At 63.1% G+C, this 110,070-nt stretch overlaps 8 protein-coding genes and 1 long non-coding RNA gene across 22 annotated transcripts; 3 read left to right on the top strand and 6 right to left on the bottom strand.

The window, feature by feature from the left end:
* The first annotated feature begins 1,010 nt into the window (after positions 1–1,010).
* On the top strand, positions 1,011–7,064 carry MAPK15 (mitogen-activated protein kinase 15). The gene is made up of 14 exons (XM_090283172.1): positions 1,011–1,112; positions 2,116–2,214; positions 2,413–2,442; positions 2,545–2,635; positions 3,305–3,435; positions 3,520–3,683; positions 3,814–3,953; positions 4,586–4,643; positions 5,175–5,312; positions 5,422–5,527; positions 5,661–5,838; positions 5,935–6,068; positions 6,163–6,291; positions 6,426–7,064. Exons 1-14 carry the CDS (start codon positions 1,044–1,046, stop codon positions 6,600–6,602), a joined length of 1,644 nt encoding a protein of 547 aa, XP_090139298.1. The 5' UTR covers positions 1,011–1,043; the 3' UTR covers positions 6,603–7,064.
* A 951-nt stretch (positions 7,065–8,015) lies between these two features.
* On the bottom strand, positions 8,016–20,060 carry SACK1H (scaffolding CK1 anchoring protein H). 2 transcript variants are annotated; one of them, XM_090283136.1, is made up of 5 exons: positions 19,095–20,060; positions 12,666–13,127; positions 11,726–11,890; positions 11,525–11,649; positions 8,016–11,273 (listed from the first exon to the last, which is right to left on the bottom strand). In XM_090283136.1, exons 1-5 carry the CDS (start codon positions 19,701–19,703, stop codon positions 8,486–8,488), a joined length of 4,149 nt encoding a protein of 1,382 aa, XP_090139262.1. In that variant the 5' UTR covers positions 19,704–20,060; the 3' UTR covers positions 8,016–8,485. The 2 variants fall into 2 exon arrangements, with proteins under 2 accessions (XP_090139262.1, XP_090139263.1); XM_090283137.1 differs by lacking the exon at positions 19,095–20,060 and adding an exon at positions 15,882–15,989.
* A 254-nt stretch (positions 20,061–20,314) lies between these two features.
* On the top strand, positions 20,315–33,601 carry IQANK1 (IQ motif and ankyrin repeat containing 1). Its single transcript, XM_090283107.1, is given in 13 exon segments — positions 20,315–20,374; positions 20,634–20,910; positions 21,079–21,168; positions 22,348–22,371; positions 22,374–22,480; positions 22,578–22,734; positions 23,095–23,303; positions 23,383–23,508; positions 32,277–32,492; positions 32,555–32,647; positions 32,752–32,860; positions 32,966–33,002; positions 33,004–33,601. Coding segments are annotated over 13 exon segments (2,094 nt in total). The 3' UTR covers positions 33,593–33,601.
* Positions 33,602–33,884: 283 nt separating this feature from the next.
* Positions 33,885–52,238, bottom strand: SCRIB (scribble planar cell polarity protein). The gene is made up of 36 exons (XM_090283250.1): positions 52,018–52,238; positions 50,910–51,027; positions 50,727–50,805; positions 50,553–50,642; positions 50,397–50,453; positions 50,239–50,302; positions 50,075–50,149; positions 49,859–50,003; positions 49,507–49,625; positions 49,029–49,228; positions 48,780–48,946; positions 48,567–48,697; positions 48,358–48,480; positions 47,500–47,676; positions 46,772–47,137; positions 46,131–46,193; positions 45,656–45,745; positions 45,113–45,190; positions 44,182–44,499; positions 44,010–44,090; positions 43,663–43,917; positions 43,328–43,438; positions 42,959–43,252; positions 42,691–42,879; positions 38,095–38,205; positions 37,968–38,015; positions 36,581–36,634; positions 36,127–36,210; positions 35,908–36,018; positions 35,655–35,814; positions 35,444–35,576; positions 35,151–35,336; positions 34,926–35,068; positions 34,604–34,848; positions 34,349–34,400; positions 33,885–34,264 (listed from the first exon to the last, which is right to left on the bottom strand). Exons 1-36 carry the CDS (start codon positions 52,174–52,176, stop codon positions 34,122–34,124), a joined length of 5,019 nt encoding a protein of 1,672 aa, XP_090139376.1. The 5' UTR covers positions 52,177–52,238; the 3' UTR covers positions 33,885–34,121.
* Positions 52,239–52,941: 703 nt separating this feature from the next.
* On the bottom strand, positions 52,942–64,952 carry PUF60 (poly(U) binding splicing factor 60). 6 transcript variants are annotated; one of them, XM_090283182.1, is made up of 12 exons: positions 64,786–64,952; positions 60,266–60,349; positions 58,015–58,110; positions 57,814–57,903; positions 56,996–57,046; positions 54,932–55,093; positions 54,766–54,858; positions 54,427–54,640; positions 54,151–54,341; positions 53,877–54,012; positions 53,450–53,685; positions 52,942–53,349 (listed from the first exon to the last, which is right to left on the bottom strand). In XM_090283182.1, the coding sequence occupies exons 1-12, from the start codon at positions 64,807–64,809 to the stop codon at positions 53,050–53,052; spliced, it is 1,677 nt and encodes a 558-aa protein (XP_090139308.1). In that variant the 5' UTR covers positions 64,810–64,952; the 3' UTR covers positions 52,942–53,049. The 6 variants fall into 6 exon arrangements, with proteins under 6 accessions (XP_090139308.1, XP_090139303.1, XP_090139309.1 ...); XM_090283177.1 differs by having other exon boundaries at positions 60,266–60,346; positions 64,786–64,872; XM_090283183.1 differs by lacking the exon at positions 56,996–57,046.
* A 3,755-nt stretch (positions 64,953–68,707) lies between these two features.
* Positions 68,708–75,015, bottom strand: NRBP2 (nuclear receptor binding protein 2). 2 transcript variants are annotated; one of them, XM_090283222.1, is made up of 18 exons: positions 74,643–74,798; positions 74,138–74,260; positions 73,954–74,055; positions 73,779–73,868; positions 73,552–73,592; positions 73,338–73,432; positions 73,206–73,229; positions 73,052–73,135; positions 72,921–72,976; positions 72,721–72,816; positions 71,561–71,693; positions 71,343–71,445; positions 71,190–71,240; positions 70,979–71,114; positions 69,986–70,039; positions 69,830–69,893; positions 69,668–69,723; positions 68,708–69,573 (listed from the first exon to the last, which is right to left on the bottom strand). In XM_090283222.1, exons 1-18 carry the CDS (start codon positions 74,763–74,765, stop codon positions 69,505–69,507), a joined length of 1,500 nt encoding a protein of 499 aa, XP_090139348.1. In that variant the 5' UTR covers positions 74,766–74,798; the 3' UTR covers positions 68,708–69,504. The 2 variants fall into 2 exon arrangements, with proteins under 2 accessions (XP_090139348.1, XP_090139347.1); XM_090283221.1 differs by lacking the exon at positions 74,138–74,260 and having other exon boundaries at positions 74,643–75,015.
* A 2,497-nt stretch (positions 75,016–77,512) lies between these two features.
* EPPK1 (epiplakin 1) lies at positions 77,513–90,939 on the bottom strand. Its single transcript, XM_090283135.1, has 2 exons — positions 90,876–90,939; positions 77,513–86,417 (listed from the first exon to the last, which is right to left on the bottom strand). Exon 2 carries the CDS (start codon positions 86,360–86,362, stop codon positions 77,603–77,605), a length of 8,760 nt encoding a protein of 2,919 aa, XP_090139261.1. The 5' UTR covers positions 86,363–86,417; positions 90,876–90,939; the 3' UTR covers positions 77,513–77,602.
* A 386-nt stretch (positions 90,940–91,325) lies between these two features.
* On the bottom strand, positions 91,326–96,027 carry LOC150003898 (uncharacterized). 6 transcript variants are annotated; one of them, XM_090283216.1, is made up of 8 exons: positions 95,669–96,027; positions 95,423–95,541; positions 95,189–95,348; positions 94,666–94,978; positions 94,353–94,516; positions 93,035–93,181; positions 92,239–92,523; positions 91,326–91,579 (listed from the first exon to the last, which is right to left on the bottom strand). In XM_090283216.1, exons 1-8 carry the CDS (start codon positions 95,696–95,698, stop codon positions 91,406–91,408), a joined length of 1,392 nt encoding a protein of 463 aa, XP_090139342.1. In that variant the 5' UTR covers positions 95,699–96,027; the 3' UTR covers positions 91,326–91,405. The 6 variants fall into 6 exon arrangements, 4 of the variants coding, with proteins under 4 accessions (XP_090139342.1, XP_090139343.1, XP_090139346.1 ...); XR_016512331.1 differs by adding an exon at positions 91,670–92,148 and having other exon boundaries at positions 91,517–91,579; positions 95,423–96,027; XM_090283217.1 differs by having other exon boundaries at positions 92,239–92,359; positions 95,423–96,027.
* A 3,280-nt stretch (positions 96,028–99,307) lies between these two features.
* Positions 99,308–109,850, top strand: LOC150003897 (uncharacterized). Of its 2 annotated transcripts, XR_016512336.1 has the most exons (4): positions 99,308–99,422; positions 102,628–102,767; positions 107,290–107,429; positions 109,262–109,850. It is a non-coding gene; the product is annotated as an uncharacterized LOC150003897 (long non-coding RNA). The 2 variants fall into 2 exon arrangements; XR_016512335.1 differs by lacking the exon at positions 99,308–99,422 and having other exon boundaries at positions 102,539–102,767.
* The last annotated feature ends 220 nt before the right edge of the window (positions 109,851–110,070 follow it).

The raw sequence follows: 110,070 nt of genomic DNA, 5'->3' as shown, positions 1-110,070 counted from the left end.
CGTTGCCTTCACTGTATAATTTCCTTTATCACTTCTTTGACACATTGTTTATTTAGAAGCATGTTGTTTAATCTCCATATCTCTTGGGGGCATGGTTTCCAAATATTTTTATTTCTAATTCAATTCTCTGGGATCATAGAACATAATTTGTATGATTTCAACCCTTTTAAATCTGTTGATCTTTGGTTTATGGTACTTAGAATATGACTTTACTTAGTATTTCATATAATTTTAAAGGAATGTATGTATTTTTTGCTGGGTGAGCTATTCTTTAAATGGCAACTAAGGGAAGCTGGACAATAAGTTCACGTCTCCTATATCTTCATTTTCTACTTGTTTGTTGTACTAATTATTAAAAGTGTTAAAATCTCCACCTGATTTATTTCTTCTTTCAGTTTCTGTATTTTGAGACTTTGTGATTAGGCGCACCCCGTGTCAGGATTATAACGCCTGCCCCCACTTCCTCCCCGGGGCACCCCCTTACCCCGCTTGCTTTTCAGCGAGTCTGACGCTCTCCTCTCCTCCAGCGGTGCTCCCCCGGCCACTGGTCAGGGAGGCCCGGCTGAGAGCCGCCCCAGGCTCCTCGCGGCACCCCGGCAGCCGCTCCACCTCGCCCTGGGTGGGGACGGCGCGGTCCCTGCCCCCGAACAGCTCTGCAGTGGAGGGGCTGCCTGCGAATGACGCCCAGCCGTCAGCACCACCCTCCCCGAGCCCCGAGGAAGTGAGGCGGGGGGTGGAAGAGCGTCCCAGGCCGGGCACCGCCACGCAAAGGCCCGAAGCTGGCCGACAGCGCTCCGGAGGGCGCCGAGGGTCCTTGGGGCGGAGGGCGGGCGAGGAAACCTTCTCGGGGCACCGGAGTTTAGGGCGGTGCCGAGGGGGCGGGGCTCCTCGAGGGGCCCCAGTTGGGCGGGGCTTGGGCTGCAGGCTCCGCCCCCAGTCCGGCGCATGCGCGGGGGAGGTGCTGCCGCCGGCTCCCAAGGCAACCGGGTTCAATGGTTCCAGCCCCGCGGGTCTATGCAGGCCCCTGGCGCCCACCTGCCGGCATGTACGCCGCCGAGGTGGACCCTCACGTAGCCCGGCGGTACCTGCTGAAGCGGCGGCTCGGGAAGGGGGTGAGCCCGGGAAAGCAACCGGGCGTCCGCGGTCGGTTTCCTCCGACTGCACGGGGACGCCTGGGCTCGCCCCTTCCGTCCTCCGCCCACTGGCCCTTCGGTGCTCCCGGGAATCTTGTCAGGGCCATGGCTCTGGGAGGCAGGGGACAGACAGGGTCCCGGCGGTCCTCGGGGCGTGACCCTGGAGCCGCCTCCCCTGCCCCGGACTGCACCTCCGGGTGCCCACGGGACGCCCTGGGAGGCTCGGCCCGCCTGCTCCAGCCGATGAGGCGGGAGGGCAGGCAGGCCTGAGCTGGTCACGCGTTGGAGTGGGAGCCAGGAGCGTGTGGGGGTCAGTGTGTGTTCGTGATTGTGAGCGAGCGTGTGGAATTGTGTGTGTGTGTGTGAAGGGGTGTGGCTGTGTGTGTGTTAACAGGGGAGGGAGAGGGGCAGGTCAGACAGTGCACATAGCAAGTGCAAAGGCCCTGAGGTCAGACCCTGCTTGGCTTTGGGAGAAGCCGCAGAGTTGCTGGGACTGGGGGAGGGGCCGACCATGCAGGGCTTTGGGGGTGTTGGCTTCTACTTTTGGGCTCTCCCTGCGCACTGTTGAGGTTGGGGGTGGGGGAGCAAGGAAGGTTAGTCAAGAAGTGAGTCTTCACACCCAGGCGACACAGGCTGGCGGCTCAGACCAGGCAGGGGCGCAGGCGGTAGAGATGCTGGGATTCTGATTCACTCTGAAGGAGCCAACAGGATCTGCTAACAGGCTGGAGAGTGTGAGAAAGGGCCTGGAGAAGGGTCCTGCCCCAGCCCCCAGCCCACACTGGCCTCCACCTCCCTTTGCCACCTGTCAGCTCCTCCGAAAGACGCTGGGCCCCAGGGCCACCGGCAGAGCACGGGCCTCACCCTCACCACAGCCCTCACCACACTGCCACCTCCCAGCAGCCAGAGTAGGAGCAGGAGCCTAGTCTGCAGGGCAGTCAGGTGGGGTGCCGGTGGGGTGAGGAGCTGACCTCTTCCTCCCCAGGCCTACGGAATTGTGTGGAAGGCGGTGGACCAGAGGACTGGTGAGCTTGTGGCCATCAAGAAAATCTTTGAGGCCTTTAGGGATAAGACGGATGCCCAGGTAACTGAGGAAGTGTGGGAAAGGGCGGGGCGGGGCTGTGGGCTCACCTGCTGCTTCTGCTCCTGGAAGCCCAATCGCGCGGGTCTCTGGCACTGCTCTGAGCCACGGTCCCCACGGTCTAGTGGGTGTGTGGGTGAAGAGCGCCGACCCCTGTGGGTCCCTCTGGTTCCACACACACTCATGTTTCTCTTATTCCAGAGAACGTTCCGGGAAGTCATGCTGCTCCAGGTGAGTGGCCAAGGCACCTGCCTACTTCCCCAGGTGCAGTCTCCCCAAATGGGGAAGGCCGGCCCCTCCACCCCAGAGCACAGCCTCTGGCTTTCTCCTCAGGAATTTGGGGACCATCCAAACATCATCAGGCTCCTGGATGTGATCCGGGCAGAGAATGACAGGGACATATACCTGGTGTTTGAGTCTATGGGTGAGTGAGGCCTCGTTAGCCCCTAGCCTGGCTCCCTCTGTGTGTCCCTCTGCTGCTCAGGTCCCTGCAGTGGCCAGTACCCTCACCCTGCACAGTGTCCCTATGCTCAAGGACGAACAGCTGGCAAGTGTCAGCCCTTGGGTGACCTGGGCAGTAACCACCTTGCCTCCATCCATCCACACGAGGTCCCTGCTTTGCCCACTGTTCACAGCTGCATTTTCCTTTTTCTACTCATTTTATAAGACAAAGGCAAGCAATAAAGTATTAAAACCAATCTCACAACTCTAGCCAGTGTGGCTTAGTTGGAGCATTGTCTATGGTTGAACAGTTGTTTGATTCCTGGCCAGGGCGTGTTTTGGAGGCAACAGATTGATGTTCCTCACATCAGTGTTTCTCTTCCTTCCTCTCTCTCTAAAATGCAATGAAAAGGTGTCCTTGGGTGAGGATAAAAAAAGCCCCCCACTTCTTGCTGTACCAACAAAGACAGTGAGAAGGCCCCAGGTGCCTGTGGGGGCCACTGGGCAGCACGCTCCCCCAGGACCTGAAGACTGCAGGCAGTGGGCGGGCAGAGGTGCCCCTGCCAGGGCTCAAAGTGGGAGAGCCCTGCCTGCTCCCCCAGGATCCGCGGGGTAGCCCAGCCCCCGTTTACTGACTTGCTTGGCCCCCCAGACACGGACCTGAATGCCGTCATCTGCAAGGGGAAGCTGCTGAAGGATGTTCACAAGCGCTACATCTTCTACCAGCTGCTGCGCGCCACCAAGTTCATCCACTCGGGAGGTGTCATCCACCGGGACCAGAAGGTGCCGTCCGCGCTCTGTCCAAGGCCCCGCGCGGGTGTGCCCACCGCCCTGGCCCACCAGCCCTGAGTGCCTCCTGTCCTGCAGCCAGCCAATGTCCTCCTCGATGCCAGCTGCCAGGTGAAGCTCTGTGACTTTGGCCTCGCCCGCCCCCTCAGCGGCCTCCCAGAGGGGCCCGCGGGCCGGGCCCTGACAGAGTACGTGGCCACACGCTGGTACCGGGCTCCGGAGGTGCTGCTGTCCTCCAGCTGGTAACACCTCCCCCATGTCCCCTTGCCCAGCCAGGCCCCTGGGCCGTACTGCGCCTCCACAGTCCCCCTCCCTGGCCCCCAGGACCCTATTCCCTTGAACGACCCCCTCCCACCCCCACCTCTGCCCCAGGTACACCCCTGGGGTGGACATGTGGAGCCTGGGCTGCATCCTGGGGGAGATGCTGCGGGGGAGGCCCCTGTTCCCCGGCACATCCACACTCCACCAGCTGGAGCTGATCCTCCAGACTGTCCCACCACCATCTGAGGAGGGTGAGCGTGTGCGGGGACCACCGGGCAAGAGCACAGGGCTGCAGGGACACAGCACATGACAGGCCAGGGCTGGTCGGGGGCTGACAGGGAGGGTCCAGATGTCTCAGGGGCTGGGAGAGGCTGGGCCCCAGAGGAGCTGCCGGGGTTCAGGGAGCAACTAGACAGTCTGCAAAGCAGGCAGGGCCTGCCCACAGGGCACACAGGGGCCCAGCCAGGGCAGGACAAGAGCCCTAGCCCTCTGAGCGGTGACAGGGGCAGGACCCCGGTCTTCTGGGAGCTGGGGGAGCGGAGGTGGGGGGAGAGGTGGAAGAAGGCAGCAGTGGGGACACGTAGGGGGACAAGTAGGGATATCCTTCCTCTTCCCTGGGGGTGGGGGGGAGGTAAGACAGCCAAAGGACCAGGTCGGGGGAGCTCATTCTCTCCCCAAGTCTCCACCCTCTGGTGGCATGTGAGTGAGCAGGGCCCCATGCAGAAGGGGTACAGGGGTGCACGCACAGACAGGGGGTCGTGCACATGTCCAGGCAGCCCCAGACCTGGTGAGAGGTCACTGCAGAGGCCAGAAGGGACGGCTGGACCCAGACCTCCCTGAGCTACCCCACGGACCACAGCCGATTCTGCCCCCCACCCCACAGACCTCCTGGCTCTGGGCTCAGACTACAGCGCCTCAATTCTGCGCCACCTGGGGGCCCGGTGAGTGCAGACTTGGGAGCTGGGCCCCAGCACTTCCCGTATCTTTGCTGACCAGTCCAGACCCCGCCCCGGCAACCATGGCTCATGCTAGAAAGAGGTCCCCTGCCCTGGCTGGTTTGGCTCAGAAAGGTCACTGGTTGGATTCCCGGTCAGGCACAGGCCTGGGTTGGGGGCCGGGTCCCCAACTAACTGGAGGCCTGCGAGAGGCAACCGGTCGATGATTTTCTCCCTCTCTCCCTTCACCTCCCTCTAAAAATAAATAAATAAATAAATCTGTCTTAAAAAAAAAAAAAAAAAAGACGCCCCCAGTGTGGGCCCAGCTCAGGGTAGGAACCTGCAGGAGCTGCTTCGAGCAGGTGGGAGGAGACAGGAAGGCAAGGCTGGGATCTGGTGACCCTCCCCGGCTGCCTGAGGGTGTGTTGAGATCCAGGGACAGTAAGTGGGACAGGAAAAAGGTTCAGCCTGGGCCACGGCTGTGGATGCGGGCAGGGGCCGGGCCTGAAGAGAGACTCACCCGCTCCGACACTGCAGGCCTCGCCAGGCGCTGGAGGCCCTCCTGCCGGCGGACACGCCCCCCGAGGCCCTGGATCTCCTCCAGGGACTTCTGGTGTTTGCCCCGGACAAGCGGCTTAGCGCGGCCCAGGCCCTGCAGCACCCCTACGTGCGCAGGTAGGGGTGGGAGAGCCCCCCACTGCCCGCCCTCGGCTCGCTGGAGAGCCTCGCTTGGCCGCAGCCTGGGCCTCGCTTCCCCGGCACCCCCCTCGTGGGCTCCCCGCAGGTTCCACTGCCCAGCCCGTGAGTGGACGCTGGAGGCGCACGTTCGGCTCCCGCTGTACGAGGGAGTCCAGCTCACGGCCCCCGAGTACCGCAGCCGCCTCTATCAGGTGCTCCGCCTGGCCCCCCTCATCCCCCGTCCTCACGCCGCCTCGGGGCCTCCCGCTGCCTAAGTGACACCAATACTCTCGAGCCCAGCCGCGCTCCTCTAAGCACCGCCTGCCCCACCCCCCAATCCGGCAGATGATCCAGGAGCGTCAGGGCAACAACCGCGCACCGAAAGAGGAGGGCCTGGGGGAAGCCCCCCTGCCCCAAGCGTGCGCACTCAAGCCCAGGGCTGTACCCCAGCTGCCCTCCCGTGAGCCCGCGCAGGACCTCGGACACAGGCCTCAGAATAGCCCCGGTCACGGTCCCGCGCGCGGTGTGTGATCTGAGCAGGTGCCGCCCCTTTGGTGTGGACCACCGACCACCCAGCGCCAAGACTCCTAACCCGGGCTCTGATCTTCCGACCCCACAGACAACCCCCGCGGAGCCAAGGACGTCCCCAGGCAGCATTCGGCTCCCCTGCTCCAGCCTCTGCCCCCAGGAGGTCCAGGGAGAGGAGAAAGGCCCCCCGGGGCAGCGGCGGAGCCCCCCTCGGCACCCTCGTGGGTAGGTCGTGTAAGGGTGGGCACGAGAGGACCCCTCCGCGGTGCCTGAGAGCCTACAGCACCGGCTGGCAGTGACCCTCTGCCATACTTCCCAGGCGAAGTCCCGTGCGCAGGGGGCGGTGCCCTCCCTGAGCTCGCAGGCCGCCGCCCGGGTGGCCATCCAGGCGCTGATCCGGAGTGACGGGGGCCAGGACCGTGGGGAGAGGCCGGCGGGCGCACGACCGGTGAGCCCGCCCCATCCCATCGTTACTGGGCACTGGGTGTCCCTCTCCGACCTCGGCTCGCTCCCCCGAGGCCCGCCCCTTCGCCTCCCCTCGGCCCAGGCGGCCCTCTCACCAGGACTCCCGACTGCATGCAGGTCTCTCTCCCGCATACTGGGGAAGCCCGGCCGGGCCGCAGGATGTTCAGAGCCTCGGCCTCGCAGGGAGTGCAGGGGGCCGCGCGGGCCGCGCTCGGGGGCTACTCCCAAGCCTACGGTACCGTCTGCAACTCAGCGCTGGGCCTCCTGCCCCTGCTCCCAGGACCCCACGCGTGAGCCACGACCCCTGCCTGCGACCCCGCGTCCCTCCCGGTCCCGTCCCTGCCTACTCAGTCTGCAGATTTATCCCGCGAGTCCCGGCACTCTGCACTTGCTCTTCCCTGCTTGCGGGCACTGCAGTCCCAGGACGTTTGTCCCTTCCTCGCTAGGGAACACGAGGTTCCCTCCAGCCCCAATGACCTCCCCCAATAAAGTCCTGTTAGTCCCCAGCTGACCTGCCCACCTTTCATCCTTAGAAGGGACTCCCTGAGGCCACACCAGCCCTTTCATGAGCCCATCCTCTTCCGAGGACCCCTCTGCTATTACCCTGTGGCTCCTGTCTGTCCAGCACCCAGCCCTTCTCTCCGGGGTCACAGCACCTCAGGCGGCTGGGGTGGGGGCACCTGTAGCTGGTGCACAAGGCTAGAGATTGCAATATAGTTGGGTGATTATATATATATATTTGGGAACATGCTGTAATAGTGTCTTGTGTTTTATTAACATCAGAATGTTCAGAATCACATTTGAGGAGCTGGGTACTACTCAGAGAGGCATGGGGGACACAGGAGGCCCAGAGGGTCCTGGCCAGAGAGCTCCACTTCCCTCAGGGGCCCTCCCTACACACCAGGTCACACGGAAACATGTCAGCAGACTCCAGCTCATCCAGCTCCCCATGACCTTTGCGACCTGGACAGAAGTCCCTGCTGTCACTCCTGCCTGGAAGGTGGCTTTAGTGACCAGACTGAGCTGACAGGGCACAAAAGTGCACCCTGAGCCAGAACTGCTGCCCCCACTCAGCACCTTCTTCCAGAAACCCTTTTCCATCGAGAGATTGGGGTTCTTATGATTAAAAAGCTATTTAAAAAAACACTCATTTCACAATTGTAGCACCTATAGTAGGGAGACCTTCTAAGCATTTGGTGCCAAAAAGTGTCATTTCAAATCAAAGTTACTGACAGGGAGAAAGATACAAGAAAGGTTGGTGGGGAAAGTGGGCAGTTTGCAGGTTGGTGACCAAGCACAAAGGACCCAGGACCGGGTGGGGCTGGGCACCTGCAGGGCAAGGACCGCGCCCAGCGCACGGGGCACCAGGACCCCTTGGACCAGGTGCCACCTGACCAAGTCCTCTGCCTTCACTTCACCTGCTCAGGTACAAGCACTGCACATCCAGGCCCTTTCTGGTTGGGAAGATGTCTGTCGGGGCGTGCAGGGACCCTTCAGGAAGCTGTGGCCACGCACCACCCACCACTGAGGCCTGGTGCTGCCGTCACCACCGCTCCTGGCCAGCAGTCTTGCTGGAGGGTGGTCAGGGCAGCCCTTCTAGGGTCCTCTGCCTCCCCACAGTGAAACGATGGGCCACCAAGAAAGGCAGCAGGGGGCAGGAGACAGACAGGGCAGGGAGTAAGCCCCGAGCAGCCTGAGATAGAGGGAGACAGTGGCTTTGAGGAGCTGGGGGACCAGTGGAGCTGCCAGGAGACAGCAGAGGCAGCAATTTGAAGCAGCAGCATAGCCAGGAGGCCCTGAGCAAGGGAACCCTGAGACACGAGGCCCGGAGAGAACCGGGGACTAAGGCACAGAGATGGGTCCCTGAGGCGAACGAAGGCCCAAAGGGGACCTGAAACCCAGAGGTGCTGGAGGCAGATGCCAAAGAAGGGGAAGTGGGGGCCTAGAGACTGAGGGGCTGAGGTGAGAATAGGGGGAATAAGGCATGGAGCCGTAGGCTGCAGCCCCCAAAAGGGGAGGCCAGGGCGAGAGGCAGGGCATCCACTGGGCGAGCCCCTGGGGCAGCTGAGGTCTGGCTGTGCTCAGCCAGGTTGCAGACTGCTGCGGCCTGAGGGCCAGGTGCTCTGCCTGCCGGTGGCAGTGATACGGCACCCTGGCCTGGGCCGGTGGGCCAGGACTCACTTTTTGCCTTTGAACGTACCCAGGAGCTTGGGCATGAACTTGCCTACCTTGCTGTCCCTGGTGTCCTCATCTGCTGGGCCCTCCCCTCCCCCAGGGCCACCGGCCTCCTCCTTCTTGCAGAAGACCTCGAAGCGGCTGTATACGCGTTTCTCCTTGCGCATGCTCTCCATGCGGCGGAGCAGCCGGTCGCGCTCCTCTACACTGGCTGGCAGTGTTCGGCTAAGCCGGCCTTGTGCCCCCAGACTGTCGGAGCGGAAAATGGCCGAACACTTGTCCTTGTCGGACATGTCAGGGGCCAGGCCGCCGGCAGCTGGTGTGCGGTCTAGCTCAGGGTTGCTGTGGGCTGGGGAGGGGGCGGGGACTCCGCGGTGCTTCTGGCCATGCGCGCTGATCTGCTCCAGAATGGCTTTGGTGTCATCCCGCAGGTTGCTGCTATACAAGGCGTTGGCCGTGGCTGAGGCCGTGCGCGCCCGGGGGCCCCGCTCCTCTCCAGGGGTGGCCTCTGTGCTGTCACCCCGGCTCAGCGACGGCCGCCGGGGGCTCTCAGGCTGCCCATTCTCCTGGGGCACAGGGAAGCCACCGTCCCCCTCTGCACGCCGCTCGCTCTTGGGGCTCAGCAGCTGCCGGAGGCGCAAGGAGCCCTTACGCAGGACATCCATGGGGCCAGCGGGTGCTTCCTCCGTGGAGCCGCTCTTCGGAGACTCCCCGGAGAAGGCGGGAGTGAGGCTGCTCCTACGCTCCGGCACAGGGGGCACCGGGCTGCCCCTGCGCTCTGGCAATGGGGGGACAGGGCTGCCCCTGCGCTCAGGGTAAGCAGAAGTGGGGCTCCCCTTCTGCTCAGTAAATCCCGTGGTCGGGCTGCCTCTGTGAGCAGGCAACGCAGGCGTGGGACTCCCCTTCCGCTCGGGGTGGGCTGAGGTGGGGCTCCCTTTTGGCTCTGAGAGGGGCGCTTCTGTGGAGGCGCTATCCTGCCCTTGCGGAGAGGTGGAGAGGCCTAGGGCCAAGAGGGAACGGGAGGGCAGCCTGCTGGTGCCGCTCCGGCCCAGCGTGTCCAGCAGCTGGGTGGCAGTGAGTGCAGCAGCTCCTGGCTGCCGCTCAGCCTCCTGGTGCAGCTGCTGCGTGAGGGAGTCGCGGAGGTCCAGCAGGCAGCTCTCCAGACTGCGCCGCTCACTCCCCGTGCCCCCAGGCACCGCCACCTCCTCCCGCAAAGCCTGGGACACAACAGCCTTGCTGTGGCTGGCAACAGTGACTGCGGCCCCTGTGGCGCCAGCATCGCGAGCTGGCCCCTTGTACTTCTCCAGGAGCTCGGCCACCTTGGTGGAAGCAGCGGAGCGCACGGCCTCGCCCCCCGGGCCCAGCATCTCACTGACCGCCTGCTCCTTGTGCAGCAGCTGCACCTTTTCGGCAGTGGCTGCCGGGGACCCACCGGTGCCCTCAGCCTGCGATGCAAAGATGAGTGAGGAGCGAAGCCGCGAGCTGCGCTGGATCAGTGGGTTCAAGCGCGAGCGGAAAGAGTCCTGCTTGGCGAGGCCTGCCTCCTCCAGGCCCTCGCGCTCTGGGCCGTCGCCTCCACCGCTGCCAGAGCCCGGTGCTGGGCCCTTGGCTGGGAACGATGCGGGCATTCGGAAGGCCGAGGGAAGCAGGTCCCCCGCAGCCACCCTTCCCCCGGAAGCCAGCACGTCGTCTTCATAGGCCTCGGCCTCCATGGGCGCTGGCAGGCCCTCGTAGCCAGCGTCCTCCCCGTGGCAGCCGCTCAGGTAGGAGGCCAGGCGCCAGTGCCTGAGCCCCGCCCGTCCCTCCGGCCCGACCCTGCGCTCGGGCTCTGCCTCCAGCCCCGTCTCAGGGCCCAGCCTGGCTGTCACCTGGCAGGGGAAGCGCTGGCCCAGGTTGGGGCGTGGGGCCCCGCCGGGTTCCAGGCGGCGGGCTACAGGCTCGAAAGCCGGATCTGAACCATGGCGCACCTCACGCGACTCGCTGGATGGCACATAGTCCAGCCGCTGGTGTCCGTCCAAGCCAAGCTCGGGGAAGCGTGGCCCAGCGCCCAAGGCGAAATCCTCAGGATCTGCAAAGCCGGGGCGGCTCGCGCGGAGCTTCTCGAATAGGCCCTGCGGGCGCATGGGCGCAGACTGCGGGTCCCACTGGTAATGCTGCTGGTAGAGCTGGTCGCGGTGGAAGTGGCTGGTCTGGAAGCGGAAGTCGTCACCGTGGCTGAGGAACGTCTGTCGTGACACCTGCCGTGCGGCCGCGAAGTTCTCCACAGCAGCGCCGGTGCCGTCCGCGGCTGCGTAGCTGTGCCGCTTGAAGGAGTCCATCTCCAGGTGCCGGGCCTGAAAGAAGCCCCGCGGGCCTGCCAGCTCTGCCCCTGGAGCGGCCTCTGCGTCCCACCGGCGTGCGGGTGGCCGCAGCCCCCCATGGGGCTCCAGGGCGCCCCCCGGCATCCGCAGTGGCTCCTCGCGGCGGAAAGCGGACAGGAAGTGGCGGTCAGGGTCTAGGAAGGAGGGGAAGCCCAGGCCCTCTTCCCTAGACTGTGGGAATAGAAGGTGCGCTCGTTTGGGGAAGGAGAAAGGGGTTGGCGCCCCGGTCACCTGGCCTCCCAGGAGGGGCCCGGCGCCCGAGTATGGAGCCAGGGCATAAGCATCCATGAGGGCCAGCGCCCCGGCTGAGGGCACGAGCGGCTCAGACTGTGCGAAGAGGATGCGGAACTCCTCATCGAAGCTGGAGACCAGCTCACCCTGGAACACGTGCACCAGGCTGCGATGGATCTTCTCGAAGGACCACATGAAGCTGGGGGTGGGGCGAGACCAGAGTCAGAGGGGGGCGGAGCCAGTCAGGGAGGGGCGGGGCCAGAACCGGGGGCGGGGCCGGGGCTGAGCAGCCGATGGCTAGGTGTAGTCTGCAAAGACAGCAGACCCAATGGGGTGGGCGGGGCGGAACAGAGCGGGGCGGGGCTGCAGTAGGAGGGGGTTCTGGAGAAGCGGCCAATGGGTGGGGAGGGGCTGGGGCGGGGGCTGTGGGGCTGCGGGGGCTGCGCGCACCTGTAGCTCCCACTCATCACCACGGCGCAGTCCACCAGGAGGAACTTCTCCTTTACGTGGCCCTTGAAGGACTTCCCAGTGCGGCAGTAGTAGGTGGGGCCTGCCACCGTGCGCACGCGCAAGAACTGGGGAAGGAGAGGCGTTAGGTTTGGGCGGAGGGGGTCTCCCCGCTTCCCTGCACCCACCCCCTGTGACACTCACATCCACGTGGTGCAGGTTGACGCGGCACTTGTCAGCCATGTCTAGAAAGTGCTGCGCGTTCATCTCATCCAGGAGAATGTAGACAGGGATGCGGCGCGCGGCAGCCTCCAGCACCTCGTTGAGGAGGTCCACATCCGTGAACATGTCCATCACCACGGCCACCACCTGCGGGGTCGGGTCAGGGACCCAGGGCAGAAACCTCTGCTGCCCCACCGTTCTCTAGCCATAGCTCTGGATCACCCGCAAACTCTACAAAAGGACCACTAGCCCAACCCAGGGAAGAGTGGGGCCCTGCCAGGGAAAGGGGTCAGGGGAAGGGGTTGTCCGAGTTTGTGGAGCTGCTGGCCAGGGTTGGGGGCAGGGGGTGGGCAGATGGAGCCCTAGGCGGGCACAAGGCCTGGCGGAGGGCCATCCTTCAGCTGGGGGTGGGTGCTCACCCCTGGCAGAGCCCTGGCTGGGGCCAAGGCAAGATGAGTGAGATCTGCAATCCCACCCCTTCACCCCCTCCCTGGGACATCTGAGCTCCCCCAAGCCTTGGGCAGAGGGCAGAGGGCAGAGCAGTGGTCTTTAGCATCTGGACATGCTGCCTGTGTAGTGTAACAGGTCTCTTTGCTGTTTGCTAACTGCTTGGTAAGAAGCCCTCAGCTGGGTCAAGAACAGGACCAGAGACCATCATATGAACAATAAACCCAGGCTTGGGGTAGGTCCAGCCACCCCAGAACTCTGAGTCCCTGACCACTGGCCATGAGCACAGGTGAGCGAACCTGTGCAGAGGACGCAGGGTGGGGCGCACGATAACCAGACCCTTGGTGGCCCTGGAAACTGGCCTTGCCCTGCCCCCAGCTGGCAGGCTCTCCTCGCCTTTCACGCCCCTCCTCACACTCCCAAGCCCAGCTCAGGCTGCCCTTGCCCACCACCCACCAAGCCCAAGGCAGCGCACCTGCTGGGCGGAGCGGATCATCCTGCGAGCCTCGTCCTTGATGCTGGGGCTGTCGGGTGGCGGTGGCTGCACCAGTGTTGTGACCTCGGTGCCCTGGAAGCCAAAGGTCAGGGGCCAGCCCAGGTCGAGCTCTGGCACTGCCTGGTCCGAGTTCACAGGCCAGTAGGTGCCTGAGGAGCCATCCATGTCCACGCTGGGAAGACTGCCTTCAGGGGGCTCATGGGCAACATGCTGTGGGGACCGCAGGTGGCAGGTCACATAGTCCAGCTCCTCGGGGCACAGGAAGGCAGGGGCCCCCTCAGAGGCCAGGAAGCGGCTGTAGGCCTCAGGCCCGCCCTCAGCCAGTGCGTCCACAGCCAGGCGGTAGTACTCCTTGTAGTGAGGTGGCAGGTACCCGGGCGCCAGTGGGTTGTCCCCCTGTGAGGAGCTCTGGGAGCGACGGGCCATGTTGGGGCCAGGAGCCTGGGGGAGGGCAGGGGGACACATTACCAGAGCTGGGAGCTGGGCCCATTGCCCCCACGTTCACACGTGGACACATGGTGCAGGCACTGCCAGTGACCTTGGGTGGGCTCAGAGTCCCGCCCAGGCCTGGTGGCTTTGGGGAACGTCCGTACCCCAGCAGGCTGCCTAGCTAGGGACACCAGCACAGTACTGTCTCCTACTGCACTGGCCATGAAGCCTGGGCCGCTGGTTTCAACAGGACCCTGGTGCCCCAGCTTCCAGGCAGGGCTCTGGCTTCACTCACACCCCCACTCAGGGTTACTGCATGGCTTTGGTGGCTGCAGGCACTTCTGCTTTGAGGTCCCTTCCCCCCACAATATGATTGTTGGTATAAAGAAAATATAATCCAGGCTGTATTTATTATGATATTCACACTTTTCTTCTGATTTTATGACTCTTTTATGTGGGCCCCTGGCTCTGTACAGACAAGCTGAATGGCCCACTGCCTGTCTGTCCCTGATGTGGGCCCCAGGGCCATGCCGCTTGCCTCTCTGGCTCCTTAGCTCCACTGTAACCTGCAGCGGTCAGTCAACCTGAGAGTATGCCTGGCCCAGGGTGAGCTCAGTATAGAGCTTGTCACTACAGTTAAGTTCCACCCTTGGCCCCTAGCCACACCTGCACCCGTTCCACAAGGCCTCTGAGCCGGAGTCAAGCCCGTCCCATAGCCCGCCTCCACACCTGCAGGTTGGGCTGCAGCCTCCTCCCCACCACGAGCTTGGAGTTCATTCCAGGGCCCGGCCCAGCCCTGTGTGGCAGCTGTGATCTCCCCAAGTCTCTGTCACCACCCTGGACTCCCTGCTGCATTCCGGATGCAGTCAGAACCCTTTGCTGTAACCACTAGGCCATCCAGGGCTCTGAAGATACGGCTTACCCCAACTTCACAGCCTCCCACAGCACTGCCTGAGGCGCGGGGTGCCTCACCGGAACTCCCAGTGCCCATCCACATATACCCCAGAACCATGTGGACCCCTGCCCCTCCCCAGAGAGCTGCACCTTCCTGTTTCTGCCTAGCTCCAGACTCCCCATAGCACGCCCCCTCCCCACACAGTTGGACTGGGCTGACCGGGGGTGGGGTCAGGGCTCTGTCATGCACAATGGCCTGGGGAACCTTTCTGGTCCCCTTTCCCTGGGGATGGGAAGTGTGGGATATGTGTGTGTCATTCAGTCCCCATTGGGCAGAGCTGCCACCTGGTCCCAGAGAAATCTGTTCTGACATTGTTGGGGCACAGTCCTCTGACAGCTCCTGGTTACAGTGTGGCCCTACATTCCTCACTGTGCTAGGCCCAGGCTGACGACTACCACACAGGGCTACAGTGGATGGGCCCAAGGGTACCAGGGTCTCACTGTGTCTGACCAGTGTGTGTGTGGGGGGGGGGGGTTCCTCACACTGCATCTGACCACACTGGGGGCGTTTCTCACACTGTGTCTGGAGAAGGCACTGTGCTGTGAGAATACACAGGGCCAGTCTGACCATGTAGGGCTCGGTAGCACTTCCCATGTTGGGAGCGGCACTTTAGAAGTGTCCCCTGACTTCACTGGGGAGAGGACCCAATGCAGACTGTCCGAGCTGCGAGCAATGGGGATTGATGGGACTTCCTGGTGGGTGAAGAACCTTCTCATCAGACAGGACTGTCAGGAAGGTGGTCCTGCTGGCCTCGCCCACCAGCACCAGGACCTCAGTGACCCGTGGCTTTGCCTGTTTCCTTTCATGGGCCTGCACACCCCTGAACTGGGGTCTGGAAGGCAGCCATTCCCCAGCCTGAAACAAGGAACCTCAACAGTACAGCTCTCCACACACCTGCCTACCTGTGCCTGCCCTCAGGGAGGGGCTCTTTCCCACCCAGGCCAATGACTCAGCAGGAATCCGCTCCCTGGTGCTGACCTCTGACCTCTGACAAGCCAGCCAGTGTCCAGGACCCTCAGGGCCTCAGTGGGCTCCCACCAGGGACTTACAGACCGTGGACCTTTCCCTCAGGAGCAGGAGGGAAAGATGGGGCTAATGCACCAGGGCAGGGACCCTGTGCCAAGTATGGGGGGTGGCAGGAGAAGGATCCCTGAAAGAAGAACTGGGGGGACACTAGGAGCCCAGAGGGGGATGGGGATGGATTCACCGGATGGGCGAATGCACTTGAGGTGGAAGTGTTGTAGTTTCCGGGGTGCGCACCGCAGGAAGTGAGTGCCGCCTGGGGAGCTAGCGGCTGCGTGGGTCAGTGTCCCATTTCCCCACCCAGTCCACGGACTTGGGCGTGAGAGCGCGGGGGCGTTGGCTCTCTCTGGGCTCCAGGTCGGGACCCAGACGGAGCCGGGGCGCCCCCGGGAAGGGTCCAGGCCTGGCCCAGCATGCCCCAGGCTTCAGCTAGGCCGCACGGCGGGAGGGAGTCAGGGCCACATCGGCAGGCTCGGCCCGGGTCCTGGGCCGCTTCCCCCTCGGCTCTTCCTGGGCCGGCACCGTACCAGGTGCCCGCGACCACACCAGCTCACGCGGCACCCCCGCACCCCCGCCCGTCCAGGGCCGGCCCGGCCCCGCACACGCGGCCGCGGTCGCACTCCCACCGCCCAGCTCTGGGGCGCGCGGTCCCGGCACAGGTGCCAGCGGGAGGGCCTGCCCAGGTGAGGCCGCGTCGGGGCCCCCGCGCGTAGACCCCGCCCCACCCCACCGGCCCCACCGCGGCCCCCGCGCGCCCCGCCCCGTTCCAGCCACGGGAGGGGGCCTACCTGGCCAGGTGCGCGGGGTCTCCGAAGGGCAGCAGGAGCCGACCGCCGCCCAGCGGCTTCGCGGTCCGGTCCGTCCGGCGGCCACTCCCTGCGGCGGCCCGCCCGCCGCGCGGCCTGATTCACGCGCCCTCCCCCGCCCCGCCCGCTCCCGCGGCCGGCCTGCCCGGGCAGCACCTGGGGGCGGGGCGGCCCCACCCGCGGCGCGCCCGCATTCCTCCGCCCGCCCGCCGCGGGCGCCCCCGGACCCCCGCTGCGTCCCGGGCCCCGCCGGGCCCCACGGCGGCGCCCCTGGGACCCCCGCCCAGCACGCTCGGAGACCGCCGGCGTCGCGAGCCCCCATCTGTTCACCGAAGGCTCGAGGTCCCTATGCTTGACCCTTAACCCTCGCCCCGGAAGTCGAGGTCACTGGGAAGTTCCGGCTCAGTCACTAGGAAACGGGCCAGCTGGACGCGAGGGGCGGAGCTTCTGGTCCAGCCCTGGAGCTGGGGAGGCAGGTGAGGCAGGTGAGGCCGGTGAGGCCGGTGATGCTGCGGGGACGGCGCCGAGCGGGGGGCGCGGCGGGGCCTGCGGACCCTGCGAGCACAGGGTACCCCCCACCACACCGAGACGCCCCCCGCTCCAGTGCCGGCACAGAGAACTCCTTCCACACACATACTGATGCCCGCAAGCATCGGGAACCCTACGGGTTTTTAGGGACCCTGTGCACACAGATTCCCCCCTACTGATGCCCACACTTATAGGGGAGCCGTGCACGCAGCGGGCACCTTCCTACAAACGGGGACCCCCCCAGCTACACCAGCCGCCCCCACAGGCACACCCACACCCACATGGATGGGGACCTCTCACACACCGGTGCCCACATACATAGGGGACCCTGCGCACAACCCTTCTGCCACGAGCGTGGGACCTCTCAGGCATACCAGGACCCGCGCATGCCTATGTCCACACAAAGACAGGGGACCCATTCACTGTCCTCTGCATGGGGACCCTCCCCAGAGAACTCTGCACAGCACACATGCCCTACAGGAACACTTGAGAGTCCCCCACGCACCGGGACCCTGACCACAAGACAGGGGCCCCCACACACACCAAGCCCCCCTCTCCCTGCACACGCGGAAGCCCGCAGCTACACCTGGGTGCCTCAGTCCCCCACGCACGTTGGACCCCTACTCAGAACCCCAGCTCCCCATCAGACCCTCCCTCAGAGCCGTCTCCCCAAGCACTTCCCCTCTGCTGTCAGGGCTGGTCTCCAGTCACCTTCCCCTTCACCCCTCGCTCCCCACCAGACGCCGTTGCCCCAGTTTTCAGGGTCACTTGCCCCTAGGCACTCAGTGACTGTCCACTGGTGCCAACATGGGGGAGACTGAGTCAGGCAATGGTGCTGCAGTGGGTCACATGGCAGTGGGAGAGGCAAGGGGAACCTGAGCCAGCTTGGGGTAGGGGAGGTCTCCCAGACACATGAACTCTGGGGTCAGCCAGGCGGAGGAGGGGGTGGGCGTGGCTTCCAGGCCCTGAGACAGCACCTGCCAAGGCCAGGATGAAAGAAGGCTGGGGGTGCACGGGGGTGCACAGGGGTCCGTGGGGCGGGGCTGGGCCCCGGCTTGTGCATTAGGACAAAGCTTGTCTGGTTGGCAGTCAGTGGTTTGGAGCAGGGAGGTGGGTACAGGACCCCCGCACACACCCGGCATTGCAGTAGGGACCTGGGACCAGAGGATGGGTGAGCCAGGGGTGGAGGGGGTGGGAGAGCGAGGGTGTGGAGAGAAGCTGCGGCCAGATGCCCTGGCTGAGCGTCCCCCCTGACGCTGCAGTCACACTCGATCGATAACCACGGGCAGACAGGTGGCCAGGAAGGGAGCTTGGGGCGGGGTTGGGGTGCCCAAGGTCCTGCATTCCCGTCTGGCACCTGCTGGCTGTTCCCAGGCCAGGGCGTGGGCGGTGCTGGTCCCGCTGCCCAGCCACTCTGAGCACACACCCTCCCGGACCCTTCCTATCCTCTCCCAGGAGCATGAGCAGTAAGGAGCAGGGGCCCAAAGCGGCATCGGGGGAGTGGCAGACATGGCTCCCTGGGGCCCAGCCCAGAGCCCCTGTTGCTGGTGAGTGCACCTTCCAGCCTCCAGGGCCCCCCACTGAGACACCAGCGTGTGAGACCCTCTGTGCAGCCCCCCCCCGACACTCCCCCGAGCAGACCCTCCCCGAGTTGGGCGTGGGTGTGGTACACTGGGGAATCAGAGCTCAGATGTGTGCTGTGGGCCCCGGGGCTGGGGTCGGGGACCCGGGGGCCGTGGTCGGAGGAGCACAGTTTTATGAACCAGTGAGAGCAGGACTGGAATCCAGGCTGGGGATTCTCAGGCTAAGTATGTGGTCCCCTCTGACCCTCTGCTCCACCGGGGCCATCCCGTGCTTTCCCCTGTCGGCTGCGGCTCTCTCGGGCCACCTTCTCCATGCCACTTCCAGGCCGGCTGGTGACAACTTGTTCTTGGCTCAGTCCTGCTGTGGGTCAGGAAGGGCACCTCCTGCCATGCCCACCGCCACTGGTTGTCACTCCCCTTCTCTAAGTCCCATTTTTCTCTGTCACTGCTCTCACTGAAGTTTTTGCGAAACTGTCAACCCCTCCCAGGCTGCAACTCTGGGTTCCTCAAGCCCCCAGGTCAGCGTGGGGTCCATGCTTGCTAAGGGAGAACCTGCCTTGTTCCCCAGAAGTGGCCCCTCTGCTTGGAGCAGGCCCGCTGAAGCCCTGGGACCCCAGAGGGCTCTAAGGTCATGGCGGCGACTGGTCTTAATGCCAAGCCGGTGTTACACCCTCGCCCCCTCAAAGAGCCCCAGCGCATCTGCGGTGGTGGTCCTCCTGGAAGGAGATGAGGGCCCAGGCACTGCCGCTGCTTCCGCCCTCAAGCCCGGGAGCACGCACGGCAATACACTGGGGGCTGGGGCGCGGGTGCCTCGGGAAGCCGCACGGGGCCTGTTCCTTAGTTCTGCCCCCCGCTGACTGTCCGCCCCGAACACTGCCCTGGGCGGCACCTGGCCAGGAGGCCTGGGGCTGCCGCAACTCCCCTGAGCGGTGCCCTGTGCCATACCAGCCGCACTCCGCAAATGTGAAAACATCCCCCGGCAGCCTGCCTCCCGGCCCTCTGCACGGACCTGGAGGCTGCTCACTTGGTCACCACACCCCAGACTATCAGAGCCTCTGCCAGCCCCATGCTCCCCAGGACCTACCTGGCCTTGGGTCTGCAGCACCTCGAGGCCCTCACTCCGGAGTTGCTCCAGGGCCACGGCCAGCTCCAGCCCCTCCATGCGCACCCAGTCCTGTTCCTGCTGCAGCTGCCGCAGCCACAGCTGCTCCTCCTGCCACAGCTGCTCTCGCCACAGCTGCTCCTCCTGCCATAGCTGCTCCTCCTGCCACAGCTGCATCTGCAGCTGGACTTGCCGCCGCCGGTCCTCCAGCAGCAGCTGCTCCTGGGCCAGACACAGCTGGACCTCATGGAGTCGCAGCAGCTCAGGGCCCAGGCTGGGCACGGGGCCCCCTGGCCGGCAGCCTTCCATGTCCGTAGTGGGGACTAGCACCCGCGGGGACCCCAGAGCAGTGACCTGCACTGGCCTCTCTGCTGCCTGTGGTTGCTCTGGCCTGGCCACCCTGGGGTGTCCCTGGGGACCTGGCTTGCTGCTGGTCACGTGCCCCACAGGGGCCACCCCTGTCTCATCTCCAGGGCCCCCTGCGTGGGCGGGCAGGGGCTTGGCCTCAGGGCCCTGCTGCCCCATGGCCTGCTGTGCCCTGCCCGCCCTCCTGGCTCGGGGTTTGCGAGCTCGGCCCCGTTTCCCAGACATGGCCTCGATCTGGTGTCTGCTCCCTTGGGGCCCTGGTTCATCAGCTGGTGGCCTGGATCCTGAGGGCCCGGAGGGCAACCCTGAAGGCCACGGGGGGCCCTCTGCTGCTGCTGTCCCTTGTGCCTGCCCTGCCCCTTGGCTGGTGCCTGTGGCGCGCAAGTCTGGCCCTGGCTCTGCCTGTGGGCCTCACGGGCCGACTCGGCGGGCCGGGCCACACCGGAGAGTTTATGGGGACCTGGCGGCGGTGCTTCACCGGCACGGAGGCTGACTAATGTGCTGACACAGGGCGCAGGACTTTACGGGCTGCGGGCCTCGTTGGCCAGGCTGGGAGGGAGACTGAGAAATGCTGGGGGAGGTGGCTCGGCATCCAGGCGGCCAGCTGCGTAGGACAAGTCTAGTCCCGCCCTGGGCGGGCACCCCGACCCCGTCCCATCCCCCCCGGACTCCAACTCCAGCTCACGGGGCCGCCAGTGGCACCCTGCGCCCACCATCCTGAGAGGCCACAGGCAGTGCAGCCCAACTAGCATGGGAGACGCTAGCCTGGCCCCACTGAGCACCCACCCCCGGCAGGCAGGGCAGAGAGGCCCTGGCCCCCAGCTTCTGGGAGCACCATGGAGATGATGGAGCCTCCGGCCCAACCCCAGGGGACCCCTGGGGGCTGGCTGCCCTGGGTCTGGTGGCAGAGACTGGGCCGTGAAAGGCTCCGTTTTGTGGACTGATGGTCTCTGGAGGCCGTCCTGGTTGGGGGTCCCGTTGCTCTGCCCACATGAACAGAGCCCCAGGGAGCCCCCCAGCCAGCCTATGGGTGCGGGGGACGCAAGGCCAGCTTGAGAGCCAGCGTCCCCTGCGCTTCCCGCTGGAAGGGAGGCTCCAGATGGCTTCCGCCCCAGCGCTTCCCCAGCCAGGCGGCTGACTCACACCCACGCCCAGGCCCGGCCCAGCCAGCTCTGCCACTACTGGCTGGACTGGCTCACCAGCCCAGCCCTGCTGCACCCCAGCCCAGCCTTTGCCTGGAGGCTTGGGGAGAGGCGGACCGAGGCCCAGCAAGGGGACACAGACAGAAGGGAGGAGAGCGGGGCAGGCAGGCAGGCAGGCGCCTCCCTCAGGCAGCGGCACACCCAGGCTCACCAGAGCCCGGGGCCTCGGGGCCCAGGTGCCGGGCTGTGCTGCCCGCTGCCCCTGCTGGTGCTGCCACCTCGGGCGGCACGTGTGCCCTGTATTTGCTGTGCAGGACGCGGCCTGGCCGCTCGTTAAAGCTGTCGCGGGGGTGGGCGCTCCCTAACAGGATGCAGCTGCCCCAGGGGTGGCCCATAAATGCCTCCTGAGGCTGGGGGGATGGGCCCACACACCAGCCCTACAGGTGCCCCGCCCTCAGGGAAGCCAGGAGAGAACTCCAGGGGGCAGGGGAAGGCTGGCCCGCAGGAGAAGGGGCCCACCCGCCCTGGGGTCCAGGAGGCTGCTGCAGGTGAGAGGTGAGAGCCCCGCCCCCTCTCTGTGGCCTGTTAGGGGTGGGAAGGACTCAGGGCTGGTAGGCAGGAAGCAGGCTGTCCTGGGCCGGGTCTTGTGTGGTGTACACGCACACATACATGCACTCTTGTGTGAGCATGCGAGCAACTTCGTGTGCCTGTGTGCGTGTGCCTATGTGAACGAGCGCCTGTGCTCTGGGCCAAGCCTGTGGCACGCGCAGAGCTGCCCACCCGTCCAGGGAGCAGGCGGGGAGTCCTGTCCTGGCTCCCACCTCCCCAGCCCCTGCCTTCCCGTGAGGGCTGGGCTGGGCGGCTGGCACCGCATCCCTCCCTGGGGCACAGCCTCCCAGGGAGTCCCTTCCTCTCACCCTCCACTGGCCTGGGCTTGGGGACCGCCCTTCTTCCATCCAGAGCTGGGGACACTGTTGTTTGCTCTGCACGTTGTCGCCCTCCGGTGGCTGCAGCCAACCTCGGGGCGGCAGTCCCAGGACAAGGGGGCGTGGCACCGCCCGGGTGAGCGCCGCTCCTCTCTTGCTCCTTCCTGGTGCCTGGGCCCTGGGCCTCTGTCCCAGTCCTGTTTCCCCGGCACAGCCTCCATGGTGTCTAACAGAGCTCCTTCCTCCTGCACCCCCACCCACACTCCGCTGCCCCTCAGGCCTCTCCGGAATGGGACCGAGCCTTCAGCAAGCCAGGCCAGCCGGTCTGTGGGCCTACAGTGACCCGGGTGGCCGGGCTGTGTCACTTTGGGAGCGGGGGCGCAGCATGCAGGGGCTCCCTCTCCGAGGGTGGTTGGCCTGTGGAGAGACCCCCGCCTCCGCCCCATCAGTCAGCCTGAGAGCTTCGGGGGGTGCGGGTCCTATGGGGTCCACAGCGGCTCCTCTGCCTGAGGCCATTTTCTCACCCTTCCTCAGAGTTTCCTACCAACGACTCGGGGGTTCCAAGAGGGGGTAGGGGAGTGGTCTCAGAGGGCTGGCAGCACCCCAGCAGTGTCTGGAGACTTCTTTGGGGAGACCCTGATCCTTCCCACTCTCGGTGGCCCTCCTCATGCCGTGTTGTTTGCTCTCTGCCGGAGGCCGGGTCTGTGGCTCTCCAACATTCGCTCTTTGGTCATGTCGGGAGGGGGCGACCTGCTAACACACCTGGCGTCGGGCCCCGCAGCTGCGCTCTCCGCACCCCAGGGCCCACCGCGGAGGACCGGGCTGCCACTGCATCCAGTGCGCCTTCCGCCAGCTGCTGGCGAGGCAGGAGCTCGCCCTCCGGCGGCAGGAGCTCCGGGAGTACCTGGAGCAGATGGAGACGCTGCAGCGGGAGGTGAGGCGCGGCCGGGGTCCCAGGGCCTGCGGTGTCCCGTCCGAGGGGTGGGAGCTCAGCACGCCGGAGCGAGGACCTCAGGGCCACGTCCTTGCAGGCCTTCCTGGCCCTGGTGCGCCGGGAGCGCAAGGCGGCACAGCGCCGGCGGGAGGAGGAGGTGAAGGTCGAGCTGCGGCGGCAAGAGGAGCGGCAGCGCCAGGCACGCCTGCTGGACGTGGCCTTCGACGGCAACCTGGGGGAGATCACTGCGGGAGGTCAGCGGGGTCAGCGGGGCGGCGGGGTCAGCGGGGCGGCAGGGTCAGCGGGGTCAGTGGGGCGGCGGGGTCAGCAGGGTGGCAGGGTCAGCGGGGTCAGCGGGGTGGCAGGGTCAGCGGGGTGGCAGGGTCAGCGGGGTCAGCGGGGCGGCGGGGTCAGCGGGGTCAGCGGGGCGGCGGGGTCAGCGGGGCGGCGGGGTCAGCGGGGCGGCGGGGTCAGCGGGGCGGCGGGGTCAGCGGGGCGGCGGGGTGAGCGGGGCGGTGGGGTCAGCAGGGTCAGTGGGGCGGCGGGGTCAGCGGGGTCAGTGGGGCGGCGGGGTCAGCGGGGTCAGCGGGGCGGCGGGCTGCCACAGAGTGCAGGTGACCCGGCCTGGGCGCAGGTGGACGAGCTGCTGACCAGCGAGGGCGTGGGCCGTGACGAGGCGGGCCTGGTGCAGCGGTGACAGCGGCGCGTGGCCCTGCTGGAGTGCGAGGACCCCCGCGGGAACACACCCATGTCCGAGGCGGCGGGCGGGCAGCCCCTGGCCATCAGGCTGCTGGCTGAGCAGGGCGCCGGCCCCAGCTGCAAGGTGGGAGCCTGGAAGGTGGGCAGCAGGGCCGGCACCGGGCGTTAGCCCGGCTCAGGGCACCCTCCTCCCGCCCCCGCAGGACGCCTTCGGCCGGATGCCGCTGTACCAAGCAGCCTTCGGGGGCCACCTGGAGGCGGTGGAGGAGCTTCTGAAGCTCGGCGCTGACCCTCGGCTGTACGCGGACCATGGGAGCACTCCAGTGCAGGTGGGAGCACAGGTGGAAGCACCGTAGCCCCCGGGACAGCCGTGGCCCTGCTTGGAGTCCTCAGGGTCGCCTGCAGTCAAGACTGCAGCTCCTTGTGGCTTCTGAGTGCCGCCTCTGGCCAGGGCTCTGCCTAGGCCCCTGGGCCATGGCGCCCACCCTGGGAAGTAGTGCTCCCGTGGGAGGTGGGGAAACGGAGGCCAGCTACTTCTGGAGGTGGGACCACTGCCCGCCCCTCACTCTCACCCCTGCGTCTGCAGTCCCACAGCCCTGGGCTCCCGGGGCTGCCGGGTCAGCCACGCCCCTGCCAGCGTGGGGCCAGTCGGCTAGTGGTGCCAGACTTCTCCCCGGCCAGCAGGCCAGGTCCCACGGGGCCTGTGGGAGCGGCGGGAAGCCAGGTGGCCAAATGCCACCTCCTTCATTTCTTTAAGTGACTCTGACTGGAACCGCAGGCCATGCCCCATCTCACCTTCCTGTTCCTCCCCCAGTGCCCCCAGCTGTGAAGCCCCGGGACTGGCCTGGGTCTGCTGGGGGACTGCTGCCTCTGCGCAGGGGCTGCCAGGCTCTTTGCTCAGTTGGGGACCCCATGCCCAGGGCCCCACCTGCACCCCCCGGCTGCCTCTCAAGGATGCTGCTCTGGGTTGCCCCAGCCCCCCCTTTCTGCTTCTGCATCTGGAACCCTCAACTTCTCTTTAATACCTGGGGGTGGGGGCCAAGCAGCAGAGCTTTGGCTTCACAAATGGAAGGAGGCCAGGAGGTCAAAGGGCATGGGTGCCTCTCAGAGGGGTCGCACAAAAGGGGGTGCCTCTGAGCCAGCTCCTGGCTGGTCGTGCCCCACATCCACGCTGGGCCTGGGACCCCGAGAGGCTGAGGCACGAGGGGGGCACGGGCACGGAGCCCTGAGGAGAGCGGCGCACGGGTGGGGGGGGGGCAGAGGTGCCTGGGGGACACCCGGCTGCCGGAAAGGACAGTTTTCGGGACAAATGGCGCTGGAGCGCTGGGCGTCGTGGGCAAAGGAGCGGACCTGACCTCCCACCTTACAAAACAACGGACTGAAACTAGATCACAGATTTCAGTGGAGACTGTACAGCAGGATGCAGGGGTCGCCTTCGGGAACCATGGCTGCTCAGGCGTTCTCAGACCGAAGGCACAGCCCACACAAGGAAAAAAATCAACAAACAACGTCATCAAAACGTGAAGCTTTTGCTCGGTTAAGAAGGCGACAAGGGAAGCCTCAGACGGAGGAAATACTTGCCAACCACACAGCTGAGAGAGGGTTTCGGTCTAGAACACATGCTGGGCCCTCAGAACGCGACCGGAAACCGCGCTACACTCTGGTCCTAAAGTGAGCAGAGGACACAGCAGAAATTCCGCTCAGGAGGGGACAGGGACGCAAACAGATGGGCCACGCGGGGCAGCACCGCGTGCAGGTGGGAGAGCCGGCGGTGTGAGCAGGGGCCAGAGCATGTGTCGCAAGGCCCCGCGGGCCTGGAGCGCCAGGGGAGGCAGCTCCGCCGGAACCGGGCCCTAGGAGCCTGGACATTCACCAGGCGCCTCGACAGGCAGGCTCTGTGCATCCGTCCCAGTGACGTGAAAACTGCGTCCACGTGACAAGGTGTGGGCACAGGGTCACAGCAGCTTCCTGCGTGACAGCCCGAAACTGAAGCCCCCGATGCCCTTCTATGGACGACAGGCTGACAGCCCCAGGACACACTGGCTGTGACAAGCCGCACCTGGGAGACATCGCCCATGACAAACCCAGCCCCGCGATTCCATTTACGTGACATTTAAAGATGCCAAGGTCATAGAGCTGGAGAGCAATGAGTAGTTTCGGGGTGAGGAACCGGGGGGGCGGGGTGAGGTGGCTGCACCCAGAGGTGACACAAAGGAGTTGTGGGTTGTGGTTACAGTTTCACACATCTGCGTGCGTAAGATTGTCATCACGGGACCAGAGGGGCCCCTGCGAGGTCCACGCGCTGCTCTGGGTATTGTCCTGCCGCCGAGTAAGACTTGCTCAGGGAAGACGGGAGCCTGCCTGTCACTGCACTTCCCTGTGACCCTGTCATTGCTTCCAAGTAAAAGTCTAATAGAATGACCAGGCAGGCAAGGAAACAGGAAAACATGCCCACAGCTAACCGAGCGGCTCAGGGGCGGCACAGGTGACAGAAGTACTAGACAAGGACACTGAAACCAGAACGCCCCCACCCTGCTTTCTGTGTACTTGTCACCTCCCAGATGGGGGCCCCGTCTGAGATGAGAAAGACACCAGATGGAATGAATGGCAGGTGGGACCCTGGAAAAATGTTAGTTCATTGGAAGACACAACAAGGAACGATCCAAAGCAAAGCTGGCGAAAAACATGAAGCGAGGGTTCCGGTTCTGGGACAGAGTGACAGGGCCCCCGGGGACCCTCCCGCGGAGAACAACAGAATCGAGAGGAAGCATGTGAAACTTGGCTTCTGAGACCCCAGGCGTCGGGGAGTAGACCAGCTGTGCCCACGAGGCAGGCGATGAGCTGAGTGCGTGCTGGGCTCACCGTGGGAAAGAGTCCGGGCTGGGCCAGGACGGGAACATCCAGGCAGAGCCTGGCCAGCTCCCAAGTCAAGGAGACAGGGTTCGGAGTCAGGGTTCCCATGGCAGCTGGTGACCTCGGGCACCCATGAGAAGAGGCCTGGACAGACAGAAGGCTCCAGGGGGCATCGAGGGGGGGAGACAGTGGGGCAACGTCTTGAAAGTACTGAAGGGAGAAAAAACCCCGTCAGTCTTGAGTTCTACACCCAGCGCAGAAATCTTCAAAACTGAAGCCAAAATAAAGACCTCCGCGGACATGCAGAAGCTGAGAGAATCAATGGCCGGCAGACTCGGATGGTAAGACATGTTAATGCGAGTCCCACGGGCAGACAGAAGGGACGCCAGACAACAGAGGTGTCCACACAAAGCAGAGAGGGGCACTAGAAAGGCACCTGCACAGCCATGTCTGTAAGATATGCGCTCATTGCTTACATTTATTGGAAAGATAACACTGGGGAACATAATTTTCAGTGAGGTAGATCTGACATTTGTTTTTGACTAACTTTTGGCATCTGAATCCAAAAATGACCCCAGTTTTTTTCTATCACATCAACTTTTTAAGGTACAAGATACCCTCTCTTTGTCCCAAAAATCATACAAAATGTACAAAGGAAAATAAAGAAAAAATTACCTGAATATACTGTTTATTTAGAGTTATTTTATTCATACAAAGGCTATCTATTGTTACTGTAAGTCAAACTGTGTACAAGTAGTAAAGTTCTGCTACCAAACATACATATTCAGGTATTTTATCTTTTCAAACGACAGGCTAGGAAATGCCAAAATGAGATACTTGAAACGGTCTCCTTCAGTTGGCAAAGCTTTCACAAATTGCTTCATGAGACCCAGTTTTATGTGCAGAAGTAGGAATATAATGTCCTTTCTGTCAACAAGTGGCTCGTGTAGAATGTTTGGATCACCAGGTTTGAGGTCAGATCTTGGAAGCCAATTCGACTCCACCCAATGCTGCTCACGAGCTCTGCTGTCCCACATGCACAGAAAACAGGGATCCTTGGTGTATCCACGTTGCTGACCAAGAAGGAAGCAGACCATTTGAAGGTCAACACGGATCATCCAATTGTGCTTGTGATATTGCAACAGATCAATGACTCTCTTGATGTCTTCATATTCTTCACAAAAATAAACTGAATGCCCAATTGTGACAGCATCAAATAAATTGCCATTGTGGAGGAGGACACATTTCAAGTTCCACTTTGAGCTATCGACGAACAGTCGCCATTCGGTTGTGTTATAGATTGGAACTCCCAATTCCTCCATTAAACCATGTAGGTTATGGCAATACACAAAGCCACTGTCACTTTGAAAGTACTGCAGAAATGCACTTTCTCTTGATCAAAGGTAGGATACCTTCGCTCCTTTTTCAAGGAAGTTTTTCTCGTGCAGTCTTGATGCTAGGAGTTCCTCTTTGGATCGTCCCAAATCTCGTGCCAAATCATTCAACTCATGCTGATCAGATCCCTTAGGAACTGAGTCATCCTCAATTTCAAAATCTTCATCGTTGCTGTCACTTAGTTCTTCACCATTCTCCTGTTTTTCGGAAGAGGGTAGTTCAATGAAAACTGGCACTGGGATTTCAGCTGAATGAGGCACTGGGTGTATAGCTGATGGTAGACTGGGATGCTCTATTTTACATTTATTTTTCTTTTTATATCCTGACGTTTTCACTGTATAAAAGTAACCGTCACTTGAATGATCTCTGGGCTCTCGCCAAACCATGGGTATACCAAATGGCAGTTTATCACATATTGCCTTCATCCACATCCGTAAACTCTCCGCACACTGCTTTCACCCCTTGGGAGGGGCCTGAGACTTACCTTGATCACCAAGTTTTATTTTAAACTATGCAAAATAGGCTTGCCTGACTAATGCGCTGATGTTTGTCCTTTGACTGGGAATGGTGAAACTGCCACAGATAGAACAGAACGGATCAGGGTTGTTTAGGCACTTACAATGTGAAATAGGAGAGGCAGACAGGATCTGAAGGAAAGGAAATAAGTACGTATGTAAGTGAAAAAGTAAATTCTGCTGAATCCTTGTATACAGAGAACTCGGACTACACCTCGGAATACGATTTACTATACAGAGCGGCACACAACCTCTCACCACACTGTCTCATGTGTAACTGAATAGCCTAGACAAGTATGAACCTGTCACTGGTCTCCAAGGTCATCCCCCACCCCTCCCCACTCGAGGGAGGTTTGCTCTCAGCCAATAGGAGAGCACCAGTGCTTCCCTCGATCCAGGCTCCATCCAGCCTAGGGTGGTCGCATTAAGATAAGCTGTACAGAAAAAACGACGTGATAGAAGAAAACTAACTGCAGTTTTGAAATCGGCATGCCTACTTAAGTCGAAAACAGATGAAAAATCGAACTCAACAGAAATTATGTTAAAAACTGTTTCCCCTGTGTAACTGAAGAAACAGGAAACAAAACTAGCAGCAATGTGTTATGGGGTTTTGTAACAAAAATGTACACACTGAGAATTGCACAAATTATAGTTGTCTGGCTCAGCTGTGTGACAAAATATCACAGTCTGGGCTGGGTAATTGGGAAGATATTGTTTCAGGCTCTTACACGGGAAGTGGTGTTGTATCACTCGAAGGGAGACCGTGATAAGTTACAGATGTACACTGTAAACCCTAAAATATGAAGTTATAGCTAATAAGACAACAAAGGAGGTAAAACGGAATTCTGAAAAATGCACAATCCAAAGAAGGGAAAAAAAGAGGAACAAGAAAATACAGAACAGGCGGGACCAGTGGAAAACAACCAGCCAATGGCAATTTTTAACTCTGTTGTATCAATAATTTCAATAAATATACATGATCTAAACACCCTAATCAAAAGGCAGAGATTGTCATTTTGAATTTAAAAAATCCAACTATTTCCTGTCTATAAGGAACAAAGTTTAAATATAAAGATACAAATAGGTGAAAATTAAAAGAAGGAACACAAATATACCAGAATCACACTAGACCTAAGAAAGCTGAAGTGGCTTTATTAACATCAAAAGGTGGATTTTAACCCCCGCTGGTGTGGCTCAGTGGATTGAGCTCTGGCCTGTGAACCAAAGGGTTCCCGTTCGATTCCCAGTCAGGGCACATGCCTGGGTTGCGGGCTGGGTCCCCAGTTGGGAGCGTGCTGGGGGCAACTGCACATTGATGTTTCTCTCCCTCTCTTTCTACCTCCCTTTCCCTCTCTCTAAAAATAAAAAATAAAATCTTGAGGAAAAAATAGGTGGATTTCAAAACAAAGACTATTACTAGGGACAAAAGCGTCATTTCATAATGACAAAGGGATCAACTCCTCGCCAGGACATGAGGACCCTAAATGTTTATGCAGCTCCTAGCAGAGCAGAAAACAGACGGGGCAAAACCTGATAGGGCCACAAGGAGGACTAAATCTATCCAGCAGCAGATTTCAGCAGCCGTCTCAGGAACTGGCAGGACAAGTGATAATCCCTTCGCCATTCATTTCTCTGTCCGTCGTCATTTTCATAAAGTACCGGTCCAACCCAGTCTTTGCCCAGTAGTTGATTTACTTTTTTATCCACTTATTCTCCCATCGAGTTATTTGTTCACCGATTGTTAGTCCAGTCGCCCATCACATCTACGTCACCCATATTACCACCTTGAATCATCCCATATTCACTCACTTTTTATTTACCAGTAATTCAAAGTCCATCCCTCCCTTTACACACACGCTTGTGCTGTTACTTGAGGGATGATTCTGGGAAAGCAGGGCCCGCCCTGTCGGGCCCACAGCTCTGTTCTCGTGTCATGGGAAAGGCACCCCAAAACCATGGGGTTGACTGAGCTCACCCATCAGCTCATGTAGCCATTCGCTGAACCGACTGTCTTTGTATCTAATTATCCACCCCTGAGATCCCTTCACCTATTGGTTTTTTTTTTCATGTATTAATTCATTTCTTCCATTCATTCAATTAATGCAATGTTCATTTAAATGTTTTTTATTTTTTTAAAGATTTATTTATTTTTAGAGAGAAGGGAAGGGAGGGAGAAAGGCAGGCAGACAAGCATCAATGTGTGGTTGCCTCTCGTACGCCCCCAACTGGGGACCTGGCCTGAAACCCAGGCCTGTGACCTGACTGGGAATCGAACCAGTGACCCTTTGGTTCACAGGCCAGCGCTCAGTCCACTGAGCCACACCAGCCAGGGTGTGACGTTTATTTTTTTATTTCTTTAATCCATCAATATCTTCGTTCACTCACTATGGTACTCATAAATTCACTCATTACACTGTGGCAAGCTCTACAACCTGGCCCGTCTACGAGCCAAGACCAAAGTCAAAGAGGTGCTCATCCGTGAGATGCTCTTCGCCGACGACGCAGCTTTGACATCACACTCCGAAGAGGGACTCCAGCAGCTAGTCACTTGCCTTTCCCACGTATGCAAGGAGTTCGGACTAGTCATCAGCCTGACGAAGACGAATGTTATGGCTCAAGGCACGGGGACTCCCCCATGCATCACCATCGACGGATACACCCTGGAGGTTGTCAACGACTTCACTTACCTCGGGTCCACCATCTCGAGCTCTCTGTCAGTCGACTTGGAGGTCAACCGGAGAATCGCCAGGGCAGCCACAGTTATGGCCAGACTGAACCGGCGAGCGTGGAACAATTCCAGCCTCACTGAGAAAACCAGACTGCGCATCTACCAAGCCTGCGTACTCAGCACTCTCCTCTATGGCAGCGAGACATGGACCACCTACGCAAGGCACGAAAGGAAACTCAACAGCTTCCACATGAGGTGCCTGCGACGCGTCCTGCATGTCGCCTGGCAGGATAAGGTCCCCAACACCGAGGTGCTGAAGCGAGCCAATATGAGCAGTTTGCATGCAGTTCTTAGCGAGAGACGCCTCAGGTGGCTCGGCCATGTCAAAAGAATGGATGCAGGCCGTATCCCCAAAGACCTCCTCTACGGCGAGCTAGCAGAAGGCCAGAGGATGACAGGGCGCCCAAAACTGCGGTTCAAAGACATCTGCAAAAAGGACATGACACAATGCTCCATCAATCTCAACACATGGGAAGTTCAAGCAGACGACCGCCTAGCCTGGAGGCTCGTGGTCAGGCAAGGTACGTCACGCGCGGAGGCTGCGCGCAACGAGGAGGCGGTCCAGAAAAGATCGAGGCGGAAGCAGCGTCAACAGCAGCAACAACGGCCATCTGCCTTCACCTGTACCAAGTGCGGCAGGGATTGTCACTCCCGAATCGGACTGCACAGCCATTCTCGGCGGTGCAGATAGACTCTCAAGAAGCTACGCCATCGTCTCTCGAGACGGACGGCTGCCGACGACGACACTGTGCTTTTTATTTCATCCGTTCACACATTTAGTTTCCTGTTTATTCCAGTTCTACATACAAACTAACCTTTGGCAAATTCTTAAACTCACTGGGATCTCAGTTTCCATATATTCATGAATGGGGCTTTTTGAAGATTAATGAGACAATGAATAGTTTCTGGCACAGAGTCAGCAGTCAATAAACGACAGCTACTCCTCTTTAAGAAATCGGTTTCTTTACACGGCTCATTCCCTGACTCATCTGTCTACACACGTGTCTAACGCACCCGTTCTTCCCTTTGCTCACGGACCTGCCGTCCATCCATTTTTCCATGCCTTGCTTGGTTTTACACATTTTAACATTTCTTTTGTAAAATACGAAGCAACGCTGCGTGGCTCCATTGCCCACAAAGGAAACTCTCATGGAGTTAGCACCAGAGTTCGGGACCCCAGCCCTTCCCCAGAGCACCCACGGTCTGGGTCCCTTTGTCCCTCCTGGGCGGTGGGTGGGTGGGATATGGAGGAGCCAAGCAGCAGCGCCTGCAGCTGGGGAGGCGGCGGCCCCAAGAGCTGGGACCGCTCTTGGGCAGCAAAAGAGGCAGCGGCAGGGGGCCCTGTGTGGGGGCGTCGCGAGGGCGGGCAGTGAGGCAGGCAGGGGCGTGGGGCTGGCGGTGGAGGTCCCGGCAGGGAGGCGGAGAGGACCCTGAGGCATCTCAGTTTTGGGGAAGCTTGAGGGTCAAGGCTTCCGCGCGAGAAGCAAAATCCCCGTTTCTGCAAGCTGCTGCCTTTTCTCTCAAACGGGACAGCGCCGCAGCCGCCCCCCCCCCCCCCCCCGCAAGGCTCCGTGCGGCACCGACCCTGACGAGGCCCTGTCACCAGGTGGCCTCGCTGGACGCCGTGGCCAGCGTGCTGCAGTCCTGGGACCTCAGCCTGACCGAGACCATGCTGCGCAACATGGAGGCCGAGCGGTGCGTCCGAGGAGGGGCGGGGCCCCCCACGCCCGACAAGGAGACCCTCTGACCTGTTCTCTCCCACCCCAGCGTGGCCCTCGAAGTGCAGCAGCTGGCTAAGGAACAGCAGCAGCGTCACAAGGAGGTGAGCAGCCCCCCGGGGGCAGCTGGGGAGGAGGGGGCCCCACCGCCCGCCCCCGCCCCCAGGTGCAGCAGGCCTACTGCGAGCTCCGCCGGAGGATCGCCGAGCACGACAGGTGCGAGCGCGGGCGCGCGGGCCCCGCGGGGCTCACGCTGCAGGTGCGCGCTCTGCCTCCGGCCCGCGGTTCCCCGGGCGGGGCGGCGTCTCCGGGAGCAGAGGGGTAACGCTGCGTTCTGAGCGGAGTACGGGGCCCCTCCTCCAGGCCCTCAAAGACGCGGAGGCCCAAGTGGACCGGCTCCGGCAGGAGGCCCAGAAGGCCGACGAGACGCTGGCCATGGCCAGGCTGGAACTGCGGGAGCGGCCCCAGGAGGGTGGGCGGGGCCCGGGCGGGGCCGGGGGGCAGGAGAGGCCGGGCCCGGGGAAGGGTGCAGGGTCAGGAGCTCGGCGGGCCGGCCCCCCCACTTACGTCCCCACAGGAGAGGAGAAGCCCGCGGGGCTTAAGTGCCAGGTCACTGCTGCACGACGTGCTGATGAAGGACGTGGGCGGCCGCAACCGCGCCGAGGGCCGGTCAGTGGTTCGGGTCGGGGGAGGGGCAAGCAGAGGGTTTGGGCAACGGGGTGACTCGGTGACCGCCCCCGGGTGGCCTCTTGTCATCGACCCTTCGGGCCAGGCGGCCACCTTCCTGCGCTACCAGGACACCAACTATGTGGACACCGTGAACCCGGACCACCTGCAGCTGGAGAAGATTCGGCGGGCGCTGCTGGGCCCCGCCCGCCCCTTGGCCCCAGCCGCCGCGCTCCTCACCGCCGGCCCTGCCCGCAGGTACGGGAAGCCGCTGGTGTTTGACCTGCGCGAGCTGCACCTGTTCGCGGCGGTGCAGCGGCAGCTGGAGGCCCTGCTGCGGGGCCTGGCGCACGAGCTGCTGAGCGGCCGGCTGCTGCGGCCCCCCGACGGGCCGGAGTGCGGCCCCGCGCAGTTCCAGGAGGCGCGCCTGCGCCGATTCCGCCTGCTCTTCGTCGCCAGGCTTCGGCGGCCCCTGGCCCAGCAGCTGCAGGTCCTGCCGCCCGGCGGGGGGGGCCTGCAGTGCGCGCGGCAGCAATAAAGCGACGCCCTGGCCCCCGGCTGTGCGCGTCCTTGCGTGCGTGTGCGCACGTGCTGGGCGGGGCGCGGCCCCAGCGTGACGTCCACACTCCTGACCAGAGGACGCTGCTTCACCCGCTCTTGGGGTGGGTGTCCCGACCTGGGGGTAGGCAGGCCGACCAGGCCCCTCCTGGCGTGGAGCGGCGCAGTGTGGAGGGACCCGGGAGTTCGGTGTCCCCCGCCAGGGACCCCAGCCTCGGAGGGGCAGGAGGCGTGGGTGTGGGCGTGTGGGTGGGTTGACACACAGGCGAAGGTAAAATGTAGTCAATTTTATTCTCCTTAAACCACAAAATAGAGTCTTTGGTTGTACAAACATCACTAGTTACAGTCTTGCCAAGAGGTCCTGGCTGGGGAGGGGCAGTTAGTCAGCGGCCGGAACTCCTGAGGGGTCTCTTTAAAACGCTAACACCCAGGTTAAAAGACTTGGGGCGAGGGTGGTGGTGGAGCTGGCAGGGCCCCCACCCCAAGTCCGGGGAAGGGCCCCTGACCCTCTAAGAGGGCACCGGGCCCAGGCCACGGCGACCCGGACGCATCGGGCGGCGGCTGCTGCACAGTGTCACCTCCTCGGGGCCCACGGTGTCCGGCGAGGGCCTGCCCAGAAGCACCATGGCCACCTCTCCGTCCTCCTGCAGGCCTGGGCGGCAGGGGCAGAGGGGGCAGTGAGGTGATGGGGGCCAGGCACCCTGGGCGCACCCCCGGGCCTGGCCTGGTCACTCACCCGGGCTGGGAGAAGGTTCCAAGGACCGCAGCTCCTCCGCGAAATCTGGGGACTGTGGTGGGAAACGGGCTGGGTCAGGGCTCCGCCCCAGACCTGCCTGAAACCACCCGTGGGAGCCGGGGTGGCGAGGCCCCCACACCCGAGGAACAGGTCTGGCCCCGGAAAGAGACAGGCAAGGCGCTGGCGGCGGGGACAGGGCCGGTGCGGCCCAGGCGGCTGCAGGGGCGCAGGCACGAGGGCCGCGGGGCCCCGTACCTGCAGGTCATAGACAGGCCGGGAAGAGGGCAGGGCGGCGAACACCCTGTAGTCGAACTTCCTCCCAGACAAGGCCTTGAGAGGACAGCGTGAGGGAGAGAGGCAGAGGCGCAGAGCTGAGAAGGGGGGTGCGAGTGGGGTGCAGCCTGGATCCCCGCCCCCAGGCCGCGGCGGGGAGAGCGGGCCCCCGCGGCAGCCGGTCCTCACCAGGCGTCCAGGGGAGGCGCTCGTCTGGGGGCCGAGGTCTGGGGGGACAAGAAATGCGTGTTGGGAGCGGTCTGCGCTGCAGGCCAAACCCCCGACTGCCCTTGGACACACGGACCTTCCAGGGGCGTGGGCGACGGGGTGGGCGCAGGTGAGGGGGCCTCGGCCAGCCGCTCCAGGGGCCCCCGCTTGCTGCGGCCGTCCTGGGACTTGCTGAGAACCATCTGTGCACGGAGGGCGTCCTGCTCCAGGGACTTCATCCTGCCAAGGAGAGGGAGGCGGGGCTGGGCGGGGCCCCGGAGGCCAGCGGGCGGGGCCTCGGAGGCGGCGGGCGGGGCCTCACCTGGCCGCCCTCCACAGCGCGCGCTTCTCCGCCTCCAGGGCGCGGCGCTCGGCTGGGGACAGGGCCCGCTCGGGCACCGGCAGCTCCGGGCTCTGCACGCGCAGCCGCTCCTGATGGCGCCGCTCGGCTTTGGCTGTCCGCACTGGAGCGCTGCTCCCCAGGGGTGGAGGGGACGATGGGACAAGCCTGGGTCAGGGGACAGGGCAGGGTCGCCAGGTGGGCGGGGGGGGGGGGCCGGAGGGAGGGGTGCCCCTCGGGGACAGTGGGTCCTGCTGCCTCCCCCACAGTCTCACCCTGCGGCAGAGCCTTCGGCCCAGGGAGGCTCCTCCTCCGGCTCCTCGTTTTCCGGGGCCTCCCGGTCCAGGGCGAGGCCCGGGTCTGCCGCCTCCCGCAGCATCTGCGCCCGCTTCTGCTGCAGCTTCCGCGCTGGGGGTTGGGGGCATGGAGGTCAGGCCCCGGGGGGCTGGACCGGCCACTGCCCGCTGCGGCTCAGTGCCAGCTCACCTTCTTCCTCCTGCATCTTCCGCAGGTCGTCAGCACCCACCAGTGACACGCGCTTGGGGGGGCCCTCAGCCTGGGGCACCCGCACCTCCAACTCAAAGTATTTCTGCCGCTCTCGGAAGGACAGCTGCTCCGGGGAGGCGGTGGGTCCGGGCACAGCGGGCTGCGGGGAGTGGGAGCTGAGACCAGGGTGGTCGCTCCGCCAGCCTGCACCCCACCCTGGAGGCGCCTGCAGACGGGGAGGGGCGGCCCCCACACTCACTTCAGCCGTGTCCTGGAGGGGGTGTGGGCCTGGCACAGCAGCGAAGGTCCTGTAGGCCCGCTTCACGTCTGAGGGGAGCTCGTCCGGGGAGGGTGGGGAGGGGGGCTGGGGGGCGAGGCTCTGGTGAGTTGAGCTGGGACAGCTGTGGAAGCTGCAGTCCCCAACCCCCCAACCAGCCTCCACCCCCCACCCCCCATGGGCTAGGGCACTCACAGAGCGGGGACTGCCTCTGCCCCTGGGGGCCGGGGAGCCCCTATGCCAGACCTGAGCCAGTGGCTGGATCACCCCAGGTTTTGTCTGCAAAGGCAGGGGCCAGAGGGAGGGACCAAGGGTTCAGGGAAGGGGTAGAGGGATGGAGGAAGAAAGAGAGAGATGGAGCCAAGGTGGCAGCAGGGTGGGTGACCAGGGTCCCCATGCAGCAGAGCCAGGGAGCTTCAGGCGTTGGGAGAGGGGCAGGGCCAAGTGGGCCCCCCGGTACTGGGGAGGCCTTGGCCACCCAGCCCTCTGTGGCTGGGGAGCTTCTGCCCCCAGTGCCAGTCAGGCCTGGCCAGGAAGGTGCCCCCCCAGAGACAGACAGCAGCTGGGGGGGAGCGCTTGCCCAGAGGGGAAGGCACAGACATAAGAACCCTCTGCACTGCCCTCCACCTCCGCCAAGTAAGGCACTCACCTGCTGGTGGCTGGGGGAGCGAGGGGCCTCGGCCATCTTCCCTCTGGATGGTACCTGCAGGGGCCAGGAGCCGGGTGAGGGTCCACGAAAGGCGTGGGGGTGCTTCTCTTGGGGACCCTGAGGCTGCTCCTCAGCTCCCTGACCTGACCACAGCCCAAGGGATGTTCCCAGATGCGCCAGGACCACTGCTCGGCCAGCACCAAGGGTTCTCCCCCAAAGGCTACATGTGGGAAGACTGGGGTGCTTGGCCTCTGTTCCCCCCACCCCCAGGAGTGCGTCTTGGCACTGGGTGGTCTGGAGCTTCACAAGAGAGATGGGAACACACAGACAGACCAAGACGAGACAGGACAGAGTAAGAGCTGGGGGACGGGGGGCTAGGGACCAACACTGGTGGAAGCTCTTGGGCCCCAGCACAGGGCCTACTGTGCCCTCCCTGTGCGTCTCAAAGGCACTGGGTCCCGGGAGGCCCGACACCCACCAGCCACCCCACAGCTGTGCCAAATTCTGGTCAGAGGACACTGGGCCCCCACCCCTCCTGGGGGCTTCCTACTCTTGGCTGTCTCTGGCTGAGGGAGGGAGGAGGGTGTCCACAGCTCCTTAACACTTCCCTGCTCCCTGAGGCCCTCACCCAGGACCTCCAGGTACCCACCCGCCCACCACTCACGTTCCTGTGGGGACTCCCCATGGCGCTGGCTGGACATAGCCTCGGGGGTTATTTATACCTCTTGGGGAGGAGCAAGAACTCAATGTCCATCCTGCCCAGCACCCACCCCCAGCCCAGCTGTCAGCGCTGCCCCCAGCCCCCCAGCCCTGGTCTGCATGGTTCCTCACGGCTGCTCCAGCCTGTCCTCCTCAGGGTGGCATGTGCCTTGCCCCACCAGGACCTCAATGGCTCTGGTGGCTTCCAGGGGCTTCTGCCCCGCCCCCTCAGGGACCCCCTCTGCCTGCAGGGGCTCCCCGACACCCAGCTTGCTCTGAGACCAAGGGCTTTCATAGGACCCCCCGCCAGTCCTCAGCTATGAAGAGGCAACAGCAGCGACAGCGTGTGGCTTGGTTCACGGACTAAGGGGGATGCGATCTGTGCCAGGCCTGGGTGCCCCTGGCCAGTCCAGCCATGCAGGCCTTGACTCCAACCCCCTCCCTGCTCTGCCCCTGCAGTGCTCCCCCCCAGCAGCCTGTCCTGCAGGGTCTCAGGTGAAGAGAGGAGGCTAAGGCATCTGGGCCCCAGCCCTGAGCGCAGAGGACACTGTGGTGGGGAGGGGCTGCGTCCGTGACAGCGTGGAGCTGCGTCTGGGACATGGCCGCCCACTAGCCCTGGGCTGCGTCTACCCCAAGTGCCAGAAACGACGGCCCGTGGTGCGCAGGGGAGGGCAGGCCTGACACTCACTGCGGACTCTGGTCCCCACTGTGGTGTCTGTGCAGGCAGCTCCTTGGCCTGTGAGCAGAGCAGACGGTGGTCAGGGACCCACAGCCCCAGCCCCAGCCCCAGGCCGCTGGCCCCAGGCGGCTCTGACCTTAGCGGGGCCCTCGGGGCTCAGCTCCCGGTCGATGGAGGAAACGCTTTCCAGGCTGCTCCTGCGGCCGATGCCGGCTGCAAAGGGGTTGGCAATGACGCCTGGTGACACCTGAGGAGACAACAGGCACGCACGTGGGTGTGGGGGCCTGAGCAGTACCACTGGCCACCCAAAGCGCTGTGTCACAGGGCGATCACAGGTCAGGGGCGCAGGGCAGGGCGCTGGGGCAGTGACGCAGACTGCGCTGCTCAGGCCGCGCCAGGCTGGCCGCGCTGTCCCCACCGCAGTGACAGCACCAGACTGGGGGAGGGACAACAGCGCTCCAGGTGACACGGGCGTGCCCGGAACCTACAAGGTGAGCACTGGTGCAGCTCTGAAACAACAGCGGCAGGCGACGGCGAGGGAGGACCCGAGGGGCCTGAGGGGGAGGAGCTCAGCGCCGCCTGGGCTGGGGGGCGGCCACAGCGCTGAGGGCAAACAGACGCACGTCCAACCCCACGAGGGACAAAATGGGCCACTCAGCCTCCACCAGCAGCAGGGCCGGAGGAGGGGTGGCAAGGGAGCAGAGGGCAGGAAGCCCCCCACATGAACGGTGCGCCCAGCGGCCTGTCGTCCCAGGAGCCCAATGCGCTGACCACCAAAGGGCCGGGGGAGAGGCCACACAGAGGCGGCGGCGCGGGCATGCGGGGGCAGCCAGGGCAGAGAAGTTGGGACTGGGGCGGGGGGAGCACCTGGCAGGCAGGGGGTCACTTCACCACCGAAGCTCCAATGCAACCACTGTTGTGGGCGTGGCTCGGGGGGCCAAGGCCACCGGGGACATGGGAGTGTGACAGACACGGGAACGTGCCTCTGGCTCTGACAAACCCAGGCAGTCTGACGACACTGACTTGGGCGCTCACCCCTCGGGGGCCCAGGACAGCCAAGCCGGAGCCGGGCAGCCCGAGGCAGCCCACAGACCCCGCGGATGCCACCACCGAGGGGGGCTGGGTGGAGGCCCATGGGCAGGCGTCTGCTGTCAGAGGCCACGCGAGTGCAGGGGTGGGGGTGGGGGCGGCCTGCGGAGGCCTGGTGGGTGGTCATGCGCGTCCCGAGTTCCAGGAACAGTGGTGTCAGCGGGCACCAGCATCCGGGGCACAGACCGTGGCCTCTCAACAGCACTTCCCCACAGACGAACACGTGCCCCTTGGAGAACAGTAACCGCGGGGCTGCGGGAGGCCGGGGAGCCCAGGCCACGCCCTTGGCCAGAGTAAGGGCAGGTGGCCACGTTCAGAGGCTGCGCGCGGCCAGGCAGGGAGAACCTGTGCACTGATATCCACAGCGGCAGCCGCAGCTCATCCCCCAGGGAATCAGAGGGCAAGGGCACCAGCGTGTCTGCGCCAAGGGTGTCCCTGACACAGTGCTGGGGGAGCCTGGGGCAGGTTCCGGGGTCCGGGCGGCAGCACCGAGTGGCCCCCACCATGGGCCGACACCAGGACTGTGCCCGAGGGGCTGAGCTGCTGTCAGCACCTGATGGCTGGGATGGGCAGCAGCCTTGAAGGCCTCCACAAAACAGGCGTGAACTTTGGGGAAAAGAACTGCCATGGGGGGGACCATAGAGGACACCACACGTCCTGGCAGCAGACCCTAAGAAGACCTGGTCACTTCAGTGACAATCCTGCCAAACATGTGCCCCCAGACACTCCCAGGGAGGCTCTGCACACAGGGACGCACGCCCTGGCTGCACCCTCTGCTGTGAAGGGCGGATGCACACCTGGCTGGACAGAGAGGCCCTTGGGCTGTTCTTGCCACTGTTCTCTGAGTTTAAGACCATTTTATGTACTTGCTTATATTTTTCAAAAAGACGTACTGGCAGGACAAGCCAACACTAATGCAAACGGTGGCCTGTCCAGGGCACGGAGACCAACGCCAGGCCCTCAGGGCACCATGGCGCTGTTTCGGGACCACGCGGATAAAAGGTCTGCACTAAGAAGTGGTTTTCAGTCAACCCTAAAAACCCAAACCAGTAAGCCCAGCACAAAGACTTGTTTCAAGTGACTTAAGCACGCAGGACTGAGCGCACCTCTTACGTGGGGAAATGAACCCGAAGGACATCACGTGACCTTCAGCTGCCCCCAGCGTCGCTGGCGCTGGGTTTGGAAGTTCTTACGTGGCTGAGGTAACAGGGTCTATGACACCTTCAGCTGAGGGACAAAAACACAAACTCACGGCAGTGATGGAGCCTGTCCTCTTGCAGGAACGGGAAACAGCAGCACGAGGCCGTGGCAGAGCCAGGACATGCGGGCGACAGACCTTGGGTTCCAGAGCCCAGGAACCACGCTGCCTGATGAGGGCGAGGTAAGCCCTGGCCACAGAGTGCCGGCCCCGACCGTCCAGATGTCCGAGGCACTGGCTTGTTACTCAGGGTGACAAATCAAAGAGCCGAGCACTGACAATACCTTTCAGGACGAGAACGCGGCTGGAGAGAAGCTCCTCCGCACAGCCGGGCCTGCAGCCGCACTAGGAGCGACGGCTGCAGAAGGCGCCCCGGACGGACTCACCCCAGAGCCGGGGCCACGGGGCGACAGGCGGTGTGACTGGGACCCCAAAGCTGGCTCAAACCAGGCTGCTCACACACAGAACTCCAGCAAGTGTGACGGGGCAAAGGAGACAGAAATAAGCAGGACGAGAGGGGACCTGAGCCCAGGAGGAGCCCAGGGGAAGAGTGTCCTCCACCCCACCCCAGACGACGAAGGGCCAGGGCCAGCCCCAGCTCCGTGTCGCGCACACATGCGGAGACCGCCGTGGACAGGACTTCAGAAAACCCAGCCCCGTTTCATAACAGCCCTTGCAGGTTATAAGTAGCAGCACTTGCCCAAACTTACAGATTGTTATAAAAGAAATTACAGCAAACATCAGATCACAAGACGAAACAGCCCCTTCAAGTGGCATAGGACAAGGCCACTGTCCCCACTGCACCAAGGGCCTGGCCGGCAGGGCTTCTACCAGGGGCTGGGACACAAGTCCCAACGAGGGGGACGGGGGCCAAGTGCAGCCCCAGAGCCCCGTGTGGGCCTCCCGCAGCGGCTCTGCGCTCAGGGCTGCCCCCAACCAGCTCTCACTACAAAACCTCACAGGTTCATTGGGAAGAAAAAACATATGAAAATAGAAAATTTTCAAAAGGAGGACATTAGGTCTCCACACAGCCCAGAGTGACAGCACGGGACTGAGGAGGCCACGGGCCCGTCACTGCGGGGTGTCGGGGGTCAGGGCAGGGCTTCAAGCCGCTCGAGGATGAGAGGGCCATGTCCTGAGGCCTGTGCAGGAGCCCGAGGTCTCGGAGGGAAGGCTGAGGAAACTCGATTCATAGAGGGTCAGACGTCTGTGACCCCAAGGATGCTGTTCTCAGAAAGTGAAAGTGACAAAAACACTTGCTCCACATCAGAAAAGACGGTCGTTTATGGTATAAAAACCATTGTGTGTCACGTGATGAATGACACAGTCCTGGAAGCAGAAGGGCACGGAGACACAACAGCAGCGCCTGCCAGAGCCCTAGACACACGCATGTGCGCCACACAGAAACACCCCACCCCCTGCCACACTCGCTGGGCCACCAGGCAGCTGGCGCCCGGGGACGGCGGCCACAGTGCTGTGAAGGGTTGCCAGGGCCACCAGCAGAAGAGCCCTGTGTTCCAGAGTGAGGCCAAGCGTGGTCCCTGACACTCAGGGTGTGTGGGAACCCATCACAGCAAAGCTGCATTTACTCTCTGAACAAAGAGCTTGAAAGAACTAAATGTATCAACTAAAACACTTCCAAATATGTGTTTCAAATAAGCAAACAAAGGCAACACAGCCCCGGACCTAAGTCCCAGGAGCACATCCTCCCTCCACATGGCCAAGGGTCCTGTGAGGACGAAGGCAGGTGCGGCAGGAGGCCCAGCAGGAGGGCCCAGAGCCCGGGAGGCGCAGCCTCCAGCCCGGCGTCCAGCCCCGGGGATAAGGGCACGGCCACAAACCCCTTCCCCAACCAGGGCTGTGCGGGGGGCCCAGCCTGCCGTGACCATCCTGTCCCAGAGGTCCCACCAACCAGGATGCCCTCGGGGGCTCCAGAGAGCCATGGAGAGAAGACAGAGAAACAGCGCGACGCCGTCCCCTGTGAGCAGAGAGGACACCAAGGTCAGAGGCCTGGCTGTCCAGGGTATGGGCCAGCCTGCGGGGCAGCCTTTGGGAGCCTGGCAGGACGCCCCGGCCTCCTCTCCAGGGAAGGTTGGCAGAGGGCTCTCCACTGAGGGCTGCCCAGAGAAGCAGGAGGGTGCTGGGGGGAGCCGCCTGGGCCCCACATGGACAGCGCCAGCCCGAGGCGCCCTGGCCCGGTGTGTGCCTGGCTCAAAGCCGCTTGGTCCTGGCCCGGTGGCTGCTCTGCGGGAACTGCCCACCCGGAAGCCGCTGGTTCTGCCTCTTCCAGGACCAGCGCCACCTCCTGTTCCGTCCCCCGCCCCACCTGGGCTGGCTCCCCACGTCCCCAGTGGGCGGTCGGGACCCTGGCCCAGCACCGTGTCCCACCGCCCCCACCCCAGGCCTGTGCAGAGCCGCACCCCCAGGCAGCACCAGGGCACTGACCTCGGCAGGGGGTGCTGTGCTGGTGTCGAAGCCGTCGCAGACGAGCACGCTGAGGGCGTCCCCCGCGCGGCGCAGCAGCTGCACGGCCTCGGCGTGCGTGAGGCCCAGCAGGCTCTGCTGGTTCACCTCCAACAGCCGCAGCCCCGCTCGCAGGCGGCCGTCGCGCCCGGCTGCGCCCGTGGGGCTCACCTGCAGGGACATCGGTCTGCAGTCAGGACTGGCGGCCCTGAGCCCACCTGTCCCAGGGCCCTGGCGGGCAGGCCCTCACCTTGGAGATGAAGATGCCCTCGTCAGTGGGGTCGCAGGGGTTCCCCGCATGGCCCTTGGCGCCCCCACGGATGCTGATGCCCAGTTTCTCCCCAGGGGCCTTCTGGATGCAGAGCTCCCGGAGGCCCGGGGGCGGCGGGTCCCTGCGCACCAGCAGCACCAGCTCCTGGCAGGGCCGAAGCAGTGCCCCGACCGCCTCCTGGTGCGTGGCCTCCCTCACATCCTGCCCGTTCACTGCCAGGATGCGGTCCCCGACCCGCAGGCCACTGCGTGCAGCCAGGCCCCGTGGGAGCACCTGGAAGGGAGGGCGAGGCCTCAGAGACCTGGCCGGGGCGCCGGCCTCGCACAGCAGCACCTGGGCACACCGTACCTTGGAGATGAAGACACCAGGCTCCTGGATTCCAAATGGGTGGCTGGAGTGGTCAGAGCCCCCAACGATGCTGAGCCCCAGTGGGCCCCCGGCTCTCGGCAGGCAGATCTCCTGGAGACACCAGGGGTGTGAGGGGCATGCGACGTGGGAGGGACAATGAACCTGCCAGAGCAGCCGGGGCTCTGGGGGTGCGGTGTCTGTGCTGGCCACCACAGGGGGCTGTGTTGGGTGCATGGAGAACCACGGGGGACTATGACGCCCCAGCGTCCCGGGGCCTGAGTGAGCGTCCCCTCCCTGACCTGGAGTAGTGTGGCCTGGAGAGGCTGAGGGCTCACCTCCACTGGGTACGGCCCCTCTAGGGCGGCGGCAAGCAGACTGGGGGCTAGCCTCAGTGGTCCAGGATCCCCAAGGGTGGCCGTGACCATGGTGGTGGTGGCAGCAGTGGGGGGTGGGGGGGAGTGTGACGGGGGGCTGGGAGGAAGGGGTGCCCCAGCCTCCCGCTCCAGCAGCAGGGCGATGGTGGGGGAGGCAGCGGTCAACAGAGAGACAGCGTGGTCGTGCCTGGCCTCTGTCATGTCCACCCCATTGATCTGCAAGAACAAGGTCAGTCAAGAGGGTTGGGAGGCCCCAGTGGGGAGACGGGGTGGGGAGAGCGCTGGGCAGCCCCACCAACCCCACTCACCGAGAGGACTCGGTCGCCGACCTGCAACGTGCCCGCCCGGTGAGCAGCACCCCCCTCGGCAATTCGGGAGATGAAGATGCCCTGTGGAGAGGGGCGCCGAGCCATGCAGCAGACGCAGAGATGAGAAACCGCAGCGGGTCCGGCCCCACCTCCACCCCTGCTGCCGGCTCACCCCATCGCCAGCCCGGTAGGGGGTGGAGCCTTTTCCTCCAGCGATGCTGAAGCCCAGCCCCTTCTCGCTGCGCACCAGGCAGGCCACGTGGCGCTGCCGGAGGGGTCCTGGGGTTTCGGGCTGGGGCAGGCGCAGACCCCCAAACCGCCGCTCCCGAGGGCTGTAGTCATCCTCTGGCCGCAGAGGCGTGACGGTGACCGCGTTCTCGGGCTCCACCATGCGCTCCCGCCACAGCCGCATCTGCACGCTGGTGCCCGCCCCCCGCAGCGCCTCCACGGCCTGGTGGTGCTCAGCGCTGTGCAAGGCCACGCCGTTCACCTGCAGACCGCGCTCGCGTCAGAGCGAGCCCAGCCGTGGCAAGGCTCCACGGACGCCCCAACGCTGCTCCTGGCAGGTCCCGCTCCCACCTGTGCAATCCCTCTGGCTGAAGAGAGCGGGCGGAGGCCCCACCTGCTAGTCCACACCTGCACCCCTAGTCCGAGATACCCTGCCACCTGTCTGTCACCAGAGCACTCCCACAGCCCAGGACACAGGGGTTGCTAGGTCCCCAATCCTGACCTGGGAGGCTCTTCCGCCCTCCGCCTTCCCAGCTTTCCTGGACGACATGAGCCCCGCTTGGGCAAACACCCATGCGCTCCTTGGCACACCTGCCAGGGTGGGTGGCCAGATGCCCAGGGAGGGGCTCCAGGGCAGGAGTCAAACTCCAACCCAGACCCACTAGATGTGTGACCACCTCTTAGGCCCCCCAGGAGCAGTGCCCCCTGCAGAGGCCTCCACTCCAGGTGTAGCCAGCGCCCACCTACATGGGGGTCCCTCCCTTGGGCCTCCTGAACCTCTCCTTGCCTGGGGTCTAGTGCGTGGGCAACCCCAACCTCCTGTAGGTGTGCCAGTCTGTGTGGGGACTGTGGGGACCCTGAGGGCTCCAACTCACCTCAAGGAGCTTGTCGCCCACTCGGACTCCAGCCCGGGCGGCGGGGCCCTCCTCAGACACCCGGGAGATGAATATGCCCTGGAGGACGAGTGGGTGCTGAGCCCAGAAGTGCACACAGCCAAGGACTGTGGGCCCCAGGCCCAGGGTGCACACAGCCGAGGCTCATAGTCCCCAGGCCCGGGACCTGCACAGAGGTGCAGGGGGCCTGAACGCCGGAGGCTAGGCTCCAGCCACTGTGGTCGCCCATGCTACAGGGCATAGGTTAACCTCCAAAAGGGGTTTTCAACCCAAACCAGGTTCAGGGCTGCCCTCTGAAGCGTGCTCAGCTCTAAAATCCCACCCCAGTTAAAGTTTAGTTCAGGGTCAGGAGTGAGAGTGGAAAGAGAGTGGGACCTGGGATCTGGAAACCAAGAGAGAGTGAGTCTCCTGGGGTCAGCGAGGCAGATGTGAGGGCAAGCAAGCAGCGAGGTTAGAAGGTCCCCAGCGGCCCCATGAGCCAGAAGAACAATGGGCTGGCAGAAGAGCCCGGGGGGCAGCTCTCACCTCATCATCGCCCTTGTATGGGGTGGAGCCCTTGCCCCCCGCAATGCTGATGCCGAGGCCCCCCGTCTGCCGCACGATGGTGAGTGTCAGCTGGAAACAGAAAACACGATGTCTAGGGAGGGCTACCTGGGGCAGGCCAAGTCCTCACCAGGGACATCCAGCCAGGGCAGCTGGGGGCACGGGAGAAGCTGGACGAGTGGGTGCTGCTGGGCAGAGTGCGGCGGCCCAGGCAGTGATGAGCCTGAGGCCCTGCAGATGGGTGGAGTGGCAGGACCTGGCCCTGCAGCCCTGCCAAGATGGGCTGCCCCTGCCTGGAGGCCAGCACTCTGTCCCCACCCCATCCCTCTGGGCTGAAGGGTCAGCGGGCCCCTCAGGGACACAGGAGAGGGGCTGCAGAAGAGGGAAGGAAACTCGAGAGCCCAGAGCCCCGAAAGTGCGGCAGCAGCCGGGTGGAGCCAGAGCAGCGAGTACAGACCTCTTCCTCCTCAATGCGAGCGGGCTCTATCAGCAGGTTATTGGCCTGGTCAAACGACACCCCCTGTCAGGACAGGACCAGCGAGGGCATGCAGGTGAGCACCGCCGGCCCCGCCACCACCTCGCCCGGCCCCGCGCCAGCAGAAAGGAGAGCGAGACCACACCGAGCCCCTAAAGCTCAAGCACCAGCCCCTTGTCCCCTGGAATGTGCCTCCTGCTGCTGAGCCGCCGACAGAGCAGAGCAGGGCAGGGCAGGCGGCCCCACAGAGGGCTGGGCCTGGCCATCCCCACGGACCCCGCAGGCGCCTCGGCGACCGTGGCGTCACGCCTGAGCTCAGGGCAAAGCCGTTCAGGGGTCAGAGACAGGTGCCGTGGCCGACGGGGTGTCCCTGGGGAGCAGGCAGAACCCCCGAGGGCCCGTGAGAGCCACCTGAGCGCCAAAGGAAGGCACAAGGGAGGCCTGGCCAGGGAGGGTGCGCAGGCAGCGCCCTTGGAGAGGGCCCCTCTGCTGGGCCCAGCGCCGGGCCAGCGCCTCCGGAGACGAATGCCAGCACAGCCCCGGGCGGCGGGGCGTGGGTGGGAGCAGTGACAGTGACCCGGAGGCTGGCATCTGAGTCAGGCAGCTGGAGGGGTGAGACCCACCTTGACAGAGGGCACAGAAGCCACGGCCTCCTCCTCCTCCTCCTCCTCAGCCACCGCCGGCTCTTCGTCCTCCTCATCCTCCTCGTCCTCGGCCCGAGGCGCCCAGGGCGTGTGCGGGCCGTTGTGCCAGCCCCCAGTCCCCGCCAAGCCCTCGCTCTCGGGCTGCGCCCCCTGCAGCAGAGCCACAACGGCCTCGGGCTGGGGCAGCTTGGAGACCTTGAAGTGCTTCTTATAGTGGGGCGTGTCCTTGCGGGTGAGCCGCTGCCTCCCGGCAGGCAGGGCCCAGGGGGCCTCCAGCGGCCCCTCCTCGCTCTCGCCGTCCTCTGCAGGCAGCAGCAGGGTGGCCTCTGCGAAGCGCACTGTGGGCTGCAGGGGCAAGCGTGAGGGTGGCCCAGCCCACCCCCGGGGGCCTAGGGGAGCCCTGGAGCAGGCGGCAGCAGGATTGGCTCTGAGAGGCTCCCTGCTGCTTCAAGGTCAAGGGTGGGGGCTGTCGGCAAGGGCCAGCTGAGGGCTTGGGGAAGGCCGAGGCGCTGCCAGGAGGCTCCTCTCATGGCAGCACCGTCAGGACCAGGCAGAAACCCAGGAAACCCTCAGCCCCACCCACACCTCTGCGGAGCTCAGAGTGGGAGCCCGCCTGGTCCTGCCAGCACCCCAACTACGCAGGGAGAAGGAGGGGTGGGGAAGAGCAGCCCCCACTCCTGGGCAGGTGGCTCCCAAGGTAGACTCACCTCCTCATAGGTCTCCTCTTGAGCCTCATCCTGGGCAGCGGGCGTGGCATCCTGTGGGCTCCACTCCCCGGCCTCCTCCTCCTCAGCCGGCAGGCCCTCGGTCTCCCCTGGGGAGGTGGTGCTGGTGGACGGATGCGAGTCCTCACTCAGGCCGGACCTGCTGCTCAGCCTCTTCTCCTGCGGACAGTCAGGAGGCCAGTCAGGCTGCAAGGCCCTCTGGCCTGCCCTGGGGAGCTCAGCCCTAGGCACTCTCTGTCCCGGGGAAGCCCCGCTGCCACCAACTGGAGCTGCGGGTACAGAGGCGCAGTTCTCTGACGCAGCTCCCCGGAGATCTCGCCACCAAAACCAAAAGGGCAGAGACGACACGCGCTCCCAGGACGATGGCAGCACAGGAAGGCCGAGTGCCCCGACGTGAGCGCAGCCTCGCAGGCAGGCCGCGGAAGCTGCCCGCCGTGGGAGGAGGGGAGGCGGGCGTGCACAGGCCCGACCGCGTGTCCCCGGGCACCAAGGGGCCTGAAGCTCCCCGCCTGTTGCCAGAAGCCCGCACGAGTGGAGCTGTGCCTGCCCAGCCCTGGCCTCCTTCGCAGAAGCTGGTAACACCCGTGCCAGCTGGGTGGGCAGCCAGGAGAGACGCCAGCCCACAGGCGCAGATCCTGTCCCCTGCGCCAAGGACAGCCTATGCGCCTGCCCCACATGCCTGCCTGAGTGCTCCCGCACCCAGCCCGCCCCCCTCGCCCCCCTGGCCCTGCTCTGCAGGCGGACAGATGAGCGGCTCTGCACCCCCTAACCCTCAGCAGGCCAGTCCCTTCTGTGTGCCTCCTGCCACCCTGGACCCTCAGCGCCCATGCCCACAGTCACCTCCTCTGATGGCGAGGGCAGCCCGGGGTCCGGCCTGCAGGAGGCCTCGCCGCGCCGCTCCTCCACGCCTCTCTTCATCACCTTGAGCTCGCTGGGGTGCGGCGTGGCCCGCCGCTGCAGGCCCTGCGGTGGGCGCCGGGGGTGAGGGGTGGGCGGGGCAGGGTCAGATCGGGGCGGGGAGTGGGCTGCCCACCCAGGGACCCCCATACCCGTCTCTCTGCGGCGGACTCCTCGCCATCCTCGTCACTCGTGGGAGCCCCCAGAAACTTGATGACGCTGACGCGGCTGAGCGGGGCATCGCTCCAGCTCTCGGAGGGGCTGCTCCGCTGCCCAGGGTCCTCTGTGGGAGGGAACGTCAGGCCCAGCCCTGCCTGAGGCCACACCCAGCCCTGGCGCTCCCCCGCCATTTGGCAACAACCTACCGAGGCTGGGTGCGGGCTGCTGGGGAAGCAGGTAGCAGGTGAGCACCTTCTCCCCGGTCTGGGCATCATCCTCCGTCTGGAACCGCAGCATGGGCTGTGCCTGGTTCTCAGCCAACCACAGGGCCTTGAGGTTGAGGTGGGTGAGCGCGAACGGCAGACTCTGCAGCCTGAGGGCCCACGGCACCGTCAGTTCACGGGGCCCGTGGCACGGTCAGCTCAGGAGGGATGGGCAGGGCAGTGGGCACTCACCGGTTCCCGGCCACATCCAGCACATGCAGCTCCGTTGTGTGCGCGAGCTCGGGTGGCAGGATGGCTAAGCGGTTGTCCCTCAAGGACAGGACACTGAGTGCCACACAGCCCCCGATCTCAGGTGGTAATACCTCTAGGCGGTTCCGGTCCACATTGAGGTTGGTCAGCTTGGTCAGCTTCCCAAGGGAACGGGGCAGAGCCTGGCCAGGGTGGAGGTGGAGAGGAAGGTCAGAGACTGGCAGAAGCCCGTTGGGAGCAAGGAACCAGACGGCAGACCCTAAGCAACCTGTACTTGGTCCCGATCCCTGCTCCGCCTCCCACTGGCCTCCCATCCAAGCAAACGTCCCGTGCCCAGCTCGCGACAGCGCCCAGCACGCGACAGCTCCTGGCATGCGATGGCACCCACCCTTGCACTCTGCCTCCCGCGCTAACGGAAACCGATCCCTACCAGGGACGAAGCCCCCAGAGCCAGGCCTACCGTCAGCAGGTTCTCTGTGAGGATCAGCTCAGACAGGTTCTCGCAGCCCCCGATGGCCTCGGTCACCTCGCACAGACGGTTCTGGTCCACCTTCAGGATGGACAGCTGCTTCAACTGACCTGATGTTGGGGCGTCGTGGCAACAGGGCTGAGTGGGGTGGGGGGCCAGCTGCCCTCAGTGGAGACAGCGCCCCGCTCGGCCTGTCCCCACCCCCATGTCCTTTGCTCCTCAGCCCGCACAGCACCTCAGGATGCGGTCTGAGCTCAGCACCGTGGGTGCTGTGTCACCTCATCCCCACCTCAGCCCGATCCCGCCCCTCAGAGATAACTTACAGCCCCCGGCCGGCACTGACCAATGCCATCAGGGAGCCGCTGCAGCAGGTTCTGGGACAGCAGCAGGTCTGTGAGCAGCGCGAGCCCCCCCAGCTCCGCAGGCAGCGCCTCCAGCCGGTTCTCTGACACATCCAGGCACACCAGGCGCCGAAGGTTCCCAAGCTCCTGGGCGGGGTGCAGAGGGTCAGGGCGCTGCCGGCTGGGTGCGAGGGGGGGATGGCCACACCCTCACTCACCGGAGGCAGGGCCGACAGCTGGTTCCGGTCCAGCCACAGCTCCCGGAGATTGGGCAGAGCCCCCAGGGTGTCAGGCTGCAGGAACAGAAGGGAGGGAGTGACCAAGGCTCACCTGCCTGGCTGGCCGCCCCACCCCGCCCATGACAGCCCCACCCTCTCCGCACCAGCACTTCCAGATCGTTGCCTCCCAAATCCAGCTGTTCCAGCTTGACCAGGAAGGACAGAGACCTACACAGGGAACAAAGCAAGTGTCCTTTCCATGCGTGGCCCAGGCCCCAGAGCTGCAGCCCAAGCTGCCACCGGTGGGGCGCCGGCCACTCACGCGGGCAGGGACTTGAGCAGGTTCTCCCGGAGCTCCAGAGTCACTAGGTTGGCGAGGCTGAAAGAGACCAGGGTGCGGCATGAGGGAGGCAAGGACAGCGGGACATGGGCAGGAGCAGGGCGGAGCCAAGCCAACCCCCCAACAAAAGACACTCACTTGCCCACGTCCCCCGGCAGAGCCTGCAGGGACACATCATTCAGAGCCAAGTGAGCCAGGCTGCGCAGCTGAGTGAAGCCCTCGGGGAGCCTACACCAGGGGAAGGGGGACTTCAGAAATCCCGGCTGAGGGTGTGGGGGCCCCCACACCACCCCTACCATGGCCACCACTCACCTGGACAAGGGATTGCCACTGAAATCTGCAATCTCAAGGGCCTTGCAAAACTTGATGCTCTCAGGGATCTCAGGAATGTCTGCAACAGGAGTGAGGGTCGCCAGAGAGGCCACACAGCCACCAGGAGCCTGAAGCCCTTCCCGCCACCCCCAGGCTGCACCCAGACCCGCCCAGGCGCCTCACCGTTCCGCGACACGTCCAGCTCCACCAGCTGCATGAAGTTGGCCACCTCAGGGGGCAGACGCTGGATCTCGTTGTCACTCAGGCCCAGCTTACGCAGGTTCAGCAGCCGGAAGAAAGGCTGTGGGCAGGGAGTGAGGCCAGGGGGCTGAGCTCTGTGGCAGAGGCCCCTCTGGAGCAGAGAAATTCCCACGTGATGGGTCCCCCGGGGCTCTGCCTGCTCTAAGCCACCGAGCAGCCAGGGGTCCTGCCATGGCGCCCAGCTCTGCAGCAGGAAAAGCAAAAGGAGGAAAAGACCCTCACACGCCCCTCGCTGCCCTCCTCAGTGGCACCTTCCCAGGGGCGGGCTTCACACACTCACATCCTAGTGGAGAAGCCACCTCCCTCCGAGTTGGCAAGTCTGTTTTCTCCTTCCTGTGTCCCCTCCAGACTCCACCTAGCACCTGCAACACCTGGTCCCCCACCCCGCAGGTGACCCCGCCAGTGGTGTCTGCTCCTGCACCAGATCAACGCGGCAGGCCCAAGCACGCACTTGCCCATCGCCGAGAAGGGCCGTGGAAACGGCAGCGCGCCATAGGCAGCACAGGGACCTGCGGGACAGCGCCCGGCGCCCAAGTGCAGGAAAGAGCCGCAGCCCCCCGGCGCCGGCCCCTGGGGCACCCTGTCCTCACAAACAGAACCCCTTCCGCGACTGGGCGTCCTCAGCCCCCACTCCAGGGCGGCCTCAGAAGGAAGCGGCACGCGGGCCCGGAGGGACGACCACGGCCGGCGGTGACGGAGAACACCCGGTCAGGCACAAGCACCGTGGCAGAGGCGCCCCGCCCGCCCCGGCGCCCGGGAGGAAGGAGAGCAGTCCCGGGAGAAGGCCGGCCCCTTCCAGGGCAGCCCGGCGAAGCAGCGCCCGCGCGCAAGCCGGGGTCACCTTCCACCCGCCCCTGCCCCTCGGGCTCGCGTCCTCGGGGCTCTCACGCTGCGGCTCCTCCTCCAGGCGGGGGGACCTCCCCGCCCCCGGGCAGGCACCTGACGACCACGGCCGCCCGGGAGGGGCGGCGGCCGGTAGGAACCGGCCGGGCCGGGCCGGGCCGGCAGGGCTCGGCGGGCGGCGGCGCACCTTGGGCAGCTCGCGCAGCTGGTTGGCGTCGAGCAGGAGCTCCTCCAGGCTGCGGCTGTAGCGGTAGATCTCCTCGGGCACGGCCTGCAGCGAGCAGTGGCGCTTGTCCACCGACTCCACGTGCCGGTTGCAGCGCCACAGGGGGATGCACTTGAGCATGGTGCGGGCGGGCGCAGGTTCGGGCGCGGGCTCCGGCGGCGGGTGGGGGGCGGGGCTCGGCCCGCATGAGCGCCGGGGCGGCCGCGGCGAGGGACGGAGGGGCGGGGGCGGCCCGGCCGCGGCGGCACTGGGCCCGGCCCGCCCTCGGAACGCTCGGGACGCTCGGTCCGGCTGGTGCTCAGAGTCTCAGGAGGCGGCAAAGACGGCGGCGGCCCCGCATCCCTCCTCACCCGCTCGTCTGCCGCTGTGCCGCAGCCGGAACCGCCGCCGCCGCCGCCGCCCGCCGGACTGCCCCGCCGACAACCGCCGGCCGCCGCGCAGCCCGCCGGGAAGCCGAGGCCCGCCCATCGCTGCCAGGACTGCAACCCCCACAAGGCTGTGCGGAGCTGGTGCCTCCGAGGGCCCGTAGCGATTCTGCGCACAGACTGCTGGGAAGCAGGATCCCGCCCTCGGCGCGAGGCACGACGGGAGTTGAAGTCCGCCGCAGTCCATGATCCCACGCTCCGCGGCCCAGCCCGCGACCCCGGGACTCAGCCCGCCGCCCCGCCCACTCGTCCAGCAGACGCGAAACGCTCCGAGGCCCCAGGCCAACTTTCTTCTAGTGCTGCCTGGGCAGCTGATGGCGGACACCCACCCTCATGGCCCCCCACCCCGCCCCTGCTGAGCCCAGGGACTGCCCTCCTTCCCACCTCACTTCTCGGGGACCCCTCGAACCTGCCCCCCGCCCCCGGAAGCAAGAAGCACAGGACCATGGGCACAGGGGCCTTCAGGGCCAGCAGCATCTGCAGCTTTATGCGCAAGGGCGGCTGGGCCAAGACACTATAAAACGCAGAGGAATGGGGAGCAATTTCAAGTCCTGGGCAGGGGCAAAGGTCACGCAGAGAGGTCACTGTTGTCAAAACGCTCCTGGTCATACACTTCAGCCACAACCTTGCGGCCAGCGAACCAGCGCCCGTTGAGGGCCTGGATGGCCTTGTGAGTCTCAGAGGCCATGGAAAACTCCACGAAGATCTTGACAATGATCTCGGCATCATCCTCCTCGCCCTGCTTCTCCTGGTAGATGATGACACGGTTGACGGCGCCGAACTTCCCACACTCCTCGGTCACCTCCCCCTCCAGGTCGTCGTCGATGTCCTTGGGGTCCACCATGTTGCGCAGCACCATCACTGTGGACTGTGGGGGGGGGGGGATGGGGGGGGATGACAGCTGAGCGCCGAGGCTACTGGGCCGCACCCCCCCCCCCCCCCCCCCCCCCGGCATCCCCGCTGCCCACCTCCTGCTTGCGCAGCAGCTTCTGCATGACCATGTGGCGGGCACTGCTACCCGAGATGCTCATGTGCTCCTGCTCGCTCAGCATCTCTGGCCGCTCTGACTCGGGAAACAGCTCCTCCTCCTCCTTCTCCTTCTTGGGCTCCAAGAGACCCAGCGTCGGAGGGCTGGCGAGGATGGGGTTCACCACTCCCACAGAGGGGATGGTGACTGGAATGGGAGGCCGGGCCGGGGTCACACCTGCAGCAAACCCACCAGGTCCAGCAGTCACCTCTGTCCTTCTCAGGAAGGAGCACTCAGCCTCAGCTGGTCTGCCCTGGGTGCAGAGGACTCTGCCTGGAGTTTGTAGGCCAGGACACTGAAGGCAGGTGAAGGTAGCAGCCCAGAGAGGGGCAGGGGCAGGAGGGAAGCCTTGACCCACCCAGCCTCACCTGTGATGACTCCCGGGGCCTGGGCAGCCATGACAGCCTGGGGCAAAGCCCCCAGGGGCTGGGCCAGAGTCAGTGCAGGGGACACCAATCCAGGCGTGGCAAGGGTACCCAGCACCGCTGCTCCAGCCACTGCTTCCTGCAATCCAAGAGGCCACCACTTTCAGTCCCCAGCCTGGCTGCCTCCACTCCACACTCCTCAGAGAGCCAGTCAGTCCCCAAAGGACTGGGGGCATGTTGCCCAGGAGTGAACCCACACAACTGCATCAGCCCTCACCTGCGCTGTAATCTTGGCTGTGGCTGCAGCTGCGGCCACAGCAGCAGCTGGCGGGAGGCCTCCAGGTGTAGCAGGTGTAAGCAGGGGCATGGGGGGTGTGACAGCCTTGCCCACCCGCAAATACTGGCCACCCAGGTCAAAGAGGTTCATGGAAGACACGGCATCTTGAGACGACTGGGCCTTCTCATACTCTGCAGGGCGGGAGCAGCGGTGAGGGCCAGCCATGGTGTGGGGTGGGCCTTAGGCCTGGCCCTGCCTCAGCCTCCCCAAGCTCACCAATGAAGCCATAGCCCTTGTGCTTGCCGGTCGTGGGGTCCCGGGCCAGCGTGCAAGATTTGATCTTGCCGAAGGCCTCAAACACGCTCTTGATGTCATCGTCCGAGAGGTCCTGGTGCACGGAAGCCACGTAGATTCGGTTGAAGGCACGTGCCTCCTCAGCCAGCTGGTCTATGATTGGCTGGGCCTGTCCTATGTTGCTGGGCCTGCCCACCTAGGGGAGAAGCAGGGGACAAAGAGCCTCCGGTCAGCCCAGGCTTGGCCACTTCCGACTTCTGGAGGGTGACTGGATAGAGCAGGCCATGCGCCAGTCCTTGGGCCCACCTCCCTGGCCCTCACCTTGATGTTCCTGCCGCCCAGCATCACTGAGTTCATCTGCTCCAAGGCCAGCTGCGCAGCTTCTGGGACCTCGTACTCCACAAAGGCAAAGCCCTGGACACAGGGATGCGCTGTTAGGCCCGGATAGCCCCAGGTTGGGGGTGGGGCAGGACAGAACAAATCTCACCTTGTGCTTCATGGTGACGGAGTCCCAGGACATGTCAATGCTCTTGATGGGCCCAAAGGGGGCAAAGGCCTGGCGAATGGTGTCCTCACCCAGCTCATAGTAGATGGAGCCCACGTAGACCCGGCACATTATGGCCAGTGCCCGCTGCCGCTGAGCTGCCATCTGGAGCAGGACACAAGGGGAGAGAGTGCCACTGGCTTGTGATGGGGTGGCAGGAGGCCAGGCAGCCCACTCCCCTCCGGGCCCACCCACGCAGCAGCACGGTGCAGGCTCAGCCCTTGTAGACAGGGAGGTTAGGGTCAGCAGGACCCTACCCCCAGGAAGGAAGACCAGGCCCAAAGACAGGACACGGATGCCCCCTGGCCCGTCCAGGTCCCCAGCAGACTGGCAGCTAAACTGACAGGTGGCCGGGAGGCAGGGCTGCATGCCCTCCCACCCCGCCCACCCCTCCAGTCTAGAGGCCAGGAAGCCTGGGCTTGGCGGGTGGTCCTCCCAGGGTCCTGAGCAAGTGTTTTGACAGAAGAGGGAAGGGGGAGTCGTCCAAGCTGGAGGGACCCACTGGTGTGGAGGCAAGAAGGGGGACAGAAGACAGGGCAGCTACTGCCCAGAAGAGACCCCAGGGGGGAGGTCAGGAGCCCAGACTGGGGCTCCCTGTAGAGAGAATGAAGAACAGCTACTTGTGCAGGGCCAGCTCAGGTGGGGACTCAATCATCTCAAGACCCCCCGTGCCTTGATCCCCTCACAAAATAAGAGCTGCCTGGAGCCCACGCCTGCACCCTGAAGGGCCTGGCCCAGGAGCATCGCGTGGTGACAAGCTAGCCAGGCCTGGGGCAGGCCCTGCCTCTGCACTGGGGGGCTTGGCCATCGAGGTTAGCGACCTCCCCATGCCCTCAGGGAAGGGTTAGCAGCCAGGCCCGGGGAAGACACTACAGGCCCAGGGCAGAGATGACGGGGCCCTGGCTCTAGCTTCTCTATCAGCAGGGGCTCCCCTCAGCCTCACAGAGGTCCCCACGACCAGAGGCCAGTTTCCCTCTTTAGACACCAGCTAGCTTAGTATAGGCTGGGCCTCCGCTCCCTCAAAGAGGAACCTTAAAAAATGGTCGAGTTCCCCCAAAGCAGGAATTCCCCCAAATGGGACTCCCTCCTCAAACTGGGCTCCCGGCAAATAGACCAAGGACCCCAAAGGTGGAACCATGTCCCCTCTCACACAAGGTATCTGAGACATGAAACCATCCACCCCTCAGGTCAGAGTTCCCCAAGATAGAAGCATGTCCCCTCTGCAGTGGGAGCTGCCCAACAGCAGGCGGGCCAAGAGCCCTCTCCCTGGTGTCACCCCACAGACAAATGCTTCCCAGAGGGGACACTGGGTCTGTGTGGCCCTTGAGGACAGGACCTCGTCTCCCCTGTGAGAGCAGCATGTCCAGGGATGGCCCCGGAGAAAAGGCCACGTTCCCTGGCCTCCCCAGCCTGCCTCTGGGGGACGGAGGGGTGTCTCCTGTCCATGGCAGCCAAGGCCGTGGCCACCACCTCCTCCCTGGCCCGCTTTGGTCACGGCCTCTACCCCTTGCTCACAGCCAGGCCCAAGGCCCGAGTTCTTGCCCTTCCCTCTCTCACTTGCTCGGGTCCCTCAGACCCCCCACCCTGTCCATCCATCCTCCCTCCAGGGTCTGATGGGGCCAGGAGTTAGCACCCTTCTCTCCTCAGGGTCTGACCCCAACCCAAGAGCCAGGCAGCCTGGAGACGGGCGGAGCTGGAGGCCTGGGTGGTGCCCGTGAGTGCAGGCGGCACGGGTACAGGTGGGCCTGGCGTGGGCAGCTACCCTCCTGGCTGGCTGCCCTCCGCAGTTACCTGGCCCTCAGAGCAGATGGAGGCCTCCCCGGGGCGGTCCCAGGTGGGTGCCCGCCCACACCACTGGCCCCGCCATGCCTGGCGCTCTGCTGCGCTCGTCCGAGCTGGCGGGCAGGGCCGGCTCGGGGAGCAAGGTCCCCAGCACGCGGCTGCACTGCCCCCCTCTAGCCCTGACTAAGGACATGAGCCCCGGAAGAAGTGAGCATTTCTATTGACCGATTGCAAAGGTGAGAGAGGATCTCCAAAGCCCATTGTCACTGCTGCCATCTGAAAGACAGTAAAGACAGAGTTCAGTCTGTTGGAGCCGAGCAGTCTCCCGCTCTTGTCACACCTCACGCAGACAGCGGCAAGGCCCGGAGTCCCCGCCCTGCCGAGAGGCCCTCCTGCCTTCCCACATGGCCGGCCAGTGGCGGCTGCCGGCACCTGCCCAGGGGGGCCTCAGAGCCCCAGGTGCCGCTCCCCGTAGCCTGGTCGGCCGGGGCAGAAGGAAGGGAGAGGGGAGCGAGAGGAGAAGGGGCGCGCACGAGCGTGGGGCACAGCCAGGGCGTTACCTGGCGGCGTGAGTGACTGGGGCTGGGCAGGGGGCGGGGGCTCAAGGCCCGGGCAGCTGTCGCCCTCATCGCAGCTTCTGGCCACAGGTCTACAGCAGGGCCCCATGGCGGCCCCCCCAGCCTGTCCTCTCAGTCCTGGGCCCCAGCCCAGCTGGTCTGGACTCACTGCAGGGGTGGGGCCTGACCGCTCTTAGCCGAGGCCACGGGGGGGGCAGGGAGGAACGCCCCCACAGGCTGCACCGTCAGTCGGAGAAGAGGAGCTGGCTCGGGGAGCGGGCAGAGGTACAGAGGAGGGGCGGGGAGGGGCTGTGGGTGCTCAACAGGCAGGTAAGGTGGGGCCACTCGTGGCTCAGGGAGGAACCCGGGTGTCCCAAGAGGAGTCCTTGACAAACCGAGAACCACAACACCTGGTGGGGACGGCGCAGGCGCAGGAGGAGGAAGAGAAGGAAGAGGTGGCGGGGGGTGCGAGGGCGGGCGGCTCACCTGCAGGTTGGTGAGCTGCTGCTGCTGGTGCGCGATGGTCTGCTTCACCAGCACGCTCTTGATGCTCTGCTCCATGGCGTACTTCTTGGCCTGCGAGAGAAGGCGGTGAGCAGCACTGGGGGGCCCACCTGCGGGGAAATGGGCCTTCCTCCACCCCAGTGGGCTCCCCGCAGCCAGGCGCCCTGGGAGGTACCCTCTCACCTTCTGGAGGGCCTCCTGCTGCTCGGGCGTCAGGGGAGGCAGCCCCAGCTTTGCGGCTGTGTTCTGCCCGTTCTCCAGCTTGATGGAGTCTGCCCCCTAGTGGTGGGGAATAGGGACGTCATCAACAACCAGCTCAAGACCTCCCGCACGTGGACCCAGGAAGCCTACCCCACACCTGTCTCCAACTGCACACAGCCTCCAGCCCATGCCCTGGCACACACTTGCCTATGTGGCCTAGAGGCTGGTCTCCCCAAGGACCCACGAGCAGGTCCCACACTGAGGCGAGCAGCTACCTCACGGCCCTGGGTCAGCTGGAGCGGCTGCAGCGCCCAGTCCACAGTGGCCTCCTCAGGAGCCACCAAGACAGGTGGCAAGGACTGCAAGGGGCCCAGCCCTTGTGGCCAGCCTGACCCAGAACCTCCGCCCCATGCCGTGCAAGAGCAAAGCCCTGGCTGTCCTCCGAGACAAGGGGGTGGGGGGCAGGGCTCCTCACTCCAATGGCCACCTTGTCATGGCCCCAGATGGCCCAACTCAGCTTCCCTGCTGGGGAAGAGTTCCAGGAACCACTGAAGGAGCACGTATAGGAAAGGCCCCCCACCCCTGTGCAGCACCCCATACCCACCCCTCATGCTGTGCACACCACCCAGAGTGACTGAGATGTGCTCCCAGGACACATAGCCCAAGCAGGGCTCCAGCCCCTCCAATGAACTCCTCCCTGGCTCTGTTTAGCCTTCTGGAAGGAGAAGCCAGAAGCAGCCCAGCCATGGGGGGACCGAAGGACAGGGCACCCACCAGCACCCTCGCCAGGGGAGCCGAGGGCCGAGGAGGCGCTCTGGGAGGGGCAGTCCCAGCCTGCTGCAGACCAAAGCAGGCACCACTAGGACTCCGTTTGTGTTCCTGTCACAGTCCCTCTCCAAGCTGTGTGCGGAGGGAAGGGCACAGCCAGGGAAGCAGCAGCACAGCTGCCAGGCCCAGGAGAGTGCAGGCGTCAGGCGTCAGAGCGCGCCTGCCTGTCCACCAGCTCAGGGGGCCTGGCGCTACCCAGGAACTGCAAGGAGAGACCACCACTGGCCCCCCTAGAGGGGGTATTCTGCGGCCCCCAGCATAGGAGTGATGATGGTCAAGGACAAAGGAACAAAGGAGTCAGAAAGGGGCCGGCTGACCCAAACCCCCAAAGCCGCCATCCTGACCAGCATAGGGTCAAAGGGCAGGAGGCCCCTCCCCTGGCAGCCCAGTCTGGCCCCCTGAGGCTTGTCCTCTCCACCCTTGGCACTGGCCCTGAGCCCAGGTCTCCTTAGCGGGAGAGAGGCCCCAAAAGCCAGGGGCTGCACACAGAGCAGGCTGTCACCATGGTCATCAATGCCAACCCCCACCAGCCCCTTAGAGACTTTTCAATCTCCTCTTTGTCTTGCTAAACAAAAGGCTCTTCTCCCATGACCAATGGCCGGCTGCACAGCCAGCCAGGACTGGGAGGGCCGGGTGGAGGGACTCCCTGCCCCTTGCCCATCAGCTGCAGCCCCCATAGCTTCCCAGGATCCAGGCTGCATACCTCAGCCCTTCTCCAAGTGTGCTGAGGGACCCAAAGGCGGGCCCAGCCCCAAAAGGCCCCCTTGTTGAGCCCCTGGAGGCAGGCGCTGCCATGGCGAAGCACAAAGCACCCCATTGCCCAGTGACAACAGGCTCCCTCCACCTCCCACAGGACGCTGCCAAGGGCCAGGCGCCGGAGCAGGACACAGTCTGCCCACACCCGCCCTGAAGCCCAGTCCTCCTAGACCTGTGCTGTGACTTGCATGTTGTTCTCCTTTGCTGTCTGATTTAAATTAGAGATCTGCAATGAAATGTACTCTGGCTCTCAACAGCACTCTGCATGTTCTGGAACAGCAGGCCACCCCTTCTGCATGACACCAATGGCTCAGGGTGCGCTCAGCTGAGCATCAGCCCCCTCTTGACCATCCTTACCCTCTGCCTGGCATCTGGATACACTCAAAGCTGCGACCCACCAAAGCAAGAGGTGGACACTTAGGGGAGAGGCAGGGACAAGGAAGCTGGAGCCAGGCCTGAGGCTGGGTGGCTGGGGGGTTGGGAGGGCAGGACAGGCGCCTCTGCCCAGAAGGCAGAGCAGAGTGCCTGGGGCTGCTTCGGCCCTGCCCCCCGGCCAGCTCTCTCTGGGCCCAGGGACGCGTAGCAGGCGGGCAGGCGGGCAGGCAGGTGGACAGGCGGGCCTGAGGGCGAGGATGCTTAAGGTCAGTACCTGTGGCGGTTTCCATTTGTCTCCCGCTGCCACCACTGCCGCCGCCGCCGGCTCGGACCCCCCTCCTTGCTGGCCATTGACCTGCTGTAGGCAGGAAGGAGATGTTGTCACGGACAGTCATAAGACCCACCCACCCAGGCCCTCTAGTTTTCCCTAGCTAAGGGCTAAGTTCCCCACTGACAAGCAAGGGGGGCTGGGCAGGGGCACAGGAAGGCACCAGTTCTGGCTTGCCCCCGAACATTTCTTTCTTCCTTTTTTAAATTAAATTAAATTTTACTTATTGACTGACTTTAGAAAGAGGAAAGGAGAGAAACAGCGATCTATTTGCTCCACTTATTGAAGCATCATTGGTTGACTCTTGTATGAGCTCTGACCGGGGACTGAACCCGCAACCCTGGCGTATGGGGATGACACTAACCAACTGAGCCACCTGGCCAGGGCGCCGCTGAACATCTCTGACACCGCCCACCGCACCCTGCCATTGCTCTCGCACCTACAGCTGCCCAGGGCCTGGCACAAGCCACAGCAAAACAGGGGCAGCCAAGTCCCCAGAGGGAACAGGGTAGAGAGAGTAGAGAGCCAAGAGAGGACAGTCTCTCCTGATTCTAGACTGGCCCTCTGGCCGCCCAGCTGAGGTCCTGAGATCAGTTCCTTTCCCGCAAGCAGGACAAGGGGCACCTCTCTAGTGCCCTGCACATGCGCCTGGGCTGGCCCACAGCTCAGCATCAGCCCCGATCCTGTCCACAGGCTCTGGGCAAGCCCGGGCCCAGGCCCCTCCGGAAGAAACTTCCAAGGAGGACTGCCCTCTGACTGGCAGGGCCAAACAGGTGGTCTGCGTGTGCAAGAGCGGCCCCAGTGGTCAAGTTGTCCAGGGCTGTCCAGCTCCGAGGGCAGCCGAGAGCTTGGTCACCCCCTATAACCCACATCCAAAGGGGCCAAGAGCACTGCCATGCAGAGCGACGGACGGAGCAGCTCCCCACATGCGTGAGCATGGAGGTGGGGCAGAGACAGGCCGAGGGGAGCAAGCAGGCAACATCAGAAGGCTGGGGCCTTTGTGGAAGGGCCCCGAGAGCTGCTCCCCCTTCTCTTGAGGCCTCATGGCAGGAACCAAGGGCAACGCGCACTCGCCCAGTGCCCAGCTCCAGGATGAGACCCACAGACACGCAGGCACAGAGGGACGGCCATGCCCACCCTTGAGAGCCCTGGGCATGAGGTCAGAGGCTGGGAGGGCTCAGCTAGAGCACGTCTCAGGCACTCCAGCCTCAAAGAAGGGACAGCAGCGCAAGCCTGGCTGCCTGTAGACACACAGTGGCACCGAGGCTGTGGCTGTCCCAGCCCTGCGCCTCGCCTGCAGCTGCTCCACACTGAGCACCACCGCTGCTTCGAAACAGTGCCCTGGAGAGTGAGAGAAGGAGAACCACTCGGACACGGCCACCCGTGGGTGCGCAGCAGCGGAACGCGGGGCCAGTCGGACCTGGCCACCCCCGGAGCACACCTAGGGCAGAGGCTGCCGCCCAAGGCCCACAGCAAGAGCTCACTCTGGCCTCTAGGACGCTGTCCACATGGTCACCTTGAACACACATGCATAAGTAACTTCCTGCTCTCCTAAGCTACTGGCCGCAGTGACACAGGAGCCAGGGCAGGGCTGAGAGCAGACGTCTCAGAAGAGGTTTCCTGGGGCCACTGTGCTATACCCTGAAACTAAAACAAAACAGTACTGAATATAAAAGTGTGACTGAAAAATAAAGTCAAAATATTACCAAAAAAAGCCCCAAAGTGTCTTTGTGTATATATATATATATATGTAAAAATATATTTTTAATTTTTAAAAAGATCGTATTTATTTTTAGAGACAGAGGGAGGGAGGGAGGGAGGGAGGGAGGGAGAGAAGCATTGATGTGCAGGAACCCACCAAGCAGCCACCTGCCGCACGCCCAGAACCCAGGTGTGTGCCTCGACCGGGAATCGGACTGACTGCGCCACACCAACCAAGGCCAAATATGTTTTTAGTAACCGCGAACTAACAAATGTGGTCCTGGTGGTCACACTTCAACAAATAACATACGAATTATCTCATCACTGAATAGGTATGTTAAAACCGCGCACGTCACAAATGAACTAGTGTCCGTGAGGGGAAAAGAACGAAAGGAAGACTTTCCAGAAGAAGCCAGACCACCAGAGACCCGACCAGGACACCCTGCCCAATCCGGGCAGATACCGAGCCTAGTGTCCTGGTGCCGGCAGACACGGGGAGCCTGGAGGGATGGTCACTTGTCCCCACAGGCAGTCACATGCTGTCACCCTCTGGCAGTGGACACAGAGGGCTTTGCCCTTCGGCCCCGGAAAGGAAGGCAGCGTGGCCCCAGGAGTCCTGGACCCAAGCTCCCGCCCCGCCCCTGCTCACAGCCCAGGTTCCAGGATGGTTTCTGCTAGAGACCCAGCGAAGGGAAGCGACTGTAGGCCTCCCGCCCCCAGGCTCTGACCTCAGGCCCGGCCCCTGGGGCTGTGCGAAGCACTTAAGGCAGGCCCCGGCCCTGTCAAAGCTCGGACAGCACCGCGGCCTTCTGCCTGCCCAGGCCCTCGCCAGTTCCAAGCCGGGCACCGCAGACGCAGCAGGGACAGACGGGGACGAGGCGTGCTGGCCGGCACCGCCGAGCACGGAGAAGAAAACGCAGGGCCCGGTGGAGAGTGACGGGGAGGCTCCCTGGGAGGGGACAGGTGGGCTGGGACCCCAGAAGAAAGCTCCTGCAGAGGGAGCCCAGGGAGTGCCCTGGGCTGCCAGGGGAGGGAAAACGGACCAGCGAGTCAGAGGGGCCCGGAGCATCCAGAGGCCGGAGCCCGGCTGGGAAGGCCGCCAGGCAGCAGGCGCAGCTGAGTGAGCGGAGGCACGTCTGCGCCTTCCCGTGCTCTCCCCTCCCCGGGTCACCGCCAGCCGGTGCGGGGCCGCTCCAGAGCCCGCGTGAGCGCCAAGCCACAGCCCGGGCCGCAGCCAGAGCGGCTCGGCCTGCACGGACCACGAGAGAGCACAGGACAGCAGGGACACAGGTGGCCCTGCACAGACGGGCGGAGGGACACGCATGCGCAGCACGCACACCTGCTGACGTGTGCTAACCCCTCGAGAACGTTCGGATGGGCCGCCAACACCCCCACCCAAAGCCGCAGCCCACGGCCACCCCCGCTGCGACACGCCCTGCCTGGCACGGTGCTGCAGCCCAGACGCGCCCCAGTTCAAACCTCGGTCCCCAGGAACACCGGGCGCCGCCGAGCCAGCCTCCAGCGTGGCCCGAGGTCCGGCCCGGCCCCTGTGCTGCTCTGTGGGTGCTCGGGGAGACGGGGGCCCCTCTCCCTGGCCGCCTCCTCCCCGTCTCCAGGAGCCTCGGTCCTTGTCCCTTAGCCGCCCTCCCCCTCGCCTCTCAGCTCTGCCCGGCACCCAGGACTGCCACCGAGTCCTCAACGCTCACATCTTTTCCAGCTTCCCTTTCGCGAAGGCCAGTCGCTCCTGTGGCCTCCACAGGAGGCAGGACCCGCGGAAGGGACAGTGAGGTCAGCTGCGGCCTCTGTGCCCCCGGGAGTGAGCTTCCGGGCCCTCCAGCCAGCCAGGCAGGTCAGCCCCCCGCTCGGCGCCTGGCCGGGGCCGCCTAGTGCCCCCGTGACCCTCCCATGCCTCCCCTGTCAGCCCAGCCCCTGGCCCGCCGCACCCCCCTGGGCGCGATGAAGGGCCCCTGTGAGGGCTCCAGGAGGGGGTCCGGTACGTAAGCCAAGGGGGGCGGAGGCAGGGTCGGGGGGACTCCGGCCGGGGCTGCTGCGTGAGCAGGGGTCCCACCGCTCCGACAGCACCGGCTCCACACGGCCCTGCGCCCGGCCCCCCCGGGCACCCCGCGTAAGGCGCCCGTCAGAGCCCGAACAGGGTCCCTCGCTCAGCGCTGAGGAGAAAGTAATACGAGAGAGCACGTCCGTCCCTTCCTGGCCGGGAGTGACGGGACGGGGTCCCTGTCCGCCGGTGACCACTCCGCCGCAGACCACCAGCGGACAGCAGCTCCTCCGCTGCGGATGCAAGCAGCCAGGGCCCCCGCCCCACGGGGCCTGATCCCGCCCGCACGAGCGGCACTCCCCTTCACACAGGCGGCAGGAGCCCCGCCTTTCAGTCAGGGCCACCGGCCCCCTGGCTCCGCTCGGAGGATGAGACTCGCCGTGGCCTGGCGGGCGCCCCGCGAAGGCACCGGGCTCGGTGCGCTGCACTGAACCCAAGACGCGCCTCGGGCCCGCACCCCGCGCGGTAGTCCCGCGCCCGTCGCCGGAAGTAGCTGCCCGCGGGCCGGAAGTAGCAGCCCGCGGGCCGGAAGCTGCGGCTGCGGCCCGGACCCCCTCGCTCCCGTTCCGCCCCTGCCTCACGCGACCTAGGGACACGGGGCCCTGCGAGCCGCCGCCACGTCCCTGGGGGACCCTCGGTGCCCTGCGCGGGCAAACGACCCGTTCCCGCCAGCTGAGCGGAATCCCGCGGTCATGGGGAGCTGACTTACGAGAGCTATGGTTGCCGTCGCCATCTTGCACCCGTCGCGGCCGCAGCGCGCGCCACACGCTCCGGCTCCCTCTGCGGTCTCGCGCGATGTAGGTGCTGGCGGAGACCTTCGGGGAAAAGACGGAACTATCGCGATAAAAGGCCCTTGCACCCGCGACGAGGAAGGAGAAAGGAACGCGCTTCCAGAACGGAAGGGTCGGGGCCGGGGGCGGGGCAACGGGCGGGGCCAGGGCCGGGCGCGTGCGTCGCGAGCGCGCGCCGCGGACCGAGGATTCGTCATCCTCCGTCCAATCAGTCGGTCCCCGCTGCTCCGTTTCTTCTCCTCCTTCACAGGAAAACTTAGGTGCTGTCCCCCTGCTCGCACCCAGAAGCAGGAGGGAGCAGGCCCTAAACGGCCGAGAGAGGTGACAAAATCGCCGTATTTCGAAGTCAGATCTCGAAGTCAGGGTGCGCCTACCAATGGATAGTGTGTCCTTATTTAACGGGCAACGTTTCCTCTTAACTAGTGACTCGTAAAACAGTGGTGCATCTTACAGCCATGGCGTCGCAGGCTCCATGACGCACAGTCGGGAGAAATGCGACCTGCCCGAGGGGCGTGCACTCAAGCGTCCCTTAGTCGCTCAACTAATGCCTGAAGGCCCGAGGCGTGCCGCCCTGGCCTCTCGCCACCTGTCGCACCCAGTACCGAGACCCTGACCCTGAAGAAACCACATCTGTAAGCTCAGGCCCCGAGGTTGTCAGCCCGCCAACCTCTGCCTGCCCGACGCAACGAAGTGTCTCCCCCAGCTAGATAGGTCTCTTCTCAACCCCGGGAAAGTTTAAAATGAAATAGAGGCATGGATAGTTAAACATGGCAGCGTATTTTCCTCATCTTCCTCTCCTCTAAAAACGGTGGGAAAATGATTCCATAAAGGCAAAAACCCGTGAGAGGAGGAGGTGGAATATCGTGGCGCTGAAGGAAGGTGAAGAGAGTGACGGCTTTGGCGGGCTGCTGTTGCGTCCCAGGGATCACGCGAGAAAGTCCACTGGGGCAGGTCCTGCTGTGGAGGTAGGCGGGTAAGTGAGACTCCTGCCCTTTCCACCCCTTGGCCCTGGCTCTGAGTCTGGCCCCCAGCACACAGCTACGGGGGTGGGGGTGCTCCGGAGATTGGCCTGGCTAGGTCCCTGCTGTCAGCTCACCATGCAACAAGTCCCACCGCTAAGATAACCTCACTCTTAAATGCAACCGGGCAGCCTGGGATCGCCAACACCTCAAGAAGGGGAAAAAGACAAAGGAAAAGGGACTCAGAAGGAACAAAGACAATAAAGCAAGAAGAAAAAAGGAAAAAGTTAAAATTATGTCCTTGGAGATAGTGGAGAGGTATTGCATCCAAAAACAAGAACAAGAGGCTATAAAGAAAGATCGTTGCGCAAACGAGAACGAGAACTTACAAATTTTTTAAAAATGTAAAGGAAAATGAACAATTCAGTAGAAGGGTTGAAAGAAAGCTGAGATCTTCCAGAACGTGTAACAACAAAACCAGATAGCTAGCAAACAGAAAATGTGATCATTATCAAGCTGGTCAGTGTTCTCCGGTGCTTAGATCTGGTCTGGCACCTCTGGCCTCCGTATGGGGGGTGGGTGAAGGGGCAGGTGGCTGGGGTTCGAGTTCCTCCACTACAGGTTGGGAGGCACCACACTCACGCTGGCAGTTTCCCCTGTGAAATTGATATGTAATGTGGCATTCAGAGTCCTTGGGGCTGAGCACTGTTCTCATTACACACCTGACCTTGCGCAATCCTGAGAACAACCCCCGGAACAGATACTATCATTATCCCCATTTTCCCAAATGAGGAAGTGAAGGCACAGACCAACATCACGTAGCAGGAAGGAGCGGAACGGCTCCAGAGCCTGGGCCCTTAGCCACCGCATATTGCACCTCTGAAAAGACTGGTCCAACGTCTAAACGACAAGAGTTCCAGAAACTAAGGAGAGGGAAGAAATCCAGAAAAACAAGCAGAGAAAAGTTTCTAGAACCAAAGGGTTGGGGTCTCTGGACAATTGATGGAAGACATGTCGCTGAGAATTTCCAAAGCACCGGGGCAAAGAGAAGATGGAGAGAGGGAGAGTGGGGTGGGGGGTAGGGGGCAGAGAGAGAGAGAAAATAGACAAAGGGTCAGAATTCAGAAAGGCAGGGAGTTCTTGGGACTAGAAGAAAATACCTTCCACATCTTGACTCTCAACTAACCCAACTTTTGTACCTGGTAACGCCAACAAGCAGGTGTGAGGGAACAATAAGAGCAAACAGGCAAAGACTCCACAACTTTCCAAGCGTCCTCTCCCAGGAAACTTGGGGGATGTTCTTCCTCAAACAGGGCACTCAAGGAAGGGGAAAGCATAGGATCCAGAGACCAGAGGAGCTCCAGGATGCTGGTGAAGGAGGAAGCCATGCTGACAGCTGCTGCAGAGGGGCCAGAACAAGCAGCCTGGGGCAGGATGGGCACGGCAGGGGCTCCAGGAGAAGGTGGAACTGAGCAGGCACTTATGCGACGGACCCCAGATATTGAGAGGAAGTTCATCCTACTGCAGGAGAATGTGAGGATGAATTGAGACGTATAGAAAATGAAGTAAACCCCCAAAAGGGCAGTTATTAACTCCAGGAAAAACAAAAAGTTGTGCAAGGAAGCAAATACAATCCTTGAACACCTTGTTCTCTGCTAACACCTGTGGTAATGAAGCTGTAATAAAACCTATCACACTGGGATGATACTGGGTCAGGGGATTGAGGCCAGTGACCCCCGTTTCCCTCCAGAGGACGCCAGCAGGGGACACTTAATGTAGAAAAACCAACAAAAAGCAGTAAAAGCATGTGTGTGGTTTTGTGAACAATGGGCTTTAAGTGCCTGAAGAAACAGCTGAGACTTTGGAAAGGGTCAGGGTTGGAAACGGCATTTATTGTTTACTATTGGCCTAAGGGGAAAAACAATCCACTTTTTAAAATAATATGCATATAACTTGGAAAAGGTAAAAGTTAAAATGAAAACCTCAAAATAGGCTTGATTAAATGAAGCAGTGGTAGTATTTAGAGTTCTGAGTTCAGTTTAATCACTGGTAAAATCTGTTATGCATTTGACATCAGACTGTCTAAGTCAATGTGAAGCAGACAGCTTAGCATCAGGATTTCCAACTAGTCATGTAGGTAATTTTAGGTTGAAGGGTGTGAGAATTTGAATAATTTTATAGCGTGTTGAAATGTTTACGATAATTTGAGTCACAATATTTGCACCCTTTATTTGATGTGCCCTGGTAAGTTTGTTTTGTCTTGGGTTTTGGTTGGGGTGATGTGGTAGGTGGAATAATGGTGCCCCTCCCCCTGAAGGCGTCCCTGCTCTAATCCCCCGAACTTGTCGACGCTACTTTCCAAGGCCAAAGGACCTGAACACGGGGATTATCCAGGTGGACTCCACCTGTTTACATGAAGCTTTTCTGGCTGCAGAAAATCAGACTGCTGGTTCATGAGAAAGACTCAACCTGACATTGGTTGCTTTGAGGATGGAGGATGGGGCCACGAGCCAAGGAATGCAGCTGCCTCTGGAAGCTGAGAGTGACCTTCAGTTCACAGCAGGCCAGAACATGGGGACCTCAGCCCTACCACTGCAAGGAAATGAATTCCTTCCCTGTGCCCACGCTGCGCCTGACACCGCAGGCCAACAGCCAACCGGAAGGAGCAACAACTGGATTCTCCCCCAGAACCTCCAGAAAGAAAGGCAGCTGGCTAACACCTTGAGTTTAGTTGGTGAGACCTGGGCCAGACTTCTGTTTTAAGCCACTAAGTTTGTGGTAAATTCCTAGAGCAACAACAGACAACTGATACAGTGGTCAGCTTCCTCAGTTTGGCATTTGAAATGCTTAAAAAGAACCCTGAATGCACTACATTTACACATGCAATTTAAACTGTTTAAGAGTGCTTCCATTTGAAAGTGGAGGGGAGCTGGCTCAAGATAAGTCCAGGGCAGTGAGGGGCGGCAGGCAGGACCTGGGGAGGCGGCTGCTGCAGGAGGAAGTGAGAGCGGTCACTGCGGCAGCGGCGCGGGGAGGAAGCATAGCGATGCGCTGGGAGGACACCTGACCTGGCCCCTCTGGGCCCGGGAAGATGGGAGAGAAAAGAGCCCTTTGGAGGGCTGCAGGGGCCAGAAGTGTCCGCAGAAGGGGTGGCACTGAACATTGGATGGGGGTGCCGGGAACTGGGGCTTCTTGCAGGGTCTGCAGTCTGCTTCTCCCACCAGGCTATGGCCCTGCCCAGCCCCCAGCACCGTGCCTGGTGCCTGTAGTGCTTCACCACTGACTTAAGCTGGGGTTTCCTTGGGGGGGGGGCGCTGAGCTACCCCCCAATCGTGGCCGCCTGCAGGGTGGCCTCCCCATTTGGAGGGCTCCGTCACTGACCAGACAGCCTGGGGGTGGGAGGTGGGACTGTCGGCTGACCAATGGGGGCTGTGGGAAGGAAGGGTGAGCGGGGAGGCAGGCTGGGTGGGGGCATCCTCATCCTAAGCACGTGTGCGGCCTAATCATGCCTCCCATCCTGCTGATGGGCTCCCTCATGGACCCAACCCCACCTCCCTCAACCCCAGCCAGGGCCTCTCAGCAGCTGTGCAAGGCGGAGGAGGGGTTCCTCAATAGCAGGCGTGGGGGCCTCAGCCCAGACCAACGCCTGGCTTCCCAGTGCCAGGGGCCAGGTGCACGTCACAGCTGAGCTCCGCGGTGCTTGAGGAAGGTGCTCTCCAGGAAGGCAGCCAGCTTTGCCCGGTCATCCTGCAGGGCGGGAGGCTGGCATGAGGGGACTGGACCGCTGCGGCCCAGCCTCCACCCTTCAGCCTCCCAGCCCGGCCACACCTAGCCTGCACACCTCGTGGACAAAGCCGTAGTGCACGAGCTCAGCGGCGAGGTCCTGGGCGCTGTCGGCTGTGGCAGGGGTGCAGGCAGGGGCGTGGGGGACGAGGCGTGAGGCCATGGCGTCACCGGAGCCCACCCCAGCCCAGGGTCCCAGCCGGGTCCCGGCCCCGCCTACTTGGGAGCAGGTCGTAAGTGAGCTGCCGGTGCAGCCGGTCCTCCAGCACCAGAAGCAGAGTGAGCTGCGGAGGTGAGAGCACAAGGTCGGCTCCGCTCGCCGGCCGCCCCGCCCCCGCCCCGCCCCGCCCCCCCGGTGTTCACCCAGCCCGCTCACATGCCAGCGCGCCTTGTCCTCGCTTCTCTCCAGGTTACACTGCATCTGGATTACCTGGGGCGGGTGGGGGCCCAAGGTCACCCACAGAGGCTCATGCTCAGCAACTGAGGAGCAAGAGCGGATACACCTCACAGGGGCCCGAGGGACAGTACGGACTGGAAATGGGGACAGTCTCTGAAGGGAGCTGAGAAGGCACCTCTCACTGCAGGATGAATAGGAGTTTTCACAGGTGGCGGGAACACCAGAACAAAGAGGGGACTGTGGGAAGCAGGCAGAGGCAGAGGTCAGCAGGGCTGTGACAGAGCAGAAGCCCAGGACGCCAGCAGGACCAGGCCTCAGAGTGCCCAGCGGTTGGTTGGCTGAGAACCCCCATGATCTCTGTGGGCAGCTCTGGCTCTCAGGACGTGAGTTCTGGCTGCAGTGGGTGGGGGATCAAGAGGAAGGAGGCCAGGCGGGGGCCGGTGGAGCTGCGGGTGGGGAACGGAGGTGGCCCAGCTCTGAGCAATGACCAGGATAGGCATCCAAGGGCAAAGCCAGAGCCTCTGGAGCCAGTGGGTGTGGGCATGGAAGGGGGAGAGGGAGGGTCTTGGCCAGGAGGGAGCCTTGCAGGAGGAGGGGTTGGGGAAATGCAATGCAGTTGGCGGGGTGCTGGAGGAGACACAGGACAAATGTCGGGCATCAGCAAGCCAAGGTGGTGGATCAGAGGGCGGGGGGAGATGAGATTCCCACACAAAGAAAGACTCTTGGAGCAGGTGGGATCAAGGGGGCAGCTTGTATATGCACAGGCAACAGGGGTAAGGGAGGGGTATCTGCAGGGGGCAAGGAGTCTCTGGGAAAGGGGGTATTCTAGCTTTTCTTAATACCCCCCAGCCTCCACAGAGGGGTCAGCCAGGACCTGGTTTCCAGCAGCCTGGAAGAACTGGGCTGGGGAGACTCAAAGCCCAGGCATGAGACGCACACCCAGCTGGGCAGTAGACAGGATGGGGGGCTCACCTTTCTGGTCTCCAAGTCAAAGGGTTCTGGCGTTGGAGTCTTGGCCTTCTGGGCCTCCTCTGGCGGTGGGGCCAGCACTCGGGGCAGCCCCAGGGGCCGAGCAGCAGCAAAGTTCATCAGCGGGTAGATCCCGTTTCTGGGGACACACTGGGGGTGGCTGGGGGCTCAGACCTGGCAGCTGCCTGTTCCCCAGCCTCACGCCAGCTCTCACCTGACATCCTCCAGGAATTTGTCCAACTCCAAATAGGAAACCTCTGAGTACCTGGCATGAGAAGCACATGAGAGCAGCCGGCCAGCTTGCCCTGCCAGTGAGGTGGGACTAAGTGGGGGCTGGCCAGGTGGCCTTGGGACTGTAGCTGCTCACCGCCACTGCAGAGGGGGCCGGGAGGGTCGGGGGATCTCCGCCAGGACTGCATGTAGGTCCACGGACTTGGTCTTCTCCTCCACCACGTTCTCAGGCATGAGGTCTATAGGCCACAGAAGCACTCAGGGTGGCGAACCCTGAGCCACGGGCCATGCAGGTACCCCCTTCCTCATCCCAACCCCAGCCCTCCACCCACTCCCGGGCCGCCTGCCCCTCACACTGGTGCTGGATGAAGCAGTGAGCTGCCAGGAGCTTCAGCGAGTGCACCTCAAAGAGCACACGGTGAAAGAGGAGGTTGTGGGCAGTGGGCCGGCGGACGGGGTCACGGGCCAGGCAGGAGAGGATGAACTCCTGGGGGCATGGAGAGGAGAGGCCGCGGTGCAGTTAGGGGAGTCTCTTGGCTCTGGGCCCACAGTGTGAGGAGAGGAGGCCCTGAGATCCCCAGCCCCCAGAGTCCAGCCCCCACGGAGCCTTCATGCAGCAATGTGCATAGGGAGAGGCATCCTGGAGAGCAGCAGGCAGCCAGGATCGGATCCTACAAACAGAACAGTCAGGCACAGAGCCCAGATCTTCCCGCAGCCCTCACAGACATCCGGGGGGTGGGGGGTAGGCGCTGTCATCCCCAATTCACAGAGGAAGTCTGCAGAGTGTCAGCAGACCAGCCCAGCCCCAGAGGTCATGTGTCCCTGCAGGAACCCACCTGCCACAGTCTGCCCCTCTGCCGGTTGTCTCAGCCACACCCAGCTCCAGAGGTGACCTTGATGGGTCCCTGCCCCCACCCCCATCCAAGCCTTGCACAGCCTCTCTGGACTATCTTGGCTCCACTGCCCCAGGAGCCCCATCCAGGCCCATCACTTCCCTCCCCCATTCCCAGAGGCCATGTAGTTAAGCCAGACAGTCCCCAGACTCTGGCCAGAGAGGCTGTGGATGCAGCTCCCATCCCGTATGCCCTTTGCCCACCCTGCTGCCCACCATGACTGCCCCCCCACCCAAGCTGGAACCACATTACCACTAGCCTGTGCCCTGGAGACTTAAATGGATGGACATGGAGTCAGACAGACCTGGTGCAGAGAGTGGCTCTACTACTGACTCTGGAGCTGTGGGCAAAGTACTTAGCCTTTCTGAGCCTCAGTTTCTTCATCTATAAAATGGACATCACCATACTGCCTACATACTATGTCTGTTTTCCCTGATGTTAAGATGTGTCCCTGGAGCTTCCAGGTCCTGGAACTGGGCATGCAGCCCAGGTCCAGCCCTCCTGGCAGGGGGGCCCTTGTGTAGTGGGCCTGCACAGGCCTCAGCAGCACGGCCCGCTGCACCTCCAGGCCTGCCTGAAACCCTCACCAGCCCTACCTGGAGGGGCAGGCAAGCTGCTCACCCGCATGTTGGGGTCACTCAGTGAGTGCCTGGCACGAGCGATGGCCTCCTCTGTGACCCGGGTGTCTCCGTTGGCCTGGATTTCCAGCACAGCCATCTGGAGATGGGGCCAGGAGGTCAGGCACCGGCAAGTGACCGCACAGGAGAGGCCAGGGCAGGCAGCTGGCAGGAGGCCAGGCCAGAGGGCCATGGGGCCAGTACCTCCAACGCGCACATCCCGAAGGAGAAGATGTCCACAGCAGTGCGGTCGGCAACCTCTGAAAGAGGGACAGAGTCAGCACGGCATGTGGGGCGACAAGACGCTGTGCCGGGGGCGGGCCTTCCGAACTCACCGCCATACTCCGGGGGGAAGAAGTGCAGGTTCCGAAGTTCCTCCTGCTCCGTGTGGATGGGGCTTCGGAGGTCATCTGGGAGTGCTAAGGCAAGCGCATGGATGAGCTGACCGGACCGCTCCACGGCCCTCCATCCCCCAGGGTCCCCACGCACCATTGGAGAAGATGCGGTGCCACACTGCGCGGGGAACAGGGGAGAAAGAGCGGGGTCAACATGCTGGCCTTGGATGGCCTCGGCCCTTGGTTCCCGTGGGTCCCCCTGCCCCGCCCCGTGCCCTGCCCGCACCGGAGCCGATCTTGATGAGGCCGTTGTGCTGTATGAAGATGGTGTCACTGGTCAGGTTCCCGTGGATGATGGGAGGGCTGCAGGCATGCAGAAAGCTGCGGCGAGGGGCGGGGGGGGAGAGCAGGCAGAGCTGGGTCAGGAGGTGCCTGGGAAGCAGGGCGCGCGGGGCGCGGGGCCAGGGGTGGGGTGTGTGCCGGGGAGCCCACGCCCTCACCTGAGAGCGGACAGGATCTGCGTGCACCAGCGCTTCCAGGCCTGTCAGCAGACGCACTCCGTCGGACCGGCGGGAGAGGTGGCTGGGCCTGTGGTGTCCCCACTGTGCCCCTGCCCCAGCTCACCCCCCTCCCTGTTCCTGTCCCCGAAGTAGCCCCGCACCGTCTCTGTCCGGGACGGTGCCCAGAACCCTCCTGTACTCCACACCCCCCTGCCCACTCCCCATACCCGGGCATTCATGGCCTTGTGGTTCTTCTTGGTCTTTTTGAGGAACTGCTTGAGGCTGCCCGAGGACACGTACTCTGTGATGAAGATGACCTGTGGGGCGCACAGGCTCTGGGGCTCTGCCAGCTGTCGCCCCACCCTCCGCGCCTCACCCGCCCCTGCTGTGCCCGGGGCTCACCCGCGCGCCCGCCTCTGAGGCGTCCAGCCAGTACTTGTGCAGCTTGACGATGTTGGGGTGGTCAACCAGCACCAGCTGCTCAAACATGGTCTGGATCTTCTCCTGGGAAGTGGGGGGGTGGGGTGGGGGTGCGGTCACGAGGTGGTCACAAGAGGTGGGAGGGAGGGGATGCTGCAGGCCTCACCTCGTGTGCAGAGAAGGCCTTTCTGTCGCTGAAGTGCAACTCGTTCCACACCACCTCCACCCCCTCCTCCGTGTCCATGGCCAGGAAGGTGCTCTGGACCCCCGGCATGTTTCCCTGGTTCACCTGGCGGTGGCGGTGGGGATACGCGTGTGCTGGTAGGTGTCGGGGAGGCAGTGGGGACTTGGGCTCTTCCCACACCCTCCTCGGGGGCTCAAGCTGGTGATGAAGGTCCTGGCCTGCTCTGGGGGGAAGCTGAGGGCTCCCAGGGGATTCGGAACAGGTTTCAAGAGGTTGAGGATGGCTCCAAGGAGGCCACTGGCTGGTTCCAGAGGCATGGGGAAGTGATCCTGCCTGACGGGCCCTTAGAGAATCAGGGTTCCTTACCAGGGCATGAGGGCCAGGCCAAAGGGGTGCAAGAAGGTCGCCCACTCGAGGCCCCGGAAAGGGTTCAGGCCTCCTGCTCCCCAGCGACTCCTTCACCCGCTCCCCCCAACCCCGTGCCCACCTGCTCCCGCCGCTTCTGCCAGCGGCCACACGGGCTTTCCTCCAGGATGTCGCTCTCATCTTCACTCTCCTCCTCCCGCTCCCGCTCCCGGCCCCGCCTGGGCGCCGGCTCGGGAGCCGCCATGGCTCGGCGGGCCAGGCCGCCACACTCCGTGCGATCCGCGGCCGCCACTCCCCGCCCGCCCTGGCCCGGAGCACAGAAGCACAGCCGAAAACGGAGCTGCCGCCGCTTCAAGCCCTGACCCGGGCTCCGGGAATTGGGCGGCGCGGGTGCGCGGCCGGGGAGGTGGAGTCCTCCCGCCCCTCCGGAGCCTCCTCCTCCGGCTGGAGCGGGAGTGGAGCTTCCCCACGGAGGGCCGAACCCGCGCGGCTCGGGGAGAAGGCCCCGCCCCGGCGAGCCCCCACCTCGGAGCCACGCCCGACATGAGGCCCCACCCCTAGCCTAGGCCCAGTCCATAGGACCCCAGCGCTACTCAGGCTGCGCCCCGAATAGGCCACACCCATTCGCGTTTAAGACTCCGCCCCGCAACCCCCGCCGAGTCCGCGCCCCAATTCTTGACCGGGTCTGGTTTGAAGCACCACCTTATATAAGGCTCCGCCGCGGACTAGGCCCCGCCCGTTCATGGCTAAGGCCCTGCCCCGCGACCCCCGCCCGGGTATAGAACTCACCCTTGAGCCCCGCCAGGTGTAGAACTCGGCCCCATTTAGGACGGCCCCGCCCCTTCAGGCCCCGCCCCGGCCTGGGCCTCACCTATGCGCCTCTACGGCCCCGCCACAGCCAAGAGCCCACTTTAAGCCCCACCCCCATATAAGGCCCCGCCTCTTCGTAGGCCTCGTCCATTCCTGGCTAAGGCCTCTCCCTGTGATCCCCGCCCCTGGCACGCCCTCACCCTCGAGCCCCACCCCTCGAAGTGAGGCCCCGCCCACTCGAGGCGGCTCCAGGAGGAGCGGAGCTGTCCAGGGCCCGGCCTCTCCCTTCTCGCAGCCAGGGCCGCTGTGCAGCAGGACCCGGACCAGCCCGAGCCCAGCAGCCCAGCTTCAGGGGATCCAGTGCCCGCGTGAAGCCGCGTACGTCGGGGCCGCCCAGGGCGCGCGGCGGCCTGCGCAGACCGGGCCGGGCCAGGAAGACCCGGGAACCGACCCAGCTCAACTCGGAGCTGCGCGTGCTTCCAGCACCGCTTCCTCACCGCAGTCCTGTGGCCCACATCCCAGAACCCGCGGTTGTCTCCGGGCTTCCCCCGGGTGGACCCAGAGTGGAGTGGGGTAGAGGGCAGCTCCTGGGGTCTGGGAGGCCAGCTCCCCGCTGTGCCCCCTCCCGCGAGTATGCGTGGGCAAGTCAGTGAAGGGGACAAGCAGGCTTCCAGTCGACTAATTTGTGACCCCAAGCATCCCACTGGCCCTGATTCTGTATTTCCCTCTCCCTGGGACTGTGGAGCCCTGGGGCAGCCCCAGCCCCACTCACACGCAGCGGGTTCCCCAGGAGGGTTCCTCAGCACTGCCTCCAGCCCATCAAGAGACAATCTCCAGAATTCTGGCCTAAAATCCCCTTTGCCCACAACCCTGGCTCCCTGCCTGTGCTCTTCCCCGACGCACCTGCTGTTCCCTCACCACCCTTCACCGCCTCTTTCTAGGGAGAAAGGGGGGGCACGCGTGCCTGCCTTCTTACAAACTGACCCTCAGCCTTGAACTCTTGCTCCTCCATCCCCGTTCAATTGGCCTTCAGCACCAGTGGTCTCTCACACTCCCTTGGGGCATCTCTTTATTTTGACCTTCAACATCGCAGCCTCCGGCCCCTTTGGGGACCAGGGTGGTCACAGGCCACTGCAGCAGCCTGCTCCTTCTGCTCCAGGCTTCCATCCAGCACCTGGCAATCCTGAGAAATGTCACTCACCTGAGGCCAGGTCTGGCTCTCCGTCACCTGCCCCAAATAGACACTGTCCAGGTAATGACTAAAGTTCTAACCTCATCCAGGAGGCTGTGAACATGACCTAACCGCACCCATTGGGGACTGTTCTGAGACATGGTTCTTTGTTGTCCTAGGGTTCCCATACTTATTTTCCTTGTTTAATCTCTTACATCTACAATGAGGATATAAATTTTGTGGATAAACCTTCAAAAATCTGAAATAAAAAATAAGAGAGCTTCATTCAGACATAACCATTTCTTTGCAAATTGTAAAGGCCACAGCTCCTCTTGGGAGTAGCTGTACCAGCGGACAGGACCACCCTGTATGTTCGCTGGGCAGCGCAGGCACGGATGACCACGGCAGTGTCCCCCAAACTGAGAGCGACGAGCAAGGTAACTAAACACAGGAATTGTTGGTAAATGTGCACAAACAGCAGGACGACTTCCTGATGGAAAGGAATGCATTTAATAAACATTGGAATACGCAAAGCAATGTATATACTTCAACATGATAGTTCTTAAAAAAGAATTTTTTTTAAAATCCTCACCCGAGGACATTTTTTGTGGCTTTCAGAGAGAGCGGAAGGGGGAGAGAGAAACGTTGATGTGACAGAGAAGCACTGGCCGGCTGCCTCGCCATTACGGGGCACCATACACGCCTGGATCCGGGGATGGAACACACAACCAAGACACCTGCTCAGGCCAGGAATTGACCTGCGCCCTTTGGTCACGGGATGACACCACAACCAAAAGAGCCACACTGGCCAGGGCCAAAAAAAAGTTCCGTGTTTAAGTGCAACAGCATTTACCAGGGGGGTCAGCTGCCAATGTTCCGGGACATGAAACAGACGAAAACTCAAGAGACCCACAAGAGCAGTGGGCATGAACGCCAGGAAAAAGCAAGGCTTACTTTAATGCACAGGAAAACCCCCGGCATCTGAAGCAACAAAAAGATATATGAAACAAGTGAAACATCATTAAAGAAAATTTCAAATGTTGAAGATGAAGTAAGATGTTTCTGACAGTTGAACACTAACACTAAAAGTTCATTGAATCTCAAGAGAGGGCAAGAAATAAGAGGCCGGTTTCAGGGTCTACAGTAGCCTTCTGAAGTAGCTGCATGTAGGTGAGGTTCTCGTGCGTGTTGGGGTCAAAGAAGCCCTTGGTGTCGTCACTCGGGTCGTCCAGGACGCGGTTCATCTCCTCGTCGAAGTAGCCGCGCTGGTAGGCCACGTGCACAGGGACACGGTGGCTGTGCACCGGGTCGATGATGCCGCCCGTGGCGATCTGGGCCTCCAGCAGGCGGATGCCGTGGTCCCTGACGATCAGGTCCTTCTTCATGGCCTGGAAGAGGGAGATCTGCTCCCCGGTGTAGGGGTCCTTGTAGCCGGTGACCGCACGCTCGGCCGACAGCAGCTTGTCCCGGATCTCGCCGCCCACCACACCCGCGGCCACCGCCTCGTCCACAGACAGCCTCTGGTTGCGCACGGGGTCGATGACGAAGCCGGTGGCTGCCTGGGCCTCCAGCAGCACCAGGGCCGTGCCGGGCTGCAGGAGGCCCTTCCACATGGCCTGGTAGACGCTCATCTTCTCCTGCCTCCTGGAGCCATCCTTGGCGGGCACCAGCACACCTGCGATGCAGCTCGTGCCCTCCAGGTAGCGCCTGACTGAGTCCATCTCCATCACCTCCTGTGTGCTCCTGGTGCCCTCGGCCAGGCCCCGCAGGGTCTCGGGGTCCAGGATCCCGGACGTGCCCAGCTGGGCGGCGGACACATGGCGCCTCAGGCCCTTGAAGGACACTTTGCTGAGGCGCTCCTCCGTCTCCTCGATGACCTGGGTGAGGATGGCCACCAGGCTGGGCAGGGCCAGACTGCCGGCCGCGTGCTGGGCCAGCAGCTCCTCCCGGCGGGCCTGGGTCAGGTAGGAGGAGGACAGGACGTCCCACACGGAGACTGGCTGCCCGTGGAACCGCCCAGCCCTCACATCCATGGCGGCGGCACGCAGGTCCTGCTCCTGGAGGCGCCTGGCGGCCTCGCCATCATCATGCCCGAGCGGGACAGATTCCCGCTGGCCAGTGGTTGTGTCCCCCTTTGCCAGTTCAGTCTCCGGGGCGACCTCGGCCTCCTCAATGATGGTGGTCAGCCGGCGGGTCAGTGCGGGCAGGCCCAGGGACCCTGAGCGGAACTGGGCCAGCAGCTGTTCCCTCTTGTCGGTGCTCACGTAGGCAGACTCCAGCACATCCCACACGGGCACTGCCGGCCCCCGCAGGCGGCCCACCTTGACCTCCATGGTGGCGGCACGCAGGGCCGGCGGAGGGTCCACGGTGGCCTGGCGCTGGCTCCCTTCCTTGGCCCGGGCCAGCACTGAGGTGAGCGAGGCGCCCAGCTCCTGTGCGGTCAGCGTGCCCGCCCGGTACCTGACCAGCAGGTCCTGCCGCAGGCTCTCGGACACCTCCCGGTAGAAGAGGAGCTCCCAGACGGAGACGGTCTGGCCCCCTGAGATGCCCGCTCCCGGTGGCAGTGTCACGCAGACGTCGTGCAGGGCGCGGCGCAGGTCCTCGCTCAGCTGGTGCACGGCGGAGCCCTGCAGGGCCAGCTGCAGCATGTACAGCCCCGTCTCGGGGTCACGCACGCAGCGACGCAGCAGCTGCATGTAGGTGAGGTTCTCGTGCGTGTTGGGGTCAAAGAAGCCCTTCGTGTCGTCATTCGGGTCATCCAGGACGCGGTTCATCTCCTCGTCGAAGTAGCCGCGCTGGTAGGCCACGTGCACAGGGACACGGTGGCTGTGCACGGGGTCGATGATGCCGCCCGTGGCGATCTGGGCCTCCAGCAGGCGGATGCCGTGGTCCCTGACGATCAGGTCCTTCTTCATGGCCTGGAAGAGGGAGATCTGCTCCCCGGTGTAGGGGTCCTTGTAGCCGGTGACCGCACGCTCGGCCGACAGCAGCTTGTCCCGGATCTCGCCGCCCACCACACCCGCGGCCACCGCCTCGTCCACAGACAGCCTCTGGTTGCGCACGGGGTCGATGACGAAGCCGGTGGCTGCCTGGGCCTCCAGCAGCACCAGGGCCGTGCCGGGCCGCAGGAGGCCCTTCCACATGGCCTGGTAGACGCTCATCTTCTCCTGCCTCCCGGAGCCATCCTTGGCGGGCACCAGCACACCTGCGATGCAGCTCGTGCCCTCCAGGTAGCGCCTGACGCCCTCGTCCTGCCGAACTTCATCCACGGAGCTCTGTCCCTCCTCAAGTTTCTCCAGAGTTTCCTTGGTGATGATGGCCGATTTGAAGAGCTCAGAGGCTGTGACTTGTCTCCGGATGCCTCGGAACCAGAACTGCTTAGTGCTCTGCTCTTTCTCATCAATCATCACGAAGATTATCTTCACCACCTTGTCCAGCGCCTGTTTAGTGTCTCTTCTGTATTTTCCAACTAACTCGAGCTTTTTCTCCTCGGTGACGTATTCAGAGTTCAGCAGTTCCCACACGGATCGCCTCTGCCCCTTGTACCGGCCCACGGTGACCTCCACCTGCTCCGCCTCGAGGGCTGTCCTCGTGGTCTTGTCAATGTAGGTGGCGTCTTTTCCATCGGGGCTCACAGGGAAAAGAGCCCAGCCTGCCCCCTCTTCCCGGATGCTTTTCTCCTGAAGCTCCTGGTATGTCACCTTCTCCTGTGTGTTGGGGTCCACAAACCTCTTTTTCATGTGCTTCTGATCAGACACAAGCGGGTACGTGTCCCGGTGCAGACAGCCGCGCCGGTAGGCCACGTCCAGCGGGAGCCGGAGGTGGTGCCACGGGTCCACGACGCCCCCTGTGGCCACCTGCACCTCCAGCAGTCTGAGCGCGTCTTCCCGGCTGACTAACTTCCTCTCCATGGCCTGGAACAGCGAGACTGTGTTCCCTGTGTCTGGGTCTGTGTAGCCTTTGATGGCCTTCTCGGCGTTCAGGAGCCGCGGCTGAAGCTCCTCGCCCACCAGGCCAGCAGCTACGGCCTCGTCCACGGAGAGCCTCTGGTGGCTGTGGGGGTCCAGCATGAACCCTGTAGCCGCCTGGGCCTCCAGAAGCAGGGCCGCAAACCCCGTGGGGATGAGTCCCCTCGTGCTGGCCTCGTAGATGCTCATCACCTCCTGTGTGGAGGGGACAGTCACCCCTGCAATGCAGCCACTGCCTTCCAGGTAGGTCTTCACGTGCTCCAGGCTGCTGAGGGCCTGTCCCTCATGCAGCATGTCCAGGGTCTTCTTATCGATGACTCCGGCGTTGAACAGCTCTGCAGCTGTCACCTCCCCACCGATCCCTGCCACCTTGATGACCTGGTGCTGCTTCTCTGTCTCTTCAACTGTGGCAGTGACGGTCTCCATCAACTGCTGCAGACTCACGGCCTTGGTCCGGTACTGCTGCACCAGCTCCCGCCGCCTTTCCTCCGTGAAGTACTGAGAGGACAGCAAGTCCCAGATGGAGATGCTCTGACCTGCAAATCTGCCCACGTGCATGGTCATGGTCTGCGATCGCAGACCTTGCCTCGTGACCTCATCAATGTACACGTATGTTTCTCCTTTCTTTACGATTTGTAACATGTACAGGCCGGTCTCGGGGTCGCGCACGCAGCGCTCCAGCAGCTGCAGGTAGGTGAGGTTCTCGTGCGTGTTGGGGTCAAAGAAGCCCTTGGTGTCGTCACTCGGGTCGTCCAGGACGCGGTTCATCTCCTCGTCGAAGTAGCCGCGCTGGTAGGCCACGTGCACAGGGACACGGTGGCTGTGCACCGGGTCGATGATGCCGCCCGTGGCGATCTGGGCCTCCAGCAGGCGGATGCCGTGGTCCCTGACGATCAGGTCCTTCTTCATGGCCTGGAAGAGGGAGATCTGCTCCCCGGTGTAGGGGTCGGTGTAGCCGGTGACGGCGCGCTCGGCCGACAGCAGCTTCTGGTAGGTTTCCTTGCCAAACATCCCTGCCGCGAACGCCTCCTCCACGGTCAGCCTCTGGTTGCGCACGGGGTCGATGAGGAAGCCGGTGGCTGCCTGGGCCTCCAGCAGCACCAGGGCTGTGCCGGGCCGCAGGAGGCTCCTCCGTAGGGCCTCTGAGATGCTCATCCTCTCTTTCGTGGCCTGGATAAGGACCCCGGCGATGAAGTTGCCTCCTTCCAAGAAACGCCTCACGCTGTCCATCTGTGTGACCTCCTGCACAGTCCTCGTTCCCTGACTCAGCTCGTCCAGAGTCTTCTTGTCAATCACCTGGGACCTGAACAGGTCACTGGCTGACACCTGCTTCCGGAGCCCCCTGAAGACGGCCTGTGGGGGCTTGCTCTCTGAGGCCTCGACCAGGGCGGTGACTGTGCTGACCACCTGCCGCAGCGCTGTGGCCCGCCCGGACTGGCAGAGCGCCGCCAGCTCCTGCCGCTTCTGGGCGCTGACGTACTCCGAGTGCAGCAGGTCCCACAGCGACACGGTGAGCCCTTTGAACCTCCCGGCACCGACGGGCACCTTCATGGCCCTCAGGGCCACTGCTGTGTGGTTGTCCACCTCAAGTGCCACGTCCTGGGGGAGCGGCAGCAGCCATAGGCCGGTGTCAGCATCGAGAATACAGCGCTGTTTGAGCTGCTGGTACGTCACCTTGTCCCGTGTGCTGGGGTCAAAGAAGAGCTTGCTGCCATCATCTGTCCCGGTCAGGGTCTGACTCGTCCGCTCGTCCAGGAGCCCAAGCCTGTAGGCTGCCTCCTGGGGCAGGCGCACCCCGTAGGTGGGCTCCACCGCACCCCCCGTGGCCAGCTGTGCCTGCAGGAGGGGGAGGCCCTCGCTCTGGGGCACGAGCCCCTTCTCCATGGCCTGCCACAGTGAGAGGGGGCCCCCTGAGTAGGGGTCCGTGTACCCGGTCACTGCCCGCTCTGCCTGCCGGAGCTGCTCACTCAGCGTCCCGCTCACCAGGCCGGCCTTGACTGCGCCTTCCACTGAGACTCTCTGGTTGGTCAGAGGGTCCACAAGCGAGCCCGTCGCCACCTGGGCCCCCAGCAGGCTCTGACCCAGGCCCGCGGGCAGCAGGCCGTCCTTCACGGCCTGGGCGATGCTGGCCTTGGTCCCCGAGGGCTGCAGCAGCACGCCGGCCACACAGCCCGTGCCCCACAGGCAAGCCTTCACCGCAGGCTCCTCGGCAACCTGGGCGGGGGACCGCGTGCCCTGGGCCAGTGCCACCAGGGTCTCTTGGGGGATAATGCCAGTGTCCAGCAGCCAGACAGCGGGAACCTGGCCCCGAGGGCCCGGCACCGTGACGCGGGCCTGTGCCAGGAGCGTCGCCTCCTGCACCCAGCTCCGCACAGCCGCCTGCAGCTGCTCTACCGTGGTCTTCCCCGCCCGGAAGTCCTCCAGGAAGCCCTTCCGCTGCTCCTCAGTGAAGTGGCAGGAGGACAGCAGGTCCCAGAGGGATGTGCCGTCCTCCGCCCCCTGCGTGGCCTGCAGGGCCTCCCGGACCTGTTGGTCAGTGGGGACGGCAGGAGCGCTTTCCTGCAGGGGCAGGAGGTACAGGCCAGAGGCCTCATCCTTCAGACACTGTCCCAGGAGCCGGGCATAGGTGGTGCGTCCCCGGCCGTCCGGCGCAGGGAAAGTCTCGGAGGAGCTGGACAAGGCTGTCTCCATCTCCTGGTCAATGTAGCCACGCCTGGTGGCCACGGGCACGGGCAGGTGGTAGTGGCCTGTGGGGTCAATGACCCCCCCCGTGGCCACCTGGGCGTCTAGGAGGCGGGCAGCCTGCTCCTCACGGACTAGGCCCTTCTTCATGGCTTGGAACAAGGACACCCGCTCCCCAGAAAAGGGGTCTCTGAAGCCGGTCACGGCGTCCTCGGCCCGTCTCAGCTGGGCATACAGCTCTGGCCCCACCAGCTCCTTGCGCACGGCCTCTTCCACCGACAGGGTCTCCAGGCTCTGGGGGTCGGTGAGCGCTCCAGTGGCTGCCTGGGCCTCCAGCAGGGCCAGGCCTACCCCCGGCCCCAGCAGCTTCTGCTTCATGGCCTGGTAGAGGCTGAGCCTCTGGCTGGAGGACGGCAACAGCACGCCGCCCACGGCGCCCGAGCCGCGCAGGTACCTGCGGACGCCGTCCATGCGGAGAAGGGCCTCGGGGCTGACCACCCCAGCCAGCAGCCGGTCCAGGAGCTCCTGGTCAATGATGTGGGCCTCCAGGAGCTGGTAGGCGGTGACCCGTCCCCGCAGCGTGGGCAGTGTGATGTCTGCGCACCTCGCCGACTCCCTCTCCAGCATCTTTGCGACCTGCTCCAGGGAGAGCTTGCGCAGCCGGTAGCTGTGCAGGAGCTGCCTCCGCCGGGCCTCACTGCAGCACTCTGAGTTGAGCAGCTCCCACGCAGACACCCGCCGCCCCTGGAACCGCCCATGGGTCCCTGACAGCAGCAGGTTCTGGAAGGCCCGCCGGGTGGTGCCATCCACCAGCTGGGGCCGCTCGCTGTGCAGCGGCAGCAGGTAGAGGCCGGTCTCGGGGTCTCGCACGCAGCGCTCCAGCAGCTGCATGTAGGTGAGGTTCTCGTGCGTGTTGGGGTCGAAGAAGCCCTTGGTGTCATCGCTTGGGTCTGCCAGGATCAAGTTCAGCGTCTGGTCAAAGTAGCCGCGCTGGTAGGCCACGTGCACAGGGACACGGTGGCTGTGCACCGGGTCGATGATGCCGCCTGTGGCGATCTGGGCCTCCAGCAGGCGGATGCCGTGGTCCCTGACGATCAGGTCCTTCTTCATGGCCTGGAAGAGGGAGATCTGCTCCCCAGTGTAGGGGTCCTTGTAGCCGGTGACCGCACGCTCGGCCGACAGCAGCTTGCCGAACACATTGGGCCCAATGACGCCGGCCTTCAGCGCCTCCTGCACAGAGTATCTCTTATTTTGTTTCGGGTCGATGACAAAGCCGGTGGCCGCCTGCGCCTCCAGGAGGACGAGGGCCGTGCCGGGCCGCAGGAGCCCCTTCCTCTGGGCCTCATAGATGCTGAGCCGCTCCTGGGAGCCTGGCAGCAGCAGGCCAGCGATGCAGCCAGTGCCCTGCAGGTACCTCTGCACTGAGTCCAGTCTGCCCACCTGCTGGGCCGTGGTCTGTCCCTGTGCCAACTGCTCATACACATCCTGGCCGATGATCTCTGCTTCCAGCAGCTCTCCAGGGGTCACAGGGACCCTTAGCCCAGAAAAGGTGGTCTTGTCTGTGGCTGCCGCCTGCTGCAGGCTGGCCCTCAGCTCCACTGCCAGCTCCTCCACTGACAAGGCCCCATCCTTGTGCTGCTGAGCCAGTGCTGCCCTCCGCTCCACGGGGACGGACTCGGAGAAGAGCAGCTCCCACAGCGACACGGACTGGCCCTGCAACTTGCCCACGGAGATGGTGGCCGTGGCTGCGCTCAGGGCCCGCTGGGTGCTGTGCTCAATGAACGGGAGTCCCTGGGGCTCCTCTCCAAGGGCCTCCCCTGAGAGGGGCAGGAAGGCCAGCCCCGTGTCCGGGTCGGTGACACAGCGGGCCAGCAGCTGCCCGTAGCTGAGGCTCTCCTGGGTGCTGGGGTCTGAGAAGCCAGAGGCCTGAGAGAGATGCTGATGTGTCTCCTTGTCCAGGCAGCCGGTGCGCAGGGCAGCCTCCAGGGGCAGCCGGAACCTGCGGGCCGGACACAATAGGCCGCCCGTGGCCAGCTGGGCATCCAGGAGCCGCAGTGCCAATCGTCTGTCCACCAGTCCCTTCTTCATGGCCTGGAAGAGGGGGACGCGGGTGCCACTGAAGGGGTCATGGAACCCCACCACCGCCTGCTCAGCCTCCAGGAGCTGCCTGTGCAGCTCTGGGCCAACCAGGCCAGTCCTGACAGCGTCGTCCACGCGGAGCTTCTGGCCAGTGGCTGGATCCACCAGAGCACAGGTGGCAGCCTGAGCCTCGAGGAGCGGAAGCACGGCACCCATTGGGAGCAGGTGATCAGCGGCGGCCTGGAAGAAGCTCTTTTTGCGGCCGGCGGGCAGGAGGACGACCCCTGCCACACCGCCGGTACCCTGCAGGCGGCGCCGGACCTGGGGGCGCGCGCTCACGTCCTGCACCGCCAGCCTGCCCTCCTGCAGCCCGCGGGCTGTCTCCTCGTCCAGGACCCCAGCCTCCAGCAGCTCCGCCAAGCTCGCCGCCCCGCTCAGGGTGCGGAAGGTGGTCTTGAGAGGCAGCAGGGCCAGCCCGGTGCCGGGGGCCCGCACACACCGGCCCAGCAGCTCGCTGTAGGACAGATGCTCCAGTGTGTTGGGGTCCAAGAAGCCTGGCTCGTGCTCTGACAGGCCCTGCTGCGTCTCCCGGTCCAGGAGGCCCTGCTGGCAGGCCAGCTCATGAGCCACGCGCACCCCCCGGGTGGGGTCGACCAGGCCCCCAGTGGCCAGCTGGGCCTCTAGCCAGCTCCAGCCCAGTGCCCTGTCCACAACCTCCTTCCCAATGGCCTGGAAGAGGGCCAGCTTCTCACCCCCGTAGGGGTCAGGGTACCCAGTGACCGCGCGCTCCGCAGCCAGCAGCTTCTCCTTCAGCTCTAAGCCCACCAGGCCCTGCTGCAGGGCCTCTAGCACAGAAAGAAGCTGACCCTGGGCAGGGTCCACGAGGCCCCCAGTGGCTGCCTGGGCCTCCAGCAGGACCAGCCCGAGCCCTTCAGGCAGGAGGCCCTGCTTCATGGCGGCGTAGAGACTGAGGGCCTGGCCCGATGCCTCCACGTGTACCCCGGCAATGCTCCTGGCTTGGGGCCCAGAGGGGCTGCTGGCTTCCGGCACGGCCTTCATGGTCTTGGGGATGATGGCTGGTTCGGTGCCATTGGTGACCAGGACATTGAGAGGAGAGGCGTGGCCATTCATGGTGCCCGGCTGGTTGTGCAGAACTGACTTGCCCGAGATTCACTGTGTCTGGTCCCTGCAGAGGATGGAAAAATGGTCCATCAGGGGTCCTGGGATGGCCCAGATGGGAGGCCAGGGGTCAATCTCAGATCAACATCCAGGGTAAATGTCCCCCTCGCCCCACCCTGGCCTAGCCCCAGGAGGGGTCGTGTGAGCGAGCACAGGATCCTCAGGCTGGCCAGGGAGCCTCTGTGGCTGAGCAGGCTCTATTTTCTCCTGTAGGCCAGCCACCCTCAGGCCTCCAGCCCAGTCTGACACCTTCATCCCCACCCTGCCTGCCTGCCTGCCTCCTGGAAAGGGGGACTGGGCCCTGTATGCTCACCCCTGACCTCAGCCCTGCACTCCTGCAGCACCCATGCCTCCAACCGCATGGGCTTCCCTATGTTCTCCAAGGCTTCATCCTAGCACCTGGTGTCATGGCCACTAGCTCCCACCTTGTCCTTCTCCCAGTGACCCCTCCAAACTCATGCCCTCCCTCCAGCTCTCAGCTGGGCTGCAGCCACCCCACCCCACATTCCCCTCTTCCACCCTCTGACCCCCGAGGTCCCCCCTCAGCCTGGCTCTGTACTCCACTTTGCCCACCCCGACCCACGCTCTTGTCATGGCTTCTCTGCACCCACGCCTGGCACATCTGGGGGCCTGGGACGCCAAAGATTCAGGGCGTGTGTGCCCATCCTGTGGGGCGGTGGGCACGGCCAGGCAGTTTCCGGCCCTGTGGGTCCCGGTCAACTGACTCAAAGCCCAGCACCCCCACGGCTGTCCCCTCTCAGCAGACAGCTGTGTGCACAATTCTCTGCATGGAGGTGACAGGTCCTCACCTCTTGCCTGGGCCTGTTCCTTCCATGCCGGGTGAAACTGTGTTCCCCAAAAACATATGCCCAAGTCCTCACCCCGACCATGTGACTGGGGCTTTGTTTGGAAATAGGGATTTTGCAGACGTCACTAAGTTAAGATGAGGTCACCTTGGAGCAGGGAGGCCCTGATCCGACCTGTCTGGCGTCCGGAGGAAGACAGACACAGGACAACGCCCGTCACGCCGGAGGCTGCCACCGAGCGCCAGAAGCACTGGTTTCAGATCCTGGCCGCTGCCCTGTGAAAACCCATTCCTGTTGTTTTAAGCCACCCAGGTGTAGAACTGTTGCGACAGCCAGGAGCGAGCACACACCCACCCGCTCTGTGAACTGCCCCCCGTCTCCCCAGAGCTACACCCGAAGCCCACGCCTATCCTCGCCTCCCGCTCCGCCAGCTCCCCGCGGCGCACTCTTCAAACTCCCACACCCCACACATGGTCGGGGGGGCTTGGGTCTAGGTCCTCCCCGCACCCCTACTCCACAGCCTCTGCTGAGGTGACCTCCAGGTCATGGGACATGGGGACCCTTGTCCAGGATGACAGGGCTCTGCTCCGTCTCCACTTACCACTAACCCAGAGGGCTCCCCGAGACTGCCTAAGCCCCAAATCTGCCGCCGAGCCCCACCTGTCCGAGGCCTAGAACCCCAAGTCCAGCTGCCTCCTGCTTGGCAGCGCCCAATGGCCTCACAAGCAGCCTTGAGTGCCACCGCACCCGCAGTCGCAGCCGCTCTGAGCCGGAGCCCCCAGCTGGCCCCCCACCCCGGCCCATCTCATGTCTGGGCCCTCGGCTGTCCTGCCGTCCAGAGCAGGAGGATTAGCAAGAAAACACCCCGGCGGGGCTGAGACCTCGGGGGTGGGGGGGAACCCGTCAAGCCCACCCCCCACCCCTTGGGTGAAATCTGGCTCCCTCCCTTTCCTGCACAGCTGCTGGTGGGGCCTCCTGGGGGCGTCCTGCAGCCACCTGCCACCCAGTCTCAGACAGTGGATGCCAGGACCAGGCACGGGGTGGGGCTTTGGGGTGCTGCTGCCCTTGTCCAGCTTTCCCGAGGGGAGCAGCTGACAGGGTGGGCGTGCTCAGGGTACAGTGTCCGGCATTTGAGAAGATGTGACCAGCTGGACAGGAGAAGCCCATGTGGAAAGCTGGGGACTCATGGCGGCCCCCAAAGAGGCACTGATCTCTGTGGGGCAAGGCAGGGTGAGGGGGGTCCCATGGTAAGAAAGCCACTAAGGGAACCTTGGAAACATCAGCTCCCAGGGAACCCCATTCCGTCTCCCGGGAGCGGGACCACATGGGTCCAGGAACCAAGGGGTGGGGGTGGCTGTGACCCCCCTGGGAGCTTGGGCTCCTCCTCTGCAGCTCCCAGGTCGGTGGGTTTAGATGGCCTGGACCCAGAGGACGACCACTTCTGCCAGGGGACACAGCAGTAGTCTCCCCCTGAGCTGAAGGCTGCTAGCAGGGCACTTAGGCTGCTTGTGTCCGGGACCACGAGGCCAGCAGAGGAGTGACCTGCCAGGCCAGGGAGCTGATCTGACCACAAGGAGGAGGCGGGAACTCTGGCAGGGAGGGGCAGGGAGTGTGCCCCAGGCCCACCTGGCTCCTCCCCTACCTGGTCCAGGAAGCAAACAGACAAAAGCAGCTGACCTGCCCTGGATGAGGGCCTGGAGTGACCCATCCCCCATCCTCCCACCCCCCTGCAGCAGTAGGAGCTGGGGCTCACCCTGCCCCAGGAAGAGACACCCATTGGCCCCCTGGGAGCGGGCTTGGTGGGGTCGTGGCAGGTGCAGCACTGCCCTGATCGCCTTCCAGGGGTCAGTGAGACCGGAGTACAGGCCGGCTTGTCTCTTTGTCCATCTGTGTCCTCCTTTCCATCCACACGGCCATCAGAGGTGCTCCCTAATCCCCCCTGTGCCCGAGTCTGCCCCCGGGACCGACCTGGACATGGCTTGGCGGCCCACAGCACCTTTCTAGCGAGTACCATAGGCTGGCCTCCAGCCCACCCTGTCTTGGCAGGAGCACCAGAGAGCAAGGCTGCCAGGACGCTGGAACAGTGCACCTGTCCAGTGGTCTACTGCAGGGACAAGGGGCAGGAGAGGAGACACCTTTCTACCCAGCAAAGGGGGGGAAGGGCTTTCTGGGTCACCTTGGCAGCAGGGCGACCAGGTGGGTACAGCTGTGTGTGGCCCTGGGCCCTGGGCTGGACACAGGCGGGCAGCCTGCGCAGTCTGTGTTGCATGAGGGGGCCCACCCAAGGACAGGAAGCCCAGAGGGGCTTGAAGGGACACAGACAGCAGGGCACGGGGCGGGGCCTTGTGCCTGGTGCAGGGAGGAGGGTCCTAGGAGCAGGTGCGGGGGCCTGTGGTGGGGATCTTGGGAAGGCAGCTGGGCAGAGGTCCGGGGCTTGGAAGAGACAGACCGCGGCCTGTGAGGGGTGCCCAGAGTCTGGGTAACAGGACACTCAGGCAGGCCCAGTGTCACAGAAACCAAAAGATGGGTGTCCCAGAGAGAGGTGGACACTTGCAGAAGTGGGCACAGTGTGGGGAGGGGCTGGTGGCCCTGCAGCTGGAAGAGGGAGGCTGAGCAGATTCTCTACCCTGCACCCTACCCCACCACACACCAAAAAAAAAAAAAAAAAAAACGGGAGAAGGAAATCTGAGAAGGGTGGGCCCCTCCCGTGGCTTCGCAGTGACCGCACCTCCAACAAAGAGGAGGGGAGGCCATTCCTGAGAAGGACAGGCTCGCATTCCTGGGGGCGGGGAGCCTTCCCGCCAGCACCTACGGTCACTGTCACCTCCATGGGTGGGGGCTGGAAGCTAGCTGGCTGTCCACCTGAGCCAGATCAGAACAGGCCCAGGTGCCAGGCTGCCGCCCAGACGCAGGCAGTGACCTTTGCCCCAGTTGGTGCAGCTGCTGGAAGGCCCGCCCAGGTGCAGATGGACAGACATCAATAGCCCGAGAGACTCTCGGCACCACGGGTGGTGGGCGGGGCACAGGATGGGCAGAGCCCCTCCCACGGCTGCCTCGCTAGGGTCCTGAGTTGACCCGCGTGGGGTCCCCGGGCAGCTCCCTCAAAGTCAGCACCCACCGAGCCGCTCGGGTAGGAGCCGCAGCTCGCTCCCAACCGTCAGCCTAAGTGCCTCGGCCGCTGGGCGTCCAGGCTCGCCCCCGTAGCAAAGGACCCCTCCCCCGGCCCCCTGACCCGCGAGGGTACGGGCAGGGCGGAACCGGACCGGCAGGGACCCGCCCACAGAGGCGCACCCGTCCTGCCCGGAAACCGCTGGGCGGGCGAGACCCCCGCCCCAGCGCCTGGTCTCCCACGCCCACTCGGGGAACCTAAGTCTTCCCACCTGCACCGCCGGCGGGGGGCTACTGCCAGGACCCTCGCGCACGGGGGCTGGGTGGGTCACGTGGCCGCAGCGGCCCTCTCCGCCGGCGCCCCCGCGTTGGCCTGGAGCCCGGACTGCCCGGGTTGGGACAACAGTGAGCCCCGCCGGAGCCCCCGCCCCGGCACCAATGAGCTGCGCCCCCACCCGCACCGCTTCCCAGCCTCTGCGGCCCTGGCCGAGCGCAGCGCAGGTGTTTCGGTTTCGCTGGGGCTGCCGGCTCTCCCGGCCTGGAAGTCCCACCTGTGCGCTCCAGGGGCCGTGCGCAGTCCCTCCGCTCGCTCCACGGCCCGCGCCTTGAGCCGCCTGGATTTAAACCTGCTTGCGGCCCCTCCCGGCGGCGGCCCCGCCCTCGTCTGTGGGCGGTGGCCGGATCAGGGCGCCCGGAGGCCAGGTGGGGTGGGCAGGTACTGGGAACCAAACGGAGGCCCCACGCCCGACGGCGACCCTTGCCCGCTGTCTGCGACACCCAAAGACAAGGAGGGGCCCCGAGGTGGCGGGAGGGCGGCTACCGAGGGTCAGGGTCCTTCCCCCTACCCCGGCCCCCTTTCGACCCCTCCGCCAGAGTCACCACGAAGGAATGCCTGGCGCGCAGAGGCAGGGAGGCGGTGCGTCTCACGCCCGCACAGAGGGCTTGTGACTGGATTTGAATGGAGTTTGCAAGAGAAATGTGGCCCCACCGGGACACGCAGATTTGCATTCCAAAACGTGGCTTTATTGCGCGAGCAGCGCTGGAGGCTGGTGGGGCTCGGGTAGCCCACCGGCTCCCTGCCCTATCGCCGCACTCGGTCCCTCTCACTGCAGTTGAGGCTGGCTTCCCGAGCTGCTGCTGAATCCTGAGTGGGCTGAGCCAGGCTGTCCTCAGGGGTTCCCTTCCGTGCGCCCCTCCTTGGCCTTGACCTTGAAGAGCTGGGGTCTCTGTGTCCCCAGCAGGCTCCCAGTCCTGTCTGAAAGGGAGGGGCAGGCCTCACCCCAAGGGTCCAGCCCCTCCACCTGCCCACCCCTAGGCCGCTCTCAAATCCCAGCCCAGCACCCACCTTCCTGGGCAGGAGGCAACTGGGGGTTCTGGGGGTGAAGGATGTGACCTTGGGGGCCGGCGGACTGGGGACCATGGCCCAGGACAGGAACCTCTCATGGATCTTCTGGCTGTTCCTCCCCTTCGCTGCCCAGAGGTGCAGATGTACAGGCAGAGCAGGTGCCCTTCATCCCCCAGGGCAGGACCCGAGGCCTCTCCTCTGCCCGGGTCATTCTTGACCAGATATCGTCCAGGGCCACCCAGCCACCTCCAACACGCACCATGAGGGAACTTCGAGACACCTGCTCAGGCCCGGGGGCCGGGGCGTGCTGGGGTCAGCTCCCATGGCTCTGCCTGCACCCCACCTGCCAGGCCCACGCTCACGCCCACTCACCGAGGCTCTGGGGCTGCTGCCCGGCCTCTGGCCGCCTCTGTGCTCCTCTCTGTCCAAGTCCCCCACACTGGCCAGGCCATGTGGCTGCTGCTAACTTCTGAGGAGCCCTGACCCAGACAGAGTTGCGAGCTTTGGCGTGAGCCTGCGTGCCCCCGAGGTGTGTGGGGCCAACCTTGTCCACCCCCAGGCCTGCTCACCAGCTGCCAGGACACTGTCCACGGTGTCCTGCCCGGAGGCGTGGCTGTGCTGGCCGTGGCTTGTGGCCCAGAGTGCACCTTGTAGCTGCTTCCTCCTGTGGCCGCGCTGTTGCGGACGGCGCTGCCCAGCCACGAAATCCCGGTGTGTGCCGGCCCCGTGCCCTGGGAGGGGGGTACGAGGCTGGCTGGGCCTGGGGCTGTCTCGTGCGTCCAGGGTTGGGCCAGCTGCAGGTGGCTGGCCCTGGTCCTTGTCCCGATGGCCCCTTTCCCTACGGCTCCAGTGCCCTGTGGTGGCCTCCAGCTCAGCGCGCACAGGGACCCCCACCCTAGCCACCTGGCCACTGTCCTGCTGCTCCCCAGGCCCTGGGCTGTCCCTGGTTGGGGCCCTTCAGAGCCACGCACACAGCAGGAGGGGCTCGGGAGGCCAGGACCTGAGCCTCTCGCCCAGCGCGGCTCTCTGCTCTCCCTGCTGCTGGGCACCCAGGGCCGCCAGGGGCAGGGCACAGCCCTGCAGACCTCCTGCTTCCCCCAGAGACCCTGCGGGTCCTGGGCACTCACAGGGCACGGTCTCCGGACTCCTGAGAGCAGTGTCCCCTTGCTGACCCCAGCCACAGGGCCCACCTTCGTCCCACGGGGCTCGGCCTGGGCCAGCCTGTGGGGGTGCAAACAGCTCCTCCACATGGGAGAGCATCACCGTCTACTCCAGGACGCAGGGCCTGCGGTGGCAGCATGACAGCGGTGGGTGGGATGTGGGGCGGGGCGGGAAGGTGGGTGCAGGGCAGGGTGGCAGGCTGACCTCTCCATCAGGGGGCTGGACAGGACAGCCCAACAGCCCAGTGGCTTCCACAGCAGGTCCAGGTGGCAGGTGCCTTCGCAGGGGGTCCTTCCTCCGCAGCCAGGGGGACGTGACACAGGCTGGCCTGCTCGGCGCAGCCAGAGGTGCCTGCTCAGTGGGGAGACCACAGGCCAGCTGGTGCCACGGGGCTGGGCACACAGGGTCGGGGCCACAAGACCGCCGAGCCAGCAGGGCTGCTCCGGACTGTGGGCTGGCCTGTGTCCCCTACATTCGTGTGCTAGGACCCTGACCCTTGAGCTGCTCAGAAGGTGACCTTATTGGGGACTACGGTCCCTGCAGGTGAAGTCAGGGTGAGGCCCTGCCAGAGCATGAGCACAGGTGGCCCCAAGTGTCCTTCTAGAAAGGGACAGGAGGACACGGACACATAGTGGGAAGATGGCCTGGAGACAAGGGAAGCTGACACACCTGTAAGCGGAGGACACAGCCTCCCTCAGAGCCCCTGGGGCCAGCCCTGCTCCTCACAGCCGAGTCCCGGCTGCGCTGTTGAAGCTGCCAGACCTGACCAGGCAGCCGGTGCAGACTAAGGCAGTCCCAGCGCTGGGAACCCAGCAGGGGGGTGGGGGTGGGGGTGGTAGGGCACGAGGGGGCGTGGGGCCTCAGGGTGGAGGTGCCTGGTGCAAGCCCCAGCTCCCTGTGTCACAACGGGAGGCCGGGGCTAGGGGGCAGAGCCGGGAGGAACCTTGGCCCTCTCTGTCCCACCCGTGGGAGTTTGGAGGCTGGCACTCTGTCCTCACAGGCAGCTTTCTTGGCTGGCCAGACCCACTTCAGGGGGCTGCCCGCTAGGGCCTGCCCAACCCTGCTGGCGGGGCAGGGTAGCCTTGTCACAGGGGCCTGAGGTTGTTCCAAGGATAGAAACTGAGTCTAGAAAGTGCCACAGAAGCCCCCTGGCCAAGCCTGCCTGCCAGGCTCCCCTCCGCAGAGAGCAGGTCTCTGCAGGTCCCTCCCACCGGCAGACGGGGCCACCCTCTGGTCACCCCTCTCCTCTGCAGCCCCCCAGGCGTCCAAAGCACCTGCAGGGCCGGGGCCCAGCTGCCCTGAGGCTGCGGCCGCCCCTCGCTGGCTGCCAGCTCTGCCAGACCCCACCAGGTCAGCTCTGCCGGCCCCCACGTGGCCTTCAGCACAGTGCGCTCCTCCTGAGTCTCCAACCAGAGCACAGCTGGGGAGAGAGGGGGCCACCTGGAGAGCGCAGCCTGGGCACAGCACCCTGGCCCCCGCCATCTGGCCCTGCTTCCTGCACACCTGGAGCTCCCAAGCCCACCTTCCAGGCCTGCTGGTGTGTCCTCACTCCGGCGAATTCTGCAGGCCCCGGGTACCTGGTGGTTGGTATGGTTCCGGGACGGACGCTGTGTGTGCCACCCCCTGGCCAGGGGCCTCTGCCCACTGAGCCAGGTGCTCTAGCTGCTCTGCCATCAGGGCGCTCAGCTGCGGGAGGACAGCAGCATCGGGCCAGGCAGCCACTGCCTGGGGCCAGAGAGCCCTTCATACCCACCCAGCCGGCTCATGGCCGGAAGAGATGGGGCAGGGCAGAGACTCCCCCTTCAGCCTGCCAGGTCCCAGCCCTCCTGGCCCACCCTCGGGCAGTGGATGTGGTGCCAACAGCTGCTCTTGGTGCTGGAGCCCTTGACGTTCTGAGGCTGCCCTGGCCAGGTCCAGCCAGGCTCTCAGGCGTGCCGGGGGCAAGGGCTCCGCGGACGCCGTGCCAGGGTCACACAGCAGCCCCCGCTGGGCGCAGACAGCGTCCGCGGTCAGCCGCGCCCACTCCCGGAGCTGCTCCAGCTGCTCTTCCACCAGCAGAGTTTCGTCCTCTGCAGCCGCGCCGGAAGGGAGGGCTGCGGTCAGGGATGCGGGCACCGGGAGGAGCCTCATCCAACACCTGGACCCGCTCTGAGGCGGGGCAGAGGAGGCTGCGCTGACCTGCCGGCCTGTCCCGTGCACCACTCACCTGCCAGCAGCTCCAGCAGTCCCCGGGCAGCCTCCAGCACCCTCTCCAGGCCACGGGCATGGGCTGCAGCCCCCCCCCCCCACATCCTGTGGATATGCACCCACTGAGCCTGATGTCAGCACCCCAGCCCCAGCCCGGGACCTGGGCTGTACCTGCAGGTGCCACATGGCCGCCTCTTCACCTTCAGGCCCCGGCTGGCCCCGCCACGGCAGGGTCAGGAGCCGCTCACCCAGAGTCAGCAGCACCAGGAGGGCACCACGGGCCTCCTTGAAGCTCTGGGCCGCTGGCACAAGCTGCTCCAGGAGCCCCAACCTGGGGACCGAGACAAGGGGGTCAGCAGCCCTCCCCATGCTGGCGCCCTCTGCCCGGGCCCCCCGTGGCCTCACCTGGCCTCTGCCCGCTGCACCAGGCGGTCCCATGGGGCCCGCAGCTCTGCCGGGCTTGATGCCTCTTGAAGCCCCAGGTCCACCTGCAGCGCACGCTCCCCCAGCAGGTACCAGAGCAGCTGTGGCACAGGGTGTGGGGCACAGGGCATGGGACACGGGACACAGAGTTAGGCCAGGGGCCACCCCTGCCCAGCCCTCCCACCACTGGCCCTTTCGGGTGCCAGGGGCCCAGAGCGGGCCATGCACCGGGAGAAGGTCCGCAGGCCGTCCCTGCATCGCTGCTTTGGCGTGCGGTTCAGAGAGGATTTGTGGGTCCTGAGGCGCCCCGAGCTGGTCCTGCCCTCCCCACGCTGCACCTCCTGCTCCCGCAGCTGCGCAGAGGCCGCCGTGACACCAGGGGCCAGAGGCGCCTGCGAGGCCCGCAGCTCCTCCACGCTGTCCAGCCGGTTGCGAAGAGTGTCCGGGGGCCCTGGGGACACCTGCAGCCGGGGCTCACTGCAGTCTCCCTGGGCCAAGCCAACCTCCTTTGGACCCCGGGGCTGCCTCACCTCACTAGGGCCTGCCGCAGGACCCCCCCTCCACAGCCTCCGTCACCACGTCTCCGTCCCCTCCACGGCCCCGGGGGCCCCGCCAGGCCCAGGAGATCCCCCGTGGGGCGGGCCCCTGTGGGCCCAGCGCCGCAGCCCGGTTTCCCACGCGCCTGCAGGGACAGGGACACGAGGTGGTCTGCAGTGGCAGGGCCAGGGGACAGCACCCCCGGAGGCCGGGCCACCTTCGTACTGGGACTTCCCTCCAGGTACGGAGGGTCCAGCCGCCTGGCCGCGCATTCTCTTCTTGGCCTGGTCTCCCACCAGCCACCTGCTTCCTGGGACACGGGTCCCCAGCCTCAGCCATGTGGGTGGAGGAGGGGCTGGGGAAGGGGCTGCAGGGCGGGCACTTCTCACGCGTCCCCCTCAGTCCCCTGCCCAGTGGGGGGGGGGGCCCTGACTCCCCGCTCAGGCCTGCCCTGAAGGAGACCTGCGACTGGAAGAAATGGGGGGTAGTGCACACACTGGGGAGCCCCTGCGGCTGGCGGAGTGAACCAGGGACTGCAGAACCACCCCGGGTCTCTCACCCCCTCCTCCGCCAGGCCGTGCGGTCCCTGGGCTGCACCCCCATCTCCACGCGGCCCCCACTGGCCTCACCCTCCTCCTCCAGCCACCCCACCCCTGGGACACAGAAACCCCACCCAAGGCTTCCTGGCACCCCAGCCTCATTGACACACCTTGGCCACACCTTCCCCCTCCCTCTCTGGAATGAACCACCCCTCCCCCAGCCCAAAGCCCCTTCTCCCAGGCCTGCTGGACAAGGCGGTGAGGTCCCACCGGTAGGGGGGGTCCCAGGTCCCTGCAAAATCACGGTTTTCTGTGGCCAGGTGGGCGTCCCTGTGGCCCCGCTCACTCACCTGTCCATTCCTTCAGCCAACATGGGCTTTTACCAGGGAGTGAAGCTGTGTCCAGCAGACAAGCCACACTGGGTCCCAGAGCCTCCCAGGAGCTTCCCTGCCTAGGGAGGGGGTACCCTGACTTTGGGGGAGCCCGGATGCATGCACTGGCCCCCTCAGGTGCCTGACAGCAGGGTGCCCTCCCCTCCCCCAGCTGTGACCACTCAGGCCCGACCCTGCCTGAGCTCATCTTTTCCCTGGGTTGTGATGCTGTTGCTTGGGAACATGCCATCGGAAAGTGTTGGGTGGGGTGGGCGGGCAGGCAGGCCTGGGCAGGTGGAAGGGAGTGTGGGTGGTGGCTGGGTGGCTAGTACCGCTCCTGGGAGGGGCTCACACTCCAGCAGGGCCCACCCTGCCCTTCCTGCTGCATCCCAGCCCCCTCCCCCAGGCCCCTCTGGAGCCTCAATCGTAGGTGCGCAGCCTCAGCACACAGGCCACTCGTGCCTGCCCTGGGCATCCTCACAGGCCCCGGGCAGGTCCCTGGAGCAGCCCCCTCAACCTGGCACCCAGGCCGCTTCCCTGAGCTGTGTCCCTGCCCTGTGCTCCCCACTCTTCCTCAGGCCTCCCACGGGAGGGAGGGAAGGTGTGGGTGCCCCTGGCTCCGGATACCCAGTTCACATATTCACCTCCCTACTCAGGACGTGGCTGGCTCTGACTTCTGTTTGAGCCTGTGCGGGGCCGGGACGGAGGCACAGGAGGCCAGGGAGCCCTGGGATGCTGCAGGGCAGACCTGGGCCACCTCCAGCCACCGCCACTGGGCTGCAGGGGGCCTGGGACCCAGGCCGGGCTGGACGGGGACAGTAACACCCACCCAGCAGGACCCTGAGACAGCCTTGCCTCCGTGGCAGCTCCGGCTGGCCACTGAGTGACGCGGCCCGTCAGGAAGGAGAGGAGACAGCAGAGGCCTGTCCCTGGCTGTCCTCCTGCTTGTTCCCACAGCGGAAGCCGGTTTGCTGGGGCCCAGAGCAGAGCCAGGGTTCGGGTGGGGTGAGCCTGAGGGGGCGGGGTGGGGGGAGAAGCTGAGGTGGCCTAGGAGGGTCAGGAAGGAGCCAGGGGTGGAGCCTGCTGTCACCGGGCCTGGGCTGAGGGGACCAGGGCCCAGCCGCCAGCTGCTCTCAGGTCTGAGGCGTTTCCCATGGGTGCGGGCTCTGAGCCCTGGAAGAAGGGCTGGGGGGCTGGGGAAGCGGATTCAGGCAGAGAAGAGTCACCTCCTGGATTGGCAGGGGGCGCACGTGGAGACAAGAAGATGCTTATTTTACAGGACACAGATTTACCAGGGAGAAGCGGTAGCAAGAGTCACAGCTGGTGAGCTCCTGGTGCATGGGTCTGTGTGACTGAGGAGCCCAGAGAGTCTGGGGGGCCTGAGGCCCCAGCGCCTGCACCCCTGTCCCGCATGGGGAAGATGTGTCTACGAGGCGGGTCCAGGCAGACCCTGGGCTGCTGTCAGTCGCCAGAACCCAACTCAAACTGGCTTTTAAAAAGCGATAGAGACAAGAACGCCTTAACCAGGGCGGTGAAGGTGGTGGGTTTGGTCCCGTCAGGGCGCGTGTGAGAGGCAGCCGATCAATGTTTCTCCCTCACGCTGATGTTTCTCTCCCCCTCTTTCTCCCTCCCTCCCCCACCTAAAAATAAAATCAAATTTAAAAAAAGAGAGAGACACTGTTGACTCCAAATACAGGGAAGCTGTGAGGGAAGCCACAGCCCAGGCTGTGCGCTTGGCTCCGCCTGCGCGAGCCGGCAGCTCCTGCGGAAGCAGCGAGTGGAGAGGAGGACCTGGCGTTTGTCCCCCACGGCCCCGCCCACGGAAAGGTCTGCAGCCAGTGGCTGGCGCTCTCCCAGAATCTGCCTGCTGAAGGCCTCGCTGCCAGTTCAAGCCACCGAGATCTATGGTCACTGGTCGGTTTATAACCTGTCACCCCAGGGTGACAAGCAGAGTCAGAAGTCCGTGGACTGTCCACCAGGTGCTCCTGGCCCAGCGCAGGCCTCGGCGCCCCCACCTGCCTGTCTCTCAGGCCACAGCTGGGCAAGGCTGTTCCTTGTGCTGATGTCCCGTCCGCTGCCATGGTCTGCGCAGCCAGTGACAGAGAATCTCGCAGGAGGTGGGTTAGGCAGAATTGGGGTTGGCTAGCTCACACGTGTGCACGGCCTTCAGGAGCGGGCGGGTCCAGCCGTCGGCCACACAGCGTTTTTTCTCGCTGGCTTGGGTTTATTTTCTGCTGTCTGGCTACATTCTCAGGTTAGAGGCGGCGGAGGCAGCAGACTAGGAACACAGCAGGAGAGATCCCCACTTGCCTCCCTCCCACACGTTCTAGAAAAATCACAGCGGCTCTCATTGGGTCACTTGCTGTCATGGTTGCATTGTGCCCCCCCCCAACCCCAACAAAAAGCTGTGTTGACATCTCAGCCCGGTACGCACTATCCTGACCTTGTTTGGAAATGGGGCTTTTGCAGATGATGTAATCAAGTTGAGATGAGGTCATGGGGTGAGCCCCAACCGCTGTGAGGTATCCTTGTAAGGTAACCATGGGAACTCGCCAAAGGATGGCGGGGGGCCGAGGAAGCAGCTGGGTGGCTGCCCGGGAAAAGGGGAACAGATGCCCATGGGCTGCGGCGCAGGCAGGCGGCCAGCCGCTGGGCCCCAGCCAGGTGCGGCGCGGGGCGGGGGAGGCAGGCAGGGACCTGGAGGGCTGGGCCCTGTCCCTCCCTGTCTCTGTTTCCCGCCCTCACTGCCTTTTCTGGTTTCACTTTCCGAGAGATAAACTGCTTTCCCCCAGATCCTGCCGTGCGGCTCATGTGGGGCCCTCCCCAGGCAGGCATGGTGCTCCCATGGGGCCGCCCTCCTCCCCACAGCTCTCAGGCCCCCCCCTTTCCCTGGCGCTGTGGCAGACATCTGGCTCCCTCACTTATATGGCTCCAGGAGAGCAGGAGCTGCGCTCCCCACTGCACCCCAGAGCCGTCATGGAGCCGCACAGGGAGGCACCTGGGCAGATGCACCGGTGCCTGGCCCCTTCCCGTGGCTTCCCCGCTGTGCACCAGGGGATCCGGCCGGGGCGTCACCGTCACCCTGGGCATGTGGCAGGGTTTGCGGGCAGCTGCTCTCCCGGACCCTGGCTCTGAGGCTGCGGTCCCTTCTCCACCTTCTCCTGTCACCCCTGGTGGGGCCGTGGGGTTGTCTGTCCACTTGGGGCCCAGATGTTGGGCCGTCACCTCCATCACCTGGTGGTGGGGGTGCTGGGCTGCGGCTGAGGGTGGGGTGAGGAGGGAGCGAGGTCTGGGCCACCTGCTCCTGCACATGGGCTGCTACCTGGGACCCGATAGCCCGATCGATGTCCCATCTTCTCCAGACAGTGGAGCTCTGCGGCACAGGCCCAGCTTTAAGGCCCGTGAATGGATAACTCCCGGTTTGTGGTGGGTGGCTTGGGGCGCCAGGTGCCTGGCTCCCCTGCCCACGTGTTCATCCCTACCAAGGCCTGGGAGCAGGCTCTGCATGGGTCTTCCAAGGAGCCCGGAGACTTCTGGGAGAGGGCATGGCTCAGAGTCCATGCTGGGACCGTCCTGTGGGGCCCACCACCGGCTCCGTGGGTCTCTTCCCAGGGACGCAGGACCCTGTCGACATGGCGGTGCCCTACGGCAGAGCAGCTGCCCTGAGGCTGGATCTGCTGCAGAGGGGCCTGAGGGAAGCTCCCCAGGCTGCCAGGCTCAGCTGCTAAGGACAGCGGTGTATACCTGGAAGGGGTCTGTCACCTCCCCCAAAATGAGTCCATAGGGGGCCATTTGAGGCTAGCACAGTGCTCCTCAAAGTCCTCTGAGACCCAGGCTCTGTCTGCTTCTGCTCTCCATTCTTAGCCTCGGCTCCCACCCTCATGGTCAGAAGAAGGCTGCCAGGGCTCCGGCCATCACAGCTGCACACCAGCGGGTAGGAGGGATGGGCCCAGGGTCCAAGGGAGACTTTTCTCCAGCTGCGTTTCTCCCAAGGTGTAAATTGAAGTAACCCCACGAGGGGCAACTCATCAGTATCTTCCGAAGTCCCAACTCCTTCCAACTGTGATCCTACTGGTTCTGGAGTTTTTCTGCACACGCCTGCACCCTTTTATCTTTTTTTAATCCTCACCCAAGGATATGGGGTATGTTTATTGATTTGAGAGAGAGAGAGAGACACTGATGTGAGAAACATCGGTTGGTTGCCTCCCGCACACACCCCGACCAGGCTAGAACCTGCAGTCCAGGCATGTGCCCTGACCGGGAACGCAGCCCGTGACCTTCTGGTTCAGGAGACCAGGCTTTAATCAGCTGAGCCACCTGGCCAGGCCCACACACCTGCGTTCTCAAGCTGAGCAGAGACTTGATAGGTTATCAGCGCTGCCTGCAGGGCAGGGACAGGAGAGCAGAAAGGCACCGGGCTGATCAGAAGTCACAGCTCACCCTCACAGCACAGGGCTTGGGGGGCGGGTCCCCAGGACACTGCAGAGCGCTCCGAGCTGTAGGACCAAAAACGAAGGGGGGCAGAGCAGTCTGCGAGTGCCCGTGTTGCTGCTGGAGAGAGCGGGCGGGTGTTAGTGCCCTGGGGCTGCGGGAGAGACGCGCAGGAACCACAGAAATCTGTCCCCTCACGTCCGGAGGCCGCGCGGTGCTCCCCTGAAGGCGCGTCCTTCCTGCCTCTTCTGCTCCTGGCAGCTACAGATGCTCTGACTTGTGGCTGCCGCACTCAGCCCTGCTCTGTCTTCATGTGACGCCTCCTCTGGTCACCACGGGATGTAGGGCCGCACGGATACCCCAGGACAGTCCCTGTCTCCAGATCCTTATCTACTTACATCTGCAAAGGCCCCTTTCCCGAGTAAGGCTGCGTTCGCAGGTGGCAGGGACAAGGACGTGAGCTCATCGTTCCGTGGCCACAGTCAGGCCACCGTAAGGAGGAAACACATATTAGTGACGATGGCTTGATTTGTGTCCCCGAGAGAGCTATGTCGAAGTCCTAATCCTCAGTCCCTGTGAACGTGACCTCACATGGAAACAGAGCCGTTGCCGCTGTCATCGGTTGAGATGAGCTCACCCCGGAGGACTGGTGTCCCTGGAACAGGACAGAAACCAGGGAGAAAGCCCTGTGACAACAGAGGTGGAGCCCGGAGCTGTGAGTCTACAAGCCAAGGACTGCCCGCTCCTGGGACACCTCACGGCCTCCGGAGGGACCAGCCAGGCTGGCCTCTGACCTTGGACTCACGGCCTCCAGGCAATGAGAGCACGAGGTTCTGCTGTTGGAGCCCCAGGCTGTGGCGCTTGGTGACGCAGTCCCAGACACGAGGGCCCCACCTGCTTCCGTTAGCTCAGCCCAGTGCCCTGAGGCCGGGCATCTGCCTGTCCCAGGCCCTCTGGGATGGTGAGCAGAGGGCCTGGAAGATACCCTGGGGAGACCTAGGACCCCTGAACTCAATGGGCCTGGCTCTGATAGATGGGGTCTCGGATCCGTCCTTGGTTCTTATGCAAATTCTGTGAGTCCCCAGGGGCTGCCCATCCGTTTGGTTCCGGGACCTGATGGCTACTGAGCCAGACACGGGGACCCTGGGGGCCTCGGCCTCTGACATCCTTGTCTGTCCCCGGCAGGTGGGGTCCTGTCACCTGCACAGCGATCAGAGGCGACAAGGCAGGCGGCAGCAAGGCATGGTGGGGGCTGCCGTGATGAGCCCACCCAGGTCGTGACCTGTCTTTGCACCCCTCCTCCCATAAGGCCCTGCTGAGAACGTTCTGGACCCTTCCGGCACCCAGCCTTCCTGTGTGCCCTCACATCCCGGGCTGCCCACACCTGTCAGCAAAGGGGCTGATGACCCTCCTCAAAGTCACCCCTGGAGAAACTCCCAAAGCAAGAAGGTGAGTGTGGCCTCCAGGAACCACCTAACGAGACCCCGACACTGGGGGGCAGCTGCAGGCAGGGCCGGAGCTGAGGGAGGGTGGCGGGCTGCGGGGGCTCCGTCCTCACTGCCTCCTGCCGGGCCCCTCCACCACTGTGCCAGCAGCTGCCGCCCAGGCCAGTGGTGGCTTTGAGTCCAGTCCCAACCCCACACATGCTCAGACATGACAGTTGGGAGCCCCTGGCCTTTCTCCCTCTCACAGGGGTGCAGGAACCTTCCCACGTGTGCTCCTCCTGAGGCTGCGCCCACACAGGAGCGATGGGTGGTCATCCGCCCCCCCCTGGGGCGCATCCCCACCTCTTCACGTAAACTCGCCAGGCCGGACGAGGTTAGGCCGGCCCGCACACTTCCCCTGCACACGTCTGGCAGATGCGCCTGCCGCAAGGTGGCCGCCACCTGAGAAGAGGTTGAGTCACCGTCACGCAGAACCTAGAGCAGAATCACCGAGGCAGATGGGCCAGCAAATTAAATGCCCTCAGGAAAAAGCAGTGGGAGGCTACCAGGAACAAGAGGCAAGACCAAGAACCCATTTCAGGAAGAGAAGCAGAGTCAGGGGCTCTGGAACCACGGGGGGAAGAGGCGGCGGCCCTCTCCGCGGGGGAGGCCAGGGCCCGCGGGGACACCGGGAAGCGCTGGCTCTCACCGCCCAGAGTCACGGACAAAGACGAGCTCTCCACCCCAGGGCTCAGGGAGGCTCCCAGGAGACAAGTAAGAAGACTCAGCCCTGACACAGGTGGTGACATTGAACAGGATCAAGGACAAGGGGACACAGAGGTGGTGTCAGATGTCTCAGCAGCCGCGCTGGACCCGGGACAATGGTGTATTGTTCTCACTCACAGAGGGCAGAACTTTGGAACTTAGATTTTCATACCCATTCAAATACCTTCAGATGAGGTCATAGTAATAACAGTGTCCCCAGGCCCCCTGGCCCCCTGCGCTGAGAGCATTTTGGAGGTGACAGGAAGGAGAAAATGAGACAACAGACATGGGGATGGGGGCTGGGAGGGTTGGAAGGGGCGCGGCGAGTGGGTGTCCGACCAGCCAGGAGGACCGGTAGCGAGTCCTTAAGCCGCTGGTGAGGACAGGGCCCAGGCCTCAGCTGGTCAGCAATGTGGACCCCGAGAGAATCGGGGGTGCCAGCAGGAGGAGGGCTGTGGAGCAGCCAACACAGGTAAAAATCCAGTGTGTTCCTTTTTTTAAAAGATTTTATTTTTAGAGAGAGGGGAAGGGAGAAAGAAAGAGGGAGCGAAACACCAGTGTGTGGTTGCCTCTCACACGCCCCCAACCAGGGACCTGGCCCACAACCCAGGTATGTGCCCTGACTGGGGATTGAACCAGCGACCCTTTGGTTCGCAGGCCGGCACTCAGTCCACTGAGCCACACCAGCCAGGCCAGCGTGGTCCTTTTAAAATCAGTAAAAGAGAATCTGATTTATCCAACGGGAAGCAGGAAAGAAGAAATAAAAACAAAGCAGTCAGCAGAGCATGTGCAGTGAGACAGCAGAGAACTGCAGATGGAACAGCAGGTGGCTGGTGCGGACAGTCACTGCGGCGTGGCGGGAGGGGTCTCAGGCTGGACGTGAAAGGAGCCCAGACCAGCAAGGGGTCTGCGAGGGGCAGAATGTAACGCTCCCTCCTCCCTTCTGCGTCCTTCCCTGGGCCTGACGGCAGATGCGAGTGCTGGAAAATTTTAGTTTCAGGTACCAGCTAACAAGCTTAGTAACGGAGTGTGCAAAAAGCCGTTGTTCCAGGAAGTGCAGGTACGGCCCACCTGGACCCCAGGAGACCACAGCAGTTCCAGCTTTGGGCGTCGGGAGGGCTGCAGGCCATCAGACGGTATCTAAGCCACAGTTCCAGGGTGAGGTGACCACGGCCCAGGGCACAGATGAAAGAATGCTGCAGCTTTTATCTGATTAACCTTTTCCCTGAATCCCAAACCCCTTGCCTATGCTTTTCTTCTCCTTATGAAAAGGGCCCGTTTATACTGGAATTTAAGACAGTTAGGGCACAAACCCTCGGTCTTCTCAGATCGCTGACCATCTCAATAAAGCGTCCGTAAAGATCCAGTCCCTGTGCTTATTGGGTCTGGTAGGTGACAGGCCGCAGGAACACCGGCTTTTCCGGTTTCAGACAGATGGTCAGGTAGACAGGAGACAGATGAACAGGAGGAAATGAGACAGAAATGAAAGAGCTGTCTGCGTTAAGGACAGGTGGGGGCAGGGTGCCCTAACAATGGCTTCCTAAGTAGGAGTTTGCCCTGCCCTTTGTGTAGCTCGTAAAAAGTTACCTCTGGGAGCAGCTGTTGTCCTGGGTGAGGCCCCTACTGTAAGTCCCTCAAGGGAGAACCCACAGGGTGTCAACCACCTTCAGCTCAAAATAGTTTGCATCTTGGGGAGGCCTGTGCTGAACCCCTTCTCTAACTGGGATCCTTCCTCTCTCCCGAGGTGAATAAGGTTGTCTTCCTGAAGCAGATTTTTTAATCTAAATTCCTTTAGGCAGGTAAATGAGGAGGGTCAAGGTTCTGAGTGTCTTGTTTCTTAAAAGTAAGTAGCTTAATGCTTATTAAATATGGGATAATCAATATCCAGTATTTTGTGGTGGCAGACTCTGCTTCCCCTCATCTGAAAGGGACATTCTTAAAACCAAAGCCACATGAACGGAAAGCAAGCCGCGCTGACCTGTGGCCACACAGAAGGGGCAACAGGACAGCACCCAGCTGCTTGCTGGCAGTGTAGGGACGTGCAGGGCACCTCGGGCCACCGTGCCACCACCGCAAAACCAGCAGTCAGACGGCCCGACAGGAGGCTCCAGCACAGGCGCCTGGAAGTGCCACTCGCTGGATACCTTAGAGCCAGTGGGCGCGTCCCACAGACACATGCTCCCATCCTGAGTCCACAGGGAACGCCTCTTCCCATTGATTGCAAAGGCATCTTGGAAGAGCCCAGTGGTCACTGGCACCAGGGTGCTCCTCTGACCAAAAAGAACTAGAATTCATTAGTTTTTAATTAATTAATCCATTAGCCAATCTCTAACCACACACAGAAAACCCCATGAACGGGTGGCCACATCAGGATCTTTTCTTCCTTTGTTGATGTGGCGTCCCCAGCCTGAGTGAGTGATGGGGACCTGGCAACCCCACTGTGACCAGCGTCTCCCAGTGACCAGGTTAGCAAGCTTTGGCCATGTGACAGGCTTGGGACAGAGCTGTGCCACACCCCCTGTGCCTGTCCCGGCGGCCACGTGAGCCCCGTGAGCCCTGCTGGGGCTCCCACCAGACTGTGTACTCCGTGCTGGACTTGTCCTGTGACAGGGACAGAAGCGTTTGTCTTCCTTAAGCCACACCTCCTTGGGTCTCTTTGGAGCACAGCCTGGTTCGTGTCCTAACAAACACATCCCACGTGGTTAGAAACTAAACAGCATGTCAGCAGATAACTCTCGGGTTAAAATAGAAATTACTGAGCAAATTAAAAAATACTGATAATGAAAATATCACCTACATTTAATGGGGTACAAATGAAGCAGTCTTTTCATAGAAAGGTACTGTTTTAAATACCTTTATCAGGAAATATTAACGGTTAAAACTAAGTGAGTTAAGAATCAAGCTCAAGAAATCGGCAAAATGAAGAATAGAGCAAACCAATGAAACATAAAATAAAACAGTAAATAAGAGAGGAAATCAATGAAACAAAAGATCAAAGCCAGTAGCAAATAATAAGCCCAAAAGTTGTTTTAAAGATTAGTAAGATAAACAGACTTTTAGCAAGAATGATAAGAGAAAAGATATAAAAATTAAAATAATGACAATAAAAAGGGAAATGACTACAAATAAAAACAAGATTTCAGAAAAATCAGGGCACTTGAATGCCGTATAGTGGACAGGTCCCTACGGGCTCACGCAACGCCAGGACTGGGTCGTAGGAGCGAGGTATGTGCAGAGACCAGTGAATAAAATGGTGGTTAAAGCAGTGCCCACAGTAAAAACTCCAGGTTCAGGTAACTTTACAGGTAAATTGTACTAAACTTGCAAAAAAATTTTGTTTTTTTATTAACTCATGCCAGTTGTTAAAAACAAGCAAACAAACAAACAAACAAAAAAAGATAAAATCTATGAAGCTCACTTTATAAGTCCAGTGCATTATTGTTTCAAAACCAGAAAAGGACAGTGCAGGACAGAAAAGTGCTGGCCCAGCCAACTTACGATCACAGGTGCAAACATGCTGAATAAAGTCTAAACTGTGAAATGGACCGTGGTGCAGAAAATGGCACACAAGGACCTGGAATGCAAGGAAGGTTCAACCTCAGAGACGCAACGCCATTCATTTCACTGATGGACTTCAGGGAAAAATGAAGATCTCAATTGATACAGGACAGTGTTTGATAAAGCCCAATACCTGTTTAAGATTATGAAACAAAAACAAAAAACTTTAGCAAATGAGCCCTAAAACCTAAGTTTTTAATTGGCTTTGTGTTTTTGCCTAAGAGAAAACTCTAGATGCCTCCCCTTGGAGAGTGGGAAAGGACAAGGACGTTCACAACCACTCACCATTTGTAGAGCGGTGAAATGCTGGTCAATCCGACAAGGAAATAAAAGGATCAAAAGTGTAAAAGAATTGGGAGAAAAGGTAAAATATTGTTTTCATTGGCAAATTATATCATTTGTACCCAAAAAAACAGAAAACAACAACAACAAACAGACTTGTAGGAGCAAATGGGTCTCCTCTCTATCATTCAGACAGAGCCGTATCCTAGTGGGACCGGGGCCCCACTAGCTCCACCCCAGGATTCCGGTTGGCGGATGTCCCGTGTGTGCCGTCTTCCCCAGAGACAGTTCGCCCTCCTGCCTTCAGCTGGTGGCCTCTGTGGAGAAACTTAGAAGCCCTGGGGATCCTGAGTCAGAAGCCCACACCTGGGCGGGGAGCCCGCCTGCCCTGGGGCCCACACGCCTTTCCCAGCTCTCCAGTTTGCATGGGCAGGGCAGGCATGGGGGCGCCCCGGGCAGTGGGCTCAGCTTGCTTCATGTCCTATCATGTTTCCACATATGGTGTGTGGCTCCCACTTGTGTGTTACTCAGTGGGGGGACTTTCACATGTAAAGGTCATGATTACGGGGTGATATTGAAAACTAACACTACTCAGGCGCAGGGAGGTGTTGGGATGAGTGTTTTGTCAGTGAGCCCCTGCCTTTGATGGGTGGACACTGATAATAGGGAAGGATGCGGGGTCTGGACACCCAGGGCTGGACCCGAGGCCCTAATTGTGGGATGTGAGAGAGTTCTTCATCCTGCTCTTTCTACTTCAGCACGTATTTGAATTCTCCTCTATAAAAACTTTAAAATAAAATGAATTGGTTTCTTGCCCATCCAGTTCCAGCGACCTTGGACCTTTCCTACGGACTTGGAAGGTTCTAGGCACTGCTCTTCTTGGCAAGCCCAGTTCTCCTTTTCTTGATGGAATCAGAAGGTTTCAGACCCATCCAGGACCTTCAGAGTCTTTCCTTGAGCCATGTTGTGACTTGAAAGATTTTACCAGGCGCCTACTTAATCTGGGGGGGATTTAACTGTGGGTGTGTCTCCCTTGACTAGATCCTGACGTCGAACTGAGACATAATAGGCTTTCGTCACTCCAGCACCCTGCTCAGGGTTCAGAACAGTCGTCTCTCCCAACTTTCTGACTCCCTGAAATTATGGGCTGGCTCTCTTCCCCTTCAGCCTGCACCCTGCTTGCCGACAAGTCCATTCTTGTCTAAACAACTCTATCATGTATCTGCTCTAAGTCTTAATGTGATTTAAATATGAAACTCACTCCGAAGTGCACACTTCAGTGCTTTGTAGTACATCTCAGGGTTGAACACTCACAACCACCATCCAGTCCCTCATTTTCATCGTCCCAGCGGAAACCTCACATGTTTTAGCTCATCCTCTAGCCCCAGGAACCACTCACCTACTCTCTGTCCCCAAGGACTTTCCTGTCCCGGGAATTTCATTGTCATGGAATCCTACATGTATCCTCGGTCTGGCTTCTTGTACCCACCATGTGGTAGCTCGCATCAGTATTTCCTTCCTTTTCATGACTGAGTAATATTCCATGGTATGGATAAACCACACTTTATTCGCTCGTTAGTTGATAGACAACTGAGCTGTTTCCACTCTTAAACTATAATGGGCCTGACTGGTGCTGCGGATCAGCAAGTGGGGTCCCGCTGCTCACCGCCACCCTCCAGGCAAAGCCCCAGAGGCCGAGGTTTGCTGATAAAGGAAAGGAGTCTCTGTTCAAAAGCTTCACAATGTTGCAATAACAGCTTTGCACATGCATCAGTAACTTAGGCCTATCAATTAGGGCCGAGCTTTTAAACTTTGTGGTTACCGCTCAATCATTTAACCTGTCGATTAAAACTAAACTCGAACACCTGAGTTCTCCCAGCTTTCCCATTTGTCTTAATTATCACGTTTCTATAGGGCTAGTTTGCAAACTAAAACAACACAAGACCCAAAAGCTACAATTCTGGAAGAACACCAGGCTCCTGCCTCAGGGCCCGTTCCCCTCGAACACCCAAGAACAACCCTGCCGTCCTCTGCCAGGCCACCCCGACCCCAGGCTGTGCCCGGAGCTCGGTCCCACCCAAAACACCATCCCCTGGGAAACGCAGGCCGATGCACCACCGTCCAGGCGGCCTCGAGGAAGAAGAGCCTGAGAGCCAAGGAGCCCACCCTCTTCTATTCGGACCTCCTCGCCCCTAATTCCTTGCGCTCTGGGGGCTTCAGCTTCTCTGCCAGGTCCATCCCGGGCTGTTCACTGTTGCCTCCGCCCACGGCCCTCCCTGCTTCTCCCCAGTGAGCTGATCAGACCTTTCTGCACCAACCTGGCTCGGTGTGCGGGGCGTCATCCCACAAGCCAGATGGTTGCCGGTTCGAGCCCCAGTCAGGGCACAGGCCTGGTTGGGACCTGGCAAGAGGCAACCACACACGGATGTTTCTCTCCCTCTCTTTCTCCCTCCCTTCCCCGCTCTCTAAACATGAGTAACTAAATAAGCAAACCATCAGGAACGATGCTGTGAACATCAGTGTACCATTTTTTGTAGGGACATATGTTTTCAATTCTCTTGAAATGACTCTTCTGTACCCGGGGGTGGAATGGCTGGGTCACATGGTAACCCCAGGTTTAACCTCCCGGCGCCCAAAGTGGCCGCATCATCTCACGTTCCCACCAACAAGGCGTGAAGGTCCCAGTCCCTCTGCGTCCTCACCAGTACCCGCTACTTTCCTGT

Source organism: Furipterus horrens, unplaced genomic scaffold (assembly GCF_987537825.1).
Source record: "Furipterus horrens unplaced genomic scaffold, mFurHor1.1.pri manual_scaffold_7, whole genome shotgun sequence".
NCBI classification, from domain to species: domain Eukaryota; kingdom Metazoa; phylum Chordata; class Mammalia; order Chiroptera; family Furipteridae; genus Furipterus; species Furipterus horrens.
This window is presented reverse-complemented; position numbering and strand designations above follow the sequence as displayed.

Coding starts and splice junctions, on each gene's coding strand:
- SCRIB (XM_090283250.1), bottom strand. CDS start 52,176: ATGCTCAAGTGCATCCCCCTGTGGCGCTGCAACCGGCACGTGGAGTCG. Junction 35,815..35,907: donor AGGACACGGCTGAAGTGAGT/GTGGGGGCCGCC, acceptor CACTCCCCGCAG/CCCGCTGTGCCCGGACCCAC. Junction 34,265..34,348: donor GGAACCTTCTCCCAGCCCGG/GTGAGTGACCAG, acceptor CCTGCCGCCCAG/GCCTGCAGGAGGACGGAGAG.
- LOC150003898 (XM_090283216.1), bottom strand. CDS start 95,698: ATGCAGGGACGGCCTGCGGACCTTCTCCCG. Junction 95,542..95,668: donor GGCCTGCGGACCTTCTCCCG/GTGCATGGCCCG, acceptor CCTGTGCCACAG/CTGCTCTGGTACCTGCTGGG. Junction 94,517..94,665: donor ACCACATCCACTGCCCGAGG/GTGGGCCAGGAG, acceptor GTCCTCCCGCAG/CTGAGCGCCCTGATGGCAGA.
- SACK1H (XM_090283136.1), bottom strand. CDS start 19,703: ATGTCTGGGAAACGGGGCCGAGCTCGCAAACCCCGAGCCAGGAGGGCG. Junction 13,128..19,094: donor TGCTGCAGACCCAAGGCCAG/GTAGGTCCTGGG, acceptor GCCCTCCCCCAG/GCTCCTGGCCCCAACATGGC. Junction 11,650..11,725: donor TCAACCTGCACCACGTGGAT/GTGAGTGTCACA, acceptor CTCCTTCCCCAG/TTCTTGCGCGTGCGCACGGT.
- MAPK15 (XM_090283172.1), top strand. CDS start 1,044: ATGTACGCCGCCGAGGTGGACCCTCACGTAGCCCGGCGGTACCTGCTG. Junction 3,436..3,519: donor TCATCCACCGGGACCAGAAG/GTGCCGTCCGCG, acceptor CCTGTCCTGCAG/CCAGCCAATGTCCTCCTCGA. Junction 3,684..3,813: donor GTGCTGCTGTCCTCCAGCTG/GTAACACCTCCC, acceptor CCTCTGCCCCAG/GTACACCCCTGGGGTGGACA.
- EPPK1 (XM_090283135.1), bottom strand. CDS start 86,362: ATGAATGGCCACGCCTCTCCTCTCAATGTCCTGGTCACCAATGGCACC.
- NRBP2 (XM_090283222.1), bottom strand. CDS start 74,765: ATGGCGGCTCCCGAGCCGGCGCCCAGGCGGGGCCGGGAGCGGGAGCGG. Junction 74,261..74,642: donor GGCAGAAGCGGCGGGAGCAG/GTGGGCACGGGG, acceptor CGCCACCGCCAG/GTGAACCAGGGAAACATGCC. Junction 74,056..74,137: donor AGGCCTTCTCTGCACACGAG/GTGAGGCCTGCA, acceptor CCCACTTCCCAG/GAGAAGATCCAGACCATGTT.
- PUF60 (XM_090283182.1), bottom strand. CDS start 64,809: ATGGCGACGGCAACCATAGCTCTC. Junction 57,904..58,014: donor AGCAGGAGGCCCTCCAGAAG/GTGAGAGGGTAC, acceptor CTTCTCTCGCAG/GCCAAGAAGTACGCCATGGA. Junction 54,013..54,150: donor CAGCCAAGATTACAGCGCAG/GTGAGGGCTGAT, acceptor CTTGGATTGCAG/GAAGCAGTGGCTGGAGCAGC.